The sequence below is a fragment of the Dipodomys spectabilis genome, unplaced genomic scaffold, assembly GCF_019054845.1.
Source record: "Dipodomys spectabilis isolate Male_0828 unplaced genomic scaffold, ASM1905484v1 ptg000600l, whole genome shotgun sequence".
NCBI lineage: Eukaryota > Metazoa > Chordata > Mammalia > Rodentia > Heteromyidae > Dipodomys > Dipodomys spectabilis.
This window is the reverse complement of record NW_024871277.1, coordinates 1,224,462-1,368,640: the sequence shown is the minus strand read 5'-3', so window position 1 is coordinate 1,368,640 and position 144,179 is coordinate 1,224,462. Positions and strand designations below refer to the sequence as shown.

At 40.8% G+C, this 144,179-nt stretch overlaps 2 protein-coding genes across 2 annotated transcripts; one reads left to right on the top strand and one right to left on the bottom strand.

The window, feature by feature from the left end:
* Positions 1 to 26,956: 26,956 nt before the first annotated feature.
* Positions 26,957 to 87,975, bottom strand: Ibtk (inhibitor of Bruton tyrosine kinase). The gene is made up of 29 exons (XM_042671118.1): positions 87,812 to 87,975; positions 83,736 to 84,433; positions 82,192 to 82,288; positions 80,637 to 80,761; positions 76,799 to 76,909; positions 75,076 to 75,246; positions 73,243 to 73,360; positions 72,976 to 73,156; positions 68,556 to 68,679; positions 64,373 to 64,550; positions 62,214 to 62,388; positions 60,890 to 61,495; positions 60,115 to 60,201; positions 59,036 to 59,118; positions 58,919 to 58,956; positions 58,368 to 58,464; positions 57,558 to 57,659; positions 54,096 to 54,213; positions 51,124 to 51,184; positions 50,182 to 50,303; positions 47,125 to 47,237; positions 44,037 to 44,194; positions 42,560 to 42,723; positions 41,893 to 41,985; positions 40,999 to 41,136; positions 38,423 to 38,572; positions 29,805 to 29,873; positions 28,909 to 29,038; positions 26,957 to 28,208 (listed from the first exon to the last, which is right to left on the bottom strand). The coding sequence occupies exons 2-29, from the start codon at positions 84,054 to 84,056 to the stop codon at positions 28,077 to 28,079; spliced, it is 4,062 nt and encodes a 1,353-aa protein (XP_042527052.1). The 5' UTR covers positions 84,057 to 84,433; positions 87,812 to 87,975; the 3' UTR covers positions 26,957 to 28,076.
* A 48,090-nt stretch (positions 87,976 to 136,065) lies between these two features.
* On the top strand, positions 136,066 to 137,434 carry Tpbg (trophoblast glycoprotein). Its single transcript, XM_042671141.1, has one exon. It carries the CDS (start codon positions 136,066 to 136,068, stop codon positions 137,380 to 137,382), a length of 1,317 nt encoding a protein of 438 aa, XP_042527075.1. The 3' UTR covers positions 137,383 to 137,434.
* Positions 137,435 to 144,179: the final 6,745 nt, after the last annotated feature.

The following is a 144,179-nucleotide window of genomic DNA, read 5'->3' as shown; positions in this document are numbered from 1 at the left end:
AAGCAAGGAAGAGAATTACAGAGAATATTCTAGGCATAGTGAACAAGTACATATAGTGTGTGAGGATTTCAAATTCTCAAACATTTCAGATTAATCAAGAGCTAGGATGTCTTAAACACTTCCTCTAGGCGAGGAGCAGCATCACACAATTCCTATGGATGTAGTTTCTGCCCAAGATGTAAGCATGCACAAATGATGCTGACAATTCACAGATGTTGGAAGCTAAATGAATATATTAATCACAGGAAGCTGCCAGTTTTAAGTCCAAAATGATTGAATCTTGGTGATTCTTTGTATTCTAAATAGTATAGAAGGTTTTACTATATGGGATAACTGCCATATTGTTGCTAAAAATTAACTTGTCAGAAGACGCCTTTGCTTCTCAATGGATAAATATCCATTAAGAGCCCTACATATCTGGAAACCCACATATCTGGACCATGAGAGCCTTCTTGCTTCTCCCTCCTTAGTTCAGTGACTTCCCAGAGGGCAGGTAGCATTTCCCCCTGTGAGCTTAAGCAGCTGCTTGCTGCCGAGAGGAAGGGCTGAGCCGCAGCTGGTGAAGAAGGTCTTCAACCTTCTCGAAAAGTCCCCTTAGGAGCCACAATGCGGCCACAGCCACGTGGCTTCTGAAGAACCAGGCTCAAGATCCACTGGTGAGAAATCTCAGCCTCCAGGATTACGGTGCATTTGTATGGAGAATGACAGCATGGGCAACTAATGACCTGAGATTCTGCTTGCAAAGGGTTTGCTCCAACCACCTGAACCGGGAATGCATCCTACTGCAAAGTAACAGACGCTTCTTCCATGCTGGTAGAGAATACGAATTTAAGTGAGATTTTGTTTTTAATGCACATGACAGAATGACAAATTACTACAAGAGCTGCAACCTAACATAGAGTTATAGTAGCAGAAGGTAGAATGGCCTTGCAGGGCGGTGGGGTGCGGGGGTGGGGGGGAAGCAGGCTTAGGAAAATGTTGGTCAAAGGACAAAATTTCAGTTAGGAAAATGAACTCAAGATCTATCTATTGCATGGGCAAGGAAGGTGGCTCAGTGTAGAGTGCTTGCCTTGCCTACACGAAGCCCTGAGTTCGGATTCCTCAGCACCACATAAGCAGAAAAAGCCGGAAGTGGTGCTGTGGCTCAAGTGGTAGAGCGCTAGACTTGAGCTGAAGAGTTAAGGGACAGTGCCCAGGTCCAGAGTTACAAGCCCCACTACTGACAAAAATAAAATCTATTGCATGACATGGTGATAGTTATTAATAACAGTTGTTGTACCTTAAAAATCAGCAACACAAGTTGTATGTTCTCATAGTTCTTACCAGTACTGAGGCTTGAACTCAGGCCCTTGGCACTTTCTTATAGCTTTTATACTCTAGGCTGGTGACATTCTACTACTTGAGCCATAGCTCCACTTCTGGCCTTTTGGTGAATAACTGGCAATGAGTCTTTTGGACTTTGAACCCTGGTCTTCAGATCTAAGCCTCCTGAGTAGCTAGGAGTAGAGGGATGAGCCCCCGGTGCCCAGCTGAGGTTATTTGAGTCCCCTTTCACAATAAGCAGTTTGGGCATACCCACCCTATCCCAGGTCGCATGGGTCTCCAGGGTGCCACCTTCTTTCCACAGTGCATCGGTAAAGGTTAGAGCCCCAGGTCCCCACCCCCAGGAGGCGCCAAGGTCCTACACTGCTCTTGTGACATGATTTGGAGATCCTGCCTTCTTGTTTCTCTTTTCTCTCTTGGATGAACCCTTCCTTGGGTGCATGTGAAGCAGAGCTGAGATGCAGCTCCATCTCTCCCATAACTGTGCTCTCCTCGTCTTTGTAGTTTTACTCTCCATTAGGCCCTTCCCTCCATGCAGGGCTACTCAAGGGCCCAAGGGGCAGAGCTGAGGGGAAGGGAGCAGGAGTGTGCTGGCCCGTTCTCATAGGTCACAGGCCAGCCCAGAACTTCCTCCCAAGGGGGAGGGCTTGTCCCCTCATGTCATGGTGGGCAGCCTTAGCTGAGAAGAACTGCCTGTCTTAAGGCTGACTTCCTTGAAGGAACAGCCCCCATTCCCATAACAAGCACATGGGAATACACAGAGCTGGTTCTTTCCTCTCTGCTCAAGAAAACTGCAGGAGCCATCCAGCTCTGGAGACCCCATGAGTCACGCCTGTAACCCTAGACACTCAGGAGGCTGAGGTCTGAGGATCGAGTTTAGAAGCAAAGCCAAGGGTAGAGGTATGGCTCATATTGTAGAATGTCAGGCTTAAGGGGAGAAGAGAAAAAACTCATGGACAATGCAAATGCCCTGAGTTCAAGCCCCAGGAAAGGTAAAAGAAAACAAAATATTAAAAAGATAGCCAAGGGCTGGGAAGGTGGCTCAGTGGTAGAGCGCTTGCCTTGCATGCTTGAGGCCCTGGGTTCGATTCCTCAGCACCACATAAGCAAAAAGAAAAAAGCCGGAAGTGGCGCTGTGGCTCAAGTGGTAGAGCGCTAGCCTTGAGCTGAAGAGCTGAGGGACAGCGCCCAGGCCCAGAGTTCAGACCCACTACTGGACCCAAGAAAAAAAAATAAATAAATAAATAAATAAATAAAAAGATAGCCAAATCTGGCACTTGAGCTATAGTTGGATAGCCCTTGTTCTGTAGCTACTTTTGTAAATTAAGTCAACCCTGAGCAACGGAATAACTGAATATGAGGTATGTCACGTGATGGTTACTTCTGAAGGTAAAATTGTTTGCATTGAAGTCATCATTGGGCAAATCAATAATGCCATTGCCATTGCCAATCAATCATTGCCAATTACCAAAGCCATTCACATACATTTAAACGTGTCCGTTCTCCATGCAGTATTTCTTTTTCTTGAAACTTCATTTCAAGGTTGCTTGGTTGCTTGAAGGCCAAGTATCCTTGACACATGCAAATGTCACCTGACAAAGAGAAATATTATGATGAAACATTAGTAGTGGTAGTAAAGGCAGAAGGTTGGAGTTGTCATAAGAGCGATGGTTTTCTCACATTGAGTTTCACACAATCCTAAAGCCATCTTCAGAAAGAAGGCTAAGAACAGGCTCACTTGGAACGTGCTATGGAAAATGAGCTACGTGACATCGGACCACTGAACCCATTCAACTTGTGGCCTTTTATCTACTCAACGACCACAGAGGCCTCAGGATGCTGTCTATCCATACTGGGAAAGTGGGCACTTCACCTCTGGACACACCATGAGTAATGCCACATGGAGGGCTGAGTGTTTAACTATGTGTGCTTGTGAGTAAGTGAATGAGTGAGAAAGTTGGGAAAAAAATACCCAGCTGAAACACTCCTCTGATTTTATTGTTTGCCCCCTGCTCACACTTCAGTGATATAAAAGTTTTTTGTTTGTTTGTCTGATTGCTTGGAGGGAGGTTTTTTGGTGCTAGTACTAGGGCTTGAACTCAAGGCCTTGTGTTCTTAGTTGGCTGCTTGTTTTTCCACTCAAAGATGATATTTTGCACTTGAGTCAAACCTCCCTTCTGGCTTTTTGCTGGTTAACTAGAGATAAAAATCCCATGGCCTCTTCTACCTGAGCTGGACTGGAACTAAGTAGCTAGGATAACAGGCATGATTCATGCGCAGCCAGCTAAAGTTTCTTCTTCATTGTGCTTTTGCCATTAATATCTAAGTTAACATTTTCATTGAAAATAGTCTGCCAGTTTTAGTTTTATATTACCAAAGCTGATTCTCTTCCAGAGAACGCAGGAGTCGCATCCTAAATCAGAATTTAGGATCACATTTCAAATCAGACTCTAAATGGGAATGAAATGTCCTAGAGAGAAAGATCCAGAATAGGTGTGCATGATACAATAACTCATGCCTTCCTATTTTCCCTTCTCTCCTGTGGCAATGGTCTGTTAGATAGAGGGTTTACTCTTAATCCTTTACTGACACCTCAAGGAAAGTCAGTGAGTATAGATGCTGGGATGCTTCTAAGCATACATATGATCAGTCGAAAGCTTAAAATAACTTTGGGAAGCCATCACTGTAAAGACTATGGTTATGCTGAAAATAACACAATACAATTTGAAGGGGTTGCATGACTGTGGTTGAGGCCAAGTTCTTGCTTTATTGCAGGCTTACAGGCAGAGGTCAGTACCCAGTCAACCTTTGTGAAGGGTTTCTCACAGGCCTGCTCCAAAGAGCTTATGGGATTTCCCATTCTAAATCTCCTCGGAAGCTCTTCTTCCTGGAGTATTTCATCTGACATCTCCATTGGAGCCAAAAAGATGGACTGTCTCAAACCCAGAAAAAATACATCACGTGAGAGTTTTTCTTAAAACAATGCCTACGTTTCTTTTCCACCTGGCTCAGCGGCTGCCCATAGAAGCTGAGGCTCACAGCTGGTGGTATTCCGAGGTGAGCAGTTCCCATGAAGGCTGTGGTCACTGAGAAAATTTCACTCCAGCCTGTGGTAGCTGGGACATCAGCTCACAACCAAGCAATGCTCCATAGCGCTTTAACCTAAAGTTTAACACAAAAGTATTATACCAAAAATTAAACTAAACCCTTGTAGAAGGCCACCTTATTATTATTTAGAATTCTGATTGATTAGTAAAAAAAATCAATTATGATTGGTTACTGAGCCCTTAAGGCTGCTCTTCTACACTGAGAATTTCAAACATGAGTTGAGAAATCATTATTTAGGTAAAAGAAGACCTGATTTGAAATAGTGGTGTTGCACATACAATCTAATTCATAGAGTCAAGATACAAAAAGAAATGTGCTTGAGACGGGGGTAGAGGTAGACGAATGGTGAGAAGAAGGAAGGAGAATGCATCAGGACTCTCAATGGACTCATGTGAACATGGAGCCTGCTCGCTTGAGGGGAGGGGTGGGTTGGGAGAGGTGGGGGAGAAAGATGGGAGGGGTGACATTGAAGAGGCATTGTACCCGCATATGTTGAATTGTAACTTCCTTGTGCATCTGCTTAACCATAATTTAAAAAATGTAAATAAAAAGGAAATGTGAAGTGTATGAGAGATTAAGGGCACAGTCACTGGGTGGTTGATTATCCGGGGGCTGTTTTGCTTGCTATGGGAGATGCTGCTGTTCAGAGCCCTTCCTCATTAATGGAGAAGTATGCACGGGCTGGTGGCTCACGCCTGTAATCCTAGCTACTCAGGAGGCTGAGATCTGAGTATTGCAGTTCAAAACCAGCCTGGGCAGGAAAGTCTGTGAGACTCTTATCTCAAATAAACCACCAGAAAACTGGAAGTGGTGCTGTGGCTCAAGTGGTAGAGTGCTTGGCCTGAGCTGAAGAGCTGAGGGACAGTGCCCAGCCCCAGAGTTCAAGCCCCATGACAGGCAAATTTATGGCCATAGTTACACAAAGCCATTATTAAGTCCTTTAATCAGTTTCATTGATCTATATATGTCCTGCCCTCAGCCAATATATAGTACACTGCCATGGCTACTGTAAGACATAAATCTTAAACTAGGCATTATGATTCTTCTAATTCTAGTCTCTCTTTTTAGATATTTTAGTTTCTTTACATTTTCATATAAATTTTACATGATGCTTATAAATAGCTACAATAGCTTATTGGGTTTACCGATTAGTTGAAGTGTTACTTTTTCCATTCTTTTATCTTTATTCTTTTTCAGTTTAAAATTCTCCAAAAAGAAAAGGCCTTTAATAATGTTTAGGCTGATTCCAACATTCCACCACAGAGCAAAGGCAACCTCTTTAGAATTGATTCTGTGAGGCTAGATGACTAGATTGGTTATTCGAGATGCTGATTATCATCCTTGGCCTCTAATTCTTTGTTCTATAGGACTTTTAGTTTGACATTTTGTGACACCTACTGGATTTTCCCTGTTACCAACATTCTCTCATTTATTTGAAGTGATTGTTTAGGATTTTGTGGCTATGTGCTAGAGGGAGCATGGTCAAGTACAGAGTCACTTCAGAAATGTTAAATGTTGGGCTGGGAAGGTGGCTCAGTGGTAGAGCGCTTGCCTTGCTTGCATGCATGAGGCCCTGGGTTCGATTCCTCAGCACCACATAAGCAAAAAGAAAAAAGCCGGAAGTGGTACTGTGACTCAAGTGGTAGAGCGCTAGCCTTGAGCTGAAGAGCTGAGGGACAGCGCCCAGGCCCAGAGTTCAGGCCCCACAACCAGACCCCCCCCCCCAAAAAAAAGAAATGTTAAATGTTAAATGTGCAGGTTTCTCTGTAGCCCTGGGCCTGCAATGCCAACTTAGTAGTTAATTTGTTTAGTATCTCTGTGCTTCAGTTTCCTTATGTGTGACTTACTATGAGAAAAAGGAATCTATACCCCCCCCCAAAAAAGAAGTATGCATAGGCTAAATACATGCATGCATGCGCTCACACACACATAAAGATGTCCATGAGACATGACAGGGGTTGGCAGATGAAAACAAACTCCTCCCCTCCCACCCTCTCTACTCTTTTTTACTTTTTGCAGCCACTGAGACCGCTTACAGTCACAAGGAACAAACACTGAGCTGACAGAGGCCAGGACACAGTGTAACTGCCCCAGCCCTGGACTGCTCCCTCTGGATTCTTTTCTGAGAAAGTAATGTCCTAGGTAAAGTTTTGGCAGTGTCATCTGACATGAGAGATAGGTGGAATCTACAGCAGGTGGACTCATCTCTACAGGTGAGGGGCTGGAGACCCTGCTCAAACTTAACTGAGCAGCATCAGAGCTGACACACAGGAGCCACAATGCAAGCGTTCATAAGTTTCCAAGGAGCCAATTGTATTTACACTTTTTTTTGTCTCTGCTCATTACCACTGCTTCCTCAAAGGACACCTAGAGCATAAAATATTTTCCTGTAATTCAGAACTTCGAGAAGTTCTTAAAACGAAATCTCACTGGGCACTGGTAGCTCATGTCTATAACCTTAGCTACTCAGGAGGGAGAGTACTGAAGAGGGCTGGTTCAAAGCCAGCCTGGGCAGACAAATCCAAGACTCATCTCCAATTAACCAGCAAAAGGCCCTAAGTATAGGTGTGCCTTAAGTGGTAAAGTGTCATGTCAGAGTTGAGAAGAAAAAGCTAAGGAAGAGCACGAGGCCCTTACTTCAAACCCCAGTATTAGCAACAAAAGAAAAGTGAAGAGGAGAAGAGAAGAGGAAAAGAGGTGAAAGGAAGGGAGAGGAGAAGAAAGAGGAGGAGAGGAGGAAAATGATAGGAGGGGAATGGGAGGAAGGGAAGGGAGAGGAATAGAGGAGAGAGGGGAGAAGAAAAAGACAGGAGACGGGAGGAGGAGGGAGAGAAGAAGGGAAGAGAGGGGAGGAGAGGTGTTTTATGGTATTCGAGAAAACAAACATGTATGAAGAATGCAGTCAGCAGCAAAATAAGAACTTTTATCATGGTCCTATGCATGCCACGAGTGCAGAGCTGTAAGTAGGCATTGCGTCCTAGGCTTTAAGAGATCCACGTTGGCCTGCTGCGGGAAGGAGAATGTGGTCAGTTGTGTAATCACTGCCTGTGATGATCTGAGAGGATGAGAAAAGGTGCTGAGCTTGGATCCAGAAGACCAGCAGAATGCTGCTGTCTGTATGATCACAGAAAAGTCCTTCAAATGGACTCTCAGCGTCCTCGAGTGGAGCATGAGACTAGCAGCATGTTTACCATTTTCAGGATTGTGATCGCCAGGAAGTAATAGTAAGAACACAAAAACAGTATAGTATTTGTAAGAATAATTACATATATATGTAATATAAATAATAAATATTATACATATATATATATATATATATATATATATATATATATATATATATATATATAAAACTGAATGTTAAAACAAAGTACTGGAACCTGTTCCTGATTATGGCAAAGATCCCTAAATACCAGAGTCAACATAGCATGACAACAATGATGATTCCTGTGTTTGTTAGCTTTTCCCTCTGTGACCAAATACAGAGGAGAACACACAAGGACGAAGGGTTAGTTTTGCTCATCATTACAGAGCTTGCTCCCTGACTCTGTGGCTGCATGGCCCCATGCCCAGGGCATGGCAGTACCAACACGAGGGAGACCCTGTTGCCCTCATGGTGGACAGGAAGCAGGGGGGGAGGAAGTGCTTAGAGACCAGGCATGACCTCACAAGGCCCAGTGACCATCTTCTTCCCGTTAGGCCCCAAATCCTAAAGTGCCCGGACCTCACAAAATAGCCAGGGGCCAAACACTTAGCCCAAAACCCCAGAGGACACATGCCAATCATTCCCAAGCCTGTAACTCCAACCTACCTCTCTTCTCACTTCAGAACCTTGGCTGAAGAGTTCACAAGACCCAACTCGAAATGCCAAACACACAACTCAAAGCAATTCTACTTCTGTTTATTATTTTCCTTATGAATCATTTAGCCATCCATTCCAAGAAACAACAACAACAAAAAAAAAAAACTTTATAGAGTTTCATAAACAGGAGACTTGGGAGTTCTACGGGCACCTTCCATTAGCTCCTAAATCATGAACACAAACAGGATTTGTATCACATCATCATTGCCTCAGTTCATTTCTTTCTTCTTCTAGCTGGTCTTCTTCTAACTAATCTCTGTTGATTCTTTCTTTAGTTTTCTGTATGGCCAATCCACATGCTAACTTTCTAAACTTCAAATCCACTTGTGACTTGGAATTCTTCAGTGGTTTGTCATGGTTCTCCATACAAAATCAAAATCCTTTTGCAAAGTTCATAAGCCCTTCAAGACTGGCCCCTTCTTTTCCTCAGGATGTCTCACTTATTTCTCTACCTGTGCCCCCAATTTTATATACACTGACTCACAGTTCCCCAGATGTTTAACCACCTCCCATTTCTTTACCAACCCACGTGCTGTTTCTGGAATAGTATTAGTATTTAGGTTACTCTTACATATTTTCAAGGCTCAGATTGAACACTAAGTATCCCAACAAACCAGCTCAGATTACTCCCAGGACAGACAGACAGACAGACAGACAGACAGACACACACACACACACACACACACACACACACACACACACTTTATGCACACAACCTTCTACTTCCATGGCCATAGTCTTCCCTACCATTCTCCGCTTCTTCGCTATCTGCTTGCTTGGCCCGAGGAGCTCCCTGCAGGCAAGTACAGAGACTCCCCTTGTTTCCTCTCCAACAGCTCCCTCTGCCCCTGAAGAAGAGAAAGGGTTGTTTCTGAGGCTAACTGGGTATGAAGAACTGAGAAGAACCATCCACAGAAAGAATTTTCTTTTGAATTGCTGCCCGGACAGGAAAAGGATCTCTTTAATTAAGTATGACCTTGAGGTTGGCCAGCAGATGGCTAAAAACAGGCTGACAGTTTACTAATAGGTCCTCTCGTTGACCAATGACATTTGAAAGGAATGTTCAAGCTTCCAGCCTGAAGAGCACCCCGGCGAGCACAGGGCTCCCTCTTCCTTCAAGGCACTGGAAGTCCATCCAAGAGCTTGTTCCCCATGCCCAGAACAGATTTTGCACTTCAGGGAAGAGTGACAAGATCACCAGTCAGAAGAGTCAAAGTAAAAACAACTCCTCTGTGGTGTGTTCTTCATCCCCTTCCTCTTTGGTTGGGGGGGGGGGGGGAAGGACCAGCTCCCAGCTCTGCAGGCCAACACCTGCACTCCCGGGGGGGGGGGGGGAGGGGGGAGGACATGACACCCTGCCCTTAGGGACAGAGCTTCAGAACCTCACAAAGCAGCAGCAACAGCTGGGGACCAGGCCTTGAACCCTTCTTTAGAAATCTATGCCTTGCTCAGCAAATAAATCTACTTGATTAGTATTTCCTCAGAAACAACGCGTGTCCTTGTTCACATGGTTGATATGTGATATCTGCAGATATCTTCAGAGAAATACCAGCCACTGTGCTGTTCTACCCACGTCAGACCTTGCTGTTGAGGAGCAAGGTCTCCATTCTGAGAGCCATTCTCTGTCCAACTTTGACATACCTACCATTCTCTGTCCATTGACATACCCACCATCCGTCTGCTCACGGGCCTGTGCTGCAACCAACCACAGAACCAGAATCTGTCAGGAAGTCTACACCAGCACTCCTCTTCTAGCTCTGTAGAGTGGACAGATAACCTGCTTCCATTATTCAAAAGATACGCAGCAAGAAAAATGTTCTCAACTTTGGGGCTGCAGTGTGGGTTTTTTCCGCCTTCTTTCAACTACATTTCAGGCAAAGAATCGAGATTCTCACCTAGGTACACATGTCCTTCAGTAAGCAAGGGTAACCCTTGCCATTCTGCCAGCAACCTGTAAATTCCACCTCTTTATCGACATTTCAGAAAATCCTTCACAGCCTAAAATACATAGCACTGGAAATGTTTCTGGATTTTTTTGTTCTAGATTTGTCTGTAGACATTCTTCTTTTTTTCTTCCTTCCTTCCTTTCCCATTTTATTTTGTGCTAATACCAGGGCTTGAACTCAGGACCTCCCATTCTCACTCAGCTTTCCTGCTGACAGGTGGCACTTTACCACTTGAGCCACACCTCCACTCTGACATTTTGCTGGTTTATTAGAGATGGACTTTTCTTCCCAGGCTGTATTCAAAACTCAATCTTCCAGGTCTCAGGCTCCTAAATAGCTGGGTTACCGGTGTGAGCCACCTGAGACCAGTTTTTATTCATTCTTCTTCACACAGTGACTCTAGAAGAAGAAGGCAAAACTGAAGGAGGTCAATATTACTTGTCAAAAATATGTGATTTAAAAAAATTTTTATTTACAATACTTTGATTGGAAAACACTCATATTTGCTCCAGTTCTATCAGGAGTTTAAGAAATAAATCAATGATGATGAGAATGTGAAACCCTCTAAGGTATTAAATTGTTTTTGCTGTTTGTTCTCACTTTTTGAAATGTTTTTGCAATGGACAAAATATCCTAGGGTTGCTCTATATTATTAGGTTAAGCAAATATATTAGCAAATATATTAGGTTAAGCAAATAAAAATAGAATATCTGTAATTCAGTTAAATTGTGATTTCATTTTTTTTTTTTGATGTCCGAGACCAGAACTTAAACTTGGTACCTACTTCATTCACTGGCTAAGCACTCTATCATCTGAGCCACAACTTGTAATGTCAACTAAACAATGAAATATTCACTATTCATCTAAAATTCACAGTTAACTATGCATCTTCCATTCTATTTGCAATCCTACACATGGTGACAGTTAAAAAAAAAAAAAAAAGAATACCATACAAATGTACAAAATACCAGTTACAGCCAGGTGCCAGTGGCTGACGCCTGTAATCTTAACTACTAAGGAGGCTGAGATCTGAGGATCCTGGTTCAAAGCCACCCCGGGCAAGAAAGTCTGTGAGACTCTTATCTCCAATAAGCCACCAGAAAACCGGAAGTAGCACTGTGGCTTAAGCAGTAGAGCACTTGCCTTGAGCTGAAGAGCTGAGGGATAGTGCCCAAGCCCAGAGTTCAAGACCCACGACCGACAGATAATGTGATGTTAGGAAAACGATCCCTTAAATATGTATTTTAATGTTTTTTTTTCTTTCATGCATGAGTTTCTAACGCATTTATAAGATTATTTCTTTGTTGCTTTGTATGTCCCTCCCCCACAGTGTAACCCCCGCTTTCACTATATGTGATGTCAGTATAACATGTGGAGGAGATGGGGACAAACAAGTCGTTTAAGGATTCAGGTGGACCTGTTGCAACAATGAGAAGTACAAAATGTCATGTCAAAAACGAGCTTTACAATGTCGGTGTGGGGGGAGGAGGGGGGGAAGGATTGGGTGGGGGGGAGGGGGGAGGCTGGGAAGGGAGGTGAAGGGTAAACAAAGGAGGAGGCTGCAATGCTTGTAAGAAATGTATGCATTATCCTGCCCATGTAATTGTAACCCCTCTGTACAGTATGTTCTCAAATAAAATAAAATAAAATTTAAAAAAAAAAAAAAAAGACCCACGACCGACCAAAAAAAAAAAAAAAATACCAGTTACAGTCCTCTCCACAGGCGAGATTTCTGCTGAGTTTTATTTTCATAAAAATTTTCTGAAACCTCCAAAGTTCTTTATAGAACTTTTACATTGAAAAAATAAAACTAAAACAGTATTTCATTTTAAAAATGTGCTGCCAGGAACTGGTGACCCATACCTGTAATCCTTGCTACACAAGAGGCTGAGTCCCAGATGATCATGGTTCAAAGTTAGCCTGGGCAGAAAAATCTACAAGGCTCCATCTCCAGTCAACCAGCAAAATACCAGCCTAGAGGCTTTGGTTCAAATGATAGAGTGGTCAGAATAGTAAAGTTCTGATTTTGTTTGTTTTTATCATCAAAGTATGCTACTTAAAAAAGCATTCATTTCAAATTTCCTAGCACATTATTCCTTTGTTGTTATGTTTGCACTTTCATCCAATAACTTTTCTCTAAATTCCTCTTCTTTATCCTATTCGTGATGAGTTAACAAAACAACTTCACATCCACATCTGCTCCCTTAATTCAGCATTACAGGCCATATAATACACTGAGGCTTTTAAATTCATAAGTATTTGAGTAAACTTTATTAATGACAAAAAAATCAGTTACTTTTTTCTCCCATGACTGACGAAGTAGTATCAAAGAACTTGTATATTCTACTTAAGTCACAATTAGTCATCAAAGTAGTTAGAGTTCAATTCATTTTAAATTATGTTCACTTCTTGGAATGATCTTTTTTAATTTGGTGATCTCTGTGGTTTTATAAATAACCCAAAGAAATGACTCCTCAGAGTGGTTGGGATTTGTAACCAGTGTACGTGATTCATGACGATGATTAAAGGCTACAAAGAACTTAACATGATTAATATTAAATATATGTTGTGGTAATTCTCTGTTCTTGTGCAAAGCTAATTTTGCAGAGAGCTGCAGTGAATGAAAATGACAGGCGTCATCAGCAATGGGGCTGGGGTGTGACTCAGTTGGTTGCCAATGAGCAAAAGCAGCAGGTATAGGTTTGAGTGCCCATCTTGGAGAAAGAAGGAAAGGGAAGAGAGAAGTGGGGAAGGAAGGAAGGAAGGAAGGAAGGAAGGAAGGAAGGAAGGAAGGAAGGAAGGAAGGAGGGAGGGAGGGAGGGAGGGAGGGAAGGGAGGGAGGGAGGAAGGAAGGAAGGAAGGAAGGAAGGAAGGAAGGAAGGAAGGAAGGAAGGAAGGAAGGAAGGAAGGAAGGAAGGAAGGGGAGAGGAAGCTATGGCCTCCACCTTCAAACTCCCATTACAGTTTCCTGTCTACTCATCAGAGGTTCTGTGTACAGCAGAGGTCAGCAGATTTGAGGTGAGTAGGTGGATCTGATGGGCATCTGACCCACAAGAAAGAAGCTGTCCTTTAAGTCCTCAAGTAACTTGATGTAAAACAAGTTCTTTTCTCACTGCCGACTATGAGTACAAACACAGTAGAGTGTTCACAAACAAGAACCCACACTTTTCCTCCTCTACATACTTTCATAGCAGTCTAACTTATGTTATTTTGTTAGCTAAAAACAGTCACTGAGATGCAGTAAGAACCACCTAGGAACATATAATTAATCATAACTATCCACTTCAAAATATCATGGAATTTTTCAATCTGGTTGTTATCATGAAACTGTCCAGAAAATGGAATTTGCTATTTTATTTATTATCCAATCTACTAAGAATAAGGAAAGTCAATGGGAGAAGGAGAAGAGGAGGAGGGTGTCTATAAAGAGCACAGTTGGGAGCTAATTTGGCTGTAGAAAGTACGTACACAATCTTGGAAAAAGAATAATGCATGTCTTAGGTGTCAAGGTTTTTTAACTTCTCTATAAATCTAGTCTTCAGAGAATCTGAATCTAGTTGTCCAATCCTCAAATTGGTGTTTTGTTTTTTTTTTAAGATAGCTGCCTCCAATCACCCCCTGTATCCCATTAAGGCATATCTTTTGGGGGGGAAAAATAACCCTTTCTAGCATATGTGGACAAGAAATTTACTACACACACACACATACACGCATATGCACACCCATATACACACTGGAAGTCTGTGTTCTGAGAGAAAACATGTGACTGTCCTCTTCATTTTTCTTTTCTGAACCCAGCTTATTTCCCTTAACACAATGATCTCTAGTTCTAGTCATTTTCCTACCAATGACATTACTTCATTTCTCTTTATTCCTTGATGGTGCTCCATCATATACATGAGCCACATTTCCTTGATCTGTTTATCAGTTGGAGCATCTAGGCCAATTTCATGGTTTGGTCACTGCATGAGGAGGTGTACATGGACTGGTAGAGAGAGGTGTGGAATGAAGTCCATTGTGGGCATGCAAGGATGGTATGAGAGCTCCCGGGCAGGAATGTGAATGTCATGCCAGAGAAATCATCAGCGTCATCAAGGTCAATTCCAATTAATGTTACTTGGCCAGCTAGAACCAGATACACTTCCACTGGGCGATCCAGTCCTCACCTGCATAAGAAGTCAATTTGTATTGTGAAAACCAGTCTTCTGGCTTTCAACGGAGACATTTTATTTTTGTTTTAGAAATTCCTAAAAATATTTATAGTTCGGCCAAGCTAATTTAAAACACACAGTGGAAGCATGCTGTGTCTTAGGTTCCCTGGGCTGTGGCTGCAGGTGGCTGCTGGTCTTCCAGCCAATGGGCAGGCCCATGCTGTACGAAGCCATGCACTCTGTTCACCCAGACTGGTGCACAGATTAGATCGTACCTCCTGCTCATTAGCAAATGTCTAGTTGGGAAATACAATTGTTTCCTGACACATTTTCTTCTGATGAAGCCTAAAGTTCTGAGGCATTTAGGCCTTCAGCAAAGTCCTAAGCTTATCCCCAAATGAGGTAGTCTTTTTTATTTTAATCCTGACCTAGAAAAAATATTTTCCTATCTATTTCCTAATCTAGGAAAAGCTGAGTCTTATGCTTAAAAAAAAACAAAAAACACCTAAAATTTGATTAAACAAAGCAATTGGAAAAAGATTTCCTTTGTTCAGCTAAGAAAATTCGAACTTTGTCTGAAAGCCACAGGCCGCCCAGCTATTAGGAGTCACCAGAAAGATATGAAAACAGACCAGATGTTCCTGCATCTTTTTCTGGCCCATCAGTAGAAGAAGTGGTTAATTATCTTCTTTAATTTCTAGGAGCAATGCCAAAAGGTCCTCAAGCTTCCAGACAAGATGAACTTTATTAATTGTAGGCATACTGGATGCAACAATCCTGGAGCTTGAACTCAGGGCCTGAGCACTGTCCCTGAGCCTTTTTGTGTTCAAGGCTAGCACTCTATCATTTGAGCCACAGTGCCACTTCCAGCACTTTTGGTGCTTAATAGGACACAAGAGTCTCACAACTTGTCTGCATAGGCCAGCTTCAGGCTACCATCTTCACATCTCAGTCTTCTGAAAAGCTAGGGTGACATGAGCCACAGATGCCTGGCTAAACATTTTTATTTTACTAATTTAACAATGCTTCTTGTGAAAAATCTATTTAGTCAGAAATTAGAAAGGCATGTGTGGAGAAATATACTTTTTCCCCCTCCAAAATAGCGAAAAAGAAAATGGAAGTGTCGGGGGGGGGGGGGGGGGGGAGGGGAGGGGACCAGAGGTCATTAGGAAACAGGAACAAAGGCCAATCACATTTACTCCGAACACTTCCTTAAGCAGATGATGGGTTTAATGCTGCATTTGATACACACATGTCTCTTGATAAAAGCAAAGAAACAAAATTATAAAGTCATCGCTGTCATCACCATAAAGCAATATGCAAATATGGCTTAAAATAAAGTTCTTAGGATCCTGGAGTATTTCATCCACATAGAAGCAATTACTTCATTGTCTTCTCCTCCTCCTCCTTTTTCCTCTTCCTCTCTCCTCCTCTTCTTCCTCCTTCTTCTCTTCTCCTTCTTCTTCCTCCTTCCTCCTCTACCCTTTTCCATCCTCCTCCTCCTCCTCTTTCTCCTCCTCCTCCTCCTTCTTTGCTGGTGCTAGGACTTGAATTAAGGACCTGAACCCTGTCCCTGAGGTTGTTTGTTGTTGTTGTTGTTGTTGTTTTTTCTCAAGGCTAGTACTTTACCACTTGAGCCACAACTCCACTGTCAACTTTTTGGTGGTTAATTCAAGATCAGAGTCTCACAAACTTTGCTGCCTGGGCTGGCTTTGAACCTCAATCCTCCTGAGTGGCTAGGATCAGAGCTGCCCCTCATCGCTGGTGAAGTGAATACCTATTAAGTGCAATCTTGTGAACGTGACATTTAACCAAGAGGGAAGGGCGCCCCCCAGAAAGGAGCTACTGGCCTGAGACTGGACAGCCACATTCGCCTGCCCTGAGTCACACAAGGCCCAGTGCACTGAGATGATTCATTGTGTCCTTGAGAAAATAACGAGGAGCAAGTGTCTTGGGTTCTCAGGGAAACTCAGTCCCCGGGGGGCAGAGTTCATTAGTCCTCATTGCAGTGAACGCCATCCTGCGTGAAGGGGATGAGGTGCTGGGGTGAGAAGTGCGTCCCAGGCGGAGTGAAGGCCGCAGGGCAGCTGTGTCCTCAGTTGGCAGCAGGAGAAGACATCTGCACTGAAGTCCCTCGGAGGAGGATGTGAAATGATTTCTCCAGGAGGCTGCACACAGCTGGCAGCAGATAAAACATTTGGAATCATTTTAGTTGAATGGTACCTAGAGGCAAGCATTCCCTTGGCGAGGCTGGCTAAATCTAAACCAGGCTGGCCATCTCAGACGCTCTCATGAAACCTGCTTCTCATAGGATGTGTCCTTCTTGGAAATAGTATGTGATTCCCCTACCAAATAGAAGGGAATTTGAAGCAGGAAAGACACACACACACACACACACACACACACACACACACACACACACACACACACACACACACATACATGGTAGGAATGTATTGAGAGGAGGTGGGGTCCAGTGGCTGCTCCCAAGAGCACTCTGAGCGCTGACTCACTCATGGAAAACCCACAGGATCTGATTCCCTCAGCTGCCCCCGGGGAGACCAGGAACAGAACATGAGATATTTTAAATATTCCCACAGAATCACAGCTTCAGTCGATTCAAAGGAAACCAGGTTTGTCCTGTCCTTCGTGCCAGTGTAAGTTGATATGCCCTTCATAGCCAAAACACAAAGCCAGGCACCTGTAAGCCTAGCTTCTCAGGAGACTTGAGATCTGAGGATTATGGTTTAAAGCCAGCCAGGGCAAAAAAGTCCGTGAGATTCTTTTCTCCAAATTAACCACCAGAAAACCAGAAGTGGAGCTGTGGTTCAAAGTGGTAGAGCACTAGCCTTGAGCAGAAAAGCTCAGATAGTGCCCAAGCCCTGAGTTCATGCCCCAGGACCAACCAAAAAATAAAAAAAGGACACCACACATATGCCCAATACACACATCTCAAGATGTGATCATCTCACTGAGTCCATACTATGCTGTGCTTGAATATTAATGGAAGCCTTAAAACCTCCTACTATGTTATGATGCAATTTAAAAGCTGGCAATATCATGATATTGCCATCCGTAGGCCAAGCATGCATTCCAAAGCATTCAAAGACATTTAAAAGCCACGTTTAAGCAAATGTCAGGACGTTTCAGCTTGAAGCCCAAACATGAAAGCTCTTTGCAGTTGGTAACTGAGAGATGCACTCACAGGGATTACAGCTCACAGTGGCAAGAACACCCCATCTTTAACTTTTACCACATGCCTTGATTTTGCTGATGACAATGCTACCGCTTCCCATCGTTCTTCTTCACGCCTGGAGTTGGTTAGCCAAAGAATGGGCTGCTATTTCAAGGATACCAGGAAATATGCCCAGGATTCTGCCCAATTTGTAACAGCGCTCATCAGTGTACACATGTGCAAGAAGCACTTAGCAAGCTTTGTGCAGTCTGAGTTGCCTCCCCAGATACCGCAGGGTGGCTCAGGAGAGGCATCTCAGGGTAGGTTCCCAGATGAAGACCAGACATCAGACACTAGGCCATCCCTGAGCCATTACCAATAAAGCTGTGGTAAGAACTGAGAAGTCTCTGGCTGCTCCGCGAATCTTTATGGGCTATCCCATCAGATTTGGAACTCAGGGCCTTGAGTTAGCTGAGCTGGCACTCTTACTACTTGAGCCCATCTTCCTGCTCTGTGTTTTGCTGGTATTTTCTGATCCATCTGCTCCCAGCCTCTCAAGTAGCTAGGGTTTCAGGTTTGGAGCCACAGGCCCCTGGCCCTAACAGATTTGTTTAAGTCATGTATGTTAAATTGTACAAAGAGGTTTCATTTTGACTGCACATAAGATACTCGAATCACATTCACCCCCTCTAGGACTTTTCATTAGCTTCCTTTATTCCATCCCATCAAGTGAAGACCCAGAAATAAAGCTGTTAGCATCTGAATGTTGGAGAAAAGAGCTTCCTCAGGAAACGGTGCTGGGAGAAGGGAATGTCCACATGCAGAGACCTGGAAGTAGAGCCCACCAGTTCCCCTGTATACGTATCAACTCAACGTGTGCCCAATAACCTCATCTAAAGCCTCAACGTTTGCAACAACTACCGGAAAATGTGGAAAAGCCCTTGACAGTATAAGCATAGATATTTTTTGAGTAGGACTTCAACTGTCAGGAAGTAAGTGCAAACATTGACAAACAGGATTGTATCCAAGGCAAAAGCTTCTACCCAGCAAAGGAAGCAACTGCCAGAACAGAGACATTCCACGGAACATCTGTATAAGCACTTGAGAATATATCTACAATACAGAAAGAACTCAAAAGCTTAATTACCAAAAGAATAATCCAACTAATGGGTCAATTGATTTTTACAAGAGGAACATTCTAGTAGAACACTCATAGTACAATAAACTAGTATGTAAAACAGGCTATCTTGCATATTAGTATACAAGATCAGGCACTGATGACACTGCCTATAATCCTAGCTACCCAGGAGGCTGAGATCTGAGGACTGTGGTTCAAAGCCAGCCAGAGCAGAAAAGTATGTGAGACTCCTATCTCCAATAAATCACCAAAAAGCCAGAAGTAGAGCCATGGCTCAAGTAGTAGAGTGCCAGTCTTGAGTGAATTCAAAATCTCTTCTTCCTTCTCCAAAGGGGAAAGAAAGGACAGAGACCCTGAGACACACCACCCTTCAGTCAACCCCACCCTTGAAGAGACAGAATGGCTTTGGCCACCCTGTGTGGCTTCATTCCAGCTAACTATAGCCTTACATTTCTTAGTAAATTGGTATTTTAGTTCTATAAAAAGAAATCTAGTACTTTACAGTCATTTCTTAATGGGAAACATGTGCAGGAGATGTAATCGTAAAAGAAAGGAGGTAAGATTTAGGATTCCTTGGGGAAAGGAACGTGCTTATTTTCTCCGTGTGCCTGGACTCTTAACTGGATTTCCATTGTCTGCATCCACTGTCTTCTGTGAGCTCTGGTCTGCCCCAGTTCCAGAGATCTTTCAAGAACCTGTGTATTGTTTCTGCCTTGAACACTATAGGATTTGGTAATAAAGTCCCTCTGCCCAGCAGGTTCCTCTGCTCAGAGCCTCCCTGCTGGAGCCTCTCTTCTTCCTTAAGTCTGCCTGACCTCCAGGGTTGCTCGTTCATGTCTTGTCTGTGACCTTGTTTTCAGGACTGGGGCCAAGACTTACCTGTTGTGCCTGGTAGGCTCTCTTTTAAGACTGGAATGAAGGGCCCTGTTGGAGAATGGATCCTGACGAGCAGGAGCATGTAACTTGCCTCCGATAATCCTTAGCACCTTATATTCTCTCTTGGAAAAACACTAGTGCTTTCAAGTAATCATAGCTTCACAAAAAGATGCTAAAATGGTAGAGCTCCCCTTAGCTTCCAATGTTTCCTTATTTTAATTAAAGCTTCTTTAATAGTCAACATATACATTTTGTGTGAACTTAGGTTTTTTTTTTCTCTAAGATGTACTTCCAAGAGCATGGTAAATACATACTCAGTTTTACAAGAAACTGTACAATTTCACATTTCCACCAGCAAAGTGGAGACTCAGTTTCTCTGTGTGTGATGGTTAATCTTGTCAATGTTTGAATTACAAAATGCACAGGAGCTGGGTACCTGTGACTCAAGCCTGTAGTCCTAGGTACTCGGGAGGCTGATATCTGAGAGTCATGGTTTGAAGCCAGCCTGGGGAAGAAAGTCTGTGAGACTCTTAGCTACAATTAATCACCAAAAAGCCAGTAGTGGAGCTGTGACCCAAGTAATAGAGTTTTTAAAAAAGCTCAGGAACAATGTGCATCCCCTGAGTTCAAGCCCTAAAACCATCATGAGAGACAGACACAGACAGACAGACAGACAGACAGACAGACAGACAGACAGACAAAGGCATAAGAGTAGTATACCACACCACACCTCTGGGTTTTTCTGGGGACAATTTCCAGAGACAATTAGATCATGAGTGCGCTTTTAATTGGCTCCGGGCTGCTGGAGGCAGTGTGTGGTAAGGGATGTGGTCTTGGGTACCAGATGCTGCCTTGGCCTTCTGTTACGGGGTCCTCCTCCTTGCTCCCTCTGCCACGTTGTCCCACCATACTCTGGCCCCAGAAGCAGCAGAACTGGTCTAGATGCACTGCCACCTCCGTAACCATGAGCTAAAATGTCTTTCCACCTTTGCAAAACGTTTTGTCAGGATGAGAAAAGCAATGCATACATCATGTCCTTGCCAACATTTGTGATTTTATTTTTTCATTTAGTAGATGCGTAATGCTGCTTTTCTCAGGCCCTCATACTTTCCCTATAGACAGTCTACTTCAGCAGCCATGTTCTCTGCCTCATTTTTTCTTTTAATTTTTGGACAGGGTCTTGCATTTTTAATTGTTTTAAAAACCATTGTCCTTTAATATATTTCAGATGCAGTCTGTGGCTTCTTTCAATAAGTCTGTAGCACATTTTCAAATCTACTTTTTAGAGAACATTATGCACGATGCTTTTGATGTTCTATCTAGCTTTTCATGAGAGAAACTAAGGATGTGTATTTGTCTGTGCTTGAATCTACATGAAAGAACTGGAAGGGCATCTAGCAGAAGAGTACGGACAGCCCCTGCTGGAGCAGGAGGATCTGGGCTGGGGAAAGATGAATTTTCAACTTTTTATGTTTTTTTCATTTTTGAACTACAGGAATGCATTACTTTTAAAAGTAGAGCGTGGGTTTTGGAGGCAGATCAGAGTCTTAATACAAGCTTAGCATATTAGTTTTTGGACCTCAGGAAAGTTCAATTTCTCATCTGTAAAATTAAGTGTAAAAAATAGCTACCAGACTCACCCATTTCTCTATGAAAATGAAGTTGTGTGTGCAAAAGTACTCAATAGTGACTTATGAACCAAGGCAAAATGTATAACTTAGTATAAAATGTATAAATTTCATCTATTATAACACAGCTGTCTTTGGTGACATATCACTCAGCTTTTCCAGGCTTGTTCTGCTGAAGAATTATATTTGCTGCATCTGTAGTCTGTATACTATCACTTAATACTGCGTTGATGTGTATTTTTTACTCTTACAATAAGCTATGGTCTTCATAAGAACTAGCAATATCTAGTACTCAGATTAGGAATTATGATTCCTAAGACACAAGCAAGAACCCCAAAACTTGAAGACAAAGTGACTTTAATTCCAGAGTTTTTCTAAATCAAATGTCAGTCTGATGCAAAATAATCTCCCAGAGAATTTCATTCCATAGAGCTAGTGCTCAAAGAAAAGGTATCATTGGTTAAATTCATTAATTACGCATTTATAAACAAAGCAGGCAGCCAAAGTCTTGCAGTGTTCATTGGCACAGTAGAGATTCCAAGGAGTCGTGTAAGGAGAAGTCTTTGTTTAGCAGCAATTAACCAGATTAATTTTACCAGTTATGTAAGCCAGTCAGCGCTCTTCTTGGCCAGTGTTCTCATTTTAGGGAGCACTGAGCCCAGCACACATGTTGCCCAGTTGAAAACACTGCTGTTTGTGTACACCATCCACTCCTGACATGAGTAGGACCCGGGGAGCGTTCACAGACTTGTCTGGTGCCTTTGCATGGCTTTAAGCGCATTACTAGTGAAGCTCAGAGCTCCTAGGCAAACTTGGTGAAGTTATAACCTGCATATTCATAAACTGTAAGTACAATCTTTTTTCATCTTTCCCCCTTTTTAAAACAGAGCCTCGTCCAGGCACCTATCTAACCACAATCCATTTACAACAGGTTTCCCATCCTCCCTGGGATCACAGGCCTGCCCTGCGTCCATCGTGGAGATGGACTCTCAAAGGCCTGGAACCAGAGTCCTCCCAACCTCAGCCTCCCAAGTGGCTAGAAGTACAAGCACGAGTGTCTGCCTCAAAATACTCGTTATATTCCTGAGTTTCATTTTGATTCTGCTATCCTGCAAAGTTTTAAGATAACAAAATCCAAAATAAATGTTTCATATACTCCAAAGAAGACATTCTTTCCTTAAATCTCAGTCACGGGCTTTAATTCTAGCAATACTTTATCTCTAAATGGCTTTCAGAGAATTCTACACTATACTTATACTATTTCCCACCCTTTGCAATTCAGTCCCTGAATCCTGCAGCCATTTAAACAAACTCTTGATAATGAGCGTGGTGATGGTCAACTAAAGAACACAAGGTAATGCACATTTCTCTTACATGCAATCAACCTACAGGCTTTTCTTCTGCAAGTTTTCCATTGCTGATATGAGTCAAGATTTTACAGTAGCAGCATCAAGAGTAATGAGAAAACCTCAGCTGGTCACTGCTGTTATTCATAGAAGGAAAAGGAAAATTCGCCTTTTCATTCCAGCTTACTGGCATTTCCATTTCCTGGGGTTGAAAATAGAGGAGTAATACAGATATAAAACCAGAATGTTTTTCTATTGATAAATGCAATTAATAACTTGTTTTTAGAGATATGTTTAAGGCTCATAAATGATTTCAGTGACATATGAACTAAACAACATGTGAAAGACAAAGCTATAAACTCACTTTATCTAAAATGTAAATGAATTCCCATTTGAGCTAATAATGAAGACAACACTTTGGTATTTTAATAGAATCACCAGCAATAATGGCCTATGGAATACATTAAAAGGTTTCAAGTAAGGCATTTAAGAGTATCAGGCATATGTTGTTAAGACTTGAACTTAAGATGCTTTAATTTCCTAATTACTTTTGCATGTTTTGTTCAAAGTTATCCATCATGCCTTTTTCTTCTATGGTTAGGATGTCAGTACCATTTTTTTTAGCTTTCTAGCCATTAAAAAACAAATTGGTTATCACAAATATTCCACAAGGTCTTCTAGTGTCTTACTGTTCTGTTTATAGATGCAGTGTCTCCATACCTGTTTAAAGACATGAATCATGTATTATTTGAAGCTTTCTTCTGTTCCTTAAAATACCTGTCTAGTGAGTTTATCATGTTTTGTGTTTTAATGTTGTACTATTGGTGATTGAACTCAAAGTCTTGGTCACTCACATGGCTTTTTCACTCAAGGCAAAAAGTGGTAGACACTTGAGCCACACCTCCACTTTTGGCTCTTTGCTGGTTTAGTGGAGAAGGGTCTCAGACTTTCCTGCCTAGACTGGCTTTGAATCTCCTCCATCCTCAGCCTTCTGAGTAGCTAGGATTACAGGAGTGATCCACCAGCCTAGCTCACACTGCAGGTTTTAATGGTCCTTGGCTGTCCACTCATTCACGAGGCTCACAAGCTGAAGCACTAAGGAGGAAGGTCAGGCTTGGAGGCTTCTTTCAGCTGGCAAACCTACCCCTGCAGCGGCTGGAAAACCAAGTGGATTTTTGTCAGGGACCTGAAAATGTCGGCTGTTTTCCACGGTAGGGCAGTCCCATCTCCTGTCAGAAGTCAGCTTTCTGAATGCAGGCAGGCAGAGAGGTGTGGTCCCACAGGCAGGCTCCTGGGCCTGGTGGTACGAAGGCTGAAAACTCCATTGCTTCAACCTCCCTGTCTTCTGCCCGTGGGACAGAGCTCTGTGTGCCTACATGACTGAAATCCCCTTGTCGTATCCTATGCAATCTGATTTCAGCCCTGACTCTGGGGGACACGGCAGCTGAATTCTGAGTCTGGGCTCTGTGAGGCCAAGTCTGCTCACTTCCTTATATTCCTCGGGCTCCACTGGTGTTTGTGGACTGTCCTCACTCTATGAAGTGATCTTCTTCCCCCACACATCATGTCTTCCACTTTAGTCCAGCCCTGGAAATACCCACCTTGATCAAAGATGAAGTGAGATTTCTTTCTTCTTGTCTTGAGGCGATTGTCAAGAGTCTGAAGATGTCTTTTTTGTCATCCTCAAACTAGAAATTCTACTCCATTGCAAACACTGCCTCTACCATGTTTTTTTCTAAGCTTATCACCTTCAAGTCTTGCTTTCATCATTTCAAAGTACAAATAAGGGCAGTGGAATTTCCTTAAATTTTTTCCAGCCTAGTTTGTAAAAGGTGTTATGAATACTTGCCATCTATTTCAACTGCCATCTATTTTTAAGGGAGCATATTTATCAAATTTTATCATTCAGTCATTCCAAATAGTCTAAAATGAAATTCCAGTTAAAGGACGTTAGAAGCATTTTGAAAAATATGTGTGTCATAAAGTCATATCCAAAACAACAATTTAAAAAATGTATCCAGTTCCTTGTTTTCTGTGCAAATGAAACTCAAAGAAAATCATCCCAGGCATGGGACCTAAAACATACACACACATGTACACACGCATGCACACAGTTGTGTGCAGTCAGTTGTATAAGATGCGCAAAGAGACTGTAAAATAAAGTACCTCATTAGGGATGTCCTAGCAATTAATGCTGTCTTACATATGGAGAGGTGAGTTTGGTCCCACAACGTCATCCCTGTCTTTAGTCTGAGCAACTTTATTTTTATTGCTTTAACCTAAATCATTGATAATTAAGACTTACCAAATTAAAGGTGCTCAAGGAAATCTCAAGTCTTTTTAAACATTACCAAGTATTTGAGATTTAAGATTAAAAGTACACAGGGGCTGGGAAGGTGGCTCCGTGGTAGAGCGCTTGCCTTGCATGCATGAGGCCCTGGGTTCGATTCCTCAGCACCACATAAGCAGAAAAAAAAAAAGCTGGAAGTGGCGTTGTGGCTCAAGTGGTAGAGCGCTAGCTTTGAGCTGAAGAGCTTGAGGGACAGCGACCAGGCCCAGAGTTCAAGCCCCACAACTGGACCCCAAAATATAAATAAATAAAAGTATGCAATTTACAAACATCCTTTCATGATCAATTAATGAAAAATTTGGCAATAAAATCTGAGGCTGTAAAATTTGTGTAGCTAATGTTTTCCACTTTATCCCAGATCCCAACCAATGACCACAATGCTCCTGAAAAAGATCATCTCCCCTTTCTGTGCATCTGAACTACCTGGGGGCTCACACACTACCTGGCTGCACCCCCAAGTTTCTGATGCAGAATTACTGGAAGCCCAGGAACATATTTCTCACATGGTCCCTGGGAGGCTGATGTTGCTTGTCTGGGGACCTAAATTTGGGAATCACCAGTGTATGAGACTCTTTGCAACCTCTCCTATATACTCTAAGAAAAGTAATTAGTACTTCTTTGCTTTCCAAGTTTACTCTGTACCCTGTGCCCTCTTCATGCCCATGCTGCCACCATTTCGTCTCTAGTATCTCTAGACTCTTGCTGAGCTCTTGGTCCCTCGCTCTCCCCATACGGATGCGAAGACTGCTCTCCACTCCCAAAGCCAGGAACGAAGTGCTCATCTCCCTGTGGCTCCCGCCTCAGGGTTCTTAGGCAGCCATTCTCCCACCAAATTTCAGTCTCTTCTACAAGTCAGATGTTTAAAAACAGGGCCTTTTCATGTGGTCCAGGCTGGCCTCGAACTTGTGATCCTTCTGCCAAGTAAACTATCAGGCAAAGTCATCTGTGAATCAGCTAACAGTCCCAGCAGAAAACAAATAGGATTCTTGAGTTGGTGTAAAAGAGTGGCCTGGATATAAGAAAACCAGATCAGAGTGTAGGGAGCTGGAGAGGTAGAACAGGGAGAAATCTTTGTCATTCTTCAGAGGAATAGTGAAGGGGATACAACATTCCCAGAAGCAGGGGGGCATTGAGTGAGGCCAGTCACCTGAGTTATGAGTCACAGCAGCACCATGAATGTGGGGAACAGGAACTAACACACCACCAACACTAAGCAAGTAAAACCTCAGTCTCCTTCCCCACCAACACACCAGTTATATTGCTAGAGCTCCAAAATGGCGGAGACAACCTGACCCCAGAGACTGGTAGTCTGAGAGTCTACACCTCTTCACGCCATTCCACGGAATGGTGGGATTTCCTGACTTGAGTGTTAGAATTGCTGAGGTCAATCTTTAAGACCTCTCCAGCCCACAGACATTGGAATGGCCTTCTATTACATTTACTTCAATTCTATTTGTTTTTTTTGAAAGGTCACGGGATTAGAGATGAGGAATGATACTGCTAGGAAGATACTGTGCTTTGGTGATAATGTATCAGTTGGTATCTTCGTGGACTCATTCATGAAGTAATAAAGCTTATAGCTGGGTTTATCATTCATTTCCTATTGAAAGCATTACTTTTCTCCAGATGAAATTTTAGATAATAGCTCACTATATCAAACAGACTACAAAGCAGAACTGCCTTGGCCAGGGTTTGTAAAAGACTAAAGCCTCACAGACACGCTCTGTCCTTCTTCTTCCTCCCCCATATGCAACAAAGACCCCAAGGGTGCCTGGGCATCCTGGAGGACAGCAAAGAGACCGCCACTTACAGCATCCAGATGTACTAAAGGCGCCACATGCACACACCAACGAAACCAACCACATCACTGCAATACCAATCAAACAGCACACAATTCTGTCTCTAAAATCTACTCGATGAACACAGACAACTTTTTAGATATTTGGAAAACTGTCAGTTTTTAGTATCATCTTACCTATATATTGGCTATTAATATAGCATACCAGAAGGAAATATTAGCGATACAGTACAAGATAGCAAACACACATTAGTGAGAAGTGGATCAAGATGACTTTTTATTGCACTTTTGCTTACATGCCTGCTGAAATGTTGAGCTGGTTTCAGGCATTGTTCTGGCGACTGGATTTTAGCAATGAACTGCCTCTATGTTCCCCTAGATCCATGTTCCAGAAGTACATCAACCTTCCCACTTTTTCTACACACTAGAGGACAGTTTTAACATTCATTTTTTAAAACTTTAAACACTCAGAAAAAAACCAGACAGCACACTGTAAACAAAATAATGTTTATATGTACGGTACTCACATAATCAAGGCTCATAACCTTCTGATTATACAGAATTATAAAGATAGCTGTAAATCAATCTTCTTTCTAACTACTGGAATCTTCTATGTATAATTAAATATTTGCTTTAGAACATTTTAACACTCTGACAAATTGATTCTTTCACAATTAGGCTTTTGTAATGCCCTCTCTACCCTAAGAAGCAATCCACAATGGCTCCAAATTTTAAAAGCAATTATTTTCTTTGATAAAACTATCCGAAATTGAGGTCTTATTTTCTTTCTACTGTAATTGATCGCCTACTACAACACAGACAATGTCTTGTCCAAAGTGAAATATGGCACTTAAGCAAGCTGAGCTTTCAACAGACCTAAGACATTAACAGCCTCACTGACAAAAAGCAACAAGAACGGACACAGCTAGCATGGCAAACTCTGTCCATTACTGGTCAGAGGTGAGGACTGATGCTTCTACTTTAGGCTCATCAACATCAAATTGAAAAAGCAGAGTGGCAAGTGTATTACTAAACCTCCTAAATTATTTAGCTCAAATGAAAGTTATTTTTAATGTATGACTCTTCAATCTTACACTTCACTCATCTTTTCCTTTTTAAGATTAGTCAGAAGAAACAATCCAATGTATCTCTAATCTAGCTTTTCTTTAACACATTTCACATAAGTTACTAAAATCACAATTCTGATAAATTTATTTTTAGTCATGGAAAAACAAGCAAGCAAACAAAGAAAAACCTAGAGTACAGCAATCAGAGCCTTTCTCGTCCTGCCCTTCTGTGTGGACTGCAAGCACTCCCTCCACTGTGGAGGTGCAGCAGTCACCGTGTGGGACACACACCTCCAGTCTGCAGGGAGCTAGCACCCATGTTTGTTCCACATGGGCACTGCCAGTGGCCCCTGCGGCGCCCTCTCAACAACCACAAACTCGTCAGGATTGCCAGAGGCCTCATAAAAGACCATCAGTTCTTGTATCGCACGTTCTTCCACCTGAAAAGAGGAGAGGAAGAAGATGTGCTTCAGTGGATGCTGAGCAGGTTATCTTAGCTCTGCAGTTTCTTTGGAGGACTCAAGAGTTTGCATGGATACAAGGCAGCAGAATTGAATCCCCATGGTGAGGGCAAACCTAGCCTGAGCTAGAATAACCAGACGTCCACCTCCCCAGTCTGAATCTAAGCAGAAAGAAAAATAAAACAAAAGTAACTGAGTCCATCCACTCCAGCACTGCATGCTGCGGCGTGCTTTCCAGGTCTCGCCTGGGCTCTTTACACAGGCACCCATATTGGCTACACTCAGCTCTCTAGCATTTCAGCTAAGACTATGGAAATGGAACATTCCTCAGGAAAAACTCTTTTCCTTAACTTATCAAAGTTGGTACTACTGAGTACATTTAAGAAAGAATTCTTCCTCATATAGAAATCAAGTATAAAGCACTGGGTACTGCCAAATTCTCTATTTACAGCTAACATTAGAATAATCCAGAGCCTCAGAAAGCCAAAATATATACTTCATCACAACATATTAGTTCAAAGTTAATTATTCTGAATACTGTCAATTAATACTTAAATTCTTGGATATGTCAGTCCAGTCTTAAGAGTTTAAATTTAATCTGGCAGATAAATGCACCTGTCAAAAGAAAACAAATGTTTTTTAAGACCAAGAGTGAACTGCACTTAGGTATGCTGCTTACCTGGATCAGAGCTAAGGGTTTTTCTCGGCTTCTGATGAGCGCGGCTTCCTGCTGCAGCTCCTCCTCTACAATGGATGCGAAGGTGACGGGGGTCACGGCGGAGGGTGGGGTCAGCGAGGACAGCCACGGACTGCAACAACAACCACAGCCAGCTCTTTCACTTCTCTTCATTGCCTTTTTTTTCTGTTGCTGTTCATGAGGCTTGAACTCAGGGCCTGGGTGCTATCCCTGAGCTTTTCTGCTCAAGGCTAGCACTCTACCACTTTGAGCCACACTTCCACTTTTGGCTTTCTGGTGGTTAATTGGATGTAAGAATCTCATGGACTTTCCTGCCTGGGCTCGCTTCAAATTACGAACCCCAGATCTCAGGCCTCCTGAGTAGCTAGGATGACAGGCATGAAACCCCAGTACTCATTTTTGCAATGCGAAATTCCCCCAGAAATACTCTTTAGCAATGCTGCTCTGACTGGGGATAAGTTAGGGCTACAAAAAGCAGTTGGGGTGAGATGGAATCTCAATGTTGTTTTGATCTGCATTTCTTTTATGGCTAGAGAAGTTGAGATAAGTAGTATAGCAGTGGTGGCTACTACTCACTACAAGAGACCTAGAGGCCCTGTGGAGATTAAAGAATGATAGGTGGGAAATAAAAGAACTATTACTTTATTTACATGTCTTACAGAGTACATTTTAGAAAATAACAAACTGGGATGGAGCAGAAGTAATATAACTTGGAATAAAAGTAAAGCCAAACTTTGGAGATGAATACTCAAATAATGCATTCTACTTAAATCATAGTATTTCTAATCTACTTAAGTAATCATAGTATTTCTGATTTCTTAATATTCTCTAGATTGGTGCTAAGCTTAAGAGGCACAATGCTATGAAATGAATCTTACTTGGGACTTTCTAGAAGTGGTAAATCTGAAATATGGCTGCCTTCTGGTCCTGTGGCAACATTCGAATTTCTGCAAAACAAATACCAAATTTGAAGATTAAAGCTCTAGTATTATTACTACCACCACTAATTAACAGCTACAGGGGAGGAAATGTAAGGTCCTGGCTCAGGAAACAAGTCAATGTATGCCATCAGTCCTATCTTAAATTATAACTAAACAAAATAGTCTGTGGCTAGTTATAAACAATAGTCTTTTTTTTTCAAATATTCAAAAAGGGATTTAATACGTTATCACATACATATCAAAAAGTACAGGAAACTTTCCAAAGAATGTTTTACATTAATACTTCAGGAATAAAAAAAATTTAAATGAGCACTTAAGTCTCAACATACATTGAAACCAGATACTTACTAGTCAAATTTTGTAGGTGACTAACATACTTTGAGTGACTAAAATACTAGAGTTCAGATGTAACAGGAATTCAAAACATGATCTGTTAAAGTTCTTAAGCTAGATGAGGAAAAATCTTAAGTTCTACTGCTATTTAAAAAAAAAATCAAGGGCTGGGAAGGTGGCTCAGTGGTAGAGCGCTTGCCTTGCATGCATGAGGCCCTGGGTTCAATTCCTCAGCACCACGTAAGCGAAAAGAAAAAAGCCGGTAGTGGCTCTGTGGCTCAAGTGGTAGAGTGCTAGCCTTGAGCTGAAGAGCTGAGGGACAGCGCCCAGGCCCAGAGTTCAGGCCCCATGACCGGACCCCAAAAAAAAAAAAGAAAAAAAAAATCAAAACATGTCATTTGAGAGGGACTCAGGAAGAAGATAGAACTGGAAAGGCAATAATAAAGGTATATATAATGGGGGGAGGGGGGGACAGGAAGAGCTATAGTAAATGGAAAACATGATTTTTGTTTTTTAAGAAAAGGAACTGGGGCTGGGAAGGTGGCTCAGTGGTAGAGCGCTTGCCTTGCATGCCTGAGGCCCTGGGTTTGATTCCTCAGCACCGCATAAGCAAAAAGAAAAAAGCCAGAAGTGGCGCTGTGGCTTAAGTGGTAGAGCGCTAGCCTTGAGCTGAAGAGCTGAGGGACAGAGCCCAGGCCGAGAGGCCCAGAGTTCAGGCTCCACGACTGGACCAAAAAAAAAAAAAAAGGAAAAGGAACTATAATTATTTGGACAAAGGACAAAAATTTAGAGCGACAGATTTTCTAATCAACTAATGAGCAAAGACTTAAAATATTGACTTCCTAATGTGTTTATGCATATTTCCTGGGCATGTGTCAGTACTGTGGTAGATGGTAAAAATCAAGCTAATTAAAACTCAACTCCTACCCTTCAAAAAATTCAGATAGGGAAGATTTTAAATATTCTATGCTTAAGCAAAAAATAACATTTGAGACTACTTATGTAGAAAGTGCCAGGGGTCACAAGAGACAGTACAGAGACAGGTAAGAGGCTGCACAATCAAGAGCCTTCCCAGAGGACACTACAGTGAAGCGGAGCTCTGATTACACAAGGACGTGGGGAACTGTCAAAGATTCTTGTGTAAAGAATCTTGTGTAAAGGCAAGCTGTTTTCAATCCAAAGAGAGGGAGGAAGAGATTTAAAAGTGAAGTGAAGAGACCAACAATAAGGGCCAGACTATAAAGCCGCTGAAAACAAATGTCAGATCTTGATATATGGACAAGCAAGTCTAGTGAGGGCCAAGTATATTCATGTACATTATCTCTTTCAATCCTTTGTGATGCTCTATGAAGAAAATATACTATTTTCATTATTCAAATTAGAAAACTAAGGTTAAAAGAATCTAATATAAATGTGCTTGGCTTACAAATTGAGTTAATAAGTAACAGAGAAATAATTCAAATTTAGCTTTTTCAGAGTAGAGAATGTTTTCTTTTTTTTTTTTTTTGGGTCCGGTTGTGGGGCCTGAACTCTGGGTCTGGGCGCTGTCCCTCAGCTCTTCAGCTCAAGGCTAGCGCTCTACCACTTGAGCCACAGCACCACTTCCGGCTTTTTTCTTTTTGCTTATGTGGTGCTGAGGAATCGAACCCAGGGCCTCGAGCATGCAAGGCAAGTGCTCTACCACTGAGCCACCTTCCCAGCCCGAGAATGTTTTCTATAATGACACAGATGTCTTATTTCTACTATTACAAATATACAATGTATTCCCTTAACCTAGAACGTTCAACTTCAACTGTCTTCTTATTAAAAATTTTCAAAAGCTTTCAAATGAAAATAGAAATCCAATGGCCAGTGGCTTACATTGTAATCTTTTTTACTCAGGAGGCTAAGATCTGAGAATCAAAGTTCAAAGCTAGTCTGGGCAGACAAAACAGACTCTTATCTCCAGTTAACCAGCAAAAATTAAAAAATCTGGAAGTAGAGGTGTGGCTCAAGTAGTAGAACATCAGCCTTGAGAGAAAAAACGAAGAGTGCAAGGCCCTCAATTTAAGTCTCAGTAATGGGAAGAAAGTACTTAAAACTAAACCAATTAACCAACCAAATAAGGATCGTGTGTGTGTGTGTGTGTGTGTGTGTGTGTGTGTGTGTGTGTGTGTCTGTGTGTGTCTGTGTGTCTGTGTTTGAACCCAAGGCCTGAGTGTAAGGCCCTCAATTTAAGTCTCAGTAATGGGAAGAAAGTACTTAAAACTAAACCAATTAACCAACCAAATAAGGATCGTGTGTGTGTGTGTGTGTGTGTGTGTGTGTGTGTGTGTGTGTGTGTGTTAACCAACCAAATAAGGATCGTGTGTGTGTGTGTGTGTGTGTGTGTGTGTGTGTGTGTGTGTGTGTGTGTGTGTGTGTGTGTGTGTACCCAAGGCCTTGCCCTTACTTGGCTTTTCCCCTCAGAGCCTGGCACTCTGTCACTTAAGCTGTCTCCAGTATCTTTTTGCACTGGTTACTTGTGAGGAATGTCTTGCGTTCAGGGCTGCAATTCTTCTCCCTGTGCTTCCTGTGATGCTGGATGTCCTAGTCCCATGCCATCATGTCCAGCATCTGGCTGAGAAGTGGTCTCAACTACCTACCGTGCCCTGACTAGCCTTGGACTACAAGCCCCTATCAGTTGATCTCTACCTCCCAAGCAGCTACCATTACCAGCCTGTGCTACCAATTTTTTTTTTTTAAAGACTGGCTCCATATCACCTTCTTTCCCCTCCTTAAAGAACCTATCACTCGTAGAAAGTTGATTCACACTGTCTCATTATGGCTCATACATGGCCTTGAGATCTTTTTCATAGTTATACTGTACTGCAACTTCCTTCTTATTCTGTCATTTAATTTACATATGTGTGCACTGGGATTTATCAGATAATTTCAAATCCAGTAGAAGCTGGGCTTTTGTGTTATATTTTCATACATATCCAACAGAGGCGAGTAAAATGTGTTATTAGGTATACCATAACTTGGTGAATAAACAGCTTACTTGGCCTACAAAGTTTTGTATTTCCTTTGTTATAAAAGCTACCTTATAATTTATATACTTTCTATGATGAAATAAAAACTGGCAGGCAGGCTGGTTTTCCTTCAGTGTGAATGGCCACAACAGACATAGCTAAAACAAGGAGGGAGTAGCAATGTTCGGCAAGAAATGTACTCATTACCTCATTTGTCTAACTGTCACTCCTCTGTACATAACCCTTACCATAAAGTAAAATTAAAATTAAAAAGAGAAAGTTTAGCAAAATAAGATATCAGGAAGTGGGCACAGGAGAGGGGTGGGTCAAGGGGAAAGGGGACAGATGAATGAAGAAGAGAGGGGAAAATGCAGACAAGAATCCAACGTAATCCCTACAAAAATTAAAAAGAGTGAGAGAAGGGGTGAGTAGAAGAGAGAGGGGTGAGAACGTTGAGAGGGGAGACATTGATCAAGATATATACTGCATTCATAAAAGGCCTTGTTAAATGGTAATTTCCTTTGTACAACTACTTAAAGATAATAATACATTTTAGTGCAAAATATAGACATTGGAAACAGTTATTACAAACAGTAACTCCCATAGCCATGAGCTACTAATACACGATCCATGGACTCTTTCAATTTAATCTCCAAAGCAGTACACTGGCAGTTTCCACAGACTATTGATGTTGTAGCACACTCTAGTGATCAACTATGAAACCACAGATCCTTCATATTTTGTTTCATAATACTAACTAATCCAAGGAAAAAAATAATAACTAAAAAATATTAACTTAATATTTTAAACAAAAAAATGAAAAAAATGAACTTAATTTTCAGAGTTTTTAATTTATAAACCGAGGTAAGCAGTCTAACTATATTAGAAGCAAATGTTACTTGAAACTAAGCTACAGTTTTCATGCATTTATTTCATTTGGACATTTACCAAACGTTCACTGAGTGCTCACTCCCTGGTAGGAACCAAACACTGGTGATAGACATTTTCCTTGCTCTCAGGGAATGTGTGGTTAAGTGCCAGAGAATATTAGCAACAGGCAAGCCTTAAACTATAAAAGAGAGCCAGGTACCAGTGGCTCAAAATGCTGCGAACTAGGATCAGTTTGAAGCCAGCCCTCGCATGCAAATTCAGGAGATTTTTATCTCCAATGAACCAGCAAAAACAAATCAAACTGGGGGTGAGCTCAAATGGTAGCGCATCAGCCCTAAGAGAAAAGGCCAAGTAAGAGTACATGGTCCTGAGTTCAAGCTCCAGTATTTCTGGTGCGTAAGAGGAATGATGGTTTTCTGAGCCACTGAAGGAAGCCAGACTTCTCTAAACCATGAAGGAGTCAGAGTTAGTCAAAGGGTAAGAGAAAGAAATAAAGTATATTTGGGAACAACGAGGAGGCCAGCAGACTAGAACAGAGAGATCATATTGCAGGATAAAGCTTAGTGGTGGCAGGATTCAACAAGTTCTCAAAGGTTGAACTTAGAATTCTATGAAGGCTTCTCAAAAACTAAAAACAATTACCACGTGACCATAATAGACGAACCTCCCCCCGCCCCCCCCCCCCCCCCCCGGGCAGATATCTGAAGAAATTTCAGTCAGTACACAATAGAGACACTGGCAATCTGATGTGAGTAGCGGCACTATTCACAACAGTCTATAACCATGGAAACAGTCTAGATGACCATCAACTGATGGGGAAGTAAAGTGCACTGTACGTACACATGGATTATTTGGTCTTAGTAAGAAGAATTCAATTGTTTGCAGGAAAATGTATGAAACTGGGGATTATTGTGCTAAGTGAAATATAGCTAGATCAAGACACTGAGAAACACAAACATTGCGTGCTGTCTCTCATATGCAGAATCTAGACCTTAAAAAAAAACAGCATAAGTGTAAAACAGAGATTGTTTGGGGAGGGGAGCCACAGAAGTGAGAAAGATGAACGGGGTGGGCAAAGGGGAGTGAATAGGATCAAAATACTTCATATTCAGGGATGAAAACAGATTCAAGCCTGTTAAAAAAATTGCTCACAAAAGTAGAGAGGAAATAAGGAAGAGGGAGTACTATGGGAGGTGGATTTGATCCAAATATGTTATATGTATACGTGGAAATATCACAATAAAACTCTATAAAATATACATAAAAATGAGAAAATAGTAAAAAGAGCAGTTATTCTTCCCCTGGAGATGACCTGCTTTCAGTCTATCTGTTTCTTAATAAACTTCCCTACCATTTTCACTACAAAAAAAAGAAAGAGAAAGGAAGGGAAAGGAGGAAGGAAGTTATGATGCATAACTAAAGCCTTAAAATAGGAAAGGTTGAAGTCAGGAAGCAGAGCTGTGGCTCAAGTAGTAGAGTACTAGCCTTGAGCAAAAGAGCTCAGGACAGCACCTAGACCTTGAGTTCAAGCCCCAGCACCAAAAAAAAGCTAAAACAGCCAATAAACTCACATTGGTGAGGAACACAGAGGTGACAATGACTTGCGACTGCTATCTACCAGGGGAGAAATATCAGGAAGAATGGATTGTTTTACATTTTGTCTTTGACTTTGGTTTAATGAGAGTTATGAGGAATATTATGTTTGGTTTTAGACATCCGAATTCCTGAACATCCAAAGATGAACAGCATGGTATTAACATGACACTGGATAGAAAAGGTAAACGCTCAAAGGCAAAGCAAGGACATACAAATAGAGGCAGGTTGGTCATCTCACAGGAGCAAAGTAAGGAAGACAGCATGTCCTTTCAACAACACAGAGGTCCCTCATATACCTTATACCACTAATAGAATATTCTTCTTATACCAGAAAGTTGTGAAGTATGGTTTAAAATCCTATTGTAATATGGAAAATGAGGACTGGAGTCAGAGCAGAGGATTTTATTGGTAGTCCCTGCCATTTCATGTTCTTCTGAAATACATTTTTAAAGCTAATAAAAATATTCAATCAATATTTTCTTTTTTTTTTTGTCGGTCGTGGGGCTTGAACTCTGGGCGTGGGCGCTGTCCCTCAGCTCTTCAGCTCAAAGCAAGCGCTCTACCACTTGAGCTACAGCGCCACTTCCTCAATCAATATTCTCATACAGTGCAGATTACCAGCATATTAGCTTCTACTGGCAAGTTAATCCACTTAAATGTAAATTTAGGAATAAAGCTTCTTCTACCATCTCTGTCTAAATGAAGAACGTTCTTAAAGACTTAAGAGGAGTTGGTTTTAAAACATCATTTTTAACTATTTAAAATGGATGTGAAAATAAACCAATTATTACTCTAATATACTTCTTTTTTGTAATGTTTTATAAACTATAAATTTAATGATCTGTTTAGGTTTTTCTTTCTTTGGACTGTCAGTACGAGCAATATTAATTTTGTTTACTTAACTGTTTGATATAATTTCTGATACAAAGATGACAATAAACATTTGTTTGCCAACTTTAGGATTACAAAGTTTTACAGTACTAATGCCCAGTGTACAATTTTGAGACAATCAGGAACATTAACATTTTAACTTGGAATTAATGTCTAAAAATGCTTATATCTGTTTTAGAGTTCCATTTAGGACTTTTATTTTAAAATAGCAGTCCACTACTAAAAGTATTTTAAAGTATAGAGATAGAGCAAGACACATCTTCAGATTCTAACTTCTGATTTTCCGTTATATAAAAACGGCCCAGGGCTGGGAAGGTGTGGCTCAGTGGTAGAGTGCTTCCCTTCCATACATGAGACCCTGGGTTCGATTCCTCAGCACCACATAAGCAAAGAAGCCGGAAGTGGTGCTGTGGCTCAAGTGGTAGAGTGCTAGCCTTGAGCTGAAGAGCTGAGGGACAGCGCCCAGGCCCAGAGTTCCATGCCCAGAGTTCAGGCCTCATGAATGGCCAAAAAAAAAAATAAACAACAACAAAAAAGCCCAACAAATTTGCTTCTAAGTGTACCAATAACAAAGCAATATAAAAAGCAAAAGTATGTATACACATCTGCCCTCAGCCAGGAGCTCCCAACAAAGTTGCCAGAAGTCTTTAGTTTTTGCTCAGCTGTGTTGGGGCAGGTCAAGTTCAGCTAAACTGCGTGGGTCCCAACCCCCTCTTCTTGCTCTAATCTGAGTCTGTCGAGGGGGGAGGATGCATTAGATAAAACAAAACATTAATCTGGTCATAACTATCATGGTTAGTTGCATTTTTGTTTTGTCTAAAATAATATTTTGGGGAGATGTCCGATCAGTAGAAATAATAAATCTTCATTTAGCCAACCAGCTTGAAGAAATTTCTTTTCTTCTAGTATTAGTATTCAAAATGATTCAAGTTTGATTTTGAATTATGTTTATAAGGGGGAAGCTATTTTTTAATAATGCTTTAAAAATATTACACTTAATATTTACAAAATACTTTTTCATGATTCCTATAGGCACTTAAAATATCAAATATCTTTAAAAAAAATACATCAGATCTTCAAAACCAAATCAAACTAAAGTTAAAAACTGAAAACACTCAAACTTTCAGATTTATGACTACGTATATTGTGGCATATCCATATAAATGCAGCAATAAAATTGAATCAACTACTGGCATACTTCACAGCATGGATGATCCTGAAAACAATTATACTGAATAGAGGAAGACAGTTTTTATGAAAGGTACATATGGTAGGGTTCCACTGAAATAAAAGGCTAAAATATAAAAGCTATGCACTGACAAAAGCAAACTGGTGATTTAAGGAGGGACATGGAGCTGAGTGTTGGTGGCTCACACCTGTAATCCTAGCTACTGAGGAGGCTGAGATCTGAGGATCAAGGTTCAAAGCTAGCCTTGGCAGTAAAGTCCTGAGACTTTTATCTTCAATTAACCACCAGAAAACCAGAAGTTGTGCTGTGGCTCAAAGTGGTAAAGCACTAGCCTTGAGCAAAAGGAGCCCAGAGATAGGACCCAGAATTCAAAGTCCTAGGACTGACCCCCCCCTCCAAAAAAAATGGGGGGAAAAGGGGAATAAAATTCTGCAAATGACGATTTGAATATGATAAAGATTTTGAGGGTATAGACAATATGACAAAACTTTGAATTATATTTCATATGCATGCATAGAGCTAGCTCAGTAACTGTTTTTAAAAAGAGGGAGGAAAGATGCTCATTTTAATTCTAAATGTATAAGAATGCATAATCTGCTTCATAAAAATTTTTAAATGATTTCAGAGAAGATTATATGTTAGCTTTAAGTTTACTTTGTTACCTTACAACTTTTGAAGACTGAGAATTTTCAATTCCTTTAAAACAAACTTTTTTGACATGGTCTCCTGAACTATGGCCAGTAACAGACTTTTTTTCTTCTAGCACGAAATCCCGGAATGACTTGGATGAAACTGAATGTACAGAAGATGCCCTGTAAAACAAAGGAAAGATCATGTTTAAAAATCCATTTTGAGGGTGGAAGGCTTGGCTCAGTTGGTACAGTGCTAACCAATGAGACAAAATGGCAGGTCCATGGCGTTTGAGTCCTGGTCTTGGACATTACAATACAAAAATACTATCATGTAGTTTTCAATGAGGTAGGTGGCCAGAGGCTAATGTATGTAATTTTAGCTGTTCAGGAGGCTGAAATCAAGAAGATCATTGTTCAAAGCCAGTTGGGGCAGAAAAGTTTGAGAGACTCCATCTCCAAAGTAGCAGAAAGCCAGCCAGAGGTGTGGCTCAAGTAGTAGACCACTAGTCAAGCAAGCAGGTCCAGACAGCACAAAGCCATGATACCCTAAGTTCAAACTCCAGTATGAGAAATACAAAAGAAGAAGGAAGAAGAAAAGAAGGAAGGAACAAAGGAAGGACAGGAAAGAGGAAGGGAGGAAAAATAAAAAGGAAATAATGAACACCAACACTGGATTATAAACCCAGATGTCAAAATTAGTAATGATATTCAAGTAGCTATTTTAATTATGCCTTGAATAACAATAAAACCTATACCAAGAATGACTTAAGAACAGGCAAAACTCTGCAAAAGGAACTAAAAAAAAAATCCAAAATGTTATTTCAAGACTTGTAATACGTTTAAAATGCAAATTTACTTGCATAAACTTAGGAGACTCAACAGTCCATAAACAAAATAAAGCAATAGAAATTTTTTTTTTTTTTTTAGAAATTTTTGAATCTTAAGAAATGAGTAAGAAAAACTTAGGTCAGCCTGGTGAGCTGAGCTGTGGGACCTGAAGAGGTTACTCGTGTAATTGAAAACACAGAAGAGCAGTAACGGCAGACAAAAGTATTTTAGAATTGCTCATGTAATTGTAACCCCTCTGTACAGTATTTTCACAATAAAAAAAAATTAAAAAAAAAAAGAAAATAGGACACAGACTTAAAAAAAAAAGAAAGTATTTTAGAAGACAATAGCCAAAACTTTCTCACGTTTGGTGGGAGACATAAGGATCTTGGGAGAGTGGGACTTTAGCTCACACCATTTAAGAAAACTTAAAAGTCTTCTCTTTAGAAAACCTGGCATCCACTGGAAGCCTAGCAGACACACCACCAGGCCCCAAAGGACAAAAGATACTGCCAAGAGCTACAGTCACATGTGGTCCACACAGCACTCCACTCAAGGATCACAATATACAGAGAATAATGAATATACATTGGTGTGAACCAACAGACTTTAAGCTTTCCATTAATGGAATAATGTAATATGATTTTTATTTTTCTGGTTGGTTTCTTTGTTCAATATTATATTGCTGAGATTCAAATACACTGCTTTATTATAGTCATAATGTATTCTTTTACATCACTGTATAAAGTTCTAGTATTTTAGAAAACAGTCATATTTATTTCCTGGCAATAGACAACTAGGTTGTTTCTAGTTTTTAGTTATTACAAACGATAAGAACATTCTTATTCATGTTGCCTACATGCATGTACCTTTTTTTCCACTGAGTAGTAGTATCAGGGTATGAAGTAAGGTACCCAGACACTCACTTGGCTTCCCTGTTAGGCTGTCTCCCAAGAAACCATGCCTCCTATCCCTACTTCTGATGGATACACATTTGAGTGAATGCTATATCATACACGAGTCTATGACATTACAATACTGAATAGGATACTGCCAAAAAGGCACTACTAGCCAGGCATTGGTGGCTCATGCCTAGAATCTTAGCAACTCAAGAGGCTGGGATCTGAGAATCATGGTTTGAAACAGCCTGGGCAGGAAAGTCTATGAGACTCTTATCATCAATAAACTACCACACACACACAAAAAAAGCTGGAAGTAATGTTATGGCTCAAGCAGTAGAGCACTTGCTGAGCAAAAACAAAAAACAAAACAACAAAAAAACACATAATCTTCAACCTGCACCAAGAATAAACAAGGAAACAAAAACATTTCCATGGATATAAAAATTTCCAAAAATGTATTTTTAAATCAGAAAACAACTGGTGTCATAGTACTTGGAAACAAGGAACAAATCAGAGAGAAAGCAGAATACAGGGGACGACTAAGCACTAGAGGAAAGGAAAAAGTTCCCAAAATGGAAGCCAGGAAATCACTTGAACAAAGGAAGTGGTAGGACAGATACCAAGAGAAAATGACATGTACACATGAAAAGTAAATAAACATTTGAAAACTACTAAGTTCATATCAACACATCCAAAATTAGAAGAAAAAAACAAAAAGCCATTGTTTCTCAAGTTCTAATGTTTAACTAAAATCAAGTGGGGAATGAAATATTTTAAGAGACTTGAGAAACAGGAGTCACTTTATAAACATAGAAATCAAGAACCATCTTAAAAGCTACCAGAGCTATGCCAATTTTAATAAAAGTAAAATCATACCATGCAGGTTTTGGGGATTTTGAAGGCGCAGTTAAAACTGTTTCCACGCCACTGGCTCCTGAACTGTTTTCTTTGGTGGTCAATGCAATCATTTTCCGCTGCTTCTGGGAAAGCCTGACTCCATGGGAAATTACTTTTCTAAAAATTTAATTACAATAAGCAAATTAGTTCACTGGTTTCACTAATTCTGAGAAAGTATTTTATAAGAAATCATTTTGCTAAAATTAAACCAATTTGCATCCCTTTCTACACAATAAACATTTTTAGATAATGGTATTTCCGATTCATCTGGTGTGATTTTACTATTTGGGAATCAAATTGCTCACAATTCCAACAGTGAAAATATCAGTCTATGTTGTAAGTGATCAAGTAATAGCTAATAGATACATTGCCTATGTATCATACTTTTCAAGAAGAACTTGAATCACAAGGCTTAAATCTTTAGCTTTTGTTCAGAAATAGATTACAATGACCATTTAGAGTCAAGCTTCTAGCATGTAATCTGTATTTAGCAAGAGCTGGTCTACCAATTCAATTCAATCTTTAGCACATGTTTAACAAAGGTTATAAAGGTTAAATTAAGTATAAAAGGGTTTATAACTATTACAATAAATACAGTTCTTTAAGGGAAAAGAAAACAGTAGCATTATGGTCTTTTATTTTTTTTTTCTTGCCAGTCCTAGGACTTAAACTCAGGGCCTGAGCACTGTCTCTGAGCTCCTTTTGCTCAAGGCCAGCACTCTACCACTTGAGCCACAGCACCTCCTCTGGCTTTTTCTATTTATGTGGTACTGAGAAACTGAAACCAGGACTGCATACATGCTAGGCAAGAACTCTGCCACTAAGCCACATTCCCCGCCCTGTTCTCCTTTTTTTTCATGATGTTTAACCAACCCTAAATTTGACTTTGGTGTAGTTCCACATTTTTGTCTACTTTCTTCGATTTCCATGATGGTTCTGAGGTCCACAACAGGAGGACTGACAGGACTAAAAAATAAATAAATAAATAATTACTTTACAAAGCATTTGATTATCTACTAATGTCAACCACAAGACTAACTGAAACTCGAATTACATATAGAATTGATGAAGCTTAAAACTGCATTCTTTCCAATCTACTTTAACAAGTAAAATTCTTACTACTGTATTAAGCAAAAACAGATATTCATTAGAAAATTGGGGGGAAACTGAACAATACTGGAAGCTCTATCAAAGAGCTATACCATAAAAAAAAAATTCTATGACCATTAGAAGTAGTTTTTCTTTTTTTTGTTGTTTTTGTTGCTAATCCTGGGGCTTGAACTCAGGGCCTGGGCACTGTCCCTCAGCTCTTCAGCTCAAGGATAGCGCTCTACCACTTGAGCCACTTCCAACTTTTTTCTTTTTTCTTCTGTGGTGCTGAGGAATCTAACCAGGGCCTCCCTCACGCATGCAAGGCATGCGCTCTAGCACTGAGCCACCTTCCCAGCCCTAGAATAAGTATTTTAATATGCATCATTGAACACTGGATGGGAACCTGATGTTTTAAGAACAAAAGTACAAAACACAGTGAAAACCCTACCTGAAAGAGCCAGAAACCCAATTAGAAGAACTTGTGGTATCAGCCCTGTTGCTGGGAATGGACTGTGGAGCAGTTATTTGAAGTACTGACGATTTTTCCCATGGTTTTAAATCTTCCCTAGTATACGCAGGAGGTGTACCATTACTATAAGGCTTAACTTTCGCCTGTGGGAAAGAAAAACAAATAAAAAAGTAACAGCAGGCATCTATTTCAGCAAGCTTCATACTAAAATTTTATGACAATAAATTACCTAGCATTTTCAATTCATGTTCTATAGTTAAATACTTTATCCAATTCTCAAGACATATCACTGACTATAGTTGTTACCTTGAAGAGTAATTTGTAGGGCAGTAAACTTAAATTCCTATTTATAAAAATAAAATGTTCATACACAAATGTTGCTTATGTAAGCCATAATATGGGTAAGTTTACAATTAATGTCCATGACATTAAATAGAAAACAGAATGAAACTTCCAGTAATTGTGAAAATAGTTAAAATATTCTGAAGAAAATTCAAGTCAAATACTATTGATTGCCCAAAAGGGCCCCTGAACCTGGTGCTGCTGGGTCAAGAAGTGCCTGCGGCTCTGTAATCCTAGCTGCCCAGGAATCTGGAGGACCGCAGCCTGAGTCAGACCAGGCAGAAATGTTTTCTAAAAGACTCCAGCTCCAAAATAACCAGAAACTAAATGGGCTGAAGGCATGCTCTACCAGTTGGACCATTGGTAGAGCAAGCAAGCAAGGCGGTTAAGGGTGAGGTCCAGAAATCAAGACTCAGAACTGGCCAAGGAGAAAAAAAAGTCAAGTAAGTGACTAAATGGCCTTTGCACTGCCAGGCTTGTCCTCTAGTATTGCAGGACTAAACTTAAGAGAGCAACCATTACCTTCTATAATCTCTGTATTACATTATAAAACTTAAAAGAAAAATCAAACCTTGAGGAGGCCTCAATCAGAATTAATTGATTCTATCTCTTAGTAAGGTAGACATTTCCACCACTAATGATTAAGGACTGTGGAACAAAGTGTTAACTAATACCTTCCCAAAAGTTAATCAGACTAGGAATACTGCAGCTAAAGTCAATTACATTGGGCTCAAAGAACTCAGTCTTCCCAAATTGTCTGTCTAGTCAACACCATGAAAGAAAAAGACTACATTTGACATTTGGCTTATTTTCAAAATCTACTTGGACCGACATTTCCCTAAATGTATTTCAATTATTTAACCATACATACATTCTTCAGTATGTCAATATTTCACATAAACATTATATTTCATTTACTGAAAGATTAGAGATAATATTAAACGAAGGACTCAAAACCATACTGGTCACATGAATGTGAGAAAATTAACCTACGTAATTTCATGATTTCATAAATCGACCTAGAAAAGTATTGTAACTCACAGCAAACATGATGAAAAACTAAAGGTAACTTGTCTACAGAAGTAAAAACTAAAGGTAAAACGGCTTTACTTACAAAGCAAACCTCCATCTTTTCAGAATGAGAGCTGGTGGTGAGATCAGGGGACTGAGACTCTCTAGGACTACCCACTCCGGCACAGCTTCCTTCAGAGTCTGAGGTCAACAGCTCGGGAAGAGATTCCACAGAATTGGTCTTACCAGTCTTCAGTAATCCTAAAACATGAATTTAAAAGAACAAAGAAATAAGCATTAATCATATACATATTTATAGTCAAGAGGCCACCAGAATTAAAGTACATTCACTGCACAAAGTCTTATTAAGTTCAGTGAAAAAGGAAACCATTTTAAATGAAAAATGTATGATTATGTGAAAATGATTCTACTACATATGAGGAACATACAGTTTTGGGGATTGCTCTGAAGAAATGATTTCCGTTATTCCCCATAAAACACAAAAAGGAAGAAGAAATCAGTAAGCTCCACGCTCTCCCCTTCCTGTTCTCATCTGCCTTCTGGTGGAAGTCTACTCTCGAGGAAGGGGACTGCCCTGCTCTGTGGGAGGAAGCACTCTAGGGCCTGTCTGCCTCATTTTTTACCCAGCACATCAGCCAGGAACAGAGGCTGCAGGAGCCAGTTGTAGCCTGTTTCAGAACTCAGCTTTTGTTTATTTTTTCCTGTAAAAAGAAAGTCTCTAGCAAGGGAGAGCTATTTTAATTAGCTTACTACCTGAAATACCTGAATTTATATATATATATATATATATATATATATATATATATATACTATTTCTGTTAGTTAAGCAGCCTAAATGCCTGCCTGTCATACCTGTTATCCTGTCATATACAGATTACAAAGTAAATTGAAATTGCTAAATTCAGGTGATTACTACTCATATTTCAATTTATTACAACCTATATGAAGTACTAAAATAATCCTTAAAATAAAGTTATTATCTAAGTTACAAAAGTTGTATAACTGATTTAAAATAAGTAAAACATACGATTTCTTGTAACTTTAGTATTATTCTTTTAAAATAAATCACTAGTCAATCTATATGCTTCTTTTGCTATTATTATTATTACTAAGGTACAATTTAGTAATAACTTCCCCCCCACTCTTATTTAAATTCAATGTTCACAGAAGAAATTTTATTTAACTGAAACGTTTTTAAAAAAACCAATCAGAATTCAGAGAAATAAGTGGATAATTACAGGGTCCAACAATTATCTTTGGTCAAAACCACAGAATCAATGGTCCAACTTCTATGTCCAAATTATATGTTAAGCCTTCACCTGACTGATGGAATTAAGCTTAACTAAGAATTTTTGACCCCCCAATTAAGTTTAATCCTTTAGTCATTATTGCTTATTGTAGAAAGAACGACACATCAAGACAAATATGAAACTAGAATAAAAACAAATTCTATTTCTTACTGTTACTACCTCATATCACTTAAGTTTCTGGATTGTGTTTTCTTATGTATAAAAATAAAGGACATAACATTATTTCTTTACTAAAATCACTCTATGCTATCATTTGGGTAAGAGGAAAATCATTCATTTCAAAAATGACTTATTCATTCTTCCACTACTCTACCTATGCCTTGTCCTACAGTCTAGGTAGTTCATACAACACAAACAATCCCAAATCACAGAATTTTACATTTGGAAATGTCCAAAGACATGTTTTTTCCCATTTACTAGGTCTCCGGTTCCTGTCTTCAGTACATCATGAATCAACTTTATTACCTATCCTTTTTACATCTTTTAGCTTTCTAAAACAATATTTGAGGTTTACTCTTTAATTGACGAAACAAAATAATCCTCCTTTGCCCTACATAATATCCATCTTTCTCAGAGACACAAAACAACAGTCTTCTGTTTTTCTCCAAGTCATTCTAATAGAACTATGTAAGTACTTATAATAATTAATAATTGTCCCAGGTTATACCTTACTGCATAGATGAACATACCTCTCATTCTAAGTGAATCAGTTTTTAAAAATCTCAGCCAGGTACCAGTGGCTCACACCTGCAATCATAGCTACACAGGAGGCTGAGATCTGGGGATTACAGTTCAAAGCCAACCGGGGCAGAATAGTTCATGAGACTCCTATCTCCAATAAACTACTCAGAAAAAGCCATAAATGATGCTGTGGCTCAAGTGGTAGAGCCTTGAGCACAAAGAGGCTCAATCAAAGACAGTGCCAAGGCCAAGTTCAAGCCCTAAGAACAGCAAAAAAAAAAGGTGTCTCTCTCTCTCTCACATACACACACACACACACAAAATGTGGGCAAGAAAAAACAAATGCAGTACAAAATTAAAACTAAATCTGAATAAAGAGTACATTTTCATGGTATTTATTTTTCTTCTTTTCACTAAGTTAGATAAAATATTAGGAAGATTTGAGAACAATTATATAACCTTTACTTCCAAACTTTACTAAGTTCACATAATGCCTTGATACAAAATGTGCTGTCTTCTACTACTAGAGTCTTTTTATACATATAAATGGCCTCTCTTCAGAAAACTGACATATTTTAATTGATTCAACATAATGCTATCTCTGCCATACTTTGCCCACTTCTGATCCTCTATGCCACTGGGCAGGGTGGTCATTCAAAACATAAATATTACCTAGTCATACCTTATTTTAAAAATGTACCAATTAGCTGCCTGTAGTCATTAGAATAAAATCCAAATTCCATATAGACTCTCCAAAATCTGACCCTATCAAATCTGACCCTGTCTGCATATACACTATGTAGCTGAGCCATGCTACACTACACATGCAAATGATGCTTGCTCATTCTAAGGTCACTCCTTTTCTTAGTATATCCATCTTCATCTTTGTCTTGGCTAACATTTCTTCATTCTTTAAGATCTACCTTGGGTATCACTTAGCTTTAAGAGGTCTTCTTTGATCTCAGATTACTGGGAATACCTCTTCTGAGCTGCCAAAGAAAATGTCAGAGTACTTATCACAATATGTTAGCATTTTCTGTAGTCTTGTAAGAACTATCTTCTACTTCAGTAGCCCCAGATAATAGCATGTAGTATTTAAAAATGTTAGAGGAATTTGATAATAAATAGAAACATCAAAGATCAGAAGTGACAATATATGCTAAAACACTAAGCACTGACCTGTAGATGGCAGGCTCTGAATAATATCTGATAGGTTGTAACCTCCAGAACTATCCGAGCGTTTACGTGGCTTCTTTTTAGCTTTAGCTTTTGCTTTCTTAAACATAGTTTCCCTAGGATAAAGCAAATGTGAAAGTGATTCTTTTCATGAATGAAGTTAAAAATGAAACAGCAGAACAACAATGCATGTTAGTCAACAGCATATAGTCTTGTGGTCAAACAAAGCTCTAGTGACATCAGCAAATGGTCTGTGCGAGCTATCACTTGTTTTAACCCTAGAATTTCAAAGACAGTTTGAAAACAAGATGGTATAGAGGAAAATACTTAGGAAAACAGAACACTGACTTGTGCCATAGTAGTCACTGACGAGGCACAGCCAGGATCTGCCCCACCCCATGACTGTGGGAATCAATGTGGTCACAACGCAGGCAGGAGTAGAGGCAGGCCAGGCACACCAGGTTCACGGAGATGTGATCCAGGGAGTGTAAGGCTTTGTCCCTCATCAAGCACTCCCTGGAGTGACACAGTGTATGTCCCTTTGCAGCAAAGAGACCTTCATGCTTACTAAGAAACAGTAGCGACGTAAAAGGAATTGAGAAGCACTGAACAACATCCTGGCTGCTACGAGGAAAACTGTTACCAGGAAGCAGCAAGCACTCTCTTCCTTCTATGAACAGTGAAACAGTTACAAACAAAAATAAAAAATGGAACATTATTTATACAAACACTATTCTTTTTATTTTTTTTGGTAGGTTGGCACTGTACCAATTGAGCCATGCCTCCAGCACTGCTTTCTGTTGGTTATTTAGGAGATTCAAGACCAGTGAACTTTCTGCCTGCGACTGCAATCCTCCAGATCTAGCCTCTTGAGTAACTAGGATTAGAGGTGTGAGTCACATACTATTATTATGACCTTCAACTGAACGTATTTGGTGACAGTTTTGTAAAGCATTTCAGAGAATGTTTAACTCCATCAATAATCAGAAAATAAAAAATTAGTATCTGTGAAAGAAAGAAAAATAAATAACTGTGCTGTTCCACCGAAATAGCGTAGGTCCTATTACTGATTTATAAAGTGCATCTGTAAATACTATTATTTTGTAGAGGATTGGAGTCATTTATATGCTGTCAATAATTTTATTATAATTTTAATACATGTCATTAATCTAAGGCAGCTATGTCTAAGTTCTGGTATCTCAAATGCTATCAAGCACTAGAAAAAGTTAAAATTATATTTAAAATAATATTTCTGGAACTCTGAGTTTTTCAGTGAGATACACAGTTAATTACAAATAAATGATCTGAGAACCCAAAGATTTTACTTTATCAGGTTACTCATCAAGCAAAATGAAAGCAAGTCTGTAATCAGTTGATAAGTGAACCTAAAAGGCTGAGTCGAAATTCTCATTAGAGCCCTCTGAGCACCAATGGCTCACACCTATATATAATCCTGTAATTCTAACTACTCAGGGAGCATCTGAGAATGGGCAGTTCAAGGCAAGCCCAAGCAGGAAAGTCCATGAGACTCTTATTATCTCCAATTAATTACCAAAAAGTCTGATGTAGAGCTGTGGCTCAAGTGGTAGATTGCTTGCTTTAAGCAAAATCTCAGGAACAGTGCCCAGGCCCTGAATTCAAGCCCCAGTACAAGGACAAAAAAAGAACCCATTGTAACAATGAGATGTACAAGACACTATGTTGAAAACAAACTTTACAACTTGCTGGGGGGAGGGAGAGAGGAGATGGGGAGGTGGGGAGGAAAGGGATGGTAGGGGAAAAACAAAGGAGGAGGTAACAATGCTTAATAGGAAATGTACTCACTACCTTACTTAAGTAACTATAACCCCTCTGTATACTATTTTTATAATAAAAAACATATTTAAAAGAATTTTTAATCAGGGCTGAAATTGTAAGTAATACTGCACCTGCCTAGCCAACATGAGGCTCTGATTTCAAAGCCCAGTACCACCAAAAAGAACTTTAAAAAAGAAAGAAGACATTCTCATCGGAGTCCAGGGCCAGGCCCATGTGTGGTAGAGTGCTTGCCAAGAAATCCTACGATGGGCTTTTCAAATGGTAGGTCCACCTTTGCTGTTTCTTTTGGGGGGGCAGGGGGGGCAGTGTTCAAAGATGGGTGGTGGAGATGACTGGATCATGAGGACCCTGACCTCATCCACGGCACAGTCCAGCAATGATCTTGTAACTTAGTGTCAGAGGTGGTGTCCTAACTGGATGGCAGCAGTATCTGGGGTACTTGAAGGTTGTATTGTGTATCTTGTCTCCTCACTTGCTTCCCGGCCACCCTGAGGTGAGCAGCAATGCTCAGCCACTTTCCCACCATCATGTTCTGCCCTGACACAGTAATGGAGCCAGTCAGCCACCAACTGAAACCTCTGAAACTGTGAGCCAAAATAAACCCTCCTCTTTCCATCCATTTTTCTCATATATTTTGTTACAGTGCCAAAAAACCCTGCTATTACCCAGTCATCATTTATTGAACCAGTCATGGTCTCTAGAGAGGAATTTTTTGAAAAATAGTACCTCATCTATGACTCATCTGCATAGGGCTCAGGAACTGACCACAGACCCAATGGCCCTGAAATTCAAGGACTCACCCTGTCTTCATGAACCCCTCGGCTACAGATTTGCTTATTCTTCAACACTCATACTCCGCAACTACCTTCCCACTTCTCAAACCATTAACACCTTTGCATACTGTCTGCTCCTTTCACAGTCTCTCTATGCTAGGACAATATGCCCTTTTAGTATCTTTTCCATAATCTCAGCAGGTTTGGGAAAGGTGAGTAAGATAAATGTACTTATATAACCTGTCTAACCCGATCACTATGTGACATTCTTTTCATGTTTATAGCTTAAATTTGTTAGAGCTAAAAGTAGCAATTATACACAGTATTACTTTGTCTTATACCAAGAATAAGAAGAAACATAAATATTTATGGCATTAGAATTCTTCAGTCTATTATTTAAATGCAAATATAAGTTTCATGTGTCCCAAACAGCAATAAAAGGAGGAGAATAAGGAAGGAAAGCACTTACGAATAATTTTGTTCCATATTTATTTCTTCTTTCAAGAAGACATCTCCATCTTCTACTTCCAAATAACTAATATCTGGTCCTTCTTGATATGGTGTAATGACTCTCCTATCCATGGCTGGAATCTGCATAATTAAAAGGGTCACATTTCAAATCATAATTTTTACAGACTTTACAAAGTTAACAGAACGTGGTCATTCATTTCAAAATAGTGACATTAACTAGCAAGGCTCTAGAATGCATGACTACCTAAATTCACACAAGGAAAACATTTTCTATATTCACTAAAAAGTTCATTCCATTAATATTGTCAAAAACAAAACAGCCACTAGGCATTGGTGGCTCAAACCTGAAATCCTAGCTACTCAGGAGGCTGAGATCTGAGGATCAAGAACTGAGGGTTCAAAGCCAACCCACTCAAGATAAGAAAGTTTGTGAGGCTCTTATCTCCAATTAACCACCAAAAAAAGAGAAGTGAAGTTATGGCTCAAAGTGGTAGAACATTAGCTTTGAGCAAAATCAGCTCAGGGACATCATCCAGGCTGTGAATTCAAGCCCAACTAGCAAAAAAAAAAAAAGAAAGAAAAATTGTTTAAAAGGATTGATACTAACTGTATCATTAAGTAACTTCAATTTCAATTATCATGGTAGTTATATACAGATTTAACATAATTCTATATTCTTGTTTCTTTTTTTTAAGTTTTAGCAAGGATTATAACAGAGTAGAGTGGGCAGAAATGGAGAAGAGAAAACATGTCCTAATACTCACACTGCACATGGACTTACATTTCATAAATTCTTACTAAAGAATTCTCATTTCTAAAAGACTCCATGTATTTAAAAGCCACAGGAAATTCTTTTCATTAGGAAACTGAATCTAATATGGTATTTTACATAGCACTATTATGGTCACTGAATTCTTCACTGAAAACACAAAAATCTTACCATTTTCCAGTAAAATACAGAAAGATCCTTCAAAACATCTTCACTTAAAACATCAAGAGATCTAAATAGGATAAGAAATAAAATTCTATTTCAAATGACTTAACTGCTGTTAAGATTTTTAAAACAGGTAAAGATGATAGAAGCAGCCTAATAAGAAACACAGTTACTTTTCAAGATTAAGTTTACTAACTGTTATAATGTACTTTTGGAAACAGGAAGATTTCAAGTAAATAGCAAGCATTACAGGAATACTTTAAATAAAACCCAACTCTTATAATAGAATCCCTTTTTTCACAGTTAAGTAGCAAGTTTGCATTTTCTAATCTTCATTGTTAACAACCACAGAAGGAGTACAATACTGAAACTCAGTACAATACTGAAGCTCGGTACAATACTGAAACTCAGTACAATACTGAAAGAACCCAGATTCTATCAAGAACCATCACTGCTACCAACAACCCTATGACCTTTGTTTTCCTGGGCCTTCACGTAGAAAATGAGGTTTGAACTACAACTATATTTCTCTCAGGTTCCAAAGAAGTACAATTCATATACATGAATACATTAATGTATGCTTTTTTAAATTGTTTCTAGCACTAGTCCAAAACAACTTGCACATTGCATCTGTGTCTCATCAATCTTCAATAGGAGGATAACTGATACATTCACTTAGGAGGATGAGTCAGATTTGGTGCTCTGTATTGATACTTGATTAGGAACAATTAAGTTTATATAAACCTTTGCTTTAACTTGTGCGTGTCTACTCATGGAAAGTGTATTTGACATTGCTGAAGGTGATGCCCGTAAGTGGCTAGGCTGACATAGCTGTCTCAACATAATACTTGAGACACATCCTCATACTCCAGTGCAGCATTTTAAATAGACTCAGTGTTTTATTTTTTGATTGCATATTTCATCTGACAAGGACAATTATATTAATGTGGCAATATAGAGTAATGAAACTGTTACTAGTAGTATTGCTAAAACAGTATCATCATGAAATTAAATTAGTCTAAAAACCTAACTAAAATAACACTGTCTCACCCATCTCACAACATTAGTTTGTACTTAAAAGCATTTGCAAAATTACTAATAAAAACTAAAAAGCAAAATAATTTTCTCTAAATTGAGCTCTACCTGACAATTTCTGAATTGTCATTCAGCTCCAAGTAATAGTAAAATACCTTATTTTAATCATGTCTTCAAATTAATTTAATTCAAGATGATTTTGACTTTAAAATGTGACTTACTGGCCTGGGAATGTGGCTTAATGGTAGAGTGGTTGGCTACCATTCATGAAGCCCTAGGTTCAATTCTCCAGCAGCACATACAGGAAAAAGCCAGAAGCGGCACTGTTGCTCAAGTGGTAGAGTGCTAACCTTGAGTAAAAGCAGCTCAGGGACAGTGCATAGGCCCTGAGTTCAAGCCCCAGGACTGGCAAGAAAAAAAAAAAAATGACTTATCTGAATACTACTGGCTCACACCTATAATCCTCACTATCAGGAGGCTGAGAGCTGAGGATATTTCAAAGCCAGCCAGGCTTTGAAAATCCCTGAGACTTATCTACAATTAACCACCAGAAAACCAGAAGTGGGACTGTGACACAAAGAGGCTCAGAAACAGCACCCAGGCCCTGAGTTCAGGCCCCAGGACCTGCCAAAAATAAAAAATTAAAGAGTGAATTATTAAAAAGCTGTTAACTTTATAACAATAAGACAGATGAAGATTTTTCCAATTTTTGCCCAAAAGAAAGGAGTTTCTGGGTTTTTTTTTTTCTTATCTGCATGATAAATGTTAACAGACTCTCTTTTGCAAAGTTTCCATGAAAATTATTAATCCATGAAAAATAATTAATTTACATTCGGCTTTTAGAAAAATGCCCAGTAATCATTATATTCTAATTATCATAACCACTGAAACAAAATACAAAAATAAATACATAGTAGTACTGTTTTAGTTGTTGCCATTATTGTTGTTATTGCAACAAAATACAGAAATAAACTACACAATAAAGCTTTCATATATAAACTGCGACTAAAGATTCTGATCTCAATCACCCATGTTCACTAATATTGACTCATTTTTCTTCCCACTGATGTTATAGTGAGTAAAAGCAACACTCTGATCAACATTTTAAAATGTCTCAAGCCAGGCACTGGTGGCTCACACCTGTAATCCTAGCTACTCAGGTGGGTGAGATCTGAAGATCCTGGTTTGAAGCCAGCCTGAGCAGGAAAATCCTTGAGACTTTATCACCAATTAATAACACACACACACACACACACACACACACACACACACACACACACACACACACACACACACACACACACACACACACACAAAACAGAAACAGAGCTGTGGCTTAAAGTGGTAAAACACTAGCCTTGAACAAAAGAACGTAGAGACAGCATCCAGGCCCTGAGTTCAAGCCCCATGACTGACCAAAAAACATAATTTTAAAAAAATCATTAAAAAATCCTTACCCGTGGTTCACGCCTGTAATCTAGCTACTCAGGAGACTGAGATCTGAGGTTCACGGTTCAAAGCCAGCTTGGGCAGGAAAGTCCGTGAGACTCTTATCTCCAATTAACCACTAGAAAACCAGAAGTGGCACTGTGGCTCAAGTGGAAGAGCACTAGCCTTGAGCTGAAGAGCTGAGGGACAGTGCCCAGGCCCAGAGTTCAAGCCCCACGACCAACAACAACAACAACAACAAAATCCTTATTAACCAAGTGTAGTGACATATACCTCTGTAATGCCAGTCCTCAGGAAGCTGAGGCAGGATCATCAGTTTTAAGCTAGCAAGTCTATAAAACTCACCTTGTCTCAAAAACATAAAATAAAATAAGTGATTAAAAAAAGACTTTACAAATCCCCTATTATTCACTTTCAAACAGTTAGCATATTTTCTATTAGAAATATTTATGCATCTGCTCTTCTAAAACATATAATGTATATACTCAACCAACCTTGCTTCAAGTACAGCTGCCATATTCAGTCCAATAAACTGTAAACAAGACAGTTTCAGCTGTTCAGCATTATACATTGCTGCAAATTCCAGCAGCATAGCAGCATTCTTAAGGGTAACTAAAAAGAAAGAGTTGCAAAACTTGAAGAAAGGCAAGTTACTACAACAAATAAGACAGTTATTTTGAAACTCATAAGACTAGAAAACTTAAAACAAGGAATATTTAAAAGCATTTTCTTATCAAAACCAACTTATACTGGAACAAATATAGAACTCATGTCCTATCACAATAGCTACAGTAGTTTAAAAAGACATGCTCAGTACTGGTGGCTCACACCTGTAATCCTAGCTACTCAGGAGGCTGAGATCTAAGGATTGTATTTCAAAGCCAGCCCAGGCAGGAAAATCCGAGACATCTCCAAATAACCACCAGAAAACAGGAAGTGGAGCTGTAGCCCCACGTGGTAGAGTGCTAACCTTGAGCAGGCCCTCAGTTCAAGCCCCACAACTAACCAAAAAAACCCCGAGACACACATAAAAATCTTGAGAAAAACAAACTGTAAAAGGAGTATTAAGTATCATCTAAAAGCAAACACTATAAGAAAAATATTCTTCCCAACAAAAGTATTCCTTTTGAATACTTTTTTTTCATTGACAACTTTTCATTTATGCAGCACCAAGTAGTTATTCTCTCTTGTATGAAACTAACATATTAAAACTATGAGAAACTGATCAAATACTTCTATAAAGTATTGTCTACTAATCTATCAGAATATATATGTATATATTTGAAAAATACATCTTAGTCTTAACATGATCTGTGCTAGTACAGCACCTAATACACACTGAAAGAATCTGAATTTAGCAACACCCTTATTAACTTATATATGAAGTGTGTATTTTGCTAAAAACCCTCCAGTTACATTCTATCCATACGCCACTAACTACAGCTTCCTGAAACTATTCTTTTTCTCACTGAGTCCTCATCTACAGAGGAACACAACTACTTTCTATATATGACTGCTTCTTTTCCCTCTGAATATTATCCAAAGTTGAAATTACAGACAATAATGGGTCTCAGTTTCATAACTAACCTCATTTCAAATGATGATGAAAACATCTTACATCCTACAGAGTAATAAAAGTGTATCATAGAAAGTTGTTGCGTAGACTTAAGACCTGACCTTGCCCAGCAGTCCATCAAACTATTTTTTTCTAGTTTCTAGGAAGACCATGGAATTCATTCATAGAGACAACTGTGCAGAAGGTGTAAAGAAAAAATATCCACAGAGGTCTAGAAAGTCAAATGGGTGAAAAACATCACCTGTACACATATCTTAAACCTATTATATGCTTATATTTTAATATTTCTTTTCTTGGTCATAAAAGATCAAGGGTATTGTCTTTCTGGTAACTAGCAAATTAATAAACATTAGTCCAGTTTATAGAATTATTTCATCAATTTCTATCAGTGCTCACAGAAAAATAAGGTAGACAACAGAGCTATGCAACTCTTAGCAAGAGCACATTATAAAAATTTAGTAGTAACTTCTTCATGCGTCCTAAAGTAACAAAAAGCAAATCAAATATAAATTTTAAATACCTAAACACAGAGAAGATATAATTACTCCCTGTAGAAATATTAAAGAAAGTAGAAGGATGAAAAGCATTTAAACACTACTAAGACACTACATAAAAGAACAGCGTCAGCCAGGCACCAGTGGCTCATGCCTGTAATACAGGTAATTCAGGAAACTGAGATCTGAGGCTCAAAGTTCAAAGCCAACCCGGGCAGGAAAGTCCGTGAGACTCTTATCTCCAATTAACAACTCAGAAAGCCAGAAGTGGCGCTGTGGCTCAAGTAGTAGAGTTCTCGCCTTGAGCTGAAGAACTGAGGGATAGTGCCCAGGCCCAGAGTTCAAGCCCCAGGATCACACAAAAAAAGACAGAAAGAAAGTGTGAGAGAGAGAGAGACAGAGAAAGAGACAGAGAAAGAGACAGAGAAAAAGACAGAGACAAAGAGAAAGAGAAAGAGAAAGAGAAAGAGAGAAAAGAGCGAACCTTGTCCTCAGCAGAGGGACAGTGGGAGCCAGAAGGTGGGAAAATGTGAACAACACAGTTGAGACAATTTTGAGTTAAAGAATCTTGGCACAAAAGAAAAATAATGAAAACACAAAATAATTGTGGATTTCTAAGTTGAGTGTTCAGGAGAATAGCCACAAAATTAACCAAAATAACAGGAAAAAAAGAGAAATACATATGAATGGAACAAAGCCGTGGTTCACACCTGTCATCCTAGCTACTCTGTAACCTGAAATCTGAGAATTGAGATTTGAAGCCAGCCCTAGTAGAGAAATCTGAGACTTTATCTCCAATTAACCAGCAAAGAGCCTTAGAAGTAAAGGCGCAGCTCTGCTGGTGTAGTACCAGCTGTGAGTGGAAAAGTCCATGAAAGCAGGAATGCCGCGTCCTGATGGTAAGCCTGACTACCAAAAAAGAAAAAGGGGGGTAGAGGAGACTGTGAGAGAAAAAGGAGGGAGGGAGAGAGAGGAAAGGAATGGAATTGGGAGAGGAGAGACAGAGAGAAGGGGGAGAGGGGGCGCAAGAGGGAGGGAGTAAGGAAGGGAGAGAGGGGAAAGACTATGGGGGGAGAGACTGCAAGATAGAGAATGAGGGAGGAAGGAAGAGAAGGGAAAGACTGAGGGGGGAGGAGAGACTGCAAGATAGAGAAAGGGAGAGAAAGAAAAGAAGAAAAGGAAGTAAAGGAAGGAGAAAGGAAAGGAAAGGAAAGGAAGGAAGGAAGGAAGGAAGGAAGGAAGGAAGGAAGGAAGGAAGGAAGGAAGGAAGGAAGGAAGGAAGGAAGGAAGGAAGGAAGGAAGGAAAAAGAGAAAGGATTAAGCAGCTAAATGCAGAGGTAACAACCAAGATGAGAATAAAGATAAAAATAATCTTGCTTTCTAACACTTGAAATTCTCAGTTTGGCTTAACATTTGGGTATGGGGGGGGGGGTTGTTTTTGTTTATTTTGTTGGTAGGAGGGCTTGAACTCTGGATCTGGGCGCTATCCCTCAGGCTCTTCAGCTCCTAGCTCTACCACTTGAGCCACAGTGCCACTTCCTGTTTTCTAGTCATTTATTGGAGATAAGAGTCTCACAGACTTTTCCTGCCTGGGCTGGCTTTGAACCGTGATCCTCAGATCTCAGTCTCCTGAGTAGCTAGGATGACAGGCATGAGCCACCAGCACCCAGCTTCAGTTTGGTTAACGTTTGTATTCATGACTTTATGACACCTTAATAAATGCTATGAGCAAGAATATGAGACCAAGTTTAAGTCCTGGGACAGGCTCATAGTAATAACAACTATTATTATTATTAATGCTGTTTTACTATAATGTAAAACTAAAGTCAATAAAGTAGGCTTGCTTCAATCAGAAAAAATACTGATTCTAATTTAAAATTACTCACGTTTCTCAGTTAGTGCTACTTCACAAACCTCCTTCAATCGAATTATGAGAAGCTGATCAGCTACCACAAGAACACTACAAATAAAATCCACATTTTGAGATTCTAACAAAAAAAAAAAAAGAAAACAAGTATTATTCTCTTTACTTTCTAGACATTATATTTAGTAAAGAAAAATAAACTAAAAGAAAATTAAGGCATTAGTAAAGAAAGAATTCTGATTACTTCTTTCCATATACTGAAATGACTACAATAGTGTATGGCTAGATAACATAGAAGACAGACAGATATACATAGGTGTATATGGATACAAAGGAGTTCTCTAGACTTTCTTATTTAAAACATAATTTATCATCTAACACTTCAAACTACTCTAAGAAGTCTTTAATTCAAAACAATCTTCTTACTTTCAAGTACTATCAATTGACTTAAACCACTGCAAATCTATTATAAACAAAAAGGAAACAATATAAATGTGGGGGGATAGGAGAGAAGAAGGGAAGAGGAATTGCTGGCATCACACAGGTGAACCCTGAAAACACGCTCCATAAAAGAAGTGCTAGACACAAAAGGCTATGCAGTTTGATTCTATTTAGAAAAAATATCCAGCACAGGCAAATCCAAAGACAAAAAAAGAACAGTGATTGCTAGAGAATTTCTAGTGATGGTTAGAAGACAAGATTATTTTGAGAGGTAATGAAAATGCTCTGAAATTACTAAGTAGTGATGGCTGCACATTTGAAATTGGTTAGCTACATGCTCAAGTATATGAAACTTCATAAATCTTGTCCTTAGATAAGCTCTTTTTAGTACCTTTTATCACCACAGCTTCATCAGTATAGAGGTAGTCCAAGATAACTTTCAGTATTTCAGAATGCATTGGCATTTCCAGAGATGCACAACTGGAAGCCTAGGCAGAGTAAGATTACAAAAAAACAAAATAATTCATCTCAAATAATGCAATACAAATAATTTCATTTGAGTTATTAATATGGAAACTTTGGACAGGAAACTATTTCAAAAGCTCAAAACAAAAACCTTATAAAACTGAGACATATATAATTCTAAAGTATTTTATAAAATAGAAATATATACCAAAAAAATAAAATAGAAATAAAGAGCAATTCAGAAAAAAGATTGGTATTCCCAGTATAAATCATAAAAAGGAAATTCTGATTTAGCTTCTAAGCAATGATTTTAACTTTCAAAGATTGCTATTTTCTAGAAGGCTTTAGCATAAATACAAGTTTAATACAAATGAAAAACCAAGTTAAAATATTAATTTCTAATTCTGAATTTCTTTGGCATAAAATTTCCCAAACGTATAAAGTACAGTTATTAGACACTTTCCATTGAAATCTTACCTCAATCCATGAGCTACTCAGCATACTATGGAAATACTCTGAAAGGAATAAAGTTCAAAACAATAAGAATGAAGCAATACTAACAAGTAAATCAGGTGCTAACACAAAGTGACCTACCCAGTCTAGCGCACAGCACACATTTGTGACAGGGAAACTCCTTCCCATCCACTGATTTCATGGTCACATCACACAGAAATGAACTGCAAACAGATGTTTAATTTAAAATCAGAGAAATTTCTTTATATATGTACATCAAATTTATTAAAGGACTTGGTTCAACTTAGCTAAAAGAAGGCAGAATTTAAACCTTGTAGATATACATACAAATACAGTACTTCATCTCCCTACATCTCAGGCAAGTTAGAAAGTTTGAAGGGGACAGAGTTAGATATACACTTAAAAATATCTTTCAGCCGGGCACCGGTGGCTCAGGCCTGTAATCCTAGCTGGTCAGGAGGCTGAGATCTGAGGATCACAGTTCAAAGCCAGCCCGGGCAAGAAACTCCGTGAAACTCTTATGTCCAATCAACCACTAGAAAAACTGGAAGTGTTGCTGTGGCTCAAGCAGTAGAGCGCTCACCTTGAGCTGAAGAACTGAGAGACAGCACCCAAGCCCAGAGTTCAAGCCCCACAATTGACAAAAAAAAAAAAATTTATCTTTCGGCTGGTTTTCCTTTCCTCTTCTAGATAGGGTTATTAGGGACAGTTAAGAGACATCATACTTAACTCTTATTTGTACCAGGCACTGATTAGAAGGCCCCATCTCCTAAGCTTTTCACCTCAATGTACAAATCCTTACAAAAAACTTTTAATAATATATGTTTAGAATACTGTTATCTATTCCTGGAAAAAAATTACACTGAAGGAAATAATCATAATGAAAATAATCGTTTCATTCAGTGGTCTGTATTAAATCCTACTTAAAACAAGAGAAAAATTCAAACAAAGAAAACAAAAATTAAAATTTCTTCTCTTCATTAGAAAGTAATCACAAAGAATAAACTTCTTCCATGTCTTATTGAATAGTTAATGTTATTCATTAATGTTTTCCATTAATATTATTTCAACATTTTATAAATAAATATTAGAAAAAGTAAGAGAGGGTATCTATCTACATATTTGGCTTGTGGGTAAAAGCTCTATTCCCATGCTTATGCATTAAGATATGAAAACTGTATCCTCACTTCCCAACTTACCACTTTTTCTGATTGAGCTTCAGTTTATTACCAGTTTTCTTTGCAATAACATTAATTTTTTCATTTTCAAATCTGACACCATCTAACCTATCAAGAAAAAGTATACGTTAACAATGGATGGATTTATTCCCCAACCAAGACAAAGTCTCAAAAACCATGCTAACAAGTTTAGATCTGAACTCAATTATATTGCTTCCTGAAAATTCCTCAATGCAATCTCATTCCCAGATAAAATAAAACTTCAATTTTGAATAGAATGCAAAATGTTAAATAATTATTACTGACAAAACACAAAGCCAGAACACTATGTGCTTCACTGTTTGCACTAATATATACCCTTCCTGCTCACCACACAGGTTTATACTGCCACAAGCCACAGGTGCCTTGGAAATTAAAAATCAAAAACTCTGCTTTCTGTGACAATACTGTTAAGACATTTACACATTTAAGGAGACTTGTATATCTATTATTGTATATACTGTGAAACTGAAAAGGCAAAGGGATTTGCCCCAGCCAGTAATAGCAGTGGCAGAAAAAATATACTGTACAGGTTTAACACCAAAGATCCTCCCAGTACACTGTAACACACCTCCTATCCATGAATATTTGATCTAGAAGTCCCAGAGATGACTTCCCCAAACAAAGCAAATACACATCCATGTATCTCACCCAAAAAGAGGTAAGGCGAAAGATGGGAGTAAAAAAAAGAAAAAAATGATTTAAAAGGAGAACTTAGTGAGGAAAGTATAGAATAGATATTAAGGAAAAGTCTTACCTACTACTCAAATTACTGAGGCCAAATTTCTTTGCAACATTTTGCAACAATCTTACAGGATCATCCTCCCCATGGCTTTTTCCTTTTTTAGAAGATTTCAGTTTGCTTTTCTGCCTTTCACTAATTGTATGGGCTTGATTACTTTTGTAAACTGCATACGCTGACTTCTGATTATCATCTTCATAGCACTTTATTTTGTTCACATCAGTATTCAGAGAGCCCTGATACTCTTCTGACTTTTTGTTTAAGAGAATTCTTGGTTTGAAGCCATGAGTTAAAAAGTCACAAGTATCTGTATATATAAATTGCAAAAGGTATTCAAACAAATCAGGATGAACTTTATCTACCACAAAGAGATGACACCCTGAAGAATCTTCATCTTTCCGGTAAACATCTGTCAACTCTGAAGAAGTAGTACTATCTGAAAGAAATAATTTCTGAAAAAAGTCAGAGCGCACTGCCAGGACGTATTTATGTGCAGGGAAGATTCTATTGCCAACTTGGAAGGTCACATCATGGATGTTGTCCATTTCATCTGTTTCCCTTAATAGTTTGCCAAACTCTTCAAAAAAGGATGATGAAGACACCACTGGAACTTCATAAAGGCTAGAAATAAAAGTACAGTGTTACTTTAAAGGCTATGAAGAGGAAGCACCTCTAGCTGATTCTCTTGAACATTAATTTTGTATTAAACAGAGACTTTAATTTGGCATTTCGTAAAAGACAAGAATATCACATCAAGTCTTACATATCTTATCAACTTCTAACTTTTCTTATTCCTTTTCATATTCATGTATTTTCTCTCATATTAAAATGGTAAGAATTAAATTTTCCTTTGAAATCAATGTCCTCTTTTTCTAAAAGTAAATGTTAGAACAAATTCAGAAGACTTTCATTAAAAAAAATTAACCATTAAACATATAATTAAAACTATTCGAAGACAATGAAAAGTATAGTTCCCTAACTTTTCTTCTTTTACCTATCTTTTATTTCACAAGAAAAACAAACTGAAGACCAAGCAAATACTTCAAGTCTCAGATCAGAGAACAGGATCACACTAATCAGTTTATAGCCCTCATTCTTTCAGCACTGTAAGAAAGCACCACAACTGCCCACCTACATGTCCCCCACAACAGGGGGACAAGCCTGCCTGACTCACTGCAGAATGTGGGTTTTTTTATTAGATGCTTAAACCTGGGCAGACATGGGCAAACCAGGATGGATGCCAGCCTACATTCTGACCTTCCCTCTTCAACAGTACTCCTGATGTTTCTATTAGTCTACCTCTCTACTTAAACATGACTCAATAACATTTAAGTTATACCTTGCTTTAGGATCCGACTGCAGAATTGCAAAGTTGCATCCACTTGGATCTGTGCTGACACTAACAGCTCTGTGGGCAAAAGTAAGTTTCTCAAGTCGAATCCTTTCATACATACTATTTGTATCAGAGACACAAGACACTTCTGCTGAGGAATGATGTACATTTGATAAAATGTCTGGTAAAAGAAATAGACTATCATTAATTAAGCTTTACAGACAGTATTAAAATAATCTGAAAGTAGAATCAAAAACAATTTTTAAAATATGGAAATAATCTTTCATATATATTAAGTCTGCAGAACCTCTATCTTCAATGCATTAGGCACTACCTACAGGGGATTGTGGTGAGCAAATATTAAGCCATGACTTCATTTCGGTGAACAAACACATCTCTATTCTACGATTAAAGTTAGCCTTTTGAAAGGTAAATCTATTCACATCTCTTAAACTTGGCAATGTGCATTAAAAATATATAAATGTACTATCTTTATAATCTGCCTGTTTCTTCTTCTCTCCCTTTCTTGCATTTATCCAGCAAATACCTGATAAACATACCATAGTTCTGTGATACAGTAATTGTCCATCTACCCACAGAGAAATAGCAGTGACAAAACACATTCCTACGTCCATCAAACCCACAACCTAGCAGGGAAAATAACATTAAACAACTGATTGCATTACAAGTCAAACCCAGGCTATAAAGCAGAACATACAGGGTTCCACATAGACATGAAATTTGTAAAGAATGGATTCTGGCTGTAATGAACACCAGGAATCTACATTATTTTAGGTCCAGAAAAGAATAACTGTGATACTATTGAGGTAGCAACAATCATTAACTGGAGGAAAATGTAAAGATTTTAAACATTTGTAATACAAACAAAAACCGTGATGACTGATAAGATCAACAGAGGAGGAATAGGGATGATCAACAGCAGCCCTTTACAGACAGGAAACTCTAAAAAAAGCAGATGTGGGATCATGAGATCATGACTTCAGTTTCAGAGTACTAAAATATGACTAAAACAAAATTCTAAGGGCTACCAAAATCTATAAAACTATTCTGATACGCTCTCATATTTACTATCATTTCAGCATTACGGGGCTTTACTACCCTTGCCTGAGCACACAGTTACTCCAGTTTCTATGATTCTAAGAAACTTATTATGTGCATATTAGTCTTTGTCTCAGTGAACTGTAAGGTTTATATACATGTAGATTATCACTATATAGATTATCTCTATAAACTTAGGAGTAGGTAAGAAAAGGGGTTCATCATATATTTCTGTATTATTAAAACTTTGTCCTTATCTAAACATAGCAAATATACTTTAAATATTTTCAAACTTGAGTATCTTTAAAGAAATACTGGTATATGCAAAAATTGGAATTTTATGCAGCCACTAGGAAGAACAAAATCATGTCATCTGCAGGGAAATGGACAGATCTGGAAAATACCACACAAAGCAAAGTAAGCCAAGACCAGAAACAGTAAGGATGCATGTTTCTCTCACATGTATATACAGGAGTGACTCTTCACTCAAAATTTAATGAGATTGTAATGGACGGACACAGTGAGAAGGTAGATGAATGGAAAAAGGAAGGGGGACAAATATAGCAAAGACCACTCAATGTACATATGTGATAAGAGAAGTTGTAAATGTGAAACGAGTCTGGAGAAATGGAGGAAAATGATGGAAGGGGTAATTGATTAAGAACCAATGAACACTTAGATGGATGCATTAAATTGTAATCCCTTTGTACAATCTTTTGAAATTCAGAAAATAATAAAAATGAAATTTAAAGAATTTAAAAAATGAATAACTATGCAAAACTAATTCTTTTTTATGATTTAAGAATATAATTTTTGATTAATCATAAATGTTTTTAATATGTACTTTCAGTATATAACTATTTTATTCTTTCAAGAGATGATTCAATGAGGAAATACAATGTACTAGAAAATATACCAAATGCTAGAGACTAGTAAGATATTCATGGCCCTTGCCATTGATCAGTGTGCAAACAGTCTAGCAGGAGACAGGATATAAACTCATCAAAAAAAGTACATAAATGCCCAAAGGTAAACCTAATAATACTTGTAAAATTAAAGGTAAACTGAAGGGTACTTTTGTGTACTGTCCATCTACATAAACTGACCTTTCTTTTCAGAATTCTTTCTTTTTTCTTCAAACCATTTCCCTTTAAATCCTTCCCCATCTTGTGTGACAAACAGAAGTTCATTTCTATTTAAGGCAATATCAGAAATTAAGACTTGGCGTGGATATGCCCATCGACATTGCTTAAGAGAACTGGTAGCTGATCTCCAGCAGAACACCTAAAAAAAAAAATCATACCACAATAAAATTTATATATATAGCTTCCAAAACAAGAAATAACAGTCAAAAAAAACTCTATTAGTGTATTTCAATTATCATTCTTTCTCAGAAAAGATAATACACAGGTCAAAATTATTTTAAAGAGTACTTTCAGGAAAGTACACTTAGCAAACTTGAAACATTAAAATGTATGTCAATACATTCTTCTTAAAGGGATGAAATTTTCTGCTGAGTGCCAATGGCTCACACCTGTAATCCTGGCTACTCAAGAAGCTGATCTGAGGATTGCAGTTCAAAGCCAGCCTGGGCTGGAAAGGCCATAAGACTCTTATCTCCAATAAACTACTTGGAAAAACCCAGAAGTACACTGTGGCTCAAAGTGGTAGAGTGCTAGCTGTGAGCAAAAGAAGCTCAGGGACAGCACCCAGATGCTAAGTTCAAGCCCCAGGACTGGCAAAAGAGAGAAATACGTAATTACTTCTTTGGAGCAAACAATTTTGTTACAATGCTATAGAAAACCAAAATTTTAAACCAAAACAGATGGCCGTCAAGGCCATGAAATGTCACAAAATGCACTTACACACTACTATCCATACCTAAGTGTTAACAAAAGGTTTCATTTCCGCTTTAGGTGAGTCAAGGAAAGATAAGTTTAACTTACCCACCCAGGTCACTAACCCATGATAGGACAATGTAATAAGCCATCAAATCTCCCCACTCTTGGGACAGGGTCAGTGTCCCTAGTTCTGGGGACTGGCTTCTGGGGAGGAACTTAATGATAAAATAAAAACGTACAATAAAAACTCTTACTGGGGGGCTGGGAAGGTGGCTCAGTGGTAGAGCACTTGCCTTGCATGCCTGAGTCCCTGGGTTAGATTCCTCAGCACCACATAAGCAAAAAGGAAAAAAAGCCGGAAGTGGTGCTGTGGCTCAAGTGGTAGAGCGCTAGTCTTGAGCTAAAGAGCTGAGGGACAGCGCCCAGGCCCAGAGTTCAGGCCCCACGAGCGGACCCAAAAAAACAAAAAACAAAAAACAAAAAAAACTCTTACTCGAGGGGCTGGGAAGTTGGCTCAGTGGTAGAATGCTTGCCTTGCATGCATGAGGCCCTGGGTTCCATTCCTCAGCACCACATGAGCAGGAAAACCCAGAAGTAGCACTGTGGCTCAAGTGGTAGGGTGCTAACCTTGAGCTGAAGAGCTGAGGGACAGCGCCCAGGCCCAGAGTTCAACCCCCAAGACCAAAAAAAAAAAACCTCTTACTGGAGTAAAATAATTATCATTCTTACCCTGGGGATTATTCACTTTCAGCCTGCTGAAAGTGTGTTCTTTTCCTAATAAACTTTCATATCATAAGAAAGAAAGAAACATAAGCATAACTCAGTCACATAAGTACAACAAAATCTTAACAGGTAGAAAAATTGTCCTGAGAGTTCAACGGCTGCCCATGGTTGCAGAGACCTTAGTACTCAGAGACAAATGCTGAGATGCAGAGTGGTGTGAGAGGGCTGCCAGGCCTCCCATCCAGCCTCATGCACCTCATCCAGAGCAAGCTTGCAATCACCCATTCATTAGCATTGCATGCCTGACTTTTTTACAAACTGAAAGTGCTCAGTCTGTTCTTTGTTTTGAGATAGGGTCTTCCCAGGCAGCCCAGGCTGGCCACACACTAGCAACCCTCCTGCCTTCTGTTTCCTAAGAGCTATGCCACCTGTCTACAGCTACCAGCAAAAATGAGGGATTTTTAAAACTAAAATGCCCCCATAAACCAATCTATAAGAATGAAAGCACAAAATGGTATCTGCCAAGGTTAAACTAAAGTTATACATATATATACACATACATACATACATACATACATACACACACACACACACACATATGAAAAATAAATGGCAATAAAATTTGCCTATAATAAACAAGTATATGGAGCTTTAAGATTTATTCAATTTTTTTTTTTTTTGCTTGTCCTGGGGCTTGTACTCAGGGTCTGGGCAATGTCCCTGAGTTTCTTTATGTGCAAGGCTAGCACTCTACCACTTGAGCCACAACTTCACTTTCAGCTTTTTCTGTGATTAAATGGAGATAAGAATCTCACAGACTTTCCTGCCTGGGCTGGCTTCAAATCACAATTCTCAGATCTCAGCCTCCTGAGAAGCTAGAATGATAGGCATGAACCACCAGTTACCAGCTTTAATTCTTCAATTACTTTTTTCTTTTTTCTTTTCGGTCAGTCATAGGGCCTGAACTCTGGACCTGGGCGCTGTCCCTCAGCTCTTCAGCACAAGGCTACTTGCTCTACCACTTAAGCCACAGCACCACTTCTGGCTTTTTCTGCTTATGTGGTGCTGAGGAATGGAACTAAAGGCCTCATGCATTCAAGGCAAGCACTCTACCACTGAGCCACCTGCCCAGCCTAATTCTTCAATTTCTAAGATGACAAATTCATAGTACTTTAAAGAATATCATAAAAGGTTCTTTGTTTATAAGCAAAAGACAAAAAAGGTGTTTTTTAGCCTGTGTCTATAATAGTTCAATTATTAATATAAACCAATTTTAAAATATAACTTCAAATTTAAATATTTAAACTTTACTAAACTGTTTAAAAACACATTTATAGTTTAGCAACGTATCAATTTAAGCATGCATTTAAATATAAAAATTTGCCGGGTGGGGGGCTGGGAAGGTGGCTCAGTGGTAGAGCGTTTGCCTTGCATACCTGAGGCCCTGGGTTCAATTCCTCAGCACCACATAAGCAAAAAAAAAAAAAAAAAGCCGGAAGTGGCGCTGAGCTCAAGTGGTAGAGTGCTAGCCTTGAGCTGAAGAGCTGAGGGACAGTGTCCAGGCCCAGAGTTCAAGACCCATGACCGGACCAAAAAAAAAATTTGCCAGGTGCTGGTGGCTCACGTCTGTAATCCTAGCTACTAAGGAGGCTGAGATCTCAGGATCATGTTTCAAAGCTAGCCCGGGCAAGGAAAGTCTGTGAGACAATCTTATCTCCAATAAACCACTAGAAAACCGGAAGTGGCACTGTGGCTCCCTGTGGCTCAAGTGGTACAGTGCTTGCCTTGAGCTGAAGAGCTGAGGGATAGGGCCCAAGCCCAGAGTTCAAGCCCCACTACCGACCAAAAAAATATATATATATATATAAATTTTTAATTTTCAACTTTATTAGAGAAATGCAATGATGTATTTTCACAGGGAACTAAAATTGGAACCCTAATGAAAGAGCTAAGAGATTAGCATTTATACATAGAATGTCAGTATTTATAAACATTGAACATATATATCCTAAGTCTGAAAGAAAATTTTTCCAAGTATGCATCGAATTTGTAATATTGATGGTTTCCTAATTTGTTTTTTGATTCTGTTTTGGTTTGGGTGCTGAAGCCTGGTGTTGAGCTCAGGGCCTTCATACTACTAGAGAAATACCTTCAGCTCCTTTCTGTGCTTAGAGTTACTTTCTAGACAGGGTATCACTGTCTGCCCAAGCCAGTCAGAACATCAGTCCTTCGGCTCTTGACTCACTGTGCATCAGGGTTTTGGGGAATGAGCCACACACCCAGCTGGGTAGAAAGATACCTTGTCTCTTGCTTGGACTGCCTCAAATGAGATCTCTGCCACTCTGAGTAGCCAGTATCACAAGTGTGAGCCACTACACCCAGCTCGCCTATTTACTTTACAAGAAGTTACAAATCTCTTATCGATATAATTTAACATCATTTACCAATACTGAATGTACATACCAAATAATTTATTCAAGTTCTTCATGTAGTTGCATAATTCTAAATTTTACTTTAATTGAGAAACCCTATGCAACATTAAACCATTGTCATATTTTCCCTGAAATACAAATTCCATAGTAATTAGTATTGGATAGCAAAAATAAGCAGCAAAACAAAGTCAACAGAAAACATCACTGACATGATAATACTCTTTTCTATGATTGGTTTCCTACAGCTGTCACCTGAGAATGGGATCACAATACTTGCACATAAATATACACACCCTTCCAGCTCCATCCATCGCCAGAATGCAGATCTTCTGACCCCCATTTTCTTTCAAATGTTCAGGATCAACTTTGTATTCCATACGACCCCCAGACACAAGAATCTTTTTCAAGTTCAACTGTCTGGATTAAAACAGAAACAAAACCCCTAAATTACTGTTTTCTAATGCACACACCTACACTTAATTTTTAAGAAATGACTATTCAAATAACCATCAATAGTTAATTAGGACAAGTAAAGGAAAGTGGTACTATTTCTGGAACCCCAAACCCTTCCTTTCCTCTTCAAGCAGCTGTTTCATCCGCATAGGCCAAGTCCTATTCTCTCAGCCTTTTATTTGCACACACAGACCATTCAATAACTAAATCCCTTTACTACCATACATTTGGAGGCCAGATGGTGGGTAAGGTTATAAACCCGAAGTGTGCCTATTTTAACAACAACAACTTAAACTTCAAAATGAAACTGAAATGCTATCTTCAAACATGGCCAACCCTAAGTACAAGTAGCCACACCTACCATGAAAGTCATCACTATTGCTAATTAATAACTCATCCATTAGGCCACATTTCAGCATATCTATGTATCTGACGTGCACAAAAGTGAGCCCTGCCTGCTGCTAGTCCCGTGATTGTCCTCCCTTTCAGATAGTTTACCTGCATTAAAGAAAAACATTCCTTTCAAATTCTTATACCATAATCTACCCATAAAAAAAGAACTTTTAAAGCAAACTTGGATATAATTTGTATCTATGTAATTTAATGCTAGAAGGGAAAGTTTTATAAATAACAAAAATACAATTAATATCCCACAAAGCAATTCAGACCCAGAAAAAAAAAATCTATTGAAGTCAATTCTAAAGTCAATTCTAAGAAAAAGTGTGGCTGAAATTAGGAAAGCAATTCCATTTGTAATAGCCCCACAAAAAATAAAATAACTAGGAATTAACTTAACTAAAGAAGTGAAGGACCTCTATGATGAAAACGTTAAAATCTTGAAAAAGGAAATCAACACAGAACTTAAAAAATGGCAAAACCTCCCATGCTCCTGGATTGGAAAGATTAACATCGTGAAAATGGCAATACTTCCCAAGGCTATCTACAAATTCAATGCAATACCTATCAAAATTCCATCCTCATTCTTCAAGGAAATAGAAGAGGCAATCCAAAAATTCATATGGAACAATAAAAGACCCCGAATAGCAAAAACGCTCCTCAACGGAAAGAACGCTGCTGGAGGAATATCAATACCAAATTTCAAACTCTACTATAAAGCCATAGTAATCAAAACAGCTTGGTATTGGCATAAGAACAGACCTCAGGACCAATGGAATAGAATTGAAAACCCAGAAATGAACCTACAGACCTATAGCCATCTAATCTTCCATAAGGGAGCTAAAACAATACAATGGAAGAAAGACAGCCTCTTCAGTAAATGGTGCTGGCAAAATTGGTTAACTACATGTAGAAAACTAAAGCTAGATCCTTATACATCACCCTGCACCAGAATCAACTCCAAATGGATCAAAGACCTCGGAGTCAAAGCAGACACTCTGAAAACATTACAGGATGGAATAGGAGAAACCCTAGGTCTCCTTGGCTCAGGCCAAAATTTTTTGAATAGAGACCCGGAAACACAACAAATCAAAGAAAGGTTGGACAAATGGGATTGCATAAAGTTGCAGAGCTTCTGCAGGGCAAATGACATAGCTAGCAAGATCAACAGAAAGCCCACGGATTGGGAGAAGATCTTTACTAGCCATACAACGGACAAGGGTCTCATATCTAAAATATACTTGGAACTCAAAAAATTAAACCCCCCAACAACAAATCCTCAAAGAAACAACTGCCCAATAAATAAGTGGGCAAAAGACTTAAAGAGAAACTTCTCTGAAGAAGAAAGAAGGATGGCCAATAGACACATGAAAAAATGTTCAACATCCCTAGCCATAAAAGAAATGCAAATCAAAACAACATTGAGATATCACCTCACTCCAGTTAGAACGGCAAAAATCAAGAACTCTAACAACAACAGATGCTGGAGGGGATGTGGACAGAAAGGAACCTTACTTCATTGTTGGTGGGAATGTAAACTTGTTCAACCACTTTGGAAAGCAGTATGGAGGTTCCTCAAAAGACTACACATAGAACTCCCCTATGACCCAGCAATCCCACTTTTGGGCATTTACCCAAATGTTTACAAACAAGACCACACTAAAGCTACCAGCACAACAATGTTTATTGCAGCATTATTTACCATAGCTAAGATATGGAACCAACCCAGATGCCCCTCAGTAGATGAATGGATCAAGAAAATGCGGTATATATACACAATGGAATTCTATGCCTCCATCAGAAAGAATGACATTGCCCCATTTGTTAGGAAATGGAAAGGCTTGGAAAAAATTATATTAAGTGAAGTAAGCCAGGCCCAAAGAAACATAGGTCCCATGGTTTCCCTTATATGCAATATCTAGTATAGGTATGAGTCAAGCGGAAAAGGTCAGATAATGTGATGTTAGGAAAACGATCCCTTAAATATGTATTTTAATGTTTTTTTTCTTTCATGCATGTGTTTCTAACGCATTTATAAGATTATTTCTTTGTTGCTTTGTATGTCCCTCCCCCACAGTGTAACCCCCGCTTTCACTATATTTGATGTCAGTATAACTTGTGGAGGAGATGGGGACAAACAAGTCGTTTAAGGATTCAGGTGGACCTGTTGCAACAATGAGAAGTACAAAATGTCATGTCAAAAACGAGCTTTACAATGTCGGTGTGGGGGTGGGAGGGGGGGAAGGATTGGGTGGGGGGGAGGGGGGAGGCTGGGAAGGGAGGTGAAGGGTAAACAAAGGAGGAGGCTGCAATGCTTGGTAAGAAATGTATGCATTATCCTGCCCATGTAATTGTAACCCCTCTGTACAGTATGTTCTCAAATAAAATAAAATAAAATTAAAAAAAAAATATGGAAATAAAGTCAATTCTAAGAAATGTTCACATTTCCATACATTCAGTTGTTTTTATAACTAAAATGGGTTCTACAATTAATACAAGTAACTTTCTGTTAAGCAAAAGATAATTATGAGCAAATGAAGTTTGATACTTTCTGCTTAAAAGTTAACTTCATGAGTAACCTGTTTATGAAGTTACTACCCTTTGCACATGCAAAACATAATTGCATTTAATTTGTGTGTGTGTGTGTGTGTCAATTATGGGGCTTGAACTCTGAGCCTGGGTACTGTCCCTGAGCTCTTTTGCTCAAGGCTAGACTAGCACTCTACCACTTTAAACCACAGTGCCATATCCAGTTTTCAGGTGGTTAATTGATGATAAAATTCTCATGGACTTTCCTGCCTGGGCTGGCTTTGAACTGCATTCCTCAGATCTCAGTTTCCTGAGTAGCTAGGATTGCAGGCATAAGCCACTGGTGCTCACCTCAAATTTACATCACTAATTGCTTTTAAAAGTTAGATGCTGCTTCCTAGAATTCTTTCCTACAACCATTCTCTTTCAATAATGAATTCTATTTGTACGAAGGTTTATTTCTGTTCTTTTATTATGGTAACTGAGTATTATAATCAAATATTGGTCTGAAAAAGGAAACTTTTTTCTATAGAAATCAAACTTTAGAATGATATATTTACAATACAATAGCAAAACACTGCAGTAAATGAAATGTGGATCAATCCACTACAGAAGACTGAAATCCATTAAAAATATAAGATTCATCACAAATTACCTTTAAGTACTTGTTCCTTACATTATTTGTCTGTCAAGCACAGGTGAGACATTTTGAATATGGCTTATAAGCTAAAGATAGTGAACTAAAAATTGGCAGACCTATGCATACCTACAATTTCATGATTTCTTTCTCAAACTTTTTGACTACCCAATCAACTATGAGTTTACTGCATACCACAGTAAGATGCTTTCAGGTAACAACAGCCTACACAAGTATATAGATAAAACATGCACCAGTTAGATATAAACACTGGATCTGAGCAGGGTCTTATGATGCACAACTGTGACCATATACAATTACTTCTTTAAAATAGTGGATAGTACATAAAAGGCTACAGATGAACCCATGAGAACTGTCACAAACCAAGAATTATGATTATTCTAGTACAGTGTACCAGATACTTTAAAAAAAACAGTCTGGGGAGCCAGATACTTTAAAAAAAAAAAAAGACATTTAACTATGTTTTAGGTACTATTTAACCATAAGTTAACTATATCTCAGGAATACTGTTTTATAACTTACAAAGAAATCTTATATTCACTGGATCCTTGCCAAAAGACAAAAATCATCTGAGACAAAGATTCCTGACTTTCTTCCTTTTCAATTTTTTTCACTTATCATTTACAAAGCACAGCCTAGCTGGCACTCAGATGCCTGCTGGAAGAGTAGACACATACTTGGACGCCATCTTCTTGCACTGGTAGTCCGCAAGTAAGTAAATGTCTCCCCTGGTGGTGACACATACTGTTGCTCCGTCGCCTGCTGCCACCAAAGACAGGCTGATGTCCTTATGGTGAAGGGCAGAGACTTGGCGGGGGGCGGTCACACACTTTTCTCCGTTGGGATCTAGAAGATAACCTAAAACATAACACAAAGAAGTAAGTCAGAAAATAACTGTTTTCAGGCCAATTTATTTTGTAGACACTGGTCTGAAAGATTCTTACCCAGCTGTCCACCATTGAGTCCCATGGTATAAACTGCCTCTCTGGTCCACAGTACCGTATGAAACCGGCCGGCTGCGACACCAACAATTGTCCTTCCTTTCAGATATTTTGCCTGCATCTATTTAAATAGACAAATAAGACTGCAATTGATTATATGTGTGTCACCAAGTACCATTTTTTCAAAGATACAATATCAAGGGTAACAAGAATTTGGTAAAGATGCTACCTCCACCCTCCCGAGGACTAATGCAGTCGCTGCTACCAGTTGCCCACACTCACCCTGACACCCGAACCCCTTTCACAACACAACATATCCCGGGGCAGCCACTTTCAGTCAGCAGTTTTAACACAGACCATTAAACTGGCCTGCTATAAAAACCAAAGCCTTGTACCCTGGGTTATTTTCTTTGTTTCTTTTGCAACACATGAAACAGATGTTTTCAGGAAATACAGCACTTTTTAATTTGACATATTCTGGATCTGACAAGTCACATCAGTGACATTTCAAGACAGCTTCTTTGGTATGATGGAATACCTTCAGTGCTATAGGATGCTAAGCAGCATACCTGGACTCTACCTGGCCACTGGCCACAGCCCTATCATTCCACTCCGTTTTCACAACTAAAACGATCTCAGACACTGTCAAGTGGCCCCGGGAATCTAAACTGCCTCAAGTAAAGAACACTAGACAAGACTCCAAGGTAACTATATAATGAGAATAAAAATGGGACTAACACTATTTGCCATCCTAAAGAAGTCTACAAAATGATTAAATATCCTCAAATTACAGATTCTTGGAGAATGTGTATCTTCTAAAGGAATTATCAGAACCACAAGTAGAGCATGGCTCAAGTGGGTCCATCCTTGAGCAAAAAAGCCAAGCAAGAGTGCCAGGTGCTGAGTTCAAGCCCCATTACTGGTACAAAATTAGTTAATCAATTAATTAATTTTAAGAAAGTACGACATTGGAGATATTCCAAAATAATCCCACCGACTCCAAAGTAAGTAGGTTAAACATCTAATACAAATGTTTATCTAATAATAGGAGGACTATCTAAGTTGAAGAGCTTTGTGAACTAAAAACACTTTTCTCATGTGTGGTAATTTTTAAAATTAAGCTCTAATATACTATTAATTCTATGTATAAGACCCCTGGAAGCTGAGACACCTTGGGTGGCCAGCAGTGGGAAAGCAGAACCAAGAATGGTGAAACCAAGTCTCTTCACATCAACTTACCTGGTATGACATTTATACAGAGGCAAATTTAATGAAGCAAATAAAATTTGTTTCTCTGTGCCTCACCTGCACAGGCACAGGTAATACTGGTTAAGTTTCTTCTTTCTAAGTTTTAAGTAGTTGCACACAGGTCCTTTGTTTTCTCAGCTGTGGGCCTTCAACTCAGGGCCTGGGAGCTGACCCTGGGATCTCCTTGCATAAGGCTAGTCCTCTTCCAGTTTGAGCCACAAAGCCACTTCCTCATTTCTTTTTTAAGGAAGATCAAAAAATTGTTGGTAGTGTTTCCTCGCATGTGGGAAGCACTGGGTTTACTCTCCAATACCAGTAATAAAGAAAAAAGGTGAAATCAGGTTTTCCCTCTGTTTATGAATGCTTTAAAGTTGAATCCTGGGTAGGCTGGTACCTAATTTCCCACCTGCTCTCCTTCTTACTCCAAACAAATGCCAGTTTATACTATATTTTATTTCTCCTACCAAAAAATATGAAAAGTATGTATCACTGAAATTTAGCTAAGTAAAACAGTTCCTCAGTCAGTCACTTGTTTTGTCCACATAGGGTTTAGAGTAAATAATCCCCTGATGATAAAAGAGGGTTTACCTGTCTGGGCACATTACAACTGGAAGGTGGAGGAATAATTCCTAGTTGATGAAAAATATTTAGACCAAATGTATAAACACAGCTGTCTTCAGTTAATACAACAGTATGATCCTTGGCAGCCGCCACCTGGGCACAATTATGCCCACTCAGTCCTTCCACAAGCCTGGGAACCTGAAAAATAAAACTGACTTTACTACCATGTGCTTGCATTACACACTTTCATAAAATGTAGATAGGATATGTTACACGCAAAAAGGTATGGAGATATATGGCTGTATTATAAATAAACTACAGTTCAGCAAAGGGCAGATAACTTTAAAGTGATATGGACATTTGATTTATGAACAACACAGATATAAGGCCTGTAGGAAATGCCAATGGATTAATTAAAATGCTATCCAAGCCCTTTCCATATACTAACTATATGCTGTGACTACTGAGAGTGTCATGCTGACAGAGGGAGAGGAGGGGAAAAGTGATGAGAATACACGCATGTCCTTCAGTGAGTAACTGAAAAATGTAATATCACATTTCTTTAATCATCTGCCTCAGGTTCAGCATTTATTTCAGCTACTTAGGTAAGCTATTTGATCCCAGTCAAATTTTTAACTTCTCTGTACATTTTCCTTATCTGAAAACAGTCAGCATCCTCACCACGTGTAAAATGAAGATAATGCTTACACACTTATACTTCACCAGACTACTGACAGACAGAAGGCAATAATACATAATAAGCATAAACAATGTGTGTAACTAATCTATTATTGTAACTTTGTCCCCTTTTAAAACAGCCTTTGATAGATGATAAATATACTAGGTGTCCACCCCCCAAAATAACCTAGTGTTTGGATTTTCTGATACATAATTAATTAGGCTTCTTCTAACTACCATTAACAAAGTTTCAGTATGATAAAAATTAGTTTTAGAAGTATGTAATAAAAATACTGTGTCAAGGGCTGGGAAGGTGGCTCAGTGGTAGAGTGCTTGCCTTGGATGCATGAGGCCCTGGGTTCAATTCCTCAGCACCACATAAGCAGAAAAAGCTGGAAGTGGCACTGTGGCTCAAGTAGTACAGCGCTAGCCTTGAGCTGAAGAGCTGAGGGACAGCACCCAGGCCCAGAGTTCAGGCCCCACGACCAACAAAAAACAAACAAAAAGAAAAACTAAAAATACTGTCTCAATTTTTAGACCATAGATACTTTAGTGAAAAATTAACCTGAATTGGGTGCAGGTGACTCATGCTTGTAAATGCTCTTAGCTACTCAGGATGAGCTCTGAGGACTGCAGTTTGAAGCCAGCCCAGGCAGGAAAGGCCATGAGACTTCTACCTCTAATAAACTACTTGGAAAAAGCCAGAAATGGCACACTGTGGCTCAGAGTAGCAGAGCACTAACCATAAGCAAAAGAAGCTCAGAGAAAGCACCCAGGCCCTAAGCTCAAGCCCTAGGACCTGCAAAAAGAAAAAACAAAAAGCAAAAAACTGCAAAGCTCGTTTATATACTTTTCTGACTCAGTATTCACTACACGTGAAATGTATTCCTTTGACACTAGCTTTATAGCTAAATCCTTAAACATTACATACCAGGAAATTGATGTGCTTAATATACTACCAATTGGTGCATTTTTCTCCTGTTAGTTGGGGAAAACTTTCTAATTAACTGAAGCTCTCAGATTGTGAAAGCTTTGCTGAAGCTACCTGACCCATGAATGGCATTTCAATTACCAGGCATGTCTGCTCATCTCCATGGCCCAACCGTCCTCCAGGACCATGGCCGCAGGTGTACACTTGGCCTTTCTGAGACAGAAACACCGAATGAAATTTACAGAGCACCACCTATGGGTAAACGAGAATGCTATTAAGCTTCTAGGAACAAAACTTTTTTGTTTTATAAAAATGAGTATCACTAATTGTCTAAGCTAAACAATGGGCATAAGACAATTCACTGTACTATTATTACAACTTTCCTGTAGTAAGAATTACATATACACACATGTATCTTTTAAGTTATGCCTACAAACACTGATATTGACACAGAATGAAGTATGTTACCTTCGGAACACATTAAGTTTAAATCTTTAAGTGTCCTTCATTTTCCAATTTAATGAAATACCAAGGAGCAAAAACAGAGCAGAGTGCAAAAAGAATAAATTACCAAACAGTAATATGTTATTAACAAAGTAGAAAGATCTACAGTATCTTTTTTAAATAATAATTCTGCTGGGCACCAGTGGCTGACACCTATAATCCTAGCTACTTAGGAGGCTGAGATCTGAGGACTGAGGTTCAAAGCCCTAGGACCAGCAAATCATCATCATCATCATCATCATCATGTCACTGATAACACAGTGAAAGGATAGTATGTGCTTTTTTGCTTTTTGGTTGGCCATGGAGGTTGAATTTAGGGCCTGCGTGCTGTCCCTGACCTCTTTCACTTAAACCTAGGGCTTTACTACTTTGAGCCACAGCGCCACTTCCAGTTTTTCTCATGGTTAATTGGAAATAAGAGTCTCAAGGGGACTTTCCTACCTGGGCTGGCTTTGAACCATGATCCTCAGATCTTAGCCTCCTGAGTAGTTAGGATTACAGGCGTGAGCCACCTGTGTCTGGCAGTATATGCTTTCTATATAATTAGTTTTAGCGACTAAATCTCCAATACCATATTTTGACTTTAAGCAATTTTCAAGCTTTTCTCTTTCTCACTTCCTTTTATCTGCCTTATTTCCCGGGCTCTGCCTGCCTTCTCATATAACCACAGGACAAAGACACAAAAAATGGTGGAAGCCAGTGACAAGAAACCATACCACTTATGATTGTGCTTCTACTTACAAACCTAACCCCAGCCACAGATTCCTATTAATGCTTCTGGTAATTCATTGTCTCACACTACTTTGATACAGTTTAAAATCCTTCTCATTTTAAAAATTATTTCCACTATACTTCGGATATTAAAATATGAGTAAGACTGGGCACTGGTGGCTCATGACTGTAATCCTAGCTACTCAGGAGCTGAGGTCTGAGGATTAGGGTTCAAAGCCAGCTGGGACACAGAAGTCCATGACACTCCTATCTCCAATCAAAAAAAAACTGAGAAATAGAGCTATGGTTCCAAGTGGTAGGGCGATAGCCTTAAGCACAAAAGCTCAGGGACAGCAACTAGGTGCAAAGTTCAATCTCTAAGATTGACCAAAAGAAAGAAAAAAGAAAAAGAAAAAAATATATATACATATATATTAAAATATTTTCCATAGTCAAGATTGTTTGGAAAAGAAAATTATAAGAATTATAAGCTCTAAATATTTAAACATATCCTTAGACCTTTTAGAGAGTTCGATAAATGTTTATCAAAAAATAAAAGTAGGGACTGGGAAGGCGGCTCAGAGGTACAGTGCTTGCCTTGCATGCATGAGGCCCTGGGTTGGATTCCTCAGCACCACATAAGCAAAAAGAAAAAAGCCAGAAGTGGCGCTGTGGCTCAAGTGGTAGGGCGCTAGCCTTGAGCTGAAGAGCTGAGGGACAGCGCCCAGGCCCAGAGTTCAGGCCCCGCGACTGGACCCAAAAATAAATAGATAAAAGCAAAGGCTATTAGCTCATTTAGCAAGTATCTTGAAAGAAAATATAAACCACCTCCATTTACAACTACAACATAAATTTCCTAGGTAGTCACTTTATGAATCAGAAAGAATATATTTTGCTCAATTTTGTTCATTATTAGAATGAATTGTATTTAAAACAAGCAGTGAGTGCTTCCAGAGTTTAAGTCTTCCAAACTTAAAACCTCTGACTTTCTGAAGACTATCTCTGTACCAAGACAACTGGTTACTGTACCAAGCCCAGCTTCTGCTAAGGCTCTCTATCTAACTGGTGCTCAGCAAATATTCTCACCTTGCTTCTAGTCTTCTGGCTAAAATGTATGGTTTTCCTTCTCTCAAACCTATCAAACCTGCTTCACTCTCATTCTGAGGTAAATAAAGCCCCTCTGGTTTCTGTCACTTCATAAAATACTACTTGGCAGCACTGGCCAGGGCGTGCACTACTCCACCCCTCACACCATCACATCGCCACGTGGGCTATGAAGTTCTTTACACACACCTTCGATCATCAGACTCGGCTTTCCTAACCGTGCCATTATTCCTTCACCCTTGGACAAAAATCCTTGCTCCTTACAATTTCAGGAAATCTGGTTCTAACTTTCTCATGACCTAACTCTTGTCACTCCTTAAGGGCTGCTAATAATCATTTAAGAAGAATCCTGAGAGGAGTTCAGACTCATGTCTGTACACATAAGTGAAATGCAACACTGGTACATATAGTAATACGCATGTAACTATACATTCCATGAGCAACACCTGCCCTCTGCACTGTAGCACAGGGCATTTGCCTCCCGGCTCTCATCACTCCTGCCCTCACATCCACTTTAGACTCTGACTCCTTTCCATCCCAAGTCTTCCCTCACCCTGAGTGTCATGTAGGTCTGCTGAGATGGCTTACAGATCACAGATCCCTAGTTTTTAATGCCAATACTGTGATTCTCCAGTCCATTTTTGTTCCTAACCTCTCAAATGTAATATTCTCTAGAATTTAATTGTTCTTTTTCATGTTTTTAAAATTACTGATTATCATTGTATCATGGATTTTTACGAGGCAAGCGCTCTACCACTGAGCCACCTTCCCAGCCCCATGTATCATGGATTTTTAAAAACTAAAATTGTGTAGTATTCTACAGCAATCTGGTCATATAATTTATCAAGATTTCCTATAATTATTGAATTATACAAGGAAATCTAGATAAACCAGAACTGTCCTAGGCAAATCAGACATGGAGAGTTAAAAGTAGTTGTAAGACCTGACCATTTAATCTCAAACCCTGAGCTAACTGTTATTTGGACATAATATGTGAAACATTAGGTGAGAGCTGGTACGTTTCAGACCTACACTGATTCAAAAAGCGAAGAGAGAAAAAGCTCTAAGATCCTATTCTGGTTCAAGAGCAGCTAAGGGGCAGCTATGTCAACAGCAGTAGAATCAGGAGTAAAATACATCACCCAGCAGCAGACTGCAAAGACCAACATACCAGTTAAAACTATCCACTTACTTACATTGAAGAACCTGTTTACTTATCACAAGTAACATTTAGCTTCCACAAGCATGCTTAAGAAAATAGGAGAAATACTATTTTTTTAATGTAAAGGAATTTTAATTACACAAATGCACATAAATCTACAGAATATCTGAGAAAAGAAAACCAAGAAACAGGTTACAGATAATCAGAAATACTAGTTTTTCTCAAACAGAAATAAAATTATTTGCCCACTTAAAACATGTACATTTTTTTCATTTCTACTATTCCTTGCACAAATTCTTCATTGTATAGACTATTGTGAACAGTCTAATATAAGGTTAACATTTTTGAAAAACCACAATTACTAAGTTTCTGAGAGGTTTCTACATTGAAATATGTTATTGGACTTTCAGAACAGTTCAGTTCACAAAGCCCAAATACACTGCTGCAGTGTCACAGGCAGCACTTCCTGTGGTCTGGCACATGGGGCGGCGGCAGTACCTGCTTGATGGGGACCCCAGTCCTGGAGAAGAAATCCACCAGCTCTGGGTGGTGCTTGCTATTCTGACTTCCATGACCCAGCGTGAAATTCGTGTTATCACCCCAAGTGTACACATCTGTAGGATCTAACATGAAAATGTATATTTTTAGATTTCTCTATTTTCAAAACATATCAGTTTAATTCTAGACATACACTGCCTATCAGTTTATCTAAAACTTGCCTTCTGACAAGAATATAACTACAGTACTCAGAAACATGCCAACAGCTTTTAAAGTATTCATTTATCAATATACTACAGAATTCTAGGAAATTCTAGAAATCAGAAAGCCCAAATAATTTTTTCAAAAAAAGCCTGTCTACAATGTAAGCAATCAAGGATTTTTACTTGTTTAGCCATTGAACCTTAACTGCTAAGTGAATACATGACCACCAGCTATATTAACTTCATTTCCATATAAATATGCATAATATATTTTCAATAATTTGTTCTTGATGAGCAAAAATCACAGTAATGATTTGGGTAAGATCTCATTATACTGAGATCAAACTTAAGCTATATAAATTTTCATTTTCATCTTGAATGCTGATAAAGACCTAAAATGGAATATGGCTGTTACCTGCAAGATAGCATTCCACACACAAATAAAAATGACTGCATCCTTACTTAACTTAGATGCAAACAATGCAGTACCCCACGTAAATCTCTTCTTTTCTGCCAACTCCCATTTCTAAAACTCAAGGGAAGAAAAATTTGGAGATAAGTGGAATTAAAATATGTGGGTAGATCCAGGTGGCTGGCCAGGCCTATAATCCTAGCTAGCTGGGAGGCTGAGATGGAGAAGATTATGTCTTCTAAGACAAAAAGTTAATGAGACTCCTGCTCTCAACTGAAAAAAGCTGGGTGTACTACACCAAACCTGTAATCACCTAGGCTTAAACATAAACAGGCAGATTGCTGGCTATGTGAAACTCAAGGGATTAAATGCAACCCTATCTCAAAAAGTAACCAGAGCCAAAAGGGCTAAAGGTATGGCCCAAGTGGTAGAGTACCTACCTAAACTCTAGTACTACCAAAGAAAAATAAGGGGGAGGAAGGAAGGTCTGGGTAATACCACACATCTGGAAGAGTGAGGTGGTAAAGGAATATAGGGGAGTGTATGAACTTGTTCAAAATATGCTATATGCATCTACAGAATTTTCACCATGCCACTCCCTATGCTATCAATATATACTAAAAAAATAAGTACTTTTTTTAATATGTGGGCATAATTACTTCTCTTTTTCTCCATCTACCTCAAATGCTGATACTATTTTCTGGGTGTTCATTAATTATAATAGCTACAATTATAACTACCTGTTTTTTACTGTTGTAGACTAACAAATAGAAATTGAAAAACAAAAAATAAACTTTTCTGAATATAATACCAAAATAAACATATATCAAAATAGAAGTTCTTTCAACATAAAGATAAGTCTCCCCTACTATTTCAAATAGAATAAAATTTCATTAAAATTCTTTAAGCTGAACATAATATATTGGTGGACTTTTCTTACCAGTATTCTTGAATACTACATGAGCTGGTCTATCCTTCATTAGAAGATCCAAAGGTGACAGGCCTTCTTTATCATGCATATACAAACTAACACCATGCTTTAAAAAAAAAAAAAAAAAAAGAGGGTAGGGGAGAAAAGTGCATTTTATCAACTTAACTATAATTAATATCTTATTCTTAAATATCAAAGTCATGTGGCCAATAAAACCATTGAAATAAGAAAAATAAAGACTCGCATAGGCTTTTCTGGCCAGGCTGGCTTTGAACCATGATGCTCACTCAGATATCATCCTCCTGAATAGCCAGGATTATAGACTAGGGGCTCCCAGCAAGAATTTAACACTATAATTCAAATAAGAAACAAAAATATTTTGTCTTGGGCTGGGAAGGTGGCTCAGTGATAGAGCACTTGCCTTGCATGCATGAGGCCCTGGGTTCGATTCCTCAGCACCACATAAGTAAAAAGGAAAAAAAGCTGGAAGTGGCGCTGTGGCTCAAGTGGTAGAGCGCTAGCCTTGAGCTGAAGAGCTGAGGTACAGCGCCCAGGCCCAGAGTTTGGGCCCCACGACTGGACCCCCCCAAAAAAAAAATATTTTGCCTTGCTTGCTCCTGTATTCCATTCATCCCATCATGGAATAAAGGAGCCAGAGAAAGTTACATAAAATATGCATCATTATTACAGCTTTTCACAAGCAACAAATTTCTTCTAAGGTTTCATGTCAGAAGCGTCTAACCTTCTAAGGTTTAGTAATCAGTACCTGACAGTATATATTTATTGTACTGTACTTTGGCACTTAAAGATTTTATAGCTTTGAAATTTTATCAAATCTAAGTTCACTTAAATTTTCTATGTGTACCGTATAGATAACAGGTGTCATCTATAACATGAAAGCCCTCGATGAAGAACTAGCACTGTGCTCCTTCCCATGACAGGTGAGTTGGAAGACCAAAGAAAGATGTACTGAACAAATCAGACAGCCTCCTTCCAACATGAGAATACTAAACGGGTAGAAGAGGCTTTTGTGGGAACACTTCAACAACAGAAGTCACCCACTGCTGGGGTATCTAGCTAGCTAAGATGCTGAGAATGACTAAGAATCTATTAAAAGGACATGAAATTCCAAAGGAAGGGAAGCACTAAAATTCAGGCCAGATCACAATCATTTCAAAATGAAGCTCTGACACATGAAAGGCAACCCCTTCAGCAGAAATATTCAGAGATAAACGAGGTAGGGAGTAATAATCTATGACAAGAAATGTACTCACTACCTTACATATAACCACGCTGTACATCACCTTGACAATAAGATTAAATTTAAAAAAGGAATCATTCACTAGATACTATACACTTGGACATTACATTTCTAAAAGCTTAAATAAAAAGGATGTACAGAATTTTAGTTCCAAAGATGAGTTACAATACTAGGATAGATCAAGCACGGTAAAAGCAAACACAACTCGTGCTTAGAAAGTGGGATATACGAAAAAGACTGAGAAAAAGATACACTGCACTAAACATGCTTCCAGTTTTAAAAATGACATTACCTTCAACAGAGACCAAGCACAATCAATATGTCCATAAAAAATGCTTCGGTGCAGTGCGGTCCAGCCGGACTCCTTGTCCCTCACCAGTGGGTCTGCTCCTTTCTCCATAAGCCAATCCAACACTCCCTTCTTGCCACAGGAGGAAGCAAGGTGGAGGGCATTTCTGCCAAAGGCATCCTTGGTAGTCGCAGCATTGTAACAGTGACTGGAGAGAAAGGCCTTGATCTGGTTTTCACTCCCTTTTGTTATAGCAGAAAGGATGTCCAAAGCATGCTCCAAGGACCGGCATCGAGCAGTGCAGTCAGGGACGGGAGAATTCATCCTAACTGTCTGTACGCTGACTACTTCTTCAGAACAGTCACGGAAGACTGATTTTTTTTTTTTTTTAATGCAAAAGAGGGCACAAAGGTGCTATTTAGGAAGAATTCTAGAGAATAAATGACTTCTCTCTTTGGATTATAATTTAAGTTCTTACAATAGTATAAAACTATATATCTCTGTATGATCCTTTTGGCACATAAATCAAAACCTATAAATAGTTGTATAAAGTTTATATCAAATACAAGTTCTTTATTAAAAAAAACCAGTTCCACAGTTTGTAAGTTATTCCTGCAGTGGAGCACCAAGGGGGAGTGAGGAGGGGAACTCCCCCTCCACACCCTCTGAGCCTTTTAAATCTCCATAATTGCAAGGGTGACCTAGAAGAGGAAGAAAGACAAAGTGAAAATACAAATCCCTCGTTCTCCTCAAGTACTGTAGACTCTAGGTATCTATGGGTGTGTGGCTCCACACAGCCCAGAACTGAAACATCATGAATGCTCAGGAAGCAGCACTGGTCTGTGGTGGCTGTATATGCATCTTCCACATACCACCTCCCAACTAACTTCCACTACAAACAGGCTGCCTTTCAACAAATCCTAAGATGTTCACTCCATCTCTTAGAGTACATGATGTGCTTTAGGGGTTTTGCGGTGGGAGGGGGGGGGCAGTACTAGGATTTCAACTCAGGGCCTTGTGCTTACCAGCACTGAACTCTACTCCCAGCGCTGTGTCTCCTTTAAGAGGACCTGAAAAATCTTTATTTCTGAAATTTCTTTATTATCTTTTGATCACTTCATCAAAACTTTCCATAACAAATCTACAGAGAAGGTAGGCTTACTTGACAATAAAAGTACCTCTAGATTTAAATGCCCTGAATTCTTACCTTGAAAAAAGCTATCAACTTTTCACCTTTGTGTACAGTATCTGCAATAACATCAGTCACCCCAGTCACTCACCCTGCCTTTTACCCTTTGTGGTTAAGGTTAACCTCCACATCTGTATCTCTCTTGCTTCTAGAACCTTCGTTCTCTGTATTTTTATGCTCTACAAGCTATCCCCCTAGAAGCTATTAACACGTAAGTCTACCCCTCAAGCTCATAATTCCCAAATCTGCCTCCTGCCCTAGATGTATCCTAACTCCTGGCTCCACATTTATAGTGCCTATTTTAAGTCTTCTTTGAGGGTCAGGTGCTGTGGCTCACATCTGTAATCCTATCTACTAAAGAGGCAGAGATGATGTTCAAGGCCAGCCTGTGCAAAACAGCTCACAGGACTCCAGTCTCAACCAAACCATGTTAGGAGCAGAGGCGTGAGTGCCTGTCATCCGAGATCCTCAGGAAGGATAATTAGGGAGATTGAATTCCAGACCCGCTGGACACAAACCCAAGTTCTATCTGAAAAGCAAAAAGGGCTAGGAAGTGGCCCAAATGGTAGAGCACCTGCCTAGCAAGTACAAGCCCCCAGTACCGTTAAAGGGGAAGAAAACAACGAAAATAAGCATTAATCTATAATATGCCTAGGTATTATGCATCACAGCTATTAAATAAGCCATCTAAGAAAGACACTAGAAAAGAGGTCAGAACCAAGCAGCCTATCCAAAAATCACACAGGTGGAGTTCTGTAGCCCTGCCTACTCTGCACTATCTCATTACTCTCTCAAAATGCAGTTAGGAAATTTCCAGAAATATACTGTAGCAGAGAAAAATTACCTTTAAAATTTTGGTTATAAGAACTGGAATGCGGCCTGGCCACGGGTGGCTCGTGCCTGTAATCCTAGCTACTCAGCAGGCTGAGATCTGAGGATCAGTCAGAAGCCAGTCTGGGCATGGAAGTCCATGAGACTCTTATCTCTAATTAACTACCAAAAAGTCAGACATGGAGCTATAGCTCAAATGGGAGAGACACCAGCCCTGAACAAAAAAAGCTCAGGGACTGCACTTGGGTCCTGAGTTCAAGCCCTAGAGCCAACATACACAAAAAAGAACTGGGATGCAAAAGCTATAAACCATGACAATCTAAAACTAATCCCCTTAAATCCTTGATTTGTGAAATGACAGTAACGCCTTAGAAGTGTGTATCTTGCCTACCTCCTTGAGGGGAGGTGCAAATGGCTTACCCCACACTTCTCACAAAATATAGTAGGTAGTTAATTGTTCTTTAAAAACGGATTTTAAAATGCAAACACAATTTTAGGCAATTAGTATTTTAGGTTTATTGATTCAAATGCTTTCTCAAATAGTCTGTGTATGAGAGTCACAAGCTTCAGTGCAATGAATGCTGTACCAGTTCTGTATCTAGTTTTACAAGAGAAAACTGCTCCAAATCATAAGGAGTAAGCATACCTAAATATGGTTTAAAAAAAAAAAAAAAAGTATCACACTAAGAAAGAAAACTGGTTTTATACCCTTTGTAATAACAAGTAGTACTGTGCTTTTTTATTATCTACTGAATTTTATAGCTCTAGATTTGGGGAATATGCAGTAAGTCAACACAGAATTTCACGTTAGATCTTCATACAACTTAATTTTTTTTAATTTCTTCATACAACTTAAAATTTTTAAAATTTGTCTTCAACGGTGGAACTCAATTTTTGTAAAGATCTGCAATATAATTCTATAGTTTCTATCTTCACCTACCTACCACACTTCAGTTTGTAAGACAAAAATTCAAGGAAATCGAAGTAGAAAAAGGGAAATGATCGAGAAAGCCTGTAAATTATGGGCAGATACACTAACCACTTGTATACTCTTTCAGTGTACTTTGTTTCTTGAAAAAGTAATCTTACTAAATAACCTAGGCTGGCCTTGAACTCTTGACCCTCCTTTCTGAAACTGAAATTACAAATGTGGGCCACCCCATGTACCATCCTTTTAGTAAATTTATAATTCGAAGTATAAGATATACTGTTCAGTCTCTGCTTCCTGAAAAATAATCTAATATCTGGCTAACACATATTTGTGTGTGTGTGTGTGTGTGTGTGTGTGTGTGTGTGTGGGCGCGCGTGCGCACGCGCATGCAATCCAGGTGGTTGAACTCGGGGCCTGTGCCCTGTGTGCTGTCCCTTCGTTTTTTTTTTCCTCTCAAGGCTGGTGTTCTACCACTTGAGCCACACTTCCAGTTCCGGATTTGCTAGTAGCTGACTGAAGCTTAGAGCCTCGGGAGACTTTCCTTCCCGGGCTGGGATCCAATTGCGAGCCTCAGATCTCAGCCTGCCTCTTGAGTAGGTAGGATGACAGACGGGCAGGGCGCTGGGCACCCGGCTCCACTGCCCAAGTTTTACGGACTTTGGAAAGCAGGAATTGCTGGGGTTATCTCGTGTCGCTCCCATCTGGATGAAAACCATTTCGACCTGCCGGCTGACCACCACCGAGCGGCCCCTCTCCGCTCTCCCGACCCCCGACCCCCCAAGTGCACTCCAAGTTTAAGAAACTGAGGGCTAGGTAAGGGTGGGGGGGACAGGGGCACCGAACCCCAGGCCCGTGGGAGGGAGGGCGGACGGCCTCCGAGGAGGGCCCCGGGCCCCGCCATTCATCAGCGCAGGGGAGGCCGGGACACCCGGAGGGGACGCGGGAGGCCGGGCGGGGAGGCCCGGAGGGGAGGCCAGCGGGCGGCCCGCGTGGAGGGGCGCGATGCCCTGGGCCCCGCCGGACGCTGCCCCCTCCGGGCCCGCGCCCTCGGGGAGCCCGCAGCCCGCCCGCACCAGGGGCTGGCGGGAGGCCGCCGCCTGCGCGCGCTGGCCGCGGAAGCCCCCTCACCAGTCGCTAGATGAGGCGGCGTCGCTGGTCCCCGCGGAGTGGGCACGCGGCCGTCCGGGAGCTCATCGTCAGTGGTCGCCGACCGCGAAGCCGAAGGGCGCCAGGCCGTCCGAAGCCGTCAACGTGGAGCCGCCGACTCCGCGAGCGCCGGGACGGGGGAGCCGGGAGAGAGGGGGGGAGTCCGGGGGCGGTACTCCGGAATAACACGCGCGTTGATTGGCAGACGCTCTCGTATACGTCTCGGTGATTGGCTGAGGTTCGTGTGTGCCTCGCGGTGATTGGTTGGCGCCTGCCCACAATGCCTAGCGTGGCAGCACCAGCCATTCTCCGGCGCTCCAGAGGAACTTGACCCCCCGGACCTGAGCGGGGGTGGGGGACGGACGGGGTCGCGGGTAGGGCAGGGGTCAGGATGTGGGGGGGGGGGGGGTTCAGAGGGTCCAGAGATGACTGGGGCCTTAGGGCGGGCGAAGGGCGCGTGGGGTCGTGGGCCCGGGGTCGGGCGCGGTGTCCGGGGTCCGGGCCGCGTTCCTGCCCGGCTCCCCCGCGCGCGTCTCTACCCCCCGCCCCCGGCCCGGCTGTGGGGTCCCCGGAGAAGCACGGGTCGGGTGGTTCTCAGCACGTGCGGACCCCACGCCCCGGGCTCGCGCGTGCGCCCGGCCTCCCCCTCGGTGGCCTCGGTGCCCGCCACCAGCCGCTGCCCGGGTCACGGCGCGCGGTGCCAGGCGCCAGGCTGGCACTGGGTTCGCTCCGTCTCCCCGAGAATCAAAGGGCCATTTTTAAGCTGTTGGGGGCGGGAAAGGGGGGAGGGACCGAGCGGGGACGCCGCCCCGGGTGGCACTCGGTAAACACCGGCCCGGGGCAGGGCGGTGCCGCGCTCGGGAACCACCCCCGGGAGACTGGAGTGGGCTGCGCCTCCGCCGACCCCGCGTCCTCCCGGCGCTCCGAGGGCCGGTCCCGCGGCGTCCCTCGTTTTGTAGCCTTCGCGGCTGACGCAGAGCTGCCGCACGGCTGCCTGGCCTGGGAAGAAAGGAGGTGACGGGAGGTGACCAGGCCGGCGCCCCTCTTCTGTCCAGCACGGGGGTCTCTGCTTTCCTCTCCTACTCCTTCCTGGACACAAGGAAACCCCATCCCTGCCAGGCGCCTGTAGTCCTAGCCACTCAGGAAGCTGAGCATCTGAGGAACTCGATTCAGAGCCAGCCTGGGCAGGAAAGTCTGTGAGAGACTTTTATGTCCAGTTAACCAGCAAAAAGCTGGAAGTGTAGTTGGGGTTCAAGTGGTAGAGCACCAGCCTTGAGCTAAAAAGCTCAGGGATAGTTCCCCGGGCCATGAATTCAAATCCCATAACCAACACGCACACACGCATACAAACTAATATAAAACTGAACAACTAATACAAAACAAGTTGAAAAGAGGCTTACAAGAAGCCAGTAATGACAATAAGAATGTAAATGAATTGTGTGCTGATATTTTTACTGGTCTCTTGAATCAGGGCAAGTTAATTTGCTTTTCTGGGGCCTCAATTTCCTCATTTGGAAAGTGGGAACAATAATACATGGGGGGTGGGGGGGCGTTAAAAATGTACTATAATAAGATATATAGCACTTCGTGAAGTGCCTAGCACACAGTAACACTGACCAAATGTTTGTTTGAAGTCATTTTCTTAACAGCCCAGTTATTCCAAGTTGTCATTTATTCATCTAAAACTTGCCAGTTGTCAGGCCCTGAAAAGAATGTATAGCCGTAATGCAAAACAAATAAATTGCAAGCTTCACAAGTATGCCAGAGCCAGGCACAGGTGGCTCACCTGTAACCCTAGCTACTCTGGCTGAAATATGAGGATTGCGGTTCAAAGCCAGTCCGGGCAATTACATCCAAGAGACTCTTATTTCCAGTTCACCAGCAAAAAAAAAAAAAAAAACCAACACTGGAAGTGTGGCTCAGCAATAGAGTATCAACCTTGAGTGGGAAAAAAATGGGGGTGGGGAGGGGAGAGGAGGGAAGCCCTGAGTTAAAACCCCAGGGCTCAAATGGTAGAGTGCCAGCCATGTACAAAAAAAAAAAGGCTGAGAGCTGAGGCTGAATTGAAGCCCCAGCCCAGACATGCACATGAACAAGTACAGCTTGGAATACACCTATAACAAGGTTTATTCTGTGCTGTGAGAATATGGGCAAATCTTTTATTTTCTGTCATTTTGGAACTTTACAATAAATATTATTTGCTTAAAGTTTGGAAAAATAACTGGGATTTATAAAGTATACTTGAAGAAATAAAACTAGGGATGGCTTAGAAAGTTGGGATGATTTTTGTAAGAGTTGGTGAGAGGGGGGTCTGGGAAGGTGGCTCAGTGGTAGAGCGCTTACCTTGCATGCATGAGGCCTTCGTTCAATTCCTCAGCACCACATAAGCAGAAAAAGCCGGAAGTGGTGCTGTGGCTCAAGTGATAGAACACTAGCCTTGAGCTGAAGAGCTGAGGGACAGCACTCAGGCCCAGAGTTCAGGCCCCATGACTGACCAAAAAAAAAAAAAAAAGTTGGTGGAAGGAAATTAGTCATTAAATAGGGAGCACAGCAGAAGTGATAAGCCACAGCACATCTGTAATAAACTCCCAAGAGTTTATTTTCCCAGGTAAATGAAGTACTTCAGTTTTGAAAATGCAAACTCATATACAGTATTGTACCTCAGGTTCTGTAGGGGAGCAGAGTAATGGGGCCCTACCTACTTCAGCTAAGCTGCAGAAGAGAGAACATAAGAACATGCAGAGAAATCCAGACATTAGGAAAGTCAGTAACTGGCCTAGAAATGACCAGAACTTTCTTATTAGTTTTAAGCCTTATTTTCTTCTCCATCTCCCATGGGAGAGCACTGGGCAAGCTATGGCTTTTCTGGTGCACACTTGGGCTTTGCCATTAGCAAACGTAATGCTCACTACCACATGCACAAAATCTGATTGTGATTGGCTGGGATTTGAAGAGGAGTTCAGGCAGTCCTCATTGAGAGTCTCTATTAGAGTCATACAGATGAATCAGTGAGTACTCAATTCCCCTCAAGAAGGCAAAATAGTAGGTGAATCATAGATGGTACTTGTCTATATAATGAGCACCCTTCAAATTCTGTCTTTTAAGGAACCACCTCCTATCAAGTCTAAATGAAGCCATCTCCAATGGCACTCCATACTATTGTAACTGTGGCGACACCGTTTTTATTTTAGATGTGAAACAAATGTTTTACACGTAAATGTGGTTAAAAACAAACAAACAAACGAAGGACCCCGGAGACAAGCTATCAGATGATTAAGTGCTAGTCCTATTCTTGTAGCTATAAGACCTCAAAACAAGTTACATAAGCCTCCTCACCTTTAAAACAGGCTTAAGAAGTACGTCTTTCATAAAATTAGTGTGAAGCTTAAATGACACGGTAAACACTTGTCATATAACTTTTAGTGTTCTGTTGACATAAATTCTTCTGACTGGATTAAACATTTGGTTTCAGTGCAATGTTGTTTGAAAGGTAGGATGGGGAGACACAACCACCACAAGATGGCAGTGTTGTAATACAACATTCAAACTACTCAGAAAGCGTGAATACGTCTTAGGAAACGAAGGCAACAAATACTGGGGAAAACAAGCAAAATTGAACAAAATCAATTCAATCAACTAGGGAGGCAAAATATTCAATTGAAATCAGAACACTCTGAACTCCCAAAACTCTTGTTGACTAGCTGAGTTGTGTTCTTTTCTCAGCTCATCAAATACAAAATTGCTTCTATTTCTTCTCTACTTAATTAAATGTTGGAATGTGAAAAAATGGGAATGAAAAGGAGAAGGGAAGGAAGAAGAGAGGGAGGGAGGAAAGGGAAGAGAGAAAAGAGAAGAAGGAAGGAAAGAAAAGGATCTGAAATACACAGATAAGCACAAAACCAAGAATCACCAAATATTTGAGGCAAACCAACCCAGAAAGATAGAAATTTACATTTCTAAAGCACGGTAAACCTCGGGATAAATGCAAAGTTGACTGTGTCTGGAAAAATCAAAATCAGATTGCTGGAATGCAATCAAAGGGAAATGGAAACCATTCAGATAAAAGTATTACAGAGAAAAGGAAGAGTGATTTGAATCACCAGATTTCATGAAGACAAATGACATTTTCAGAGAAGCAAAAACTAAGAGAATGTGTCACACCCAGAACTGCCCCACCAGAAGTGCTCAGGGAAGGCCTTTCACCTGAAGATGTCTTTTCGCTTCTAGATGGAAACTGGAAATTTCAGGCTGGAAGGAATAGAATAGTAATGGAAATGTTTGGTTCTCTTTATTCACAGATACCTGGTTTCCAGTTCTCCCAGTTGCCACCTTTTTATTTGTAACCCCCAAATGAATATGCAACTGGAACTTTTAGATGCCCCAAACCCAAACTCCAGGAGTTCTACATGTCATGTTTGACCATTCTCCCCCACATGACAGAGAGGCATGGGAAAGGGCAAAGAAAGATTTTATTACGTGGCACCACAGTTCAGCCCATCTTCTTCAGCCATCTCCAGGGTATAGACACGAGCTATACAAAATTAGACAAGGAAGGGGGCAGGCAACAAAGAGAAGCAGAGTTAAACAGTCCAAGTTGGGCCTGGGTGATGATCATTATCTCAGTCTTTGTCTCTGGTCAGGTTGTGGAAAATTTGTCAGCACTTCATTACTCGAGGGGAATTGAATCGGTCAGTCACCCTTGCCTCGTGAATGGTCTGCCCTAAGCTTCTAACTCTCCTCTTCGTTAGGCACAGTTTTGCCTTTTGTCACCAGCTTACCCTAGGAATACATTGCCTTTCTAAGAGTCAGTCAGCTTGTGTCACAAGCTGATGGCAAAGCTACCTCAGGAGAGAATGGCTTGGGTCACAATGGACATCCCAAAGCAGGGGCTGAGTGTCCCACTAAAAGCAACACAGGCTTTCCGTGAATTCCTAGGCCCAGCCGGGCAGTTTTTGAGCACCTCTTACAAATTCAGCCTTGCACAACAGCAAAATAATTGTCCAAGCGCATGTTGCCAGCATCTTCCCAAGGAGAGAGAACAAGGTGAGGCTCTCTGCATCTCCTTTGTCTCACACACTGTATACACACACATCTTCTCGTGGGCTGTGAAATGCCACAACATTTGCTTTTGTGTGTGTGCCTTTTCTTGGTGATTTCACTCTTTAAAGTAGCCCCGCAGCCTGCTCTTCTAACTTCCGAGAATGAGGAGCAATGCTTACAAAGTGGACCTGAGCAGGTGTCTGGAGACACGTGACAGCTAAAAAGCAATACATGGAAGGCAAATAAAGGGAAAAGGATACGCATAGCATACTAAGAGTTCAGGAAGTCATTACAGAAGAAATGTAAGCTTTGAGACCAAAACTAACACAGGAAAAAAAAGATATGATCTATCAGAACAAAAGTGTTCTTCCTTCAGGAATAGTTGGTATATGACTGGTAACCAAATGTCAAAACATATGGAGCAAAATAAAATCAACTGTACCATAAATGCATAAATAGACAACCTAGCGTGAGGAGCCTTTAGTCTCACTGTCTCACACTTCCAGTTATAATACTTCTGTCTAACCCCAGATACACAGCAATAAAGCCAACCAACTACCAATCGAAGCCTCGGAACCCCTGAGCCAAATAAATCCTTCCTCCTGAAAGTTGTCTTTTGTTTTTTCACACTGACTAAAAGTAATGAACACAGTACCCTATTTGCAAACCTACCAGGTTCCCCAGCACGGGCTCTCGTGGATGCTTGAGCTGACCCTAGACAGATTAGTTAATGGGAACAAAAGTGTTTGCAATAGAATGCAGGCAAGCCTGCTCAACACCCCCCCTCCCCCGCCCTGCCCCAACCCAATCTTATCTTCATAAAGCCAGAAAAGCAATGAGCCTGCCCTCTGCTCCACAGAGAGCCCCTGTCACCACCTCCCAGTGCCCTGGGGTATGGTCTGGATTTGAAGCCACGTCCCCCTCAGTACTGTAGGGTAGGATCTCATATATTGGTCCCTCAGCCAGTGGCACCATTTTGGGTGGTTGGATGAACATGTAGAGAGAGCTCCTGGCTGGAAGCAGCAGAGGGCCAAGAGTATGCGGTTGGAGGCACTACCTCATCCCAAGCCCTTCTCTGTCTCTCTTTCTGTCTCCTGCCCACCTACAAACCGTGAGTTGAGCCATTCCTCCCAGCTCAGCATCGCCCACCAACACCAGAGCCAGCCCTCAAAATGAGCAAAGCAATGGTCTCCTCCTAAAGTTGTCAGGTTTTTGTTTTTTTTTATTACAGTAATGAAAAAAAGTCTAACACTATTTGATATACAAACCCATCTTCAAAAGAAAAATCCTCTAAAAATGTCCATTAATGTCTCTGATCAAAAGATATGCATTGAGGTGCCAGTGGCTTATGCCTATAATACTAGCTACTCAGGAAGCAGAGATATGAACTGGTGGTTCAAAGCTAGTCCAAGCAGGAAAGTCTGTGAGACTCTCATCTCCAATTAGCCATTGAAAAGTAGATAAATGGCTCAAGTGTAGATCAAAAAAATAGATCAGTGGGTTTAAGCAAAAAAGTAAAACGCTAGTGTCTAGGCCACAAATTCAAGCCCTAGTACCAGTACACACACATTCATGTACACACACATACACACAGACACACACAGGTACACACCTACACACACAAAAGATGCAGAAATTTGGAGGCCCATAGATAGTTGTCTCCCAATAAAGCACCAGCTAGCAATATCATAACTAAAAGTAATTATTACTGTAGATCTTATGGACATTAAGATTAAAAAGAAAAAAGCCAGGCATCTGTGGCTCACACCTATCATCCTAGCTAAATTGGAAGCTGCGATTTGAGGATCTTGGTTCAAAGCCATCCCAGGAAGACAAATTGATGAGCCTCTTTTCTCCAACGAACCAGCAAAACAATCATAAGTGGAGCTGTGGGTCAAGTGGTAGAATGTCGGACGTGAATGAAAAAGCCAAGAAAGAGTTTGAGCCCCTGAGTTCAAGTTCCAGTATTGGCACAAAAAGAACAAAAAAAGGGAGACAGAGCCTGACAGGAAAGAGGTTTGAGCAGTTTCTGAGGCGTGGAAGATGTATAGTATAGGTATAGAATATGTAGATAAGTGAATTTGCCAAGACAATAAATCTACAATTAAAATTTGTGTATTACATGATATGTAAGTTTTAGTTCAAAAGGAAGAAAATATAAACAATAAGAACCTTAGTGTGATTTTTATGTCAAACTGTTTAAAACAACTGTGTTAAGAAACAAGTTGAAATTCACAACATTACAAAATGCATTTAGAAATATAAGATGAATAAAGGGTAATATATACTCAGGTAGATATTTGGAGGAAATATATTTGCAATAATGGTGGTTGGTATATTGTTGGCAGATTATGGAGCTGTGTATAATAAAATTCTTCCAGAATTTTTTGTTGTTGTTGTTGTAGGGCTTGAACTCTGGGCTTGGGCACTGTTCCTCAGCTCTTCAGCTCAAGGCAAGCACTCTACTGCTTGAGCCACAGCTCCACTTCTGGTTTTCTAGTGGTTTAATGGAGATAAGAATCTCTCGGACTTTCCTGCCTGGGCTGACTTTGAACCACGATCCTCAGATCTCAGCCTCCTGAATAGCTGAATAGGATTACAGGTGTGAGCCACAGGTGCCCGGCCCAGAATTCTTATACACTTAAAAATCTCAAACTAAAAGATTGGAAAATAACCACTTTAAAATAGGTAAATCAGTTACAATGTATGGCCCTTTGGATTGTGATTTAGTCATATCAAATGTAAAAAAATTAATTATGGGATACTAGGGAAAATCTGAACACTGCCTATTTACTAGCTTATCACTTTTAAGCTTATGTGGATGCTTTTGGACCAGCTGTCCCATAATCCTTCACTTTACACTTCAGTAAATACTATCCAGAATTCAGCCACACCAAGACTTGTATTTATTGATTAACTGTGCCCACCCTGGGGCTTAAACTCAGGGCCTGGGCATTGTCTCTGAGCTTTTGTGCTCAAGGCCAGTACTTTACAACCTGACCCACTTCCGGATTTTCTGATGGTTCATTGGAGATAAGAGTCTCATGGACTTTCCTACCCAGGCTGGCTTCACACTACAGTCCTCAGATCTCAGCCCCCTGAGTCGCTAGATTACAGGCATGAGCTGCCGGCACCAGGCTCTTTTTTCTTTTCTCTCTCTTTTTTTTTTCTTTTTTAGGAATTGTTCATGTTTGGCAAGAAATCCTGAACTATTTACAGATAAAATTACACAATCTGGGACTTGTTTCAAAATACAAGTGATGTTGGGAGACTGACTGGAGTTTCACTGAAAACAATAGCAGATGATGAGAATCACTGGAGCTCGTGAAAGACGTGGGGTTCGTGTGCTGCCGTGTTCCCTCTGGGTTGAAAATGACCTGTAGGAACTCATATGCTAAAGGAAGATCTGTGACAGTGCAAATAGTGTAATTCTTTAGAAAGACGACGTCAAAGCCCAGCAAAATAAGTACCAGGAAATAGGTACTTGCAAGAGGAAGGTGAGGCCAAGGAGAGAGAGGTATGAAGGGGGGGAGGAATAGAATGCAGGCAAGAATACAATGTATATACCACAGAATTTAGAAAATAAAGGAAGGGGTGGGGTGGTTGGGATGGGTGAAAATGTTGAAAGGGGAAACGTTGGTGAAGATGCCCTGTGTACTCATAAACTGCTCTGTTGAATGGCAACTCCTTTGTACAACTACTTAAAGATAACAACAAATATTCCAAAATAAGTGATCAAAAAAAGAAAAGGAGATCTGTTAGGAGATGAGCACTAATTGTTGCCTGGAATCAACCAAGCTCACTCATTTAAGTAAGACAATGATTTAAAAGAAAGCTAGGATCATTTTTAAAGGTCTTTGTGTGTGCCAATGTTGGGGTTTGAACTCAGGGCCTGGGCACAGTCCCTTAGCTTTTTCACTCAAGGCTGGCACTCTTACCGCTTGAGCCACAGCTCCACTTCTGGCTTTTTGCTGGTTAATTGGAAATAAGAGCCTTACGGATTGGCTGCCTGGGCTGGTTTTTAACCATGATCCTCACCTCTCAGGCTCTTGAATAGCTAGGATTACAGGTGTGAGCCACCAGTACCTGGCTTCAATGTCATTTTGATATAGAGTTCATTTTGTTTGCTTGCTTTTTCATTTTTTTCTTTTTCTTGTTCTTTTTTTTGTGTGGTGCTAGGAATCCATCTAAAGCTTCGTACATACTAGGCAAGCAATCTACCACTGAGCTATATCCCAGCCGAGAAAATAGGTACTTTAAGAGCGAATACAAAGATAATTGAACAGTTTTTTTTTATGTTAAATAGGCTACTAGAAATGGAAACAAGTTTGCTGAAACACGATACACAAAGTTTGATGTGGTACAGAATGTTCTAGAACACTTGTAAAGTTCTCTCATCTAACCTGAACTTACATTCCATGGTAATAACATGGTATGAGTATTGTTATTAAAGTGAGTGAATGCAAAAAATAAATAAATAAATAAATAAAAAAATAAAAATAAAAGAAAGCTAGGTGTGGTGGCACATGCCTGTAATCCCAGTTCTTGGGAGGCTGAGGCAGAGAGAATCTAAGTTCGAGGCCAGCTTGGGCTCTATTGAAAAATCCTGTCTCAAAATTCAAATGCTACATCTCCTCTCTCATAAGTGCAACTCTAAAAGGTCAATTTCACAGAAGCAAAGAATAGACTAGCCATCTCTAGAGGAATGGAAGGGAAGGAGGAGATCAGATGAGGATGGGTAACAGATGCCAAGATACAGATAGACAGTGAAATAATTCAAGGGGTCTGCTGCATAGCAGGCTGGCTGTAGTTCACAGTTCATTGTATTTCTTAAAGAATTAGATTACAAAAAAATATATAAAGTACTCTAAAACTGGGAAATAAGACTGGATGCTGGTGGCTCATGCCTTAATCCTAGCCACTCAGGAGGCTGAGATCTGAGGATTGAGATTCGAAGCCAGTCCAGGCAGGAAAGTCTGTGAGACCCTATTTCCAATTAACCAGCAAAAATCCAAAGGTAGAGCTGAGTGATAGAGCACCAACCTGAGTGCAAAAGCTGAAGGACAGTATCCAGGTCCTAAGTTCAAGTCTCAGTACTGACACAAGAAAGTGTGGGAAATATTCATTTGCTTGGTTTGATCATTGTACATTGTACAAAACATGCATTCAATATATCACACTCTGTCCCCTAAATGTGCAATTACGATGTGCCAATGTTGTCAGTTAAACTACTTTAAATGTAAAACATGAAGCTCAGAGGGGGCTCAAGGTCATGGAGGTGGTAAAACGATTTCTCACCTCCCATATCAGACACAGCATAAGGCAACTTTCCTCTTTAATACTAACACAGTAGCACAGAAAAAAAAAAGCCCTGAGACTTTTCTCTAAGCGTCTTGTATTAGCTGACTAGCACAAATTGCCTTTTACTTCTCAAATCCCTCCGTACCTGCCATCCACAAAGTGCACTTGAGATTTTCTTTCTATTTTGCTCTAAGTGTTCAATAAGTGAATGGGTAAATGGTGTGTGTGTGTGAGTGTGTGTGTGTGTGTGTGTGTGTGTGTGTGTGTGTAATTCTCCAATTAAATGGCATGAGTGTTAGTTATATAGCAAGTATCATGCTTATAAAATTGTTTTGGAATTTAATTAGATTAGATGATAGTATGATAGCAAGGGAAGTATAGAGTTTGGCTCTAAGCAGATAAAGAAAAAGAAAAATTTAGTGGAAGTAGGCCCCATACTTTCTTGTCTATCAACTCTACTGCCCTGGTTTTAACCATTCTTTTGCCAACACAGTTACTCCCCTCATCTCTCTGCTGTACATAACACATGCAACCAGAGTTCTACACCAGCCAGAATTCACGCGGGTGAAGAAGAGTCAAACAAACAAACACCGAAAGAGTTAACCTAGAGTTGTCCAAATAATAATGTGTCCTTGAATGGAAAAGTTTACAGGTAAAACAGACTCTGAATGAGGCTTGATCTTGTAGCTCAAATGATCTGAGCAAAGTCTAAGTTTTTTGTTTTGTTTTATCTCTCTATTCTGCCTTCTTTCCCAGGCTTGCCTCATTCTCAGACTAGTCTGTTAACAAATCTTTCTGCATTTACAGTCAACAAGCAAAAGCAAAAGTGTGTGCCTGTATTCAAGGGAAAGGTCTGGTTCATCTGCTCACCACTGAAACCATCGCTCTAGCCAGGCAGCTGGGATAACAAGCTAACATTCCATCATATGTTCCCCATCGGAGCTGGGAAAGGAATCAGTTCCCCTAAGATCATATAGATTCCCCCAATGGAAATTAACAGCTACTGGAAAGAGAGGAAAGATGCTGTAGAAATAACTTGCACACATCCTCTGCTTTCCTGTAGCGTAGCCGGTAGCTGTTAATAGAGGAAATCTAATTGGAGTTCTCCAATTAAAATTCATGATCTCCAGTGTCTACTGGATTCCTTCTGACATTGGTTGTTCTCTCTTCATTTTCTCTAGTGGACACTTCTCCTCAGGTTACGAGCTTGGCCAAGTATGTCTCTTCATAAAAATGAAAAGAACAATAAAGCCTCCGGAAACCTGTACCCTTCCACTATAGCCTCGCTCCTCCACCCTCAATAGCTACAACTTGAAGTCCATGTACAATGCAAGCCATAATAAGTGAGTTCAAAGGGGAGGTCATTACACACTTCACCAAGCAGTGAGGGTTGTTTTGGGCTTGACTATAATCCAGAAAAATATACAAGTGACTGCTGTTTCATCACTAATCTTTAAATCTGTTCTTCCTGTAGATGAGCTGTAAGGAGATATGAGTCAGAGCCCTGCCCTTGCTTGTTGATAGTAAGCCCCCAAACGACCAAACAAGCTCACATCTAATAAGTAGATTCTTTGTAACATGCTCTTTTTTTAAAAAATTGTAAAGATACTGTGCAGAGAGGTTACAGTTAACATGAGTAAGGTAATGAGTACATTTCCTATGGAGCATTGTTACCTCCTCCTTTGTTTTTCCCCTACCATCCCTTCCCTCCCCATCTCTCCAACTCTTCCCTCACCCCCTCCCAATTCCACCCTACTAAAGTTGTAAAGTTCGTTTTCAACATAGTGTCTTGTACATCTCATTGTTACAATGGGTCAACCTGTATCCCTATTTCAGTATTTTGTTATTCCCTTCCCCTCCTCAAATTAGAAAAATGTATATACAAGATGCAGGGCACTGGCATCAAATACAGTGAAAACAGGGGATATACCATCTAATAGGTTCTTGATAAATCACCCCTCGCTTCTTCACAATGAATATTCTCTCTTCCTGCAATGAACGATGAACCCACCTGGTTCAACTAAAAAATGGATTCCTACTGGTCTCTGACTGGAGAATGTGAGCAGTCCTTACCAAATCCACTGAAGGATGCATTGGAGTCTACTGGAATAGTCTTCAGTTCTTTTGTGGATGATTCAGTTATCCTCTACACACAGCCTTACTTACTCCTTTCAGCTAATGTCCCAGAGTCCTTTCCACCTCATTTTCCTAAAACTGAGATGTGATTGCATCACCCTACTCATGCCCTTATCTTCTTAAGATGAAAGGCCAGCTGTGTCAGCCCTGGCTATGATGCCTTAAGATTGGGGGTCTCCCCACCTCCAAATTAAGGTTATGACTCTCCTCATCCACCTCCACCCACGAGCCTTGACTCGCTACTCTTCCAAATCAATTTCAGAACAATGGCTTTGGACCTCGTGGAAGACTGGAACTCCTCATCTGGCCGAATCCTACTTGATCTTGAAGACTTGACTCCTGCATTTCACACTCCTGTGCTTCCTCCTCTGAGAAGCCATCTTGATGATCTCTGGGAAACACTAGTTTGTGTTTGTCTGGCAGCAACTGCATCACACTTCGCTGTATTTACTTCTGTCCACTTCTTATGAATTCCTGAGGTTCAAAAGCTTTTCTTCATCTTCCAGGTGTCCTTTGGCAGTGGCTTTCGGGCAGAGGTCCTCTGCAGTGCTTAAACGGAAAGGTGAAGTCAGTTCTTCTGCCACCACTGGAAAGTTGAGCACGTGAGGACCAGTGGAATAGAACTGAAGAACCGGACATAATCCCACAGACCTACGGCCACCTAATCTTTGATATGGGAGCCCAAATATCAGATGGAAGAAAGACAGCCTCTTCAATAAATGGTGCTGGCAGAATTGAATATAGAAAAATGTAGAAAAGTGAAATTAGATCCTTATATATCACCCTGCACCAGAATCAACTCCAAATGGATCAATGGCCTCAAGATAAGAGCAGATACCCTCAAAATATTACAGGAAGGGATAGGGGATACACTAGGGATCCTTGGCACAGGTTGAAACTTCCTAAATAAAGAGCCAGAAACACAACAAATCAAAGAAAGCCTAGATAAATAGAATTGGATTAAACTGCAGAGCTTCTGCATGGCAAAGGACATAGCTAATAGGATAAATAGAAAGCCCACAGATTTAGAGAAGATCTTCACTAGCTATACAACAGACAAGGGCCTCATATCAAAAATATACTTAGAGCTCCAAACATTAAACCCTCCAACAACAAATCCTCAAAGAAACAACCACCTCATTAATAAGTAGACTAAAGAATTAAAAATAGACTTCCCTGGAGAGGAAATAAGAATGGCTAATAGACACATCAAGAAATACTCAATATCGCTGGCCATAAAAGAAATGCAAATCAAAACAACATTGAGATTCCACCTTACTCCTGTTAGAATTATCAAGAAAACAAGTAATAACAAATGCTGGTAGGGATGTAGCCAAAGAGGGTGCTACTACACCGTTGGTGGGAATGTAAGCTGGTTCAACCACTCTGGAAAACAATATGGAAGTTCCTCAAAGGACTAAACACAGAGCTCCCCTATGACCCAGCAATCTCACTCCTGGGCGTTTACCCAAACAAACAGGAAATTAAAGCTACCAGCACAACTATGTTCATTGCAGTATTATTTACCATAGCTAAGATATGGAGCCAACCCAGACGCTCCTCAGTAGATGAATGGATCAAGAAAATGTACCATACATACACAATGGAATTCTATGCTTCCATCAGAAAGAATGACACTGACCCATTTATGAGGAAATAGAAAGACCTGAAAAAAATTATATTAAGTAAAGTAAGCCAAAACCAAAGAAACATAGGCTCATGGTTTCTCTCATTTGTAATAATTAGTACATGTCTAGGATAATCCTAGCAGAGGATCACAATAATTCAATAGCTATGTATATATGACAATATAAAATGAACTCATCAAAATGAACTCCAAGATATGGAAACAAGAGGTTTTGTTGTTGTTGCTGTTGTTGTTGTACTGTGTGAAGTTATTTCTTTTTTCTTTTCTTTTTTTTCCCCCTTTGGGTTATCCCCTGTTGTTACTGTTTTCGATTTTGGCACCCTGTGTTTTGCATACACGTTTATCTGATTTGAGGAAGGGAAAGGGAATAACAAAATGTTGAAACAAAGGACAAAGGGACAACGGCGATACTCACAAGACACTGTCAGAAATGAACTTTACAACTTGGGGCAGGGGACTCAGGGGGAAGGAAAGTGGGAGAAAAATGAGAGAGGGGAGTGACAATATTCTATAAGAAATATACTCATTACCTTACTTACGTAACTGTAACCCCTCTGTACAACACCTTTACAATCAAATTAAATTAAAACAAAAGCAAAAACAAAAAACGAAGCTGGGTAGGGAGGTTAGACTGCTCAGGGATGGAGACACATCTTTGTAGGTGGGACCCAACACAATATATGTCTTAAAATACAACAGACAGCCCTATACAAACCACTAACTCACCCAAAATACTAATCGCATGTACATTAGGAGTCACCATAGGTTGTTTCTGTTTTGTTTTGTTTTGTTTGTGTGTGTGTGTGTGTGTGTGTGTGTGTGTGTGTTTTAGTGCCAGTCCTCTGGCTTGAATTCAGGGCCTAAACTCTGTACTTTAGCTTTTTCACTCAAGGCTGGAACTCTATCCATTGAGCCACGGCTACACATCAAGATTGGGAGGGAGGGTTAATTGTACCTACGAGGCTCATGGACTCTCTAATCCAGGTTGGCTTCAAACCTTGATACTCAGATTTGAAGCCCCCGAGTAGGTGGGAATCCAGACATGAACCACCAATGCCTGGCTCACCATAGGTTCCTACAGGTGATCGCTTAAGAATAAATGAAGGAATGTAAATGGTACGTCAAATAAGGGAAAAAATGAAAAGACTCAATTAATGAATTAGTAAATGGCAGAAAACATCATGAACTGAATTTGGAGATAAAAGTATACCTAAAAGGAAGGTGTCAATTGGAAATTCAGGATGCTTTCTTTTGTTTGTTTCTTTTTTTTTTTTTTGATCCGGTCGTGAGGCCTGAACTCTGGGCCTGGGCGCTGTCCCTCAGCTCTTCAGCTCAAGGCTAGCGCTCTACCACTTGAGCCACAGCACCACTTCCGGTTTTTTTCTTATGTGGTGCTGAGGAATCGAACCCAGGGCCTCGAGCATGCAAGGCAAGTGCTCTACCACTGAGCCACCTTCCCAGCCCTGTTTGTTTGTTTGTTTCTTTTGGGCAATGTTATGTTGAACTCAGGCCCTTGAGCTAGGTAGGCAAAGTAGACATATGCAGGTTTGGACAATGGGAAATTTTTGTCATGTTTGTTTCTATTTTTTTCCCTTTCCCCTGTAGCTGGAAGTGCAAAGCCAAAGTTGAAAGAACTGATTAAAATGTTAAGATGCCGATGAACACCTCTAGCATGTGGGGTAGCAGCCGGGTTGTGGACATGGGGAGGGGAGGCATCTCCGTAAGGCTTCTCAGACCATTTAACCCATGACTTTTGCTTCACCTCTTTTCAAGGCACCTTGGCTCCTAATTCTGCCTTGAACTTGATGTTCATCCATTTAACCTAAGGCCCATTACTTGCAGTTTATTGTTGCTGCAAATTAAAATCCGCAGGGAGCAGACATGCCCTGTGGTTTTATTTGCCAGTGTAAGTACAGTGTGACTCACTTTCTCCCTTCAGGGGAATCTTTAAGAGGTAAAACTTTTCCAGGGCTCAACTTTTCTTGGAGTCATTTTATCATTAGAGATATAATCATTGGATCAAAAGGTAATTGCATCAACACTGCTGGTAATTGAATCTGGAATTCTACACCCATTTATGGCAGAAACAATTGATACTGTTTTTTGTTTGTTTGTGTGTTTTTTCCCTGCAAGGACTCCAACTGTTTCCGATTCTTGATACAATCATTTCTAGTTTTGAAGGCAATATTTTAAATTTCTCCAATCTGTTCACATACCCAAATAATGCTAAGATTTCAATGTAATACCAGCCTGTAAGTAATAGGTGGACGTAATCTTGTGTTTCGAAAACTAAAAGCCATTATTAAAATCAGGTTTAATATTTTCTAGCCTTCTAATTTCACCAGAGAAAATATCATTAAAGCCATCTCATTCTAAGAATGACTGTCACCAAGGGCGATAGCTCAAGCCTGTAATCTCAGCTAATTGGAGGCAGAGTTTGGGGAATTGTGGTTCAAGGCCAGCCCAGGCCAAAAACAAAAAACAAAAACCAAAAAACCATTTGGGAGACTTCATGTTAACCAATGACTGAGCACAGTGGTGTGTACCTTATTTTCAGCCACTTAGAGAAGTGCAGCGCAGGCCAGGGTGGGCTTGATCCCAAGACCTTCCCTTTAAAATATCCAATATGGGGCTGGGAAGGTGGCTCAGTGGTAGAGCGCTTGCCTTGCATGCTCAAGGCCCTGGGTTCGATTCCTCAGTACCACATAAGCAAAAAGAAAAAAGCCGGAAGTGGCGCTGTGGCTCAAGTGGTAGGGCACTAGCCTTGAGCTGAAGAGCTGAGGGACAGTGCCCAGGCCCAGAGTTCAGGCCCCACGACCGGACCAAAAATAAAATAAAATAAAATAAAATAAAATATCCAATATGTTGGGGCTGGGAAGGTGGCTCAGTGGTAGAGCACTTGCCTTGCATGCCTGAAGCCCTGGGTTCGATTCCTCAGCACCACATAAGCAAAAAGAAAAAAGCCAGAAGTGGCACTGTGGCTCAAGTGGTAGAGCACTAGCCTTGAGCTGAAGAGCTGAGAGACAGCGCCCAGGCCCAGAGTTCAGGCCCACGACCAGACCCCCCCCCCCCAAAAAAAAAAAATCCAACATAAAGAGTCTTAAGGAATCTCTTAAGTGGAATTTCACCTGCCTAAGCCAAGGGCCTGAGTTCAATTCCCATTAATGCCCAAAGAAAAAAGGGTGACTACAAAGGACTTCAGTATATCTTTACTGACTACCAGCTAAGCACAATCCAAACTCTATTTTGGTTTAAAAGAAGAAAAAAGACCAGACACTGGTAGATCACACCTGTAATCCCAGCTACTCAGGAGGCTGAGATCTAAAAATCATGGTTCAAAGTCAGCTCCAGCAGACAGATCTCAGGGCTTTGCTCTTTATCTTCAATGTAAAAAACCAAAAGTGGAGGTGAGGCTCAAGTGGTAGAGCAAAGGCTTCAAGTGGTGATCCTCAGATCTTAGACTTCTCTGTAGGTAAACTCATAGGGGTGAGCCATTAGCATCCTGTTTCATTATTCTACTTTTATGAGCAGCACAAAATTGTGCCTTACAGGCTACTAGAAAACTCAAGAACTAAAGAGAAACCAGAATAGCATAGAAGAAATGCTTTAAAAAACCATGAAACTTAATCTCCAGGAAATCTGTGAGTGAATGCCCATTCATGAAGAAAGGAGAAAGAGATGCATGCCAGCACACATTCCTCACTACTTTAATTAAATCTCTGTATATGACTTGATTAAGCTTGATTTGGGTCTTTAATTAAATCTCTGTATAGGACTTGATTAAGTTTGATTTGGGTCTTTTTTCTTGCCATACTTCTGTTTCTAAGATGGTATACTCATCATGACCTTGAATCATATCAGGTTCTGGTTATGGAACTACAAAATAATTAAATTGCCTTTGTACAATTATAGAAAAAAAAGATCAAATGATTATATTTTAGAAACAGGCTGCTTACTCCAATGATTTCTGGCCTATGATAAATCTGGCACCAACTAGAGAAGGTTGGAAGTGAGATGTAAAATGAACATTGCTTAGCATTCTTCCACAGAAATCCCTGCTGAGAAAGACTGCCCTTTCAATACCATCGAGTACTGAACTGGTATTTAATTTAAAAATCTTTAGTCAACAAGGATCCCAATAACCACTTAGCCCTTAGTACATGTCGATTCTAACTACCAATTCTGAAATCAGGGCTAATGCCACCAACAAAATTGGAACCTTGGAACTGGGAGTTGGGCGAGGGCACAGCAACCATGTTGATCAAGGAATCACCACAAGAGGTCGTTCTGTTGAGATTAAGAGTACGAGGTTACATCCTTTCTCACTGACATTGCTCTAGGGAGATGTGCCCCATTCGCTAACTCTAACTAATACAGTGGAGAGATAATTGGTTCTAAACTCTGCCCTCCTGAAAACTATGTTCATTTTGCATCTCAACAATGAAAGATGAAGACAAAACAAAAGCTTTTTTCTTAAGTGTAAGCACCCCCCCCACACACACACACACAAATGAAGATGAAATTTTCTGAAGGAGATATTTCCTTCATGGCTTGTACTGACAACTTAGGAGTTTGACTCTATGAGTCTGTGTGTGTGTGTGTGTGTGTGTGTGTGTGTGTGTATAATGCTACAATATATAATATTACAACATATAATATATTAATTACATTTTATAACATCACAGCAGATATCATCTGAGGCCTGGGATAATAAAACATGAAGCATGTATTATTTTCCAGTTGACTTTCATACCTGTTAGTTTAGCCACAAGATCACAGCAGAATGAAAGAACGTACACCAAGAAGAAAGGGGCTATGAGAAGCTTGAGGTCTCCAGGCCAACAGGTCAGAACAGCATTTGGAGGCCCCTGTGGGATGGACGGTGAGGGACACATGCTCGCGGCAGGAGGAGGGTGTGATGGGAAAGGGGTGAGAGTTCTAAAACAGAGCAGCTGTGGTAAGTCGAGTCAGGTCAGGAGAGAGACTTGATCCTGGGAAATAGCTCACAGCAAAGGCAAAACCAGCTTCAAAGACAAGTTAGAAATCAACTTTTTCAGAGCATTTAAATAATACAAGTCATTTAAATAAAGTTTCTGGTTCGTCTATTACTTTTTTTTCTTATTGTACTTATATAGGGAAAGTTGAGTACTAGTTTTGAACTTTGCTACTCGTGAACCAACTTTAGTGGTTGTTGTTGGTTGTGGGGGCTTGAACTCAGGGCCTGGGCACTGTCCAAAGATCTTTTTGCTCAAGGCTAGGACTCTATCACTTTGAGCCACCACTCCACTTTTGGTTTTCTGGTAGTTAATTGGAGATAAATCTCACAGACATTCCTGCCTGGGCTGGCTTTGAACTGTAATCCTCAGATCTCAGCCTCCTGAGTAGGTAGGATTACAGGCGTGAGCCACCAGTACCCTGCCAAAACAACTTTTACAAACTCTGGTCAATGCTGATTAAGGAACAACTAATTAAGGAAAAACATAAATAAATAAAGCTTTTGTTGTTGTCCTTATAGATGTGTATCTCTTTAGTAAGTATAATTGAAGAAAACTTTGGGTTTTTTTACATTCATATATGGAAATTTTCAGAATGATAGCTTTAAGGCAGAAGAATTTAAAGAGTGAGCAGTGTTACAGCTTAAGTGAGTGTGATCATTTTTATTTTCCAAGATTATTGGCTCTGTCCTAATCTAAGCAGAGCAGGGTTCACTTTATTGAGACATACAAGCAATCCAGTGCTCCAATACCCAGGCAGAAATGCCTCAAGACATAGAGCTTTCACTTCTTTTTTGTTTCTCTGCCAGGGAAATTCAACTTAACTCTCCTCTTCTCACCAATAATCTCAGAGTTGGATTAGCCCCATAGAGAGGGGGAGAAAAATCAACCCAAATTCCACTTGAAGATCCCCAAGCCAAACCTCACAGAACCATTGTTGTCTGCTATTTTTGAGCAATCCTAGCTGACAGTTTTACAATGTATTGGTCACTAGGTGGCACTATAGAGGTGCCTTTATTCCCCTCTTTTTACATCTTCCCAAAGAAAGACCCAGTAAGAGGGCAAAGTATTAAGTAAGGAAATCCATTTAGTCTTTTTTTTTAATGGATAGTTTATTAATGTAACTAAACCTTTAATTATAAGCCTAAACATTTTATCACCAATTTGTCAATATGCAATTCCTCTACCAAAAAGTACAGAATGACTTTGAGAACAGCTCAGAAACAGCTTTAAGTTTCTTATCAGCCCAACAGAATAGGAAGGCAAGAAAATTGATAATATAGGAGAGAGAAGACAAGAAAAAAAAAAGAATACATTTACAAGAAAATGTATAGTCTTGAATTTTCTTTGGTTTCCATTAAAACTGCAGCCGGTGTTCAGAAGATTGTCAGCTTAATGTTCTATCAGCAGTACCATGATTTATTCTTTTGTTATATCGTGAGGCTTAGAGATGAAAAGACCCATACTAGCAGAAGGCACAGGAAGAGATTACATATGCAAATAGTTCTGTAACTCTTGTAATATTTCTTTTAAGTTGTACATAGAAATCTTTGGTGGGTCATCAAAAAAGAAATCAAAATTGCAAAGGTTGAAAAGAACAAGGAGAAAGGAAGAGAATATTTAAAAGGAACACGTAAAGTTATGATTTTTAAAAGAAGCCCAAAGATGGATGATAACTTTAGCGTGTCTGTCTATAATTCTTTTTTAAAGAGTCAGGAGTAGAGGGGAGGAAGGGGTAGGCAAGAAATGCAAATCAGTTTGGAGGATTGGAAGGTAAAGAGCAGTCAAGCCTAGGGAACTGGCTAGACACCAGTGGCTCACACGTATAATCCTAGCTGCTCGGAAGGCTGAGAGCTGAAGAGACCATTTCAAAGCCAGCTCAGGTAGGGAAATCTGTGAGACTCGTATCTCCAATGAAACCACTAGAAAACCAGAAGTGGAGCTGTGGCTCAAAGTGGTAGAGGGCTAGCCTTGAGCATAAAGGCTCAGGGACAGTGCCCAGTTCCTGAATTCAAGCCCACAACCAACAAAAAGAAGAGGAAAAAAGCCTAGGGAGCTGAAGACATGTGGTTATACCCAGATGAAGTATGGTCTGTGCTTGGGAGTGGTTAGCCCAGGTCATCTACCTTCCTGAGGAAGGTATGCTGCTTCTAGTCTCCCTGACCCAGGAGCAATGGGCTGTGTTCCACTTGCTGACACCCAGGAAGAATTGTAAAGAATTCTAAGAGCTTGGCTACATAGCATTTCTGTAGCTCCCTGTCCCACCCATCCATTGCTAAGGTCAGGGATGAGGACCCACTTGGAGGAGGGGGTAGAAGAGGGTTGCTTTAATGAGAGCATTCTTCTTCCAGTATACACGTAGTCAATAAACTTCCTTTTCCTCCCTTTGTGTTTTAGCTCACAAACATTGGCTGCTCTCTGAAAAGGTCACCCTGCTATTCAGACAGAATTTGTGACACTCAGCATCTGGGAATACCTTGGAACCAAAGAGAACCTATTAGGACAAGAGGATTAAAAAAAAAAAAAAGAACAAAGAAGGAAAGAAAGGAATCATTGCTAAGCCAAAAACATTAGGAAAAGATGAGAACCTCTAAATGTTTTTTGAAGGACAAAAAAAATAACATTTTTCCTTGACTGATCACCTTAACAAATTCAACTTATCATTTGCCATCACTCCAAGATATTCCAAAAACACATTACATTGGAAAAGAGTCTCATTCATTAGAATTACTTTAGCAAAGCAATGGCCTCCTCTACTCATAAAAGTTAGAGAAAAATCCATAGCAGAGTCTTTTATTTCCTCCTTCTCCCTAATGAAGAAAGAACGTCATGAGGATTGTTGAATTTGGGGAGATTAGTGAATTGTGTTTATACCCTCCAATAAAACCTTAGGCTAGTACTTCACAACTACTTTGGTTCATTTCTTTTGACATAAGTAGTTGAAATAATTTAGTTCCCTGAGTAAATGGTGTGTCGACTCTTCAAAGCGTTGTTAGTTAAAATATTATTAATGTGAATTCACTCAACACGTCTCGTAATTTTGCAGGGAAATGAGATGTGAACACTGAATTTTATGACATGGAGAGCTGGCAGAGGCCTGCTGAGAGGCACAAGGATGCAGGGTATGGATGAATTTATGAGGGTTCTAAGATAGACTAGGAGGCACCAGCCGCTGGAAAAATAAATTGAGTTTTTACTATCAATTATCACTCAGTTTGCCCTTGGAAAATAAACGCTGTAGTGACTAAACATACTGAAGAGAGTTACTAAAGTGTCTACAATCTGTTCAACTAACCGCTAACATCGGGATGACTTTGGGTGATGAAACATTGATATATAGACTAATTAGAAACAAAAGTAATCATAGTTGAACTTCTAAATGAGCATGGTTTTTCTCTTTTATTGTACTGGTCCTGGGACTTGAACTTAGGGACTGGGCGATATCCCTGAGCTTTTACCACTCAAGGCTGGGGCTCTACCACTTGAGCCACATCTCCACTTTCAGTTTTTCACTGGTTAATTGCAGATTGGGTTTTCTGTCTGGGCTGGCTTCAAAGCTTGATCCTCAGATCTTAGCCTCCTGAGTAGCTAAGATGACAAGCACGAGCTACCCAGTACCTGTCATGTCTTTCCTTTTAAAAAATTGGTTTGTTATTGTGAAGGTGCTGTACACAGCAGGGTTACAGTTACATAAGTCAGGTAATGAGTACATTTCTTTTTGGACAATGTCACCTCTTCCTTTGCTCTCTCCTTCCCAGGCTTTCCCTCTCATCCACACCCACATATATAGTTTATTTTCAACATAGTATCTAGTGAGCATCACTGCTTCATTTCATTTTTGTCTCTCCATTTCTGTGCCCCTCCCAGAGACATATAAAATCCTCTTGTCTCTCTTTCCTGACGCTCATTTTGGTATTATTTTATATGAACAGATGCACATGGTCTTTCCTTTTCTAGTTTGTTTCTCTGCATCTTGAGCATCAAGCACAGTGCTTGGCCTTTAATTAATTCTCTATAAATGTAGGTTGCTACATAAGGGATAGAGAGAAATATGCGTGCCGAAGTAGGGAGAAACAGCAATCCTCCATTGTTTACCCACAAGGAGAATGTTATCCTTGCTAAGACTAAGTCATTCCATCCTACTGGGTTTTCAGAGAAAGGAGGGGTCGTCTGAGGAAAATGGGGGTATTAGCTAGAGCTTGGAATTTCATGGAAGACTTTAGTGCTCTTTTTTTTTTATAAGGAGATTTGTAGGGACAAGAGGCTAGTGTCTCATTTTCTTATTGCGTTCATCAATGAGATGTGAGTAGATACGGATAAGCCACCTTTGGGGACTCCTAAGAAATCCTTCCAGCCTCATGTCACATCTACAAGCTAAAACCACTTTGTGGGAAGAACAACCCTTGAAGGGAAGGAAAGTTGGGAAAGAATCCTAGGGCAAAAGCTTTAGAAATAAATCACTTTCAATTGGTCCTCGCCACTTGCCAGATGGTTAGACATAATCTGTCCTGGAAAATCCCCACATTCTTCTCCGGGTGGCTACATCCAGAACTCTAGCCCAAGAGTTGTGTGTCCAACTACTATCTCCCTCCTGAACAAGAGAGACTGTCCACAGCTTCTAATCAGAAAGTACGTCCTTGATGTCATATTCCTCTTCCCCGCCACACTGAGCATGACGGTCTACTCAAAAGAGATGCACTTACCAGGAATTGTATTCAGAAAATAAAGGGAGCCCCCAAAGGAAATCATGACTCTGTGAACACACTCCTGTGAGCACAGGCATGCATTGCCTCCCCCAACTTGATTTCAATTAGCATGTGATCCCCCAATGGGAACTTACAACTAAGCTCATAGGCTTTAATTTGGTCACATAGACTACACATTCATTATCTTCACAAGGAAAGCTTTGGAAAAGATGAAGGAAATATTTTGCCTCCCTCATCTCCAAAATTAATTTGCATTTTGCTTGCTGCAAAAGCAATATTGAGAGCTGGGTGCCGGTGGCTCATGCCTATCATCCTAGCTACTCAGGAAGCTAAGATCTGAGGATCTTGGTTCAAAGCCAGCCTGGGCAGGAAAAGTCCCCATGAGACTCTTTTATATCCAATTAATTATTCAAAAACCAGAAGCTGAGCTGTGGCTTAAAATGGTAGAACACTAACCTTGAGTAAAAGAGCTAAGGGATAGCACCCAGACCCTGAGTTCAAGCTCCATGACTAACAACAACAAAAAAGCAATGGATAAATACACAAATATATGACAAAAAAGAGAGCAATATTCAAATACACTTAGATTCTTTTGCCTTTAAAATTTTCCATGATAGTTTGACAACAAAATTATTACTCCAAGATTGGAATTTGGGAAGTATATGCTGCAATAACAATATTAATGATATTAATACTAACTTAAATATTTTAAGAATAAAAATTTTTTAACATTTATTATGCAGTTTTGATCATTTTTTTCTTGTCTGAAATGAAATATTGTAAACTAACGATTCTTATCAATCTAATTAAAATTATAAGATGGCTGAGTGTTTGTACTGAGAGTCGCTGGACATTCATTTCTCAAGCAAACCTTTTTAATTTTCTTGAAAGTCAGGAGAAGAAACATTTCCATCAACAACATTTCGATTTCTAGCTTCACGAAAGCCTAATTGGGAAGAGATTCCAAGTTCTCATAGACATAATGTGTTGGAGAAGTCCAGCAAATCCACAGATAGACGGGCTCCAGACCACAGCACATGCGATGTGGGAATCTACGCCCCAGCTTCTGCTTGTTCATACAGCCTTCTTATTTGCTCTGATTTTATAGGTTCATGTGTACTGAACATAACTTTGTTCTGTCTTCCTTCAAGCAACAGTATCAGTCTGTTGAGAAACTGGGCAGATTACCTTTCTCAGAACCAGGCAGGTTTTCGTAGTAGCTGCCTATCAATTTCACGCTAACTTGGACCCAAAAGCTTTAATTTTCCTGGATCCCTTCATACTTTGTTCTTCATCGTAGCCCTCTCAAAAACGGGCCAAAGAAAGGAGGAGTCAAGTCTGTCATCTGTTTCATACATATTGAAGACTTGCACATCAACACAGGCTGACCAGCTATGTTGCAATATGTTTCCAAATATTGATCTTCCTGCATTTCCTATACTGAAGGAAAGTGGGCGAGAGTGAAAAGCAGCAAAGAAGAGGTTTAATGGGATTAAAATAAAATGAAAACTAAACTTCCAGTGTTGGGCTATGAATACAAAGCATACAGAGGGCCTGAATATAATCGGCAAGGAGAACGGAAAAAATAGCCTTTGAAGCCAATCATTCTCCTGGATGTATCTTAGTAACTGTATGAAAGAAGAAAATTGAGGCAATGATTGGGAATAGCTGAAGTTTATTTAGTATTTTCTGTATATTAGAATGGATTTTCTAACAAGTCTCCTTTAGTCTTCACAATCCCCTCTGGAGGGAGGTACCGCCATTATTCCTCCATTACAGGTAAGGATGAATTGTTAAAAATCACACAGCTAGTAAGTGGAATACTTACACTCGCTGAAGTGATAGCCAGTTCTTCACCTCATATATGTATGCAAAGCATACTTACATGTCCATATTCATAGGCACGTAGACCTGAAGGAAACGTTTTAAACTAAGATGAAGGTAATGCCTTCTTGAAGGAGATGTTTTGTTGGGAGGTAGACAGGAAGGGAGGGATCTTTCACTCTACCCTGCAATTGCTGAGCAGCAACTCAGTTAACGAAAAATACCAGGTCAGTGAAGCAATATGAAAGGAAAGAAAATACTACTTGGGGGTTCAAAGAAGGTATCAAAGATAATAACCTTTCCAGAAAAGCTAGAACAGAGTTCAGTGTTAATTGGTTTATTTATGTTTCATTGATATTCAACACTAAACAAGTTTTCCTTCCTTCCTTCCTTCCTTCTTACCTTTCCTTCCCTTCCCATCTTTCCTTCCTTCCTTAATTATTTCCTGCCTGCCTGCCTGTCTGCCTTCTTTCCTTTCCTTTCTTCCTCCTTTCCTTCCTTTCTTCCCCCTTCCCTTCCTTTTTTCCTTCCCTCTTTCTTTTCCCTTCCTTCCTTGCTTTTTGGTGTCAGTACTGGGGCAGAACTCAGGGCCTCACATTCTTGCCTAGCTTTATCTTTCAAGGCTGGTACTCTACCACTCTAGCCACACCTCCACTGCCGGCTTTTTGCTGGTTAATTGGAGATAAGAGATGACTGATTTGCCTGCCTAAACTGGCTGCGAAATGTGATCCTCAGATCTCAGCTTCCTGACTAGTTAAGATTATAGACATGAGTCACTAGCCCTGAGCCTATACCATTCTCTAACCTGACATCAGGTTATTATTGGAGTTGAAGTTTTATTCCCCATTTGTGCATGCCTCAGTGCATTTCCCAAAATGAGACTGCTATGCAGGAGTGTACTTTAAAGCAGTATTGGAAGGAGAACTGAAGGAAGGTCATTGGAAGACCCATCCAGGAGGGGGCACAGCTCTGCTTAAGATATGAATATTTTAAGACCATCATCATTAGCAAAAATGTATACATTTTCTTCCCCTGAAGAGTAGCAGAGAGAGTTCTCATGACTCCTAGAGTTCTATGAGCAACTATTACTCTTGGTCAAGAACTTGGGAAAGTCCTAAGTGGGTAGATAATGGAGCAAGGGCATCGCAGGATGAAAAATCTTACTCCATCCAGCAAGGACTAAGAGGAGGTTCTTGGTCACATACATTAAGGCAAGTTTCAGAAAGCCTTGGGAAGTTGAAGATAAAAGCAATTACAAAGCAAGGTTTACCACTGCATTTAGGAAGACAGTGTGTCAGCATCTATACTGGAAGGAAGAGCACTATAGACAGATGTTGCTCAAGGATCCCAGGGGAACCGTGCAGAATAATCTCTGTACCAGACAGTTATGCTCCATTGAGTGTATCCATTCATTAAACCTTTTTATTTCATTCCATGCCCAGAGTTTTAGGGCTGAATTCCAATACCTCTTGGCTCTGGGAAAAGAGATCAGAGGTGAAATGACAATGCTAGATAGGATTACACTAAATTACTTATCTACAGGAATTTGTAAAATAAATATAAGGATGAGTGCTCCCATCAGTGTTAGTTTTCCACTCTTTTCTATTTGTGTTTCTAGCTATTGAAGTGGTGTGATATTTTAGTTCTTGTTCTGGTAATCTTTTACTTAAAGTTCTTGTTTTCATGTTAAATGAAGATCTTTTCATCAGTCTCTCTTCTGGCATGTATTTTTGGAGAAATAGAAAGTCTCATTATTCAATAACAGCTGCTTTTTTTCTGGTGAACTTTTTTTCTTTTATTCTTTGGACCAACAGTGATGTTGTGTATGATTATAGGTAGTAATAGTTATACATACCCATCTATGGAGACTAGCTTTCTGTTAAAATCCCTTGAATTTGGTCTTATGTGTTCACATTTGGGGCAGTTGATGGGAATTGGGCATGATTATACCTAAAATATTGTTAGATTCCAATTTTTTAGTTTCTTTGCAGGGAGGGGCTTATTTGGCAATGCTGGGATTGAATTCAGGGCCTCGCACTTGCTGGTGAAGTGCTCTACCACTCAGGCCATACCTCCAGACCTAGAATCAAATGTTTTCAATAATCAACTATCATGGAGGAATGGTGTACCACAAGAAATTCTTATAGAAAAGTGAAAGAGAGCAATGCTTTTTTTTTTTTAATTCTAGATTATATAGTTTATACATGCCATTTTCTTGATTCTAAGCATTCCTATCATGTATTTTCTCTCAACAATAGAAGAGAATCTAAAACCTTATTGCAGGCTAAACACATCTATCATTTCATCTAATCCTTCGATGATCACATTTTCTAGATAGAAAAATTCAAATGAATAACTTCGCTTGGCTACTCACACAGTAGGTAGCAGAACTGGGTGTCGAGCTGAAATCATTTTCCTTGCTCTTGACACTCTCCTGGCCTTGGTGATTCACGTGTAACTCCTGGAAGCTAAGGGATGTGACAGTGTGACACTTTCCCATTCATTTTCTTGAGAGTGTCCATTTTTATTAGTATACATTAGTAACATAAGAGCAGTGTTCATTGAGACATTTACCCCCACATGTATATAACACATTCCAACTGGTCTCAACTGGTTGATCAATTTCCCTCACCCCCTTTCTGAAACAATCCCCATAAATATCATTGTTTTGTGGTCATACATGCAAACAATCTGCTTTCACCAAATTCATCTTTATTCACTCTCCTAGTAAATAAATAGCCTAACCTCCTCCCCACCCCCAAACACACAGTTTCTCTTTCTTTGCCCACACTATGTGACTACTGAAATTCCATTAGAAACAATCATGGCATTTCCACCAGCTCACTTGTATTTTTTTCTACTAGAAACCAATGAGTAGAAAGCTGATCCTCTGGAGACCATGCAAAGCAGGACACACGTAGGCAGTGGGGTCAACTGCCCAGCACCTGTCAGTCATGAGGTGAGCCAATAAAATACCTAGCAGCATAGAGCCTGCAGAGCCAAGCTGCATGAGCGATTCAAGTAGGTGTCCCTTGAATTCTGTTTTACATCTCCAAGTGTGGGGCCATCCCTTAGGTACTAGTGATAACCAGAACAGTTAGTCATAGAATCTGGGTTGTTGGACTCTGAAATGTATTTAAAGTTATGAATTTTACTGCCTTCCTAAGCCTTTGAGAATACTGCTGCTTTTCCACAATAAAATCTAATGTGAGGCCTTAGGGTATATTTAGCTGCTTAATTTCAAAATCCATAGTTCACTGTTTTGCAGACATGTTTCTGAGTTCTAGTCTCTTGTCTCTTAAAAAAGAGAATCACAGTTCTACAAAGGATATTCAAGTTCTCTTTCATTCATTCCAAATTTATCATGTATCTATTACATGTTAGACAAGCAAAAGCTCCCATGAAACACAGACATGAATAAATCAAGCATCATTATCTTTTTTTTTTCTTTTTTTTTTTGCCGGTCAAAGGGCCTGAACACTGGGCCTGGGTGCTGTCCTTCAACTCTTCAGCTCAAGGCTACAGAGCTCTACCACTTGAGCCGCAACACCACTTCCAGCTTTTTCTGCTTATGTGGTGTTGAACCCAGGACCTCATACATGCAAGGGAAGCACTCTACCACTGAGCCACCTTCCCAGCTCAAGCATCATTATCTTGTCAATTAGGGAGGACAAAAAAAATGGGGAAAGATAACACATAGCAAAAAATAGAACAAGATAGGAAAAGTTCTTCCGCTGAGGGTACACAGAAGGATGCTGGGTGAGCAGTGTAGAGTGTGGTTGCCCAGGTAGTTGAGGGAAGAAGGGGAGGAGAATAAAGACGGATGGAAGGCCCTGGTTTATCCAAAGCTCTCATGTCTTCATACAAACCTCCTGGGCATAAGTAGTCAGGAGGAGGTGTGGAGAAGGATCCACGGGATAAAAATGGAGACACCCTCCACCAGTTGTGAAATCTGCCACGAGAGGTTCCAAGGTAAAGAAAGCCTGGTTTTAGTCTAGCTGACTTTGACGTGAGAGAAAGTTTCTCTCTTTTCCTTGTATGAAAATGATCACAGTTGTTCTTAAAGCAAGTTTTTTGTTTGCAAAGTAGTGAAGGAGGAAATGTCGGTACAGATTAATGATTTTCTTGTAGAAAAGGAGAAAACGCTTTAGAGAAAGAAGTTACCATAACTCCAGCACCATTGTTCTACAGATTAAAAATAATAATTTAGCCATACACCCTTGAAACCTTTCCTATTTAGTTAGTGAATTAGTAATTTGGTTTGTTTGTTTTATGCATGTATGTAAGGATGCATGTATGTCTTATTTCCTTTGGTGGTATTCGAGCTGTCAATCACATGGCCTCATCATTTGTGCTAGAGGTGATTCTCAGGCTAGCCAACAAGGAGATTACACATCCCCTAAAATAGTCATTAGTTCAAGGATGAGAGTATTATACACACGGAGCCAGGGTGACATCCAAGGACTTGTATGGATGGTTTGGGAGAGATGGTTATTTACTCGTTTGAGATCCTGAACTCTAAAGGCTATGTAAGCCCAGTGCTGTCAGAAATCATCTTCAGGCAGTCTGCAAAATAAAAACCCCAAGAATAGTAGTAACCCAGCAGTGATACATGGAGATAGGAGGAGAACGTTTCCTTGGAACCTCACTTAACTTCCTGGTTCTATGTTGAAAGCCATCTCACTTTGCGCTCTAGATGAAATAGACCATTAAGTTCTTCCTTTTATTATCTTGCTGGCTTACTTACAACTACTTTGAATGGGGTTTTTGTCACTTCCAAGGGAAATTCCCATCTAGTTAAATTAATTCTTGTGTCTGGATAATTCTGGAAACAGCTTTTACAATCTTTCTTCCAGCCCTGTCCTCTACCCCTTCCTATTTTAGGATTAAAGAAGACTCAGATGTTAGAGAGGGCTGACTTCCAATATGGGTTCTGCCCCGTACAAGATGTATGATTTTTGAGCTCATCTGTGACTTCAGCTGTGTTTTCTCTAAAAAAAAATATTTTAGCAAAAAAATAAAATAAAATAAAAGACACATGAAAAAAATATTTTAGCATTTATTTATTTATTTTTGTTGTTGTTGGTCATGGAGCTTGAACTCTGGGCCTGGGCACTATCCCTCAGCTCTTCAGTTCAAGGCAAGCACTCTACCACTTGAGCCACAGTGCCACTTCAGGTTTTCCAAGTGGTTAATTGGATATAAGAGTCTTTTCTGCCCTGGCTGGCGTTGAACTATGATCCTCAGATCTGAGCCTCTTCAGTAGTTAGGATTACAGATATGAGCCATAGGCTCCCATCTTATTTGGGTTTATTTTGTGGGAACTCACAAGGTGTTCAGCTCCATCTTTAATAGATTTTAGCATGTAGATCAATGATTATTCAATCATTTTACCACTGCTTTTATAGGCTGTCCTGGACAATAAAAATGTGAAGGAAAGATGGGCAACAGTTACATCAAAGGGTTTTAATTATTTTATTTTCATTTAGTTTAAAATTTTGAATTTTATGCCTCAAATCATGTCATAAGGACATGATAAAAGGCACAAAAAGTCTCTTAAGTAGTTGAGTATCAGCCTTGAGTGAAAAGGCTAAAGGACACCACACCCAGGCTTTGAACAAAAGCCCTGGTAAGGCACAAAAAATATTTCAGGCTTTAGAGTAATGACAAGAATCAAGCGATTAAAATGTTGGTTAAAGCAATTGCTCCACACAAAGATGGGAACCTGCTATTGCTTTTGTTTTAAAGCAATGTATGATTTTTATGAAGCCCTCCATCCACAGTCTATGGCCTCCTGACTGTACAAGGTTATTTATCTGTCTCTCCTGTATTTGTGTTTTACACTTTTAGTAATGTCTTGCTATCTTCTTCCTTCTATTTACCCACCACCACAGTATGGTGTTTTCTATGAATGATTCTACCTGACTAACATATGTTCATTCATCGCTGTTGTAAGCCAAATTTCTCATCAATGAGAATTCTTTATTTCCTGAAGGGGGCCTGAAGGTTTTTCTACCTTGCTGTAGTACCAATTCCTTCTGCTTTCTTCTTTGCTCAGGGAAGACCCATGTTGGGGATATATATATATATATATATATATACATACATATATATATATATATATATATTTGTCAGTTAGTCTTTTCAAATCCATTGTATATATATATATAGAGAGAGAGAGTATATATATATATATTGTGTGTGTGTGTGTGTATATATATATATATATATATATATATATATATGGATTTGAAAAGACTAGCTGACAATTATTATCCATGATAAAGGGTATCTAAAGGAAGGAGGGTAATTTTATCTTGCTTTTGAAGTTTGTGAAGACTTTTCTTTCAAAGGCAGAGTTTAGGAGTGGGACTGTAGTCACGTGGTTATTATTCTTGGTATTCTCAGCCTCCTAGCCTGCCAAGAATTGTCAGAGCTGAGGGTAGGCTGTTGTTTATATGATATAATTGGTGAAGTGTTAGGAAGAGTTCTAAGTCTTCACACATCTCTCTCACAGCATTCCAAGGTACTTAAAATTCCTAGCTTCAGAGGCAAAGCTTTTGTGAATTTCAACCTCAAATGTAAATAGCCTGAAGGGATAGTATAATAAATCATTATCAGTCATCTGCAACTCCCAGTGAATTGCCCTATTAGATGCTCTTCTGGCTGACCATGGATGGCCAAGGGGACAACTCCACAGAGAAGCTTTCACTGAAGTAACTGGGCTGTGCCTCAAGGCAAGGAACTTTCTTCCAGCCTCTTCCTCCCTCTCCCACCTGAAGCCTCTGAGCTCCCTTTAGAAGAAGCAAGTTCTAGGACTGCAGAGAGGTGGGGAATGGAGCTAAAGGTCTTTCTTCCCTTTGCCTGCAGGGTCAACTCTGGCTGAAGTGGAGAAGACAGCTGTGAAGTTTTTCTAAACGATCAATTTGACCAGTAGGAAGGCTGATTTGGCAAAGGCCATAGGTGGCAGTCAAAATGTCGCATCACACTTAATTAAAACACAGGGTTGGGAGGCAGGGAGCATGGCTCAGTGGTAGAGTGCTTGCCTTGCATGCATGAGGCCCTGGGTTCGATTCCTCAGCACCACATAAGCAGAAAAAGCCAGAAGTGACGCTGTGGCTCAAGTGGTAGAGCACTAGCCTTGAGCTGAAGAGCTGAGGGACAGCACCCAGGCCCAGAGTTCAGGCCCCATGACCAACAACAAAAACCCGAAACAAACAAACAAAAACAAAGCTCGGGGTTGGGTATGAGTAGGTTTTGATCCAAGCCTAGATGAGAATGTTCTGTGCTCTCTCTCTCTTCCCATTTCCATGACCATATGGGACGTACTCTCTTGGCCCATTTTGTTTTGTTGTTGTTGTTTTTGCCAGTCTTTGAGCTTGAACTCATTGCCTGAGCACCATCCCTGAGCTTCTTTTTGCTCAAGTCATAGCATCACTTCCAGCTTTTTCTGTTTTTGTGGTGCTAAGGAATGGAACCCAGGGCTTTGTGCATGCTAGGCAAGCACCTTTGCACTAAACCACATTCCCAGCCTTCTTTGCCTATTTTGGAAGAGGATTTTTGACTGTTTAATATTTTATGGACACAAGGCAGTTTGTATTCTCCAGTGCACCCAACTACAGCCTGAAATCCCGAGACTTGACCATCTTTCTCTGTCTGTCTCTCTCTGCTCCCCCCCTGCCCCCAACACTTGAAAAGCTGTTGGAAAGAGGTACACCTGCTGAAATTCTTTAGCCACATTGTCCATGAATTCATATTCATTTCAGAAGCGGTGAAGAAATGTAAATTGAAAATACCTAAGGAAGTAACACTCACTTTCCAACAAATTGTAGGTGGTTTCATAAATGAGATTCAGCCCGAGATGTTTCAATCCATGCATTACCATCTAATATTGATTTATTGAACTTGTCACATTGCCCTCTGTGAAAGTTAGCCCTTATGAGAAAATTTTCTCCAAATAAAGAACTTTCCACTTCTTATAATAGTATTATTTTTATTCAATTACTGGCTCTTTCTCTTCTGCCTAACAACACATTCAAGCCTTTTTCTACTCTAGGGGGGAAAAAAGGACAATCTCCGTGGACAGTGTTTTCTATCAAAGTGGAGGAAATATGTTTTTTTTATTCCCCTATGCCTTGAAAAATCCTTGAGAAATGTTTGTTTCCTAACATCCCATTTTCCCTCAGCCAATTGTGATAATTTCATTAATAGTAATTAGTGATACATATTGTATATATACTAAATAGTATATATGTATATTATGTGTATATATTACACACACACACACACACACACACACACACACACACACACACACACACACACACACATATATATAATATATTTAGAGCTTTCCTAACTGAATTTGTGAGAAGGTGCTGACTTAGAATTCTGAAATACCATGGAACAACACCAAAACAAGCAAACCTACGAAACTTCGCACAGGCTGCTCTGTTAGACCCAGAGAGGAATTAGGACTGAAGAACTTCCCTTCTGTAAAAACCCCAAAGAATTCTCCCAAATACAGACCATCAGTGTGAAAGACTGACCAGATCTCATTGGAAGGAAGAGAGACATGATTTTCAGATCAAAGCAATTTGGATGTCAATGAGATCAATGGTGCAAAAGCATTGATTGGCCTACGGCCTTGAGGTTCAAACAGCAGGGAGATGTAACTAAACTCCATTTGGTGGGAGAGGAGTACAAAGGCCAGAACTGGACCCTTCGGTGCTGGCAGCATCCTGATGAAGAATGTAGACAACCTCAAGATCTATGTAAATATCAATACATTTAGGATTCTAAACCATTCTTTCACTTGGTTTAATCCTCTCCAATGGGTCGTTTGTCCGTTACTTCCCACCATCTTCCAACAGTCTCGTGTCTCTCTAAGCAGTTGTTTCTCCATCTGAAGTTGAGCAAATTAAAATCTAAATATCCTTCTCTCTCCCCCAATAGTAACAGCTAGCATTTGTTGAGGGCCTGGCATGGAGTAACTGGCATGGATCACTCCATTTCTGTCTTCCAAGAGTCCAGGGAGGCAGGCCTCGTTGAGGCGCCTCCTTTGAACAGACAAGACTGCGCACTGGGGCTTGAGTAGGATCCATATGTTCCACCAGCTGAGAGAGGCAGCTGGTAAGTTGGGAAAGCTCCAGTTCTGTTGTATAGGCAATGCCAGGCCATTGCTGTCATCTTCAGTGTGTGCAGCTCCCACCAACACACTGGAACCCATTATCTCCTAATTACACAAGGCTCGGTTCACAGTCTTCATCTTACTCATCTGCCAGCACCAGCTGCCGGGCTAGGGCATGTGGATCTATTCCATTTTAGAGGATGGGGAGGCTGAGTTTTGAACTCAGAGTCTTGAGCTCTCCCTTGTCTGTTTATTTTGCTTAGGAATGAAGGTACCACTTGAGCCACACCTTCACTTTGCTGGTTATTTGGAGATCACATTTCATGGACTTTCCTGCTCAGGCTGGCTTTGAATGTTGATCCTCAGATCTCAGCCTCCTGAGTAGCTAGGATGACAGGTGTGAGTCATCTGCTGCAGGTCTTTTCTAGACTTTTTCCACACTACGTACCCTGTTGCTCCATGCTTGTCTCTGCTGGTGTTAGCTCTCCCTCACTTTCAGAGAAAGCTCCTGCAGTGATGAAGAGAGAGACTGTTTCGAGAGGAGGGAAGCTTGACCGTCAGTCACAGGTGCAGGGAATTCAGATGGGCCTAGCAGGCATCCGACAGAGCACTCTTGGTGATGGTCATGGTTAAGTCAAGTTTAGTAAACAATCAACTCAGGTTGGGTCAGGACTGGTAACTGATTGTTTGAAGCAAGCAAAGAAAGGAATTGCTCAAGCACCCATTGCTCCTGTTCCTTCTTTCCTCAGCATATATCGAATAGCATATTTTGGCAGCCTCTGAATTAAACATCCCCAAAGTGTTATTTCCTTCATAATTTTATAGATGGTATGTGGGTAAAACCTTGAATGTTTTGTTTCTACACATGGCAGGTCATTCCATAAGTCTCAGGGAGCCTCTGAGGACCAATCAGCTCTGAGAGTGGGAGCCAGTGGGCTGGTCTTTAGTGGGCTGAGCTCTTTGCTCTGCCAAAGCCTGCCTTGGGCCTGGGAAAACATGCCATGTGTTGCAAGTCTCGGCATCGTCTTTGCCTCTGATGCAAAACTGGGCTCAGGAGTGTACCTGCAAATGCTCCGAGCATCCCCATCTGCTGAAGACCTTGAGGCCACACCACCAAGGACCCACACAGCAGCGACTTCCATGGGCTACAGACTCCTCAAGCCAGGAAGCTAGCGGAGGCAAGCACGTCCCTCTGCAGAGTACCGCCTTCTACCTGTGAGGTATGCATAGTGCTGAGGAATAATTCTCTACTCAAATGTAGGTAAATTAACTAACCAGTTGACATTCAGTCAATGTGGAATATTGCTGGACCTTTGTAAAAAGCACTATGAGATTTTGCTTTTTTTTTTTTTCTTAAACACTTGAAGCTGGACACTGGTAGCACACACCTCTAATCCTAGCTACATAGGAGGCTGAGGTCTGAAGATTGCAAGTTGAAGCCAGTCTGGGAAGGAAATTCTGGGAGACCTTCAGAAGTGGAGCTGTGCCTCAAATGGTGGAGTACTGGCCTTGAGCAAAAAAGTTCAGGGACAGTGCCCAGTCTCTGAGTTCAAGCCCTAGGACTGACACAAAAGACCCTCCCCAAAAAAATTAAAAAGAAAGCACGTTAGTAAAATTGATCTCTTATGCACCAGCTAGTAGGAATCATAAGTGCTGCATCTGAATAACCATAAGACCAGGTGGAAAGAGATAAAAGCATTTGAAGACTATCAGGGCTGCACACATAAGACTGAGAGATTATTAATTTTATTTATTCTATGCAATAATATGCACTGTTATTTAATAATAATAATAAAAAACTTACTATATCTTGGGATAATAATGAAACCTAGCCATAATCCATACTCTGCACTTCTCCTTTCCTTCCTTCTCTTTTTCAGTGCTGAGGGTCAGAGCCTTGGCCTCACATACTAAGCAAAGCTACACCCCAGCCTGGGAAAAAAACTGAACCTAGCTCACCCAGCTCAACTTTAGTAATAAACAAATTATGCCTTAGGAAAGACAGAAGGGTTTCAGGCAAGTTGTTATTCCTTTGGTGACAACTCCATTGGGTTCTTAAAAAATACCTTCAACAAACAAAAGAATACTTAAGGCGTTGTGACCTAGTTTTAAACAATACACCTTTTAAAATTTAAAAGCAAACACTGGTAACAAAAATACTGAAATGATTTGGTCAACAACATATGGTTTTCTTGTACTAAAGATGGTTTATCAACAAGCATTTTATCGTGAAATGGAACATTACACATGGTATACTTGGTCTCTTAATTGAAAATCAAGTTATAATAAGGTTACACATATGGGAGAATTTACAATAAAAATATAATAGAAAGTCAAGTTCAGCAAAGCTACTGGAAATGATAATAAATCATATTTCCTGTTCAAATCACAAAGTACTCTGTCCTTTTCATATTAGATACAACCTGTAATCAAATGAGTATACCTTTTCATTCTGTCAAAGATAAAAACATGTTATAATGAACTGCTGATGATTAAAAAGACCTATATTTAGAACCATCTTATATATTTGAACAAAATATAATCTAAAGGATAGGCTTCAAACAACGGTCCTCAGATTTCAGCCTTCTGAGTAGCTAGGATTAGAGACGAACTACCATCAATACCCTGTTCCATATTTTTCATTGTGTGAGCTGTGATAGGCTTTGATAAGCCTCATTTTGATTTTGGAGCTACTGAACAAGAGGATGCTGGAGCCCTGTGCTAACATCCATCGCTTGACGCTAACTGCCCCACGGAGAATCTGTGTCATAAACAATGTGTTATTGCCAGGCACTAGTAGCTCATGCTTGCAAGCCTAGCTCCTCAGGAGGCAGAGATCTATGGATCATGGTTCAAAGAAAGCCTGGGCAAAAAAGTCTATGAGACTATTTTTTTTCCTGATTAACCAGCAAAAGCTAAAAGTGGAGCTGTGGCTCAAATGCTAGATCACAAGCCTTGAGCAAAAAAAGCCAAGCAAGTGTGTAAAGCCCTGAATTCAAACCCCAGTACTGGCACACACATACACACACACACACACACACACACACACACACACACACACACACACACAAAGAAAACAAAAGAAAAGAAAAAAGACAAGAAAGGTATCTTTAATAGCATTGTGGGAGATGAATGAGAAAGGAGAAACTGGAAAATCGGGTTTTGTGCTAATATTCTTTTTCCCCCACATAGAATGTCTTCTGTCCTGTCTTTCTTGTTTTGGATTTAAAGTTGAACAGTTTCATGCAGATATCCCAGGATGAAATGATTATGGTCATCAGTATATAGCAAGGTTTTAGTTTTGGTTGTTTGTTTGTTTGTTTTGGGTTTTTTTTGGTTCCAGTCATGGGGCCTGAACTCTGGGCCTGGGTGCTGTCCCTCAGCTCTTCAGCTCAAGGCTAGCGCTCTACCACTGAGCCACAGCGCCACTTCCAGCTTTTTTTTTTCTGCTTATGTGGTGCTGAGGAATCGAACCCAGAGTCTCAGGCATGCAAGGCAAGCGCTCTACCACTGAGCCACCTTCCCAGCCCAAGGTTTTAGTTTTTAACAACTCACTTGTACAATGGTTTCTTTCTAATTCAATTTTTGTTATTTTTATCATTCACCCAACAATAACAACACCAAAAAAAAAACCCCACAGCTAATAAGAGATTTAACACAGATAGAGTGAAGACAACAGGAATTCCAACTAAGAAATACAATGACCTCTATTTTCTGATCACAGGATCTTTGCTCTACTTGAGCCACAGCTATACTTCCAGCATCCTTTTCTTTTCCTTTGTCTTCCTTCCTTCCCTCCTTCCTTCCTTTCTTTTTCTTTTTTCCTTCCTTTCTTTCTTTCTTCCTTTCTTTCTCTTTCTCATAGTTAATTAGAAATAAATACCTCACACACTTTCCTGCCTGAGTTGGCTTCAAATCATGATACTCAAATCCCAGCTTCCTGAACAGCTAGGATTGTAGATGTGAGCCACCAACTTTTTTGTAGAAAATCAATAAAAAAAAAAAATCTTCCAGTTCAAATAAGAGTTCAGGAAGGTTGTAAGACGCAAGAGTCAATGTTAGGTCTCTATATACAAGAAATGAATGACTCAGTTGTAATTTCAGTGTTAAATGCCATGTTAGCTGGTTTTTGTCTTGGATTTTGCTTTTTTGTTTGGTATTTGGTGCCTTCTATTTTTAGGAGGTAGAGTATTTTCTAGTAGGAAGTTGAATACTGTTAAATATTTGCACATAGTTATGCTTTGTTTTGTTTCTTTTCTTCTCTTTTTTGTGCCAGTTCTGAGACTTGAACTCAGGGCCTGGGTGTTGTCCCCGAGCTTCTCTTGTTAGGTAGCACTCTACACTTAGCCATAGTACCACTTCTGGCTTTTTTGGGTGCTTAATTGGAGATAAGAGTCTCATGATCTTTCCTACCTGGATGTGGCTTTGAACCATAATCTTCAAATCTCAGCCTTCTAAGTAGCTAGGATTCCAGGCATGAATCCTCAATACCACACTTCTTTCTTTCTTTTTTTTCTCTCTCTATTGATAGAGAAGCTCCTGGTTTTGGACTGGTCATAGTGGAAGGTCTCTTTTCTGAAAAGCCAGGAAAAATAAACTATCTGTTGGATAGTTTCATGCTCTTCCTTCCGAACTCCCTACTCAACCCTCCTCCCCTAGATACAGAGGGAGAAAACTGGCCCCTTTGATCTAGAAAAGAAGAGTTTAGGCCTTTGAGGTTCTAGTCATTGGTTTTGATTCTTGTCCAGTCATTCCTTTGTAGGTGAATTTGGACACTCTCATCTCATCTTAAATGAAGCTTCAGTAAAGTGCTAATTTCTTTAATATGTACAAATAAATTGAGAAACACTAAAAAAAAAGTCCACTGGAACAAAATGGGCAAAAGCTGAATTAGATGGATTCAAGAAAATTGTATAAATGATGTATTTCTCAATGAATAAGAATAAATGATATAAGAACAATATATATAAATATATTACATGAATGACCTTTAAAAAAATTTTGATCAGTCATGGGACTTGAACTCTGGGCCTGGGCACTGTCCCTGAGCTCATCAGCTCAAGGCTTGAGCTCTACCACTTTGAGCCACAGCATCATTTCCAGTTTTCTGGTGGTTAATTGGAGATAAGAATCTCACAAACTTTCCTGCCTGCCTGCCTGGGCTGGCTTTGAACAGCAATCCTCAGAGTTCAGCCTCCTGAGTAGCTAGGATTACAGGTGTGAGCCACTGGTGCCAGACACAAATGGCTTTTTAGTATGTAAGAGATCATCAAACTTATAATGAGGAAATACAACTTAGAGTCATGAAACAATTACAGTTGCATGTGTTGCAAGGACTTTTATAAAACATGATAACCTAGTCCCCAAATGCTGGTGAGAATATGAATTACTACAGAGACTCATCTCTGAACAGTGCTGTGGCAAGCAATTTCAAATTACAAGAACCCATATCCTATTCTTTAATAATGAATTCTATCTATCTATCTATCTATCTATCTATCTATCTATCTATCTATCTATCTATCTTTCTACCTACCTACCTATCTACCTACCTACCTACCTGTTTATTTATTTTAAATCTAAGACTGGGACTCAAATTCAATATCTTTTGCTCATTGGCTGGAGATCTACCACTCGAGCCATGCTTCCAACCCAATGAATATTACTTCCAACGATCTGTAGTATGGTGAGTCTGGCACATGAGGAAGATGACACAGGGACTCAGTGGTTGTTGTACCGCTTGTGACTGCAGGCAGCCCAACAGGGGAGGGCTTGAGGAAATGATGGCATACCTATCATCAATATCTCCATTTCCTGAGACCTCCTTTTAATGCCTGCTTCTTCTCCTGCCACTTCTCGACAGGATTCTCTGCTCCTTCACTTCAGCATGTGATTTACTCTGCTTTATTGGAATTTCACAGATGCCAGGTAAGCTGAGTATACTTATCAGTCAAACACAATCTAGTACTAGAGTCTACCAGACAGTCTTCTAGAGCATGAGGAAGCCCAGAGTAGCAGATCTCCCAGCCAAGTCCAACCCTGATCAAATCCAACTCAGCCAAACTGCAATGCAATGAATGATGTCTTCTAAAACTGTTAACAGTAAGTCTGATGAAGGACCCAATGATTCTGCCTTTTGGTATTTATCCCAAGAGAAAGGAAAGCCTATGTCCATGCAATAATTCAAATGTAAATGCTCATCACGGCCCAGACTTGTATGTGAGAGTCCCAAACCGAAAATGGCCAAAAGTCCACCATCAAGGAAAAATGAACAAAATGTCCTACATCAATATGATGAAAGACTGTGCAGAAAAAAAGAAAAAGGAAATGAATGATTGCTACGTGTAAGAACATGCATGAATCTTCAATTACACTGAGTGAAAGAACTCAGGGCTTCACGCTCTACTTGGCTTTTTCACTCACAGTTTGGGTATTGTCTCCATCCAGCTTTTTTCCTGGTTAGTTGGAGATAGAGTCTCTTGGGTTTATCTACCCGGGCTGTCTTCAAACCTGGATCATAAGATCTCAGCCTCCTGAGTAGTTTAGGGCTAGAAGGGGGTGCCAGATAAATGACAAGGTTTCTGCTATCCCTGGTTTCTCCCTACTGAATTACTACTGGCAACCAGAAATACGTAAAATGCCCACTGGGGGCAGTGACACTCTGCTGAGAACCACAGGTCTCTGCACTCTCTCCTTGATCTGCGGGCCTTGAGCCTCTGCTTTGGTTTCGGAAAGCAAGTGCTCATCCTTGCTCTTCTGTTTTCAAGAACAGAAAAAAAAAAATTGGTGGGGGGATCTTTTTTTTGCCAAATCTTTTCAGATCCCCCCCCCCCATTCTTTTGGTCAGGTAAGTTCTTACTAATACTCTTAAGACGTGGGTTCTAGCACCCAGTGAAACCTTCTAACAATCTCACCACCCCATGCACATGACGGTCTGCTCTCCCATTAGACTGAGTTCTTTGAGGGAGGTTATCAGAGGGTTCATGGCCAGGTGTTAAAGCACGTACTGACTTTCAGATAGTGATAATAGCCACTTGGAGACTTCTGCATATGACTATGCAATTATTGTCACTTGCCTTTCAATATTTTCTCATACTTGAAGAATCACGTATTTCCAATGAGTTTATTCTCTCCAGTCTATCACAGCCTTTCTATTTCATCTTTCTTTAATATTACTTTTAAATCTCCATCGTGTTTTTTTTTCTCTTTTACTGACAAGTTTGTCCCTTTTATTTTGTGCTAGTACTGGGACTTGAACCCAGGGCTTTTCCACTTAAGGTGTACTTGAGTGGAGCTACAGGTCCATTTCTGGATTTGGGGGATGGTTAATTGGAAATAAGAGTTTCATGAGTTGGGTTTGAACCATGATCCTCAGCTCTCAGCCTCCTGATGAGCTAGAATTATGTGCATGAGCCACTGGCACGCAGTCCAAGTATATTCTTTTGGTCCATTCCTTCGAGATATTTTACTTAATTTAGATTGCATATCTCAAAGAAGGGCAGTTTTCTTTCTTTCTAACATGACTTGAGAATAGTTTTCATATGTTTGCTGGTATTGACATTTGCACTTGAACTCAGAACCTCATGTTTTCTTGGCTAGCACTCTTAACACTTCAACTACACTCCCAGTGCAAGCATTCTGCTTGTAATTTTGAAGACAGAATCTCAAAGACTTTTCTTCCTTAGGCTGGCTTTGAACTGGTATCCTCTGTTGCTGCTAGGATCATAAGAGTGAGACCGCTGAGTTCCCTTTTTTAATCATAAGCATAAAAACTGTCCACCTACAATCTTCTTTCCTTCCCTCATTCCATTCTTCTTCTCTTTTTTCCCCTCAAATTGATCATTCTGGTTCATTATTTTACAATATATATGCTTGAGCCTCACTGTCATTTGGCTTTGTAGTGTATTATTTGTATACTTTATTCATTCATTTCAGGCACAGAGACCAAAACTAGTTTTAAAGACTCTTCATATTTTTGTGTGCTGGACCTTGTGTCTTCTCTTAACCAGTTATATTAAAAGAGTGGACATGATCATCTTCTTCTTATTGTATTGTTATTGTTATATAAGTCTGGTAATAAGTACATTTCTTTTTAGATAATGTCACCCCTTCCCTCACACTCTCCCAGTTTTTCTCTCCTCCCCCCCCCCCCACAAGATGTACAGTTCATTTTCAACATGGTGTCCAGTGAGTACCACTGCTATACTGGCTTACCTTTGTCCCTCCATTTCTGTGTACCCTTTTACCCTCCCAGACAGATAAGTGAACAAAAAAAAAAAGACAAAAGAAAAGAAAACAAAAACAGCAACAAAGAAAACAACCTTCTTCTTTCCATTTCCTGGAGTTCATTTGGATAAATATAATTTTATAAGATCATATGCACATAGGTAATTTATCATCTTTAAAAAAAAACCCAAATCTCCCATACTCATTGCTTCCCCAGGATTTAGCATAAATATTTCCAATAATTTACAAATGGCTTTCTTTTGGGTCATTAAAAGAAAAATGGTTTTGCAGAAATTATCTTCCAAACAAACAGTGTAGAAATGTCCTTTTGCTAGGGCCTACAAAGTGACCTACTGAAATGCAGTAAATTGCTTCTGCTTTGTTAAGATAGTCAGAGCTTTATTTCATTTTGTAATGGAAGAACAAATGGGGGAAAGCGTTCTGAAACCCTCTGTCCTGCTTTAGAGCATGTAAATAGCATCACACACAAAAAATTTCAAGCTGTCAGGAGTATAGAATGTATGATAATTTAGTATAATTAAATGCCTAAGACAATTAAAATAGAACTTATCCTAGTAAGATTTTCTCACTTGAAGGGAACTTCTTTAAAAGTAGTTACCCATCTACATGTCTTTCGATATGGTTGTTAAAAATAAAATGGTGGTATAGCCCACTACCATGGCTCACTCCTGTAATCCTAGCTACTCAGAAGGCTGAGATCTGAGGATCATAGTTCAAAGTCAGCCTGGACAGAATTAACTAGCAAAATTAACCAGGTCTAATTAACCAGCAAAAGGCTGGAAGTAAAGCTGTGGCTCAAGTGGTAGAGTGCCAGTCTTGAATAAAAATGCTAAGGGACATCAGTACCAAGGCCTTGAGTTCAAGCCTCAGTACCGGAACTAAAAAACAAAAACAAAAATGGTGGCATAACATACAACATGGAAGAAAACATATCTACATGTGTAGACATAGAAATACAATTACTTTAAAAATTGTAAGCAATATGCACATTCTGATCACCTTTGTATTAAAACAGGAGAGGCTAAATTATAACATATAAAGAGATGGGACTAAAAACATATCTAGGCCAGACTGCTCTCAATTCTGCTACTTTGTTGCCAGTTCAGAGATTGGCCAAGTAAACTGAATTTCAACTTTAAACAACATTTTTAGCATAAGTATATTCCAAATATTGCACAGAACATATGTATACTTAAAAAAGGGATCCATTATTTATCTGAAATGCAAGTTTAACTGGGTGTCGCATTTATTTATTTAGTGGGTACTGAGTCTTAGGGCTTTTTTCCCCTGCTAAAGGCTAGCTAGTGTTCTATCACTTGAGCCACAGCTCCACTTGTGGCTTTTTTGTTTGTTTGTTTTTACTGGTTAACTAAACACAGAATTACCTCCCTGGGGTTGGCTTCAAACTACCATCCTCAGATTTCAGCCATCTGAGGAGCTATTAGGATTACAGGGGCAGCCCCAGGCTCTGGTCTTGGCTGTCCTTCTATGTCAAAAATGAAAAAGCATGATGATACAAAAAGCACCCCAGAAGTGTTGGCTTTAGGAATGCTTCCCAAGTGTCTACAGCTCGACTCAGGAGCTCTAAGCTAGTCAGCCACAGGAAGATGGAGGGAGACAGATCAAAAGAGGAGCCAGGGCTGAGGCTTTGCCTACATTGGAAGCAACAGGAACTTTGCAGGAGCCTTTTTATCTTACCTAGAGGTGGAATGTGGGAAATAAATGAGAAGCATGCAGATCCGGGCCTGCTTCCCACCTCCTTGTCCTATTCCAGCAAGTTATATAATTTATTTCTGTGCCAATGTTCTCGTCTGTAAAGCGCGAGTGAGGGGACCTGCCAGAGCACCGACACGCAGAGGAGAGGAGACAGTATCTGTGCAGAGAGCAGTGCACGCAGTCAGAGCAAGCCTTTCCTAGTTCCTTCACTTGTCAGACACAATCACCACCTCACCAGGACAGAACTACCGACCATCCATCTTGCCTGAACTATTTGGAGAATCAAATGAGAGTATGTGCGCTCTTCTAAAGAGCGTGACAGAGCAGGCCCACAGCTTTGCTCCCTGTAATTAATTTTATTTAAAAACATTATACAGCGAAACGGACTCCCTTATTTAGGGGCCAAAGTCCTCTGAGTTTTAACACGTACAGATTTACATATCCATCTCCACACAGAGGATACACAGAGCACCACTGCGGCTTTGGAGAGCCCGTTTTCCCCAAGTGTTTTACAGTTCGGTTGCAACACACGTTTGAAATAGATAAATGTGTCTATTTAAACTATTCTAAAGAGAATGTAGATGCAAATGATCGAAGCTGGCTTGGGGCGGGGATGTCTGTGGTGTGCGTCTGAGCGGTTTCTGCGGTGGTGTCTGCAGGCCGTGTCCCTCCCGAAGTCACGGGCGATGGGTTTGGCACTGGAGCCTCTGCACCGTCGGCCACCAGAGCCACCTTCACCCTTTCCTATTTTATTTGTTTAATATAGAACCAGATCTTAATCTTCCCAACTGCGTTTCCACTCGCTGTCATTTTCCATCTAAAAGGAGAAGGCTGACACCCACCACCGGCTTCTTCCAGGCATCGGGGGCTGGAGCTGGGAGGATCGGGTCTCTCCGGCCGGCCGTCGGTCCTCCTGGCCGTCTGTCCTCCCCGCCGTCTCCTCCTCCAGCCCTTCCGCGGCCGCCGCTCCACTTCGGGAGAAACTTGTGCGTGCAGGCCGCGTCCCGCGGCGCGGAGGACACGCCCAGCCCGGGAAGGGGCGGTGCGCGCTTGTGACTCACGGCCGCGCGCTCCGCCTTTTGTCTCCAGGATGCCGGGGCTGCGGGGTTCGGGCCTCCGCGGGTCATTTGAGGAGGAGAGAAGGTGAACAGATCCGGAATGAGGCTCCTCTCCGCGCGCCCGCCTCCCCCCCGGTGAAGTTGGTGCTCTCCACCCCCCCCCTCCCACGCCCCGGCTCCTCACTTCCCGGGTCCGCACAGGTGGGGCGTCCGCTCCGGATCGGAACTTGACGGGCGGGCGCCGGGCGGGCGCATCGCTGCGCCCCGGGACCGGCGGGACCCGCAGGGCCGGCAGATCGTCCGAGCTCCGCCCGGCGCCGCTCGGGCTCCGACCGCCCCCGTCTCCATCCGTCACCGCCGAGGTCCCCGGCGCGCGGAGGACCGGGAGGTCCGCCAGCGGGTTTGCTCCTGCCGGAGGTAAACACACTTGCAAAGTTGGGGGCCCCGGGATGCGGGGGGAGTGGAGGGGCCCCAGAGGGGTCAGGGAGGAGTGGGGAGACCCCAGGTGCGGGGAGGAAGGGGCGCCCTCGCCTCTCCGGCTCACGGCTCCTGCGCCTCTCCCGGCGGGGCACGCAGCCAGACCCGGTCCCCCTCGGCGCCCGCGCGCCTCCCGCCGCCGCCCGGGGTCCCGCGGCCGAGGTCCCGCCTGGGGTTGGCCTCGGGCTGCCGGGGCGCCTCGGGTGCGGCTCGGAGCTGGCCCCCGGTGGCGCCGCGTGCGGCAGGAACGGAGGGGGCAGGGGCGCGCGGCCACCCGGAGGGCTGGCGGGCAGCGCCCCCAGGACTGGGCGGCCCCGTCCCGGGGCGAGGGCGGCGCGGGTCGAGTCCTGGCCTGGCTGTGGAGACGACTGGACCCCTGGTCTGAGGACTCGGGGGGGGGTGGCAGTGGGGGGCACTCCGTCTACGCCAAGGGGGTCCTGGGATCCCGAGACTTGGTAACCCGAGACTTCTGAAGGCCGCGGTGAGGCCCGGGCGGGAGGGGTGGGGACCCAGGAAGGCGGGGCAGGGGGGGCGGAAACCGAAGGCTGGGAAGTTTGGGGAAGAGAAGCCACGCTTAAGAGAGAAGTCAGAGGCTGCAGAACTGTGAGAGCCTGAGTGTGTGTATGTGCACATATCCACACACGTGCACGCGGCGCAGTGCACACATCCACACACGTGCACCTGGCGCACACATCCACATATGTGTACGTGGCATGGTGCAATCACACACATGTATATGGCATGGTACACACATCCACATACATGCACGCGGCACGGTGCACACACATCCACACACTACACGTGTACATGGCGTGGCCCGTACATCCACACACGTGCACTTGGCGCGGGGCACACATCCAGGCATGTGCACACGGTGCGGTGCACACATCCACACATGCACGCGGTGTGGCACATACACCCACACATTCCACACGTGTACAAGGCGCGGTGCGTATATCCACACTACACATGTGCACACAGTGTGGCGCATATCCACACACGTGGACATGGCACAGTACACATCACACAATGTAGTGCACATATCTACAAACTACATACGTGTACTCCGCATGGTGCATACATCCACGTGTGTGTGGCACATACATCTACAGTGTATACGACGTGTTGTATGCATTCACACACACGAGGTAGTGTTCATGATGCATACATCTACACATGCATTATATACACAGCTAGGTGCACAGTCTACACATGGACATGGTGTGGTGTGCACCACGATGTGTATGTGGTGCGGTGTATACTTCTACACTTGTGTACATAGTGTGGGCATCTACACATGTATGCCATACACCTGCGTGTGTACGCGGTATAGTGCATATATTTACCCTCATGTATGTGGTGAGGACGCACATCTACACGCGTGTATGCGGTGCACAGCATCTACATGCTTGCATAGCGTGGGCACACATTTCCACATGTATTCAGTACTTAAACCTACAATCATACGTGCTGTGGGTACACATCTACACTGGTGTACGTGGTGTGTACACACATCTACACTCGTGCACGCGGTGTGGACCAGGCACGACCAGGAAGAGAGTCCTTGTCCGGTCGGGGAGCCATTGGAGGAAGGCTGGGGGGTCCAGGGGTTCCCGGGGATCCCGTTTCTGCCCCCGGGGAGCCGTGGCTTCACCCCTGCTTCCTGCCTCTCCAGGTCGCCTATCGGATTCGGCCCGCGGCGCCAACCCAAGGAGCCGCGGAACGGAGCGCGCGGAGCCTGGACCCGACCATCCCGCGTGCGTACCTGGCGGGCGCGCGGGGACCAGGGTGCGCGCGGGGACCTGGGGGAACCCGGCACAGCGTCTCCTCCCTCCCTCCCTCCCCGCGAGCAGAAAAAGTTTTGCTCCAGGAGCTTCCAGCAGGCCAGCGCCTCCCGGAGTCTCCGCCTCCGGTGCCCTCGGAGCGGGCGCCGCCGCGGCCCGGTCCCGGGGAGCCGCGATGCCGGGGGACCGCGCCCGGGGCCCCACCGCCGGGGCCGGGCGACTGCGGCTGGCGCGCCTGGCGCTGGTGCTACTAGGCTGGGTGTCTGCGTGGTCGCCGGCCGCCCCGGCGTCGGTGCCCGCGGCCTCCCCGCCGCCGTCGGCCTCCCCGCCACCGTCAGCCTCTCCGCCGCCGTCGGCCTCTGCGCCGCCATCGGTGCCCGCGGCCGCCTCCCCGTCGCCGCGGGCCGCCCGCTGCCCCCCGCCCTGTGAGTGCTCGGAGGCGGCGCGCACCGTCAAGTGCGTGAACCGCAACCTGACTGAGGTTCCCGCCGAACTGCCCGCCTACGTGCGCACGCTCTTCCTCACTGGGAACCGCCTGGAGGAGCTGCCCGCCGGCGCCTTCGCCCGCCGGCCGCCGCTGGCCGAGCTGGCAGCGCTCAACCTCAGCGCCAGCCGCCTGCACACGGTGCGCGCCGGCGCCTTCCAGCCCCTACCGGGCCTGCGGCAGCTCGACCTCAGCCACAACCCCTTGAGCGACCTCAGCCCGCTGGCCTTCGCGGGGGGCGACGCGGGCGCCCGCGACCCGGCGCCCCTGGAGGAGCTGATCCTGAGCCACGTGGCGCCCCCGGCCGACGCGCGCCACAACCGCAGCCTGGAGCGCATGCTGGGCGCGGCGCTGCGCGCGGGCCGGGCGCTGCGCGGCCTGCGCCGCCTAGAGCTGGCGGGCAACCGCCTGCTGCACCTGCCCCGGGACCTGGGCGCGCTGCTGCCTGGCCTGCGCCACCTGGACCTGCGCAACAACTCGCTGGTGAGCCTGGGCGCCGGCGCCCTGCGCAACCTGAGCCTGCTGGAGAGCCTGCACCTGGAGGACAATGCGCTGAAGGTCCTGCACAATGCCACGCTGGCCGAGCTGCGCGGCCTGGCCCGCCTCACCCTCTTCCTGGACGACAACCCCTGGGTGTGCGACTGCCACATGGTGGACATGGTGGCCTGGCTCCAGGAGACCGAGGCGGTGCGCGGCAAGGCCCGGCTCCGCTGTGCGTTCCCGGAGAAGATGCGGGATCGCCGCCTCCTGGAGCTCGACGGCGCCGACCTGGACTGCGACCCCATCTTGCCGCCCTCCCTGCAGACATCCTACGTCTTCCTGGGCATCGTGCTGGCCCTCATCGGCGCCATCTTCCTCCTAGTCTTGTACTTGAACCGCAAGGGGATTAAAAAGTGGGTGCACAACATCCGGGACGCGTGCAGGGACCACATGGAAGGCTACCACTACCGCTACGAGGTCAGCGCCGACCCCCGGCTCACCAACCTCAGCTCCAATTCAGACGTGTGAGCGCCGTCCCCCCAGGGCGCGCGGGAAGGACCGACGGACGGACGGACGGACAGTGCGGCCCTGCATGAGGCATAGACTCCAGCTTACCCTCTCCCCCCCCATCCCGCCCCCCCCCCCCCCGCCCATGCCGCCCTGGACTCGGACTGATGGTAGTGTCGGCCTTCGCTCCCCCCGTCTGGGAGATTGGCTGTTCACGCGCCACGCGGGACGGCTGGACACTCGCTGTGGGAGCCTCGTTCTGCTCCTGGAACTCTCAACTCGTGTGCAGGGATTTTCTTTTCAACTTTCAGCATGACTCTCTCTTTCTCTAGTACATTTCATGGTGTAGCAAGTTATCTACACAGATAGCTCCAACCATTTTTTTTTTTTTTTGGACAGAAATACTTTGTTCATAAATATCAGTTTTATTCTTCTGTACCTAAATTATGGAGAAAATGATTGCATCCCATAAACTGCCTGCAGACCTTAGCAAGCTCTTTTAAAACAAACAAACAAAAAAAAGTAACCATAGAAGGCAGGAGAGGCCGTCTTCTCCCGCGCGTGGCCCCACGCCCGCTAGCCCCCAGGAGCATGCTTACGTTTTGCTGTTCTGCATATTACAAAAGTGAATAATCACTTGCAACCTCAGATAACTCCTCTGCAAAGTAACTTACTCTTTCTTTTTGATTGCAGTTTATATGAAACTGTCCTGAGGTTTTGTTTTGTTTTATAAACTGCATTGAAATCTAACAGATTGAATTGTTCAAAATGTAATAATAATAATAAAGATTCTTGAAAGAAGTACAGTCTGTTCAACTTTGGTATTTGAAAAAAAATGATGAAGGGCAATGGTTCTCACAGACTTGGTGAAACCGATCATTAAGTTATTAGAGAACATAACTGGCCATCAAACTGGATAAGTTTTGAAATGGTGGATTCTCTTAGGATTTAAATAGATATGTTTTTATGCTTTATGTGACTAGGTTTCTCATGGTCCTAAAGTTAATGCTATTCAGGAAGTAGTTTTGTAAGAGTTTCCTGAAGTTGCCAAGAGAGAACAGTTGACAGTTTGGGGCCTTTTCTAGACTCCTGGAGTTGTTAGGAAAGGACAAGTCTGTCTATTAAGTAGAACCCTCTGATCGAAATGGTGTTATGTGTTCACACTTGTTAAAGCAAAAGTGTAAAGCCAATGTAAGTATCAGTGTATGACATTGAAGTAGTTTACCGACACAGGATAAAGATTTAAAAAATCAATTTGCAAACATTGCTGAGACTTTGATTTTCTTAAGGTTATTGTTAATAGAACACTGGAAGTTCAGCATACGAGCTCCAGTGCTTATCAGAGGTGTAACTGATGCGTTTGAAAATGTGTCTTGATTGAACTTCAGCTTGAGGAAATAACCAGAGATAAATGTCTGGGTCTAAACAAGCCACTCAACTAATAATAACAGGTGCTTCAGCTCTGTACTTAAGAAGGTAAGGATGCTTATTTTTTAGCTACACTCTGTAGTTTTTATAGCTTCATAAGGAATAAATCATATTTAGGCAGAAATAAAAGGCAATTTTATTTATTGATATAAATAAGTTTATATGGATGTATTTATTGATGATTGATCATGTCTCTTCCTCTCCTGTTTTTGAGTTTATCATGATCAATCACTAAAGTTGTACAGTGAATATCACTAATCAGTCTTCACTTATTATAACAAGTGACTTAAATTTAATCATTATTTCCTAATTTAAATAGTGAGGAAATGTGAAGGAATGCATCTTAGCTTTTCCCCTTTAAATTCGTTACATTTTCCTGTATGTTTGAAATTAAACACACATTTCCCTGGTTTCATAAGTAAAATAGAATTAGATCCTACCTTAGGTTCTAGAAATCTTTGTAGATTCCATCTTTGAAATAAATTTAGAAGTTTTCAGAATAGGGCTAAAATATGTAACTTGATTCCTTGCTTAGATTAGATGATTAGATAGCACAATGAATTTTATACCTAAGTTTCATATGGCTTAGTGTATGAAACAGTATTGTTTCTTGATTATATATTTGATTCTTTAATTTCCTGAAGGAAAGGCTAAACATTTGATGTGTAACATTTCATGAAAGTTTTGAAATCTGGATGGCATAAACTGGCTGAATAATGAAGACAGGACCACATACTCAATAGTGCAAGTATTTAGTTAACAACAGCAAGTATTTAGGAATAAGCAGCTGATAGATGTTGGTTGGCATGTCTGACAATTTAAAGAAAAATAAAATAAAATATTGGCTGGGCGCAGGTAGCTCACGCCTGTAATCCTAGCTACTCAGAAGGCTGAAACCCAAAAATCAAGGTTCCAAGTCAGACTAGGTAGGAAAGTCCACAAGACTCTTACCTCTAATTAACTACCAAAGAAAGCCAGAAGTGGTGCTGTGGTTCAAGTGGTAGTAGAACCTTGAGTGAATAAAACTCAAGGACAGATTCTTGCTAGAACCTCTCTATTCGAAAGGATTATTCCTATATCACCTGATTGTCTAACAGTCAAAATCGGAGCTTCCTCTAAGAGTCAGGAGAGCATCGGTCCACTGTTCTCACCTCTGGCAAGCAATGGTGGATGTTTGCAAGAAGCCTGGGTTTTCACAGGGCAAGTGCATTCTGTTCCTCCTTCTGGTCTATCCTCCTGTTTCGTCCCTGGTAGCAACTTCCTATGTGACACAGCTTTGTCTTTTCTATCACCCCTTGCTGTTCTCCAAAATGCAGACATAGAACATTCTTAAGGTTAAAAAATGTTTTACAGTCTAGCCAGATGCCAGTGTTTCGCATCTATAATCTTAGCTACTCAGAAGGCGGAGATCTGTGGATTGCAGTTTGAAGCCAGTTCATGCAAGAAAGTGTGTGGGACTCTTAATCTCCGGTTAGCCACCAAGAAAGCCAGAAGTGGAGCTATGCCCCAGCTTAAGTGATAGAGCACCATCCTTGAGCGAAAAAGCTAAGGGACAGTGTCCAGGCCGAGTTCAAGCCCCAACACTGTGCCAGTACTCTACAAATAATAAATAAATGTAAAATAAACTGTGTGACAAGGATATGGTAGTTGTACAGTTACAATACTCCTTAAGGTTATGAGCTGATAAGATAATGCTATATTCTTCGGTAGATATTAGCCAAATCTAGGAAGTATATAAAATTCTAGGAAGATGAACTAAAAAGGAAAGTATTTTGACTTTATTTAAAAATAAAATAATTATACGGGTTCTAAATGCTGTTGTTTACAATTGTGCATTTTTGTTCCTAGAAGCAATCTTTTTTAATAAAATATTTGGGTTGCTGTAATACTTCATTACAAAGCGTAAGTGTTCATTAGAATACATCCTTTATCTTCTAGAAATTTCATTTGAAGACAAAAAAACTAGGACAAGGGCTGGGAAGGTGGCTCAGTGGTAGAGTGCTTGCCTTGCATGCATGAGGCCCTGGGTTCGATTCCTCAGCACCACATAAGCAGAAAAAGCAGAAAGTGGTGCTGTGGCTGAAGTGGTAGAGTACTAGCCTTGAGGTCCAGAGTTCAAGACCCACGACCAACAACCACCACCAACAACAACAAAAAAATGGGACTTTGAAGTACATTTGATAGATTTTTTTTCTTTTCCTTTTTGAAAACTCTTACATGGTATTCTTCTGTTATTATTATTATTATCCTTGAGTAGCTGTACAAAAGGGTTTCGATCTAACATGTCAGAGTACATTGTGTCTTGATCCACATCTCTACATCACTCCTCCCTTTCATCATTTTCCCCATCTCTCCCAACCCTACCCATCCTCTCCGGTTACTCTTCTCTCCAGTTAAAACACCAAAAATACAGAAGTGGAGCTGTCTGGCTCAAGTGGTAGAAAGCTAGTCTTGTGTACAAAACAAAACAAACAAAAAACAACCCACAGAGACAGTGCCCAGGCCTTGAGTTCCAGCCCCAGGATACCCCTTCTTCCTTTCACCCCCCCATACACCACAAACATGTGGCTATGAAAAAGAAGGTACAGAAGGAACTGATTTTTTTTAAGGATTTATGGCACTCTATCCCTTTGACCTGATCTTTATGGAGTTGAGGACAGAGAAGCTTTGCCACTGTAGTTTTCAAGAGTTTATCATCATATAATTTCTGCTTCCCAATTTTATTGTTCTCCAAAGACCACACTGAAAAAAAAAAACAACAACAAAAGAAAAACCACAAACCACTGAGGACTTTCACAGTTAACAACAATTGAGCCATGCTTTCTTCCTGCTTCTAAGTCCAGTCAGTCATAAAGATCATAAAGACATTTATCACCAACACCATAAAGACATTTTTGATAAAATTAAAGCTGTCCACAGACACTTCTTTTTTTTGGGGGGGGGGAGGGGAGGTCCGGTCGCGGGGCCTGAACTCTGGGCTTGGGCGCTGTCCCTCAGCTCTTCAGCTCAAGGCTAGCGCTCTACCACTTGAGCCACAGCACCACTTCCGGCTCTTTTCTTTTTGCTTATGTGGTGCTGAGGAATCGAACCCAGGGCCTCAGGCATGCAAGGCAAGCGCTTTACCACTGAGCCAACTTCCCAGCCCCAGACACTTCTTTTTTTAACAGTAAAGCAGACAAGGGGGGCAGGGGCTGTATTACTAGATAATATATGTTTTGTTTTGTTTTTAAAAAGACCTTCGATTGTTCTTTAAGATTTTTTTTTTTTCAGCAATATCGTCATAGTGCAGTAGAAGGGAATACTTCAGTACATGCTAAACTCTCCGGTGATGACCAGGGCTTTTAGATGGCAAAGAAAACTCATGGAGGAGATTTGTACAATTATCTCTTTTTTTGCCCTCAGAGACTCAAAGATGCTGGATTCAAAAAGGTAGGCTTTTAAAATTTAATGTTTTATCTTGGAACATTTTAACAGCTCTGTCTTTGCCATGGGTTAAAAGAAAAGGTTTTGAAGTTTTTTTTTTTTAATTACTGCTAACATTATGTTTACAAGAATTAGAATTCTTCTTATTTCAACATCAAAAGGTCTTTTTATTGGGTCTGGATCAACCCAGCTTGCCAAATGGTACAACAGGGACTTGGTCACTGTTGTGTAACACAGGCCACACTGGCCGCTGGCCCTAGGCTTACGGTAGGGCCTCCTCTGCTAGTTGCTGGTACCAACATTGGAAATTCACTGGCCTCATTGTTTGTTTGGGTTTGTTTTTTGGTAAGGGGCAACTGCTTTGGTGAATTTGTTTTGGTCAGTTTTGCTTTGAGCAAATATTTCAGCTCACTCCAGATTTCACTTCCAAATCACTTGTGATATTCTTGAAACGACTTTTCCTGACAGTCGCATATACTAGAAAGCCCCTGGAGTCTTATGTCTTGACAAGAGATGTTTCCCCCTTTCTATGATCATGGGTTAATTGTACGAGTTGAAGAGTTTCATTGGGACTTTTTTTGTATATACATATTCATTTCTATGAGAGGATTTTTTTGGGGTGTGTACTAGTCTTAGGGCTTGAACTCAGGGCCTTGGACACTGTCACTGAGCTTTTTCTTTACTTAAAGTAGCACTCTGCCACTTGAGCCACAGCTCCTCTCCCAGCTTTTTGGTAGTTAATTGGAGATAAGAGTTGCACAGACTTCCTTTCTGTGATCTTTAGATCTCTGTTTCCTGAGTAGCTAGGATTACAGGAGTAAGCCACCAGTACCTGGCAGGAAATACTTTATAAACAGCTTGATTAAAAAGAAAAATCAAAGCTCCGGAGTCCTGAGCCAGCTTGCATAATTCTGTCTTGAAGATGAGTTAGCTCAGCTGGTGGGAAAAGGAAGTACACAAAAGCAGGATCACAGCCGTGAAGTTAGTCACCAGGTGAGCCCAGCAATTTTGCATGGCAAGGACAGCTTTCCTGGCCCACACCCATCTGAGGTTTGTGCTCCTGTCCTGGGGACAGAGATAAAGCAATGCAAATCCATTTTCACCCTTGAAACTTGGGACTGGCCAGCCAAACCCTGCCCAGGCCCGCCATTTACGGCTGGCTTGCTGTTTTTCCACACGCAGGTCCACATGCAACATGATGCACAAATAGATCACAAAAAGGTCTGTTGTCTGAATGTGCAAAGAATATTTTACAGGTACCTTTTACTGCACCCCAGGGGAAGGGAGATGCGATTTATTAAATTAATATATAGTTTAAGATAAAGTATTATGGTTACTCTAACCACAAACTTACATGTAGGTGCTTATAAAAATCTTCTTTTTATTTAATATTTTTATTTTTACTTACCTAAAAGTTTAAAGTAAGCCAAGAGCTGGTGGCTCACACCTAGAGTCCTAGCTACTCAGGAGGCTGAGATCTCAGAAGGATGAGATTTCAGGATTCTGGTTCGAAGCCAGCCTGGGCTGGAAAGTCCATGAGACTCTTATCTCCAATTAACCACCAGAAACTAGAAATGGTGCTGTGGCTCAAAGAGGTAGAGGACCAGAGCAAAAGAGCTCCAGGGACAGCACTGACCAGACCAGAGTTCAAGGCCCAGGACCAGCAAAAAATGTTAGTTAGATTTGGATAACATAAAGAAATATTTGCTTTTAAGGAAGCAAAAACCTGAAAATATGACTAACAGTAATACATTTTGTGAAAAGTAACTAATAATATATTTAAAGGAATGTAAAGAGGTTATCAAATAGGCCTCTAAAAAAATGGAAATTCTTAGATGCCTTTTATGTAACCCTGTTTTTAACTGCTTTTGGTTTCTTCTCAAAGAAAATTTGAATGTCTAACATTTCCAGGTGAGCACCTACCAGTACCCAGGTAAATTGGACCAGATGGAGTTTCAGATGGGTCA

Bases quoted from the DNA above. Each gene is read 5' to 3' on its own strand.
- Ibtk (XM_042671118.1), bottom strand. From the start codon at position 84,056: ATGAATTCTCCCGTCCCTGACTGCACTGCTCGATGCCGGTCCTTGGAG. The intron at 51,185-54,095 runs GTTGGTTGAGTA...TATCCTATTTAG, and splicing joins GCAGCTGTACTTGAAGCAAG to ATCTCTTGATGTTTTAAGTG. The intron at 29,874-38,422 runs GTAACAAAGTAA...TTTGTTTTGCAG, and splicing joins CAGTCTTCAAAAGTTGTAAG to AAATTCGAATGTTGCCACAG.
- Tpbg (XM_042671141.1), top strand. From the start codon at position 136,066: ATGCCGGGGGACCGCGCCCGGGGCCCCACCGCCGGGGCCGGGCGACTG.